The 112,516-nt window shown below is 46.8% G+C and overlaps 1 protein-coding gene across 3 annotated transcripts; it reads right to left on the bottom strand.

Annotated features, from left to right (window-relative positions):
- Positions 1–433: 433 nt before the first annotated feature.
- On the bottom strand, positions 434–95,461 carry Il16 (interleukin 16). 3 transcript variants are annotated; one of them, XM_052714873.1, is made up of 19 exons: positions 95,163–95,461; positions 72,396–72,808; positions 45,050–45,158; positions 39,349–39,482; positions 37,432–37,542; positions 34,958–35,072; positions 30,964–31,037; positions 30,034–30,250; positions 27,289–27,406; positions 24,633–24,765; positions 20,843–20,930; positions 18,284–18,765; positions 12,753–12,897; positions 9,398–10,496; positions 8,547–8,715; positions 6,470–6,571; positions 4,071–4,329; positions 3,635–3,757; positions 434–915 (listed from the first exon to the last, which is right to left on the bottom strand). In XM_052714873.1, the coding sequence occupies exons 1-19, from the start codon at positions 95,200–95,202 to the stop codon at positions 728–730; spliced, it is 4,119 nt and encodes a 1,372-aa protein (XP_052570833.1). In that variant the 5' UTR covers positions 95,203–95,461; the 3' UTR covers positions 434–727. The 3 variants fall into 3 exon arrangements, with proteins under 3 accessions (XP_052570833.1, XP_052570832.1, XP_052570835.1); XM_052714872.1 differs by lacking the exon at positions 95,163–95,461 and adding an exon at positions 81,913–82,542; XM_052714875.1 differs by lacking the exons at positions 24,633–24,765; positions 27,289–27,406; positions 30,034–30,250; ... (5 more) ...; positions 72,396–72,808; positions 95,163–95,461 and having other exon boundaries at positions 18,601–18,765; positions 20,843–20,924.
- Between the last annotated feature and the right edge of the window lie 17,055 nt (positions 95,462–112,516).

Here is a 112,516-nt window from a genome sequence, read left to right as displayed (position 1 = left end):
TTCTAGATGACAGGCTACATCTTACAAAAATGTTCCTGACAACATATCCCCTTTCCTTGAACCCAGGCAGGTTTTTGCCTGCTCTCGGTGGGAGTATAGTGCAAGCAATGCTATGCGTCTTCAAAGACAGAACATTAAAAAGATGCAGCTCCTGCCTGGCTGTGGTGTGTGTACCAGGCAGCCTGGCTTCGTGGTACAGAAGCCCAGGCCATGAAGAGACTTCTCAGTCATCACTCAGCACCAGCAACCAGAGGCACAAGCAGTGACCCTTCAGAGGACCCCAGCCCAGCCTTGAGTTGCTCTCGATGATGCTTCATGGGGCCCAGAGGAGCTGTCCTGCAAGACCTGCCTATCCTGCAGATTCCTAAGAGAAAACTTGCTGCCGTGGGGCGGCTTTCATTGTACCTGGGTGATGTTCAAATCAGGCCATGGGTTTCATAGCAAACTGCAACACATCCACTTTATTATGGCACCAGAATATTATCACTAAGCTGTTTATGTACATACACTCCACACTTTGTATCGGCCACCTCTGTGTGACTCTGTCCTGACATTTAGAACAACCCTCCTGATGGGCAGTGTCCCAGAAGGTCCAAACCTGAGCAGCAGCTACCAGAAGCACACCCGGGCTTTCCCCAGCCTGGGTGAGGTGGGTAGCAGAGACCCTGAGAATTGGCAGTGACGGGAGCTTCATGCTCCTGCCTTGTCTTAGCGTCGGCATCCTGTCTTAGGAGTCTCCAGAAGCTGTCATCTGCTGGCATTGGAGGCCTTTCCTTCTGATGACTACAGTGACAGGTCCGTCAGGCAATGCCTTGATGACATTCCAAGCTTCAAACCGAGAAAGACCTTGCACGGCAGTGCCAGCAAGCTGCAAGATTTCATCTCCTGGCTGGACTGTCTCACTCTGTTCAGTCCCTGTGAAGAAGAAGACGACCGGTGATCCTGGGCTTCGCAGGCAACAGAAAAAATAAAAGGTGCTTTCTGAGGAACCAGGACAGCTCCGATGTGGATTGCCACCCACCTCTGGGAGCTTGTCAGTGGTTCTAAAGTGAGCTGCGTCACAGCGTGGTAGCTCAGAGCTTGGACACCAGACTCAGCTCTGTTTTCAAGTGAAGAGATGGCAGTCAGCCCCAAGCCAGAGCCCAGGTAGAGACTTCCACAATTTCTAGAGAGCCCCTGGGGCTCTGGGTCCTTCCTAACAACCCCTATCTATCCTACTTTGTATTGACTCCCTTCTTCTGGTAGTACTACCAGCCGTGGGTCGGAAAGGGTGTGAGCTGGTGAAACATTCCTGAAGTGATCTTCGAAGGGCTGCTGGCTTGGTTGGCTTGGGAAGAGCTCTGTGTCTACTCAGAAAAACATACCCCTGCATGGCACCCACTCAGTCAAAGATGCATACAGAAACCATGACATCTTTTACTGCTCACACCGAAGGGAACCTTCCCATTCATCTGACACCACGGCCTTTACCAACAGTGAGTAAGAATACAGAATAGTAATGAAAATACAGGGAGGGATATTGAGCAAGCCCAACAGGCTTGTGCTGGTGCTCTGCACTCCTGGCAGCATCCCCTGGGGGTACACACCAGTAGATTCCCTTTTCACAGGGCTGGAAACCAAAGATGGAGAACCTCACTCAGAGCTTGAAAGTGGCTCAGTTGTAGGGTCTAGACTTGAACTCTGACCTTCAGGCTCTAGTATCCACATCCCATGGTACCACACCTGCCCATGGCTGGAGGCTTATTCCCATGTGTACACATGAGCCCAGAATAGTGAAGTGACTTGCCCAAGGTCATGCCACTGTACATGGCGAAATTAACATTAGAACCCAGGTCTCTCAGGTTTGGTTTCCTTGAAAGCTAAAGGCATCTTTCCCAGAACTGCAGTTAACATGGAAACTTGGGTTTAATTACCATGCATGACTCAGTCTACCCACTCAGTTTCCACGATGCTGCAGAACTTAAAATCTGCTAGCTATAAAGGCTCAAAAGGACAGATAATAGGGATTGGATGCCTTTGAGATCCCAGTTCTAAAAGCTCCCAGACACACACCAATACTTTTTACATCTTCTTGTGGATAAGGAACCTCTAGGGTGGACTACACCCAGAGCCTGGCATCTGACCAATGTTTTTTCCCTCCACATCCCTTGTTCCCTTGCCCAAGGCTTCCACCTAAGAAGTGACAAGGAGTTGAGGACAGATTTACATGGTGGCAACAAGGTGTTCACAATTTTCTCAGGAAAATCCATATCCAGCTGATCCACATGTCAGATTGCCTGGCAGCCCGATTCATAATGAAGAAAACATCCAATGAAAAATGAACACAAGAATCAATGAATCCAGGACTAGAGTAAAGCTAGCTAGGCTGTGAGACAACTGCCAGCCTCTGGCTTTACTCAAAATGCTCCCATCTGGGGCTGGAGAGATGACTCAGTGGTAGGAGCACTTGACTGCTCTTTCAGAGGCCCTGAGTTCAATCCCAGCAACCACATGGTGGCTTACAACCATCTGTAATGGGATCAGGTTCCTTCTTCTGGTACACATGGAGATGGAACACTCATGTACATAAAATACACGAATGAATGTGTCTTTTAAAAAATGTTGCCATCTTATGCATCATGGATTGTTTGGCTGGTTGGGTGGAGATAGACTCACATAACCCAGGCTGACCTTTTAGTCGCTATGTAGCAAGGATGACCTTGAATTCCTGAGTGTCTTGCCTTCACCTCAATGCTATCACAGCTGTTTACTTTTAAGGTTAACGTTTGTTTCTAAGTACATTGCACAGAAATAGTATTGGTCTTTCTCAATGCATCTTTTGGTGCCCCTCAACTCTGTGCCTCAAGCCAGAGGCTTACTTGCCTCTTTCTATCCCTGGTCCTGCCAAGCTGAGTAAAGCCTGTTGTGGGATATTTGTACACTGTGTGAACAGCCAATAGCTAGGCAGGAGGTATAGGCGGGACTTCCAGGCAGAGTGAGGAAATAGGAGGAGATAATCGAGGCAAGGGGAGATACCAGGAGACATGGAGAGGAAACAGAGATGCAAGATGGAAGAGCAGAAGCCGGGCAGTGGTGGCGCATGCCTTTAATCTCAGCACTTGGGAGGAAGAGGCAGGCAGATCTCTGTGAGTTCGAGGCCAGCCTGGTCTACAGAGCGAGATCCAGGACAGGCACCAAAACAACACAGAAAAACCCTGTATCAAAAAACCAAAAAAAAAAAAAAATAATAATAATGGAAGAGTGGTAATGCCATGTGATAGAACATAGATTATATAAATTGGTTAATTTAAGTTTTAAGAGCTAGTTAGGAACAAGCCTAAGCAATAGGCCGAGCTTTCATAATTAATAGTAAGTCTCTGTGTCATTATTTGGGAGTTGGCTGGTGGGACAGAAAAAGACTCATTACACAAGCCCAGGGCTCAGTCACGTGAGAGGACCCAGCAAAAAGAGAAGTAAGGGCATGGCTGAGCAAGGGCACTAGGCCAGAAAAGCAGAACTGAGCACACAGGGGTCAACACGTGACTCAAAGGGCGTGGGAATCCACAGTGGCCCAGAGGGGTCTCCGGAGTTTGGGGTTTGAGGTGCCTCCTGCATGCCCACAACTGGAGAGGATGTAGAGGGAAAAGGGACCCACCTTTGAAAATCCTGTTGATGGTGAGAGGCTTGTCTCCATGAAGGGAGCCCTTTCCTCCCTCCAGGCTGAAGCCCAGCCCTGCAGAGGTCTTCTCCAGAGTCACTGTGCAGACAGTGGCCTCCACTGCAGGGGAAAGCACATGGGCGTGGTCAGCGATCTGGTCTTCTCCCAGGCCCAGCTGCCCAGGCTGATGCCAGCCGTTTAAACACACACACACACACACACACACACACACACACACACACACACACACACACGGAAACACAGACTCACATCTCTGCAGCACACCAGGCAAGCTGGGAAGGTGTGTGGGGGTCACACATTCCCACACAGTGCCACCAAGGGTGGATCTAATTGGCCAAAGGCAGTCAGTATGTGGCTCACGAGGGGCCTTTCCCCACACCAGTCCCCATCCCACTGCACTGGGAACACTTACTAGATTCCGTAGAAATGTTGCTGGCTGCTGAAGCTGATGCTGCAGAGTCAGTAGAGGAGTTCAAGTCGTGAGTGGCCTCCACAGTCGCTCTCCTGGTGACAATGACAGCTTGCCTTGGGTCCCGAGCTTGCCGGAGGATAGCCAGGGCATCATTGTGGGTAGCCCCCTTGAGAGATTTGCCATTGATGGAAAGGACCTCATTGCCCTTTTGAATTGTGCCTTCCTGGGAAGCCAGGCCATTTGGAAACACTCTGTGGACCTAAAGAAGCCAAAAGGAATCACAACCCACATACCACCCAAATCAGATCCCCGTTTGTGCTGACAGAGGACAAGCCAGGTATCCAACCAACCCCGGAGGAGGTTAGGGCAAAGACAACATTGATTGACTGTATCTCAGGGCAGAGCAACAGGCCCGGGCCAGCTTCTAGTTGAGGCAGAAACCACCAAAGGGGATGGCCAGAGAGTCCCCAGCACTCTTCCCACACGATACCCTTGACTAATCACTCCAGCCCCGTCCACTCCCAGAGAACGTCTTCTGCCTTATCTACCCCAGATCACATTTCTAAGAATGCTTTCCTGGCAAAAAACTGGGTCTCTGGCTTATGGAGGGGTATTTATAAGAACAGGTTTCTAAGATCAAAGAAATTTGGAGACACCAGGTTAAACAAAATCTCCCAAAATGTTCATTGTTTAAAGATCCCAGCAACCCTCCAATGTCAGTTTACATCTCGGTTCTCTGAGTAAGCAATGTAATAACATGGTAACTCTCTAAACACATTTTAGGGGAGCTTATCCCTTCTGGAGATACACTCAGGTCCCATTTCTACAGGAAGTACTTGAGGTGCACTATCCTAGGCTGCCTAGACATCGTCATTCTTTATCTGGCCCCTTTCCTCTTTCTGCATGATATGCAGGAAAAAATAAAAACCTATCTTACGGCCAGAAAGAAAGACGGCTCAGTGGGTAAAGGTCCTTTCCACCACACCCAGAGGCCTGAGTTTGAGTCCCAGATCCATGCCACACAGCCTGGATCATGAAGTTAGGGGGTCTGAGAATGGCAACTGGTGACTTGAACTTGTGGGTGAGGACATGCTGGTCAGATCAACAAGACCAGGATTGACTGCGGGTCCACAGGGAAAGATGCCTAGAATGCAGACCTGCTGCTCTCCCCATGCTGTTCCAGACTTTAGGTCCCACAAAACAGGAGGCTGGCCACAGGCTCTGCAGCCTGGGTGAACACTGTGGTGTGTGTGGCCTGTGCACAGCACAGGAATCACTCCACCCTTCGGCTGGATCCCACTGAGCTCAGCCACCCAACAGGTCATCTTCACAACTGTCAACTTGAACATTCGCCTTCCATAAGTGGATGAAAGCAGGGTGGCCCCTTCCTTTGCAAGGATTTGCCTTCCATGGGCTCCTTTTTACATGGTATGGAAAAGTCTACAGTCCTAGTCCAGAAAATTTTTAAAATGCTCTGTGGCTATAAGTGGTACCTATTTAAATCCTAGTGACCATCACAATCTACATTTCCAAAGGAAATTATGTGATAAAGTTGGCCCCAATTCATGTGTGCATATGCACACACACACGTGTATGCACATTTGTATGTGTTTGCAGCAGCGTATGTGTGCACATACATGTAGAGACCACAGGACAACCTCAGCTGTCACACCTTAGGCATCATTCCCTTTGTTTTTTTAAGACAGGGTCTATCAGTAGCCTGGAATTCACTGAGTAGCCTAGGCTGCCTGAGCAGCTGGGAATCTGCTTGTCTTAGCTTCCCCAGCTCTGGAATTAGAAATGCACCTCTGTTCCCACCTTTCCTTTAACATGAGTTCTGGGAATCAAGCCAAGCTTCCCATGCTTGCAAGGCAAGTGATTTGTTAACTGAGATATCTCCCTGATTCTGGTCTCCATTTTTAATGTATCCTCCACATATTTTCAAAAATATAAGTATTAGGGCTTTAAACCATGCAAACTTTCCATTCAGATGTTCTGGTGTAGAACATATGCATGCATACACATGTGTGCATGTATGCACATATACTTACACATACACACAGTATATTTTTATGCTCCACATGTCTTTAGTGTTTGGTTTTGTGTGTGTGTGTGTGTGTGTGTGTGTGTGTGTGTGTGTGTGTGTACTGGGGCTGTTTAGGGTGCACAGAGACCTTCTTCATTGAAAGGGATATAATGTCAAAGAGTTAAATCTGCATCAGACAGGAGCCCACACTGTGCCTCTTGAGAAGAACGGTCCCAATGACTTTCCTTTAAAAGCCCTGTTCTTACCCTGCCCAGTGGTCTGGTGTTTCCCAGCACAAGACCCTTTCCAGGCAAGTCTTCTCACCCCCAGCAACCCACTCTGGCTCTGGCATGCCGATTCCTGGGCCACTCACCGTGATCACCTTGTTTTCCAGATCCGCCCCTCCTGCCAAGCTGAACCCAAGGCCAGCGCCTTCTTCCTTGTGTAAGATGGTGACGTGAATGCTGTCTAATTGCTGTGGATGAAAATACATACATTCACAACACTGTACTGCCGCAGCGTGAACAATTTAACACACGCTTCAACACCATGCCGGTTTGTTTTATTAAACACCAGCTGGGCCAGGACTGCCACCTCCTCAGACTTCAGTTTCATCCCACAGGAATTACAGGAAGCTGAGGAGGGGAAGCGAATGTATGTAAAGCAGCAAGCCCAGCCTTTTCACTCTCGTACCCATCCACACCCAACTCCCACAGACTGGCTGCATATCGCTAAGTCAGCTAGAGATCCATCCAGGCTGGAAGATGCTGCTTTACCGTGACATTTGGGACAAGGGCAGATGGTAGGCAGATTCTCAGAGGCCAGTGCTGGTTCACAATTGCTAGCTGCTTCTTCTCCCACAGGCACAGCAGCAGGAAGGGGCCCAGCTGACATCACGCTCCATCATACATGCATGTACACATATGTACACACACACACAGGCACAAACAGAAACTTCCAGTTAGGAGCCAGGACAGCCTTATGGCACTCTCCAAAAGCAGGGAATCCCATTCTAGTCTAGAGCTGGAACCTGGCGCTCCAGTGCCCACAAGAACCATAAAGGTGACAGACATGGGCATGAGTGACAGGCACAGAGGGAGAGCCAATCACATCTAATTCGAAGGGAGGCAGATCCAGTGCTACTGGCTTATTCCCTTTAAACAAAACAGTCAGCAATCTCAGGACTTACGACCTCTGGAATATGATAACTTTAAAATATCAAGTAAAAGTTAGTCTCAAGGCCATGGTTCCTGGGCCACTAGTTTGTACATGGTATTAGGAAAGAAAAACCTGGCAAACCTACCGGAGCCCCTGACTTGCAGGTTTTCTGCCGTCTTTTAATGGGGAGTCCCCAGGACAGAGGAGTAACCTAAGTGTAAAAGCCTCGTTGACCCACACTGTCGCACACCTTTGGGATTATTTGCAGGCTTTATTTCTTGGTCCTGTGGGTGCCTGCCATGCTAGAAATAAATAAATAAAGTCTTCTGCTAACACTTAGTCAGCTCTGAAGGTGAAGTTTTACTTCCAGCATATTATTTGCATTACACCAGGCTCCGGGGACGGGTGGCTCATGCAGGCTACAAGTGATTGGTGAGAACCACAGAGGAGAAAGCACCGCCCAGAGGCATCTCGGAACCACCGGTCTTAACTGCACCCTTGATCTCAGAAGGGCAGCCATGACTCTTCCAATAGCAAAGGAGAGTCCTCCCTTCCCAATCTGCAGGATCTCAGTGCAGGGATGGGTATGGGCCCTCACAAGCTTGCAGAGAGTGAGAGCCATGAGCCCCGCTCCTGACTGCTGGCTCCAGCTCTGGCTGGGCCACTTCCTCTCTACACACCATCAACTGTGTTCAGCACCTACGGGGGCGGGGGGGGGGGGGGGGGGGTTCAGAATGACGTGGCTAGGTGCGGAGGCCCTCCTGAGCTCGCCTTGAAGTGTGCAGTGGAAACAATGAAAGCCTCGAGGCGAGAGCTTACCTTACCTATGCTATTTCCCGCTGGCAGTGCTATGCCATGACGCTTCTCTCTGGACTCTGATGCCAGGTCAGCAGCCCATGGCATGTTGGCACAGCCCTGGACTTGAGCTCAGAGACAGAGCACCCTGGCTCTGTGATCACGAACCTCTCTTCTCATTCATAAAATGGTAAAAAAGATGCCAGGACAAGGGACCTGGTCACATTTCCCCTCTACCTCCAAACACACACACACACACACACACACACACACACACACACACACTTCCCATGCCAGCTAAGGTCAGGTCTTGACACTTGCTTGTGTCTTGTGTCACAGGTTGTCCCTCTAACACAGACAGGACAAAACCTGGATCTGATGCCAGCACCATGACAAGCCTTGAGCTTCTTTAGCTACTTCTCCCTGGCCCAGCTGAGGTGACCACAACAGCCCACAGGGAGTTCTTGTCACTGCAGATGTGCACACAGGAAACCCACCTTCAATGTCGCCTCGTCTAGAACTCTCACTTCCTCGATGAGCTTTTTCAGTTCTTCTGAGCTCAGCAGGGAGATGACTGACTGGCCTGGCTGAGAAGAACAGTGGTCCCTGTCCTCAGTTTCCCCGGGGTTGGCGAGGCCTTCTGAATATTCTCTGAGCTCTGAAAGGCTTTCACAAACAGAGATAACACAGTGTGATTCTTGAATTACTCCATCCTGCAAGGGGCGCAGTGCTTTGGGAACTCTATTGTTTGATGTAATATATCCTTTCTCTGCAGCATGAACAATAAATACATCACAGCTGATTCAAGAGGGATAGACCCAGACCCAGGCCTGCAGGAGAAGGCCTCAGATCCCCCTAGTAAGCCACACATCTGTGAAGCAGGTCTCATCCACCCCCGAGTTCCAGCTAAAGAGAGTGCACAGGACAGGACTCTGCTCATGGCCAGAGTAAGGCCTGGAGGGAAACAGGACTAAACGTCCATACTCCCTGTCTAGGTCCTGGGCCCAAGTGAAAAGCAAAATGGATCCTTGTTGGAGAGCATCTCCTAGCCTCACCCACAGCTCCTTAAGTTGAGAGTGGACCTTTCAGTGTGCATCAGCCTTGTGTGTGTTTGTGGGCAGTTTCCTAGGGGCCTGGTCGGTCCCCCCACTTCCTATCCCAGCTGAGGTCAGGTGTGTGTAAACTACTCCTTAACATGGAAGACAGAGCTACAGTGCACATCGGTACACACACTGACATGAGGTGAGATGATTTTTTTTGACTGGTGTAACTGAGAAACGTTTAACTGCTATATAACATAAAAAGAAGGATGGGGACAGTGGAGAGGAAGCAGGGTGCACACACTCACTTGAGGGAGAACCCTGTGTCCGAGGCAACGGCTTCACCAAGACCTTCTGTAGCTGTGTTGTTGTTGTTGTTGGGAGGCAGCTTTGGAGAAACCCTTTCCCTGGGGACACAGGTGATCTGGCCACAGGAGACTGAAGACGGAAGGCACAGCAGGGATTTCATGACAGCTGATGATAACTGGCTACTGATGGAGTAAAGCTTACTGGCCTTTTCATCCAGCAGCTTGGTCTCGCAGGACTGGGTCCGGGTCAGGGGGAAGCTCCGGGCCCGCTGACTTGGCATCTTGAGGCCTGGGCCTTGAGTGTCCTCAGTCTGTGTCGTCAGAAGTCTCAGGAGAGGGTCCGGGGAGAGAGCTTTTGGGCTGGGTCGCTGACCCGGGGGTGGGGACTCAGACATATCTGGGTCCCTGACCTCCGAGGTGTTAGGAAGGCCTGTGGCTCTGGGCTCTGTTTCCACCTGCCTGTGCTTAACAGAGACTGTAGCCCCTCGCCCCAGGAGACCAGAAAACCGTCCTCCGTCCTGTTTTCCTGGAAGTTTGGTGGTCTCCCCGGAGCTGGGCTGCAGGCTCAGTCTCTGGACTCCTCTCTCTGGCAGTTGTGAGGAGCCAAAGTTTTCAAAGGAGCTGATTCTCTGCCTGATGGAGGAGGAGGAGGAGGAGGAGGAGGAGGCGTGTGAGTGTGGCCCTGATGGCTCCCTGGAAACAGGGGCTGACTGAGAGGCTGAGGCTACTTCCGAGGGTCTTCTGGAGTCTGGGACACGATTTCTCAGACCTTTCAGGCTCTGACGAAACCAAGCTGGCTTGGGGGCCACTGGGGGCCCTTTCTTCACAGTGCAGCCATCTGCTGGCTTGTGAACTCTGGGAGCACCATTGGCCGTGTCCACTTTTGACAGGACCCCCTCTGGGTGGCTCTGCGTCCCATCCTCTTCACCCAGGCTGGCATTGGGCTGTAGTGGCATGTGGCTGTGGTTCTCGCTCATGATAGGGCTAAATAAGTTTTTGATGCAGTCGGAAATTCTAACCCAAGGGTCTTCAGTGGTGGTATCAAAGCTATAGTCCATCCGCGCCTGCCTCTTCAGCAGTGGGTGTTTTCCTGGTGACGCTGGCGGGCAGAAACAGAGCCAGACCTGAGCATGACACCTCATTGGGGATTTTCTTTCTAAATTCAAGTTACACTGTTGAAGGGCTCTGGAGCAGAAACAATGAACACGCTGGGGACAAGCTCCAAGGGCTGCCACCCAACTGGGGTGCCAGCAGGCAGAACTGAGGAACCGGAGGAGAGTACCTTCTACCTCGTAGATGTGTGCTCGGGAAATAACCTGCTCTGTCGTTTGACAAGAGAGGACTCTAGATGGATGAGGGGCCAGGGCTGTCAGAGTCAGACCAGACCCCATGTCGCCTCACCGACCACTCAAATGTCCTCTCCACGGTCTAAAGCAGTCACACAGGAAACTTACGAGAAGTGTGAAGTGAGAGCAATTCTTGTGTTTCACTCCCCACATCTCATGTTGGTCCACATATTTGATTGGGACTCTCCATGTCATTCAAAAGCAAGAAGAATGAGTGTGCCTACCAGTGGGGTGTGTACAGCTTGCTGAGGCTCTCTCATTTCAAAGGCATATTGCATACCCATGTGCCCACCCGAAGCCATGAAGTCACGTGAGTGTGATACTCTGCCCACATGCAGGTCGTTGACCAGCTTGCTTGGGAAATGGGTTTTTCTCAGTCAAAAAAATTGATGAAACTGTTGCAGGTAGAGACAAGCTATGTGTCATTGATTTTGAATTGTGACTATACACTGGAATCTGAAGGGTCCCTTTCTCACTTCTGAGGTGGTATATCTGGGCTATAGTCTGGGCATTCGGAATGTAGAAAGCCCCACAAGATATTTCACTGTATCATCCACTTTATGCCCATGATGTCCTCAGGCTGCCGTGTCCAAGGGGCAGCATGGCAAAAGCTTTCTCAGAATAAGATAACATTAAAGTGACATCTACCTGCATGGGCGGGGGAGACTCTGCACTCGACTCCCTTCCCTAGGGACAGGGGAGGTTGGCATCAAGAGGGATGCCACTGTCAGTCTTCTGTGTTTCCCATGCCTCATCCTTCTCCGCGGAAGACTAGGCCGCTTGGGGTGCATGTTCCAGGGAGAGTCTTCATATGAGGGTGCGCCCTCATTTGAGGAACACTGTTTCCTCCCATCTCTTACCACAGTGCCCAGCCTCAAGGGAAGCAGAGCCCTGAACTCTGATGACACCAAAGAAGAGCCATGCGTGATTGTGAAGGCCTGCGTGGGTACTAGAGACTCCAGGACTTTAGCAAGTAAGTCTGGCCGTTAGGCTGTTTCTGCGTTTATAAATTGTCCAGCTATAAGGGCTGGGATGGTAAGAATTAGGAGTCCAAAGTTCTACAGGGAAGTCCTCTGCAAGCTAGGGTGTGTCCTCAATTAGGATGACCAAGGGAAGGGAGGGGAGGGAGGTGGAGTCTCCCTGGTGGGCCACCTCTCTGGGTGAGATCATTTCACTCATATTGTCCTTGACTCTCCAGAGGCCTTCATGTGCTTAGAGAATATGGTTTGTAGCCTCCCTATTTACTTACTCCCCTGCCACACTGGGAGCTCCTCGGGGCAGGAAACCATCTGGAGCATCCCTTCCTCCCTCACCCCTGGCACCAAACACAGCCTCACACACCTACCAGTCACTGTATGCTACGATACACCTACTGTATGCTAGCTGCAGTGAGTCACATATCGGGATTCCGTGTGGTCTTTAATACTTGCTGACCGGTGAAGGAGCCCACAAAGGCAAAGGAAATTGCCCAGAATCACAGTTAATGAAGGGTGAACCCAGGGTCCTCTGTTCTTTCTAGTAAGCCAATAAACACTCAGGCTATGGCCTTGTATTGGCAGGTGTACCACTTGGACTTCCCGTGGCTATCCACCTCCCGGATGTGGTTCAGACCATCAGCAAGCACTGATCATGCTTTTCCCACACTGCGCTCTCAGATTTAAGCATAAATGAATCAAGTATGCTGTCTTGCTGACACCCATATAATGCAGCTGCTCGGGGTAGCTGGGTTGGACATCTTTCCATGTAGACCCTCAAGAATGGCCTGCATCCACACCATCATCTCCCTGGAATTGCTGCTTCAACCAGGAAGCTTATCTCTCCGAAGAGCACTTCCCCTGTCCTCCTGCCCCAACATCCCGGAAGCCTCCCTGTCCATCAACCCCGGCCACTGCCTGTGTCTGCTGTACCCATGCAAGGCACTGATCTCAGACCAGACTCCAGCTCCTACTTGATCCGTGGCACTTTCTCCAGAAAGACCTTCCTTCTGGAAGATCCCCATGGTGGCTCACCTGGACTGGCACTCCTCCTTGGCTCTCCCTCTGTGGAGGACGAAGTCGGTGTGCTGACTGCAGGTCCTGGGCAGCAGGCAGCGGTGCAAGGGCTTTTCCCTGCAGTGTCTTCCTGTGGCAGCAGAGGCAGCAGCTCTCTGGTTTCCTGTGGTGTAAACAGGAAGCCAGAGCTGTCAAAACGGTAGTCTCCAGCTGTGAGAAGGCAAGGCACTCTTTGGTTAGGACTTGAACATGAATATTGAGACACCTCTAGAGCTGTCCCCCACATGACTCCCACAGCAGCCATGGGGAAAGGTTCCTTCCCCCGTAACACTGGGCTGTTGCTGCCGCACAGTTAACCCCTCTTAGATGCTCCGGGTATCCCTAGCCTTCCAACAACCTGCTGTGCCCGATGTGGGCATGCATCATAGACATGGGAAGTTACTGGCTGTCTGTGATGGACACAAGAGGTGGGGATAAGAAAAAGCCTGGCACTACTTTGCTTACAACAGAATATTGGTCAACTACCTAGGCAGGGGCCAAAGAGACCTCTCTTAGGAGCCCTCAAGAGAAAAGCATGTCAGTTGCTTCCCTCATTGGTTTTAAGTGTTTAAAATGACATTGTTTATTTGTTTATTTATTGTGTTCACGGCACACACATGAAGATCAGAAGACAATGTGTGGGAATCACTTCTCTCCTTCTATCACGTGGGTCCCGAGGACTGAACTCAGGTCATCAGGCTTGGTGACAAGCACCTTTACCCACTGGGCCTTCTTGCCAGTTCCAACTTTGTTTTCTTTTGTTTGAGGCAAGGTCTTACATATCCTAAACTAACCTCGAGCTCCCTGTGTAGTCAAGGATGACCCAATGCTCCTGCACCCATGCCCCAAGTGCATGGACTCAAGGCCTGCACCATCACACTGGCTCTATATGGTGTTGGAGGTCAAACCCAGGCTTACGAGGAAAGCACTCTATCAACTGAGCTCCACGCTGAGATTCCCAGGGTAATTAGTACTCAATCAGCACCGTGTTCTGGCTCCCCTCTGCAGCACTTGGGATGAATGACACCACCAAGCTATTGCAGAATGTTTTCTCCATGGAGAAGGCTGCTTCCGCAGGATCCTCCTTAAAACAACCTTGGGAGGAGCTGGACCAGGTACCAAGTAGCCATCTACTAGTTAGGTAGAGCTATCATAAAGCCTGCATGAGATTCAGGGTCCAGAGGCAGCCACAGCCGAGGGTACGTTGGATCTGGGTAGCACAGAAGGCTTGCTAGGGAAACATTTTGCATCTGCTTCTGGAACAAAACTGAGACTTTCCCAGGCAACCAAGCATGGTAGCAAGCACAGTGCCCTCTAGAAGAAAAGGCAATGCCAGGACCCATCTAAATGATGCTTCTGACACAGGTTTGTACGGAAGAGAAACAGTTTTCTGTGCTGGGGTGGCTCCCAAGCCCTGTTCATTCAGGACTCAGGTCACCATGGGCCAGGTGAGAAGGCTATAGGCCTTCTTCCAGAGGAAGGACAGTGGCAGGGGCACTTGTCTCATTTAGGATTGAAAAAAGACATGTCAAATGCCCAGGGTCTCAGACTTAGCGTCTATGCTGTCCACAAACATTCTTTGGGAAAGAAAGAACTGGAACAATTGGAAAGTGGTCACAGTCATTGGCCAGCCCAAGGTCCCTGCTCTAGGGTGGAGACTTAAGAGAGTGTTCTGAATTGCTGAGGGTCAGAGCATCCAAGGAGGCCCTCCTGAACTAGTTCCATTAGCATTTAACAGTAAACCAGTCATAACATCCGGTCTTCTCCAAGATGTTCACCACACAGGAAAACACACTGTACACTGTTAGGGGCTCTGTGAGGTGACAGCCATCTATATCCACAGACTGTTGGGTGCTTTTACAGACAGACATAGCCAATGCCAGCAAGTCATCTTGGAAAAGACTCTGATGTATGTCTGTGGTGGTTTGAATGAGAATGGCCCTCACAGGCTCTATATTTAAATGCTTGGTCCCCAGTTGGTGGAACTGCTGGGCAGGATTAGGAGGTGTGGCCTTGTTGGTGAGGTGTGTGTGGGCTTTGAGGTCTCAAAAGTTTATACCATTCCAGTTCTCTCTCTCTCTCTCTCTCTCTCTCTCTCTCTCTCTCTCTCTCTCCCCTCCATTGTAGTCTCAACATGTAAGCACTCAGCTACTGCTCAGGCACCATGCCTGCATGGTCATGAACTCTAACCTCTGGCACCATAAGCCTAATAAATTCTTCTATAAGCTACCTTGGTCATGGTATCTCTTCACAACAATAGAAAAGTAACTAAGACAAAGGCTGTATGTCTTACTTTCCTTTTTAAAAATTTCTTATTTTAAAAAAAACCTTACAAATAAATAAAAATTTCTCACACCAAAATTAACCAGACCCACAGTCTATACAATTTAATGAACTTATATACAGTTAGAATTGGACTTTGAAATGGAAGTTGTGAAGCTTCACGTTAAATTTCACACTTTCAGTATCATATATATTTTCTGTACTTATCTGCCACCAAAGGCAAAAAAAATTCTATGATCAAATGATCACTGGAAAAATAATTGTCTTTCCATCCTCCTTCACAACTCCTTTCCATCACCTGCACTCAGCCCTTCCTCAGGCCCTTGGGTCCACGTTTTCTTGTTCTTTCTTCATGTTAGACTGCACCCATGTGTACATTTGTTTACATGTACACACATACTATTGGCTAGATACCATTTATTCTCAGATGAACACCTGGTTTATTTCTGAGACTGTACGACCTCACTTAATACTATACATTCTAAGCCCATCCATTTTTCTGAAAAATAATTTCCTGAAATTTTTAATTTAATTTTTCTTTAGAGTTGAGAAGTGTGCCATTTTATGTAAATCCATTTCTCCTCTCTCTGTCTCTTTGTCTCTCTGTCCCTCCCTCCCTCCCTCCCTCCTTCCCTCTCTCCCTCCTTCCCTCCCTTCCTTTCCTATGTGTGTACATACATACACGTAAGTATACATACAAGTAGGTACTTACATGTATGTGTGCTTGTGCCTGTGTGTATATGGGTGTGGAGGCCAGAGGGACAACTTCAGGTGTCCTCAGGAGCTGTCTGTCTGTTTTTGAGAAAGTCTCTCCCTGGTCTGGAGTGCCCTGAATAGGCTAGACTGACTGGCAGTGAGCACCAGAGATCTGCCTGCCTCTGCCTCCCCACGCTGGCTTGCTGCTGCTGTTTCTGACGTGGGTTCTGGGACTTTGCTCAGGCCCTTATGCTTCACTGCAGGCCTTTTATCAATGAGCTATTTCCTAGACCTCCATGTTTTATCTTTTAATCAACACTTCTGGTGTTGCATTCTCTCTGGAAGAAGTCTTTAAAATTAATCCTAAAATTATTTTGACTTCTAAACAAAATTTTCTCAGGCAAGTGTTTTCTGGCTCAGTGCTTTGTGAATGAGAGGGAGGGGAGGAAAGAAGACAAGAGGGTGAGGGTCAGGGATTCAGCAAAGAAGACAAAGTAGTTTTCTTCAGTGTGAGTGGTATTTTGAGACAGTGTGGGTGCGGTGCCCACAGATGCCAGAAGGAGGCATCAGATCCCCCGAGAACCAGAGGGAATTATTAGCTACCATGTAGGTGCTGGGAATGGAGCGTGGATCCTTTAGAAAAGCAGCTCTTGCGTCATCTCTCCAGCCCCGTGGGAAATACCTTGAAGGTCCTTTTGGTAGAGGAAACTGGATTGCCTTAAGTTACATTAAATGGGAAACATGCACAGACTGTCATATATACCGGCTTGAGAAGGGTATTAGGACCCTAGAGAGAAAAAGACGACAGAGAGGAATAAGAGATGAATGTAGGAGGAAAAGAAGAAGAGAGAGAGGGAGGAAATGGAGAGAGGGTAAGAGGAATTGAACATGGAATCGCAGGCAGTAAGATCCATTCGGAAAGGCGCAGGAGTGGCCAAGGATGTATTTGTTAAGAATGGTGCATAAAGTCAGTTGCTTCCTGTTTTCTGTCAGCCTAGGATCCTGTCTTTGTGATGTCTCTTCACAACAATGCTCTGTTGATTGTGTGAATAAGTCACAGAAGGGTCTGCTGGCCGTGGGAGATGTTCAGAGAGGACAGAAAGAGCAGCCACAGAATGGCCTTTGTGTTACTGAGGACCGGGTTGCTGGTAAGGACAGGGAAGGAAGCCAAAGGCAGGGTAGGGCGAATTGCTCAAGATGTGGGATGCTGAATCTGAGGAAGCGGTGTGTGTGTGTGTGTGTGTGTGTGTGTGTGTGTGTGTGTGTGTGTGCACGAGAGCTCACGCATGTGTGTTTATATGTGTCTATGTGCTATCTTTAACACCTTGGCTCCTTGCCTGCCCTTCTCTGCAGAAAACCTGTTTCCTCCCACGGCTGCCTAACTTGGCAATGCTCCCAGCCCTACACAGGGCCCCACCCAATCAGGCAGCCCAAGGCCGTCATCAGGGCAGGTGTTCTCCTTTCCTGCATCTGCAGGAGGAAAGTGAAACATCTACCTTCTCACCTGCCTGTTTCTGATTTGCCTTCTAGATTCATTCTTGGAGTCAGAAGCAATGGCATATCTGCTGGAAGGGGGAGTCAGGGAAGCAGACCCCCTGGGATAGCCCAGCCCTGGTTGCTAGTCCTCCCTGAAAGTCTGCCCTTCCTGTTTGGTAACAGGGCTCCTCCTTCCTTCACTGTGCCTTGGCCAGGGAACTCAAGACCTTCTGGCCCCAACCACTTCACCAAAGTTTGTCAACTTTCAATTCAGCTTATTCCAGGGGATTCCCTGAGGCCTTACTTTACATGCTACCCCTAGCAATGTGAACTTAGTAAGTTCCTTTTCTGGTAACGGGGACCCTCGACCTCAGACCCTTGCAAGGACAAACTGAGACAGTATGCATAAACATGTCTAGCCTCGTGCCCTATGTTAAACGTTTCAGCAGCCGCCTTCCTGTCTACCTGCCTTCACTGAGGAGTGGGGCTGGAGGAAGAAGGTCTTGACAGGGTGGTGGGGAAGGCGTGGTGCTGTATACTGAAGGGGGATGTAATGCTTACAACAGCCGGTAGAGGGAGGCACTCAAGGAAGCCCCAAGTAGCAGCTAAGGACACCTAGACTTAGAGAGTCTGGTTCCCCCATTCTCCCCACCTACAAGAGGCAAAGTTAAGAATGAGCAATGGGGCCAGTTTCTCACGGTATTCCCACAGGTAATTAGTTCTCCCTCTCTTTTAGTTATTTAGGTGACAACTTGTGGGTAAGCAGAGCACCTGAGATTCCCGGGCTCAGCCTCCCCATCATGGAGCGACCCTGCTCCTGATCCACTACTGTGTGAGACCAATGACCCCTGCAGAGAGAACTCTGAATGTTAGTGCCAACAGCTGGCAGGCCTGCAACTTCCATGTGGGTCCTGCGAAGCTTCGCGTGCCTCTCCACAGTGGGCCTAAAGAGCGCGTTTCTCTAGGCAACACTGCAACCTGCAGATACTTCTAATGCTCAAGGACAGCTGTGCACGATGCAGGGGACACGCGTCCCACTATGCACACCCTCCTACCTGGCTGCATGTGGGCAAGCTGTGCCCGGAAGGGTCTGTGACCTTCTCTTCCAGTTTCTTCTGAGGCTCGCTGTCATTTTTAAAGTATTTTCTGGGTGGAGGCTTGGGTTTGGAGGATGTCGGCTTTCTCACCAAAATCTCAAAAGATTTCTTCAGTCTCAGTGGTGGGTGGCTGTCTCTTTCCAGGCTCTCAGGAAGGGGCGGGCTCTCCTGATGAGGCCTGGATGGGACCCCGGGACACGGCTCTTGCTCCTGCCCTGGGGGCAGGCTGGGGCTGTGTGTGCAGCCTTCCCTCTCAGAAGGTTGTGGCTCCGCACCTGCACTGCAGGGACTTCCCCCTGGTGACCCAGACATGTAGCTGCTGTCGCTGCTGGAGCGGACCATGATCTTCTGGGCCCTTCGCTGCGGGGGTGCCGAGTGCTTCTCACGTTCCTTCTCCAAGGTGGGCCGCCCATGCCAGCTGCTCTCCAGCCTTTTGACACCTGCATGGGAAGCACAAGGAAACATCCTAGCTAAGCCCCAGAAGACCAGACATCCCTAGGGCTGCAGGCGGCACTCTGAACATCCCACTGCTCCGGTGGCGGGCACCTCGGACTTGGAGCCTGGCAGCCTTGGGTTTGGACTCCAATAAGTTTTCTAACTTGGAGTTGAGAAAATCATTCAACTTTTCTAAGCCTGCCAGGGACGGACAGGGACAGATGCACTATTCAGTCCACTCAACATTACAAGAGAGCCCGGTGTCCCAGCTGCATGGAAACTGGTGGCCAGGTTTAGCTGTGAGCCTTTCCAGGGCTTTGAACCTGCAGAGAGATGCCATACCAACATGGGAGCAGCCCAGTCTCGGCGGGTGTCTGGTGGAAGGGAGGGTGGCCTATACAGAGCTAGCCATTGCTGCCAACTGGGGGTAACCTGAATGAACCATGCTCAGTGCAGGGCCCCCCGGGCTGGCTGACTTCAGTTCCACCCAGCTCCACTCCTCTATTCCACTCCCTTGCAGAGGAGCCGTCCCCCAGCTAACCTAAAAGACATCTTACACACTACACTCTGCCTCAGCATCCTCTTCCTGAGAGGAGACTAACACTCCACTTCTGCGTGTGTGAAAGGGCTGCAATTCTAATGTTGCTGGGCTTGCCTTGAAGTTCGCTAGCAAAGACGGAAAACATGTGGCGGTGCTTTGAACCTCACATTTGAAGGGGCACCCTCTTTTTCCAACAAAAGAAGTGAAGTGAAACCACAGCCCCATCCCTACCCCACCCCCACTTCCCACCCCGTACCCCTACCCTCCCCACCCCTCATCCCCGCTCCTTTTTCCTTTTTTTTTTTTGTTTTTTGTTTTTTGTTTTTCGAGACAGGGTTTCTCTGTGTAGCTTTGCACCTTTCCTGGGACTCACTTGGTAGCCCAGGCTGGCCTCAAACTTGACCTGGCTCTGCCTCCCAAGTGCTGGGATTAAAGGCATGCGCCTCCACCACCCGGCCTCCTTTTCCTTCCCATCACATACACCATGGTTTTCTGAACTGTGGCATCTACATATCTCCAAGACACTGTTCTTTCTAGTGGCAAATGGTCACAGATACCTCTTTCCTGAAACTGCAACTCAAGGGACTGGGAGCCATGGAGACCTCGTCATTTGTGGGTTCATTTGGTGCAGTTAGGAGAGCCAAAAGGACCCTCATGAGAAAGCAGCAAAGCCAGCAGGACATGATCCAAAACACACGTTAAAGGAGGAGCTTTTTGCTCTACCTTGGTCAGAGAATAGCACGTCTCTATTTGAGGAACCTAAAATACTAAAGGAAGGTATGAAAGCTAACTTTCCCCTGCATCTAACCACCCCACCCCCTACCACTGTAAACAGTGTGCTCGTGAAGGTGGGGGGCAGGGGCTCCCTGTCAACTCCCCTGTGCTTTGGTACATCTGGGGTGGGTGGTGCCCTAAGTAGGACCCAGTGGAAATAAAATGTGGTCCTGCCATTTCCTCTGAACATTTTCCCACACACTTCGGCCTCCTTGCCAACATCAGTGTTAACTCTTCAGGTTGGCCTAGCACATGAGTGTCTTCAAGTGTCCTGGCTAATGTCCACAGGTAAACACAGGAACTACTAGAGAGCCAGGTCTGTGACCCCCTGGCCAGTTTCTTCATGTACTGGTCATATGTCTTTGGCAAGGAGCCTCTCTTCCAGGGCCTTGCTTATTCCAGGGATGTAGTGGAATAATACATTAAGATTAATGAGGAATTTTCAGTGTCTATATACAGATTAGGAATTGCAAGCTCAGGGCCTGCAGGGCCATTATGTGGGCAAGGCATTCTGGCAGATGAGGAGAGAAAGTGAAATGACTGCAGAGCACCTGCCACATTTAAAACAGTACCAACCTTGTGCTTTGCACACAAAGCAAAAATGAGAGCCAAATTTAACCGGCGAGCTCCTGTCTTTCAACCGTCATCTGATGCCACGCATGTGTGCCATGGCGGTTCTCATGCTGCTGAGGGTGAGCTAATGGCTGAACCCCAAGGTTTCTAAGGAGACAAAGATATTTCGAGTGAAGCCTCCCCACTCCCCTTACCTTCCAAGCTCCACTGGTGCCTGTCCTTTCCAAACTTGACGCCTTCCACAGCCTGAGCCACGGCTTCCTTGAGCTGTTGCTCAGAAACCTGGAAAAGATCCATCATTGACTCAAGCGAGAAGTGGAGGCAGGTGCCGCAGACTCCAAAGACTGTACCTACCATGCCCATGGCTTCTACTTTCCATTCTCCAAAGAGCTGACGAATTCAGCTTCCAGAAACACCGTGGGCACTAACCCTCCCCCAGAGTCTTCCGGGTGTCGTGTCGTGTCCATCAATAAAGGCATTTCCATTGATCCCCCCTGGTTCTCCTTCTCCTCACTACTGCGAAACTCTAGGCAAAGTCACCATTTCATAGTCTACTTCTGAAAGCTATTCCCTTAGCAATGATGTCACCGTCATTGTCACGGTCATCACCATGACCATTATAGGGCCTGTGCTATGCCTCACAAGCCATTAGTCCCTTCACAGTAATAGTTAAATGTGAGGGGCTGGCTCAGCTCTTGAGAGCACTGGTTGCTCTTCCAGAAGACCAAGGCTGGACTCTCAACCCTCACATGGTGGCTAACAATTATTTGTAATTCCAGCCTCAGGATATGACACCCTCTTCTGGCTTCCTTGTGTATTGCATGGATGTAGTACACAGAAGCAGGCAAGCACCCATATGCATAAAAATACATAGATAGATGATAGATAGATAGATAGATAGATAGATAGATAGATAGATAGATAGATAGATAGAAGGTAGATAGATAGATAGATAGATAGATAGATAGATAGATAGAGTGTAAGTCTAGGAATCAAGCAGACTTACACCCCATAGCAGTTTCTCCATCATCTACACTTAGACACAGCTTAACCTTCTAAGCCTCAACTTCTTGATCTATAAACTATAACAGTAAAAATCTTCACAGTGTGGAAAGAGGGTATTTTACAAAATAAGTTATTGCTAACCTTTTGAGAAACAAAAGAGGAAAACAATAAAAAAAATTCCTGGGCTGGAGAGATGGCTCAGAAGTTAAGAGCCATCATTTAAAGTAAAGGACCAGAATTCAATTTCCAGCAGCCATGCTGGGAAGTTCACAACTGCCTACAGGGAATCCATTGCTTCTGGCCTCTGAGGGCACCTGCACTCACATGCACATACCCACACACAGACACATATACATACACATAATTTTAAACAGTAAAAATAAATTATAAAAAAACTAACACCAAAATTTTCTAGCATGCGTTCTCAGACACAGTCAATAGACTGAAACAACAATTCTCAAGATGGGAAAGAATACTTGCAAATCTATCTAGTGACAAGTCAAAATCCAGAAGATAAAGAACAATAAAAAAGTCAACATTTTAAAAAGAAGTAAAAGACTTGGGTGTACATTTCTCTCAAGAAGATATATAAATGGCCAACAAACATGTGAAAAGATATTCAAGGCCACTAACTACTGGATGAAAATCTCAATCACAGAGAAATATCACTTGACACTCATTAAGACAACTACTCAAACAAACAAACAAACAAACAAACAAACAAGAATAAGTCTTGGGGCTGGAGAAAGGTCTCTGTGGTGAAGAGAGATGCTTGCTGCTCTTTCAGAGGACCAGAGTTTGGTTCCCAAACCACATTGAACAGATCCAGGGCATCCAATGTCCTCTTCTGGCCTCTCCAGGTACTGCACTGACACACACACACACACACACACACACACACACGCACACACACACACACACACACACCACATAAAAATATAACAAGTCTTGGCAAGGGCATGGAGAAAGTGGAACTCTTGTGCACTGTTGATGGGACTGTAAAGCGATTTAGTGTCTATAGAAGACAGTATGAGAGTCCTTAAATAATTAAAAATAGAATTAGTAGATGACCACATCTGGGAATAGACACAAAAGAATAAGAGATAGATAGATAGATAGATAGATAGATAGATAGATAGATAGATAGATAGATAGATAGATAGATAGACAGACAAATAAGACCAGTGTGGTGGCTCATGCCTGCAATCTCAGCATTCAGGAGCATGAAGCAGGAGGATTGCTTCAAGTTTGAGGTCAGCTTGAGCCACATGGTGAGTGTCAGGCCAGCTTGAACTGCAGTATGAGACTCCATCTCAAACAAACAAGAAATTAAAAAGTGTCTCAAAGCCATGTGTACGACTCATGATCTTTTTTCCATTACTGCAATAGTCAAAGGCAGAAACAAGTGACTACCCATTGAAAGCTGGGTGCCTAAACAAAATGCAGCATATGCACACAACGGGGGATTAGTTAGCCTTAGAAAGGAAGGCGAATGGCACGGGTTATGACATGGATAAACTTTAAGAGTGTAATGTAAATGACAAAAGGACAAAACAAAATGTGTCATGGTTCTGCTTATGTGGGATGTAGGGGGGATGTAGGCGAAACAGAAAACAGAAGCGTGCTTACTAAGACCTATGGGGAGGGAACTGTTTAATGGGTAGAGTTCAGGTTCTCAAGACAAAACTTGGCGGTGGTTGCACAACAGTGTGGGTGGCCTTCATGCCACTGAACTATACCCCCGACTGCCTGTCCCTCTGTGACTCATAGGGTGTGTTCATTTTCCTTTCAAGCTTTGGTTTCCTCATTTGCAAATTGGAGCTTGACAAATATGACTGACACACATGGAGGAAAGATTAAATAATGGTGGGAGTGGCTATCCCTACATTCTCCAAGGTGATCTCACCTATCTGTCGCCATGGCATCAAGTCTCGAGTCTAGGTCCAGCCTGGATCTTACAGCAACATCAGCCCTTGGTATAGCTGCCTACAGAGTGTCTCTATCTGGACATCCCACAGACGTCTAAGCCCCATCATGTGACCCCCAACTCCTAGGCCATTGTCTCCTGTGCCAATCCCATAGGCATGTTCTGTCTCTTAGCCCAAAGCTAAGTATCTAGGAGCTACTGCTGATTCTTCCCAATGAAGAATGGCTTCGAATTCCTTCTTCTCCAGTCTTTCCAGGCCTTCTGTGTAGACCAGGGCCTCACCATCCATTCCTTTCTACACTCCTCCCACTCTACTCTGTTCAAAGGTTGGAACAATAAAATATGAACCTGTTACATCTACAGCTACTGGCCTGTAGCTCCTCATCAGTCGGATCCAGAAAGGACATGGATACATCAGCAGTGTGCAGATACTTCACAGTTCAATCCCAGCCAACATCGGTTCTCACTCTTGCCTGGCCCACAAAACCTGCCATCCACTCTCCAGCTATGGCTGGTCCCTTCATACTCTGGCTTTGAACTTAGTGCTCCCACATGCTGGAATGATTTTCTACAGCCCCTGTCTAGAGAAATCTAAGCTCTAGCAAGCTCTGCTTTATTAAGCCCTCCTCTTCCATGTGTCAGTCTCTTTATTGAGGCCACCTGCTTATTCAGAACTCTGCACTATAAGTTTACTTTGTCTCTGAATCCTCATTGCTGAGCTCCGGATAGTCCCATTGTGAGTGTCCATCAGATACACACACAAATAAATCTCTTCCGTTGGCTATATGGGACTCTAGGATTCTGTCTTCCTACCCCAAAACTTGTAACTTAGCTATGAGATTTTCCTATGTGGATAACAATTGCTTCTGTGGTCTAGGAGTTTGTCAGTGGGCCTCTGCTACAGAAATTTGTTCCCACAGATAGTCTGAACAGGTTTGGGGGAGTAGGGTTCAAATCCTAGCCAGGAACATCTCTGTTTCTGTCCAGTTCTCGCCTTGATTTTCATACTGAAAGGGAGAGCCTGGGCAGAGAAAAGCCCAGCAGCACATTACCTGTGGGTCTGGATGTCGGCTAACGATGATGGGAACTGGGCCAGGGTCACAGTGGCTCAGGACTGTGTAGACTTCATTGAGGGTCATGCAGTGCACTGGAGAATCATTGATTTCCACAATCTCATCACCACACCTGCAAAAACACCCACAGGAGCCTCAAAAAAAAAAAAAACACCTAATACTGTAACAGGAAGAGGGCCACCTCTCAGTAACCCACTCCTTGCCAGGCTGTTCATAACATCTCAGTGAGTAGACTTTCTTTATCATTTAACCAAAGCTCAGAATATGGTGGAACAAAGCAGCCATCTACTCTTGTCACTGGACCATAGCGTGGCCAGTGTTTCCCACCTGGAGCCGTCCAACATAGACAGAAGTTCACCTGTCACTTCCCTCTCCTTCTCCCACTGACCTGGTCAAGATTGAGGTTGTGGTTTACCCTCTCTAGCTGATTAGCCAGGATGTAACTCATCACATTCTGGGCCTCAGTGTCCTCAGAAGTAGAGTGGCTAGCAGGAAGGACTGGGCAGGGTGTGCTAAAGGTAAAGAAATGACGGAGGAGAGGTGCAGCAGAGGTCCTTGCAAAGGAAATCAAGGACAGCAGCCAAGGGAGCTTATGTTAGTTCCAAGATAGGGTACCAGCTACTGTCAGCTGCTGTGGTTTAGATGGGTATCCTTCAAAGGCCCTGAGAAGCGGTGAAAACTTTAGGAGCTAAGGCCCAGGGAAAGCCCTTCTGGTTACTGGGGATGTGCCTTTGCAGGGGACAGTGTGACTCTGCCCTCTCTTTTCAGAGTTCCAGCCTGGAGGTGAACACTAGAAAAGATAGTATTGGATTAGATTGTTGATAAAAATGATCCCAGCTAATTTTATGTCAACTTGGCACAGGCTAAAATCATCTGAAAGGAGGGAGCCTCAATTGAGAAAATACCTCCAGAATATCAAGCTGTAGGCAAGCCTGAAGAGCATTTTCTTAATGATTGAGAATGAGATTGTTGGTAGGGCCATCCCTGGGCTAGAGATCTTGGGTTCTATAAGAAAGCAGGCTGAGCAAGCCATGAGAAACAAGCTAGTAAGCAGCACCCCTCCATGACCTCTGCATCAGCTCCTGCCTCCAGGTTCCTGCCCTGTTTGAGTTCCTGTCCTGACTTCCTTCAGTGATGTGGAAGCATAAGCAGAATAAACCCTTTCCTCCCCAAGTTACTTCTGGTCATGGTGTTTCAACACAACAATAGAAACCCTAACTGAGACATGCACAACTCCTTCCCTGCTTCCCCCCTTCACAGATGGAGAAACTGAGGCATGAAAGATGAAACGACTTTCCTACTGCAACCCATATTGGAGACGGACACTTTTCTGTAATGGGCCAATGGTAAATGCTTTATGCTTTGCAGGACATGCTATCTGTGTCACAAAGGCTCAACTCTGCCCTTGTGGGTGACAGCTGCAGTCATGGACAGCAAACAAGAACAGGTGCGTGGCTTTGTTCAAATCAAACTTCAGTGGAAACAAGGGTGAAGGGCAGTCGTTTTCAGGGTATCAGCAGGGTCAGAATGAGTCTCCTAATTCTGCATCCCCTGCTGTGGTCCCTTACTTCCTTCTGTGTTTCTGCTAAGCTGACCCCCTTATCTTGCCAAGATGATTCACGTTCTCTGGATGTAATTGAAGACCCCTGCCACGCAGCACGGAACAGTCCCCACCCCACTGCGGGCCTCTGGGAGAGGGCAGAAGAGATCAAGCAATCACCCCAACTCTGCAGCTGAGTCCTCCAATCCTGCAGCTGGGTGCCCTGACCCTGAAGCCAGATCTCCCAGGCCTGCCCTGACTCTGAAGCCAGATCTCCCAGCCCTGCAACTGGGCCCCTATCCTGCTGCTGTGTCGCAGGCACAGTAGCAGTGGTTCTCCTGCAGAGGGCAGCACAGATCTGTTTCCAGCTCAGAACTTATCTTCAGACACCACCTGAAGTGGGCTTGTCTTCCTACACTGCATCACAAGGGAAAAAATTTAAAATGGGGCAAAACCTTCCTGCTTAGCAAAAGGGTCCTTGTGAAAGATTCATTTGTACCACTGGCAGATGTTAGAATGATTGTGAAAGTATTCTAACAGGTTAACTGAGGTAACGATCTCTACCCAATCAGACCACATAGTGAAGGCAGACATTCTTTGTAGAGAGGTGTGGCTGCAGTAGCTATCTGAAACTATTTTGCTTCTCTTGGCAAGGACATGCATGCACACAGCTGACTTACTTAAAACACTTGGGTTTGCACAAAGAGCTCACAGGTAAACCTCATGGAGATGGTCATCCGTGACACCATGAATTCTGTGTTAGTCGAGTCTGAATTAAAGTTAGCTTCCTTCCTGTTTTCTGTTGCACTCTGACGTTCTCAGAGGCCATGCTTCTTAAACTGCAACCTGCACACACATTTCTGGGGACTCAGTAACAGTGGACTTAGTCGGCAGCTCCAGTGTGGGGCTGCTGAGATTTTTGTATCCCGCCCTCTTTCCCTATGCCCGGGTGATTGGCATGGCTGCTGCTGTGGTACAACTGAGTCAAGCCTGAATCATTCACCATTTCTCCCGAGGTCAACCTCAGCTACTCCTAAAGGATGTCTTCTCTGCTCTATGCCGGGGTTCTACTCAGAAAGAGAAAGGAAAACCCACCGCAACCGTCCATCCAGATGCGCCACAGATCCCGGTGACAGCGTGTGGACGAAGATGCCCGAGATGCACTGGAAGTAAGGGATGCTGCACAGGCCAATCCCCAGGCCAACACCAGCCTCTGCAATGCAGAATGGGGGAAAGGGGGGAGATGTGAGCTTTCCTGGGGGTGGGGGTAGGAGTCTATTAGATGCCTCTGACACCTGGCGTCCTGGGCTAGGCAAGTGTCCCCGGTCACGACACTCCTCCTGCCCCTGTGTGTGGAGTGTCACTGTGCACAGGGGCCATTTAGGGACCAAGTGATGGCCAACACAGGCAGTGATGAGAGAGTGTAGTACGGTCAAGTGGAGAAACACTAGGAAATGAGAGAGGGGAGGCTGCCAGAAGGAGGAAAGAGGAAGTGGGTAGAAGGGAGGAGACAGTGATGAGTATTATGCAGGAAGCGAATGGGAAATGTGCTGGAAAGTGGCAGGATGCCCCTTCAGACCTCATTTGACAATTAGTACAAATTAGGACAATTAGTACAAATGACTACATTTGGTGTAAACCACAGATGACAAAGAAGAGCCAGGGTGAGGAGATGGGGCAGGGCACTGGGCAGCAGAACCAGCCCAGGCAGAGGCTGGAGGCTGGGAGGAGTGTGCCTTGCTGTTGTAGGTCCAGAAAGGCCAGTGTGGGCAGAACACCGGCAGGCATGGGGGGAGTGGGATGAAGAGGCACAGGGCAGGGATCAAGGGCCAGACATAATAGGTGTTGTATGCACAGGCGTACAGAAGCAAACACGGTTTAACTCAGAGGAAATGCCGTGGGACCGTCGGGATGAGGAAGCGGCACAATTTAACAGCTGTCTCTATATGGAGAAATAATTATGGATGGTTAAGAATAAAAGCTCAAAGGTCATTGGAAAGGTCCAGTGGGTAAAGAGGGTGGTGGAGGGAGAAACGGAAGTGCATGGAATATATTCCAAAGGGATGAAATAAAAGGATTGGATCAATAAAATATCTCAGAGGTCGTCTTGAATTGAGTGACTGGTGGGTAACAACCCTGCTATCAAACAGGAAAGTCTGGGCAGGACCAGACCTGTGAAGTTCTGCCCTGCAGGCACCCATGATGCCCTTGAACGTGACTGGGAAGGTGTGAGAAGAAGAGGGTTGCGTGGGGAGCCTGGGTCCAGATAAATGGGAATGATGTCAGGGCTGTGGGGACCTCCAGCATGGGAGGGGAGACAGAGGGTTTACTAGATTGGAAAGGCCCTGGAAACAAGAATTGGCAGCTAAGAAGGACCAACTAGGGGTCCAGGGAGTAGGAAGGAGAAAGCCTCCTTCGGGTTTTCTTCAGGCACAGACAGCTTACAAAAGACTCTGTGTCTTCACCTTTCAATGTTGGGAGACCAACAGCTCCATAGAGATGGATGTTGTGGGTCATCATTATCAAGGTAAAAAAGGAGAGCTCTGACATGCACTGTGCAGAGGTCAGAGTCAATCCTGGCATCCAGGTCTCCTAACCAGAGCAAGGCTCTTTGGACTCATGGGCATCTGCCATGCATAGATCCTTGAGATTTACCCCAAACAATGCTGAAATGATCTGGGGGCAGAGGCTAAGACTCCGCTATTTAAAGTGGGTCAGCGCTGTTTCTCGTGTAAGCTGTCAGCAGGGGCAGCACGGTGAGGCCATGCCTCCCTCACCCGCACACCATGCCAGGCCTGCTCCATGGACTTCAGTGCAGGAGCCCTACTGGCAAATGGCCACTGAGTATTTGCACCAGCGATGCCTGAAGGCTCAACAAGCTCATGGTCCAGTAGAGGGGCTAAGATGTACATCAGGCAAGGGATGCATTGCATCCCCTGCCCCCCATCTCCACACACGTTGCTCCGCACACATCCCTTCCTCTGGTTTCCCAGCCTCTGCCTGAAACCCCTTTCTTCCTCCCCCTCTTCCATTTGCCTGCCTTGCACCAGCCATGCTGGCCTTCCCTTCATTCCCAGAACACTTGCTTGTCACTGTGCTGGGAGCCCAGCTCTGCCCATGACAGTGTCCCTTGTTCTTCCGGTCTCAGCTTAGCTGCACTTTGGCAGAGCTGGCCTCCAGAGCCTTCTAGAATTAGCCATCCACCTGGGGTCACAGAGGGAATGGCTGTGGATCCCTGAATGTCAGCTTGATTAAAAACCAAACAAACGAAAAAAACCAAAATGTCTATTTTCTTGCAGAAACAAGAAAATGGGCCCAGAGAGGGTCAGTGAGCTGCTCCAAGGTCTCAGGATATTAGCTGCAAAGTTCAGGGTCTGCGCCCCCCCCCCCCCCCCCGTGTGTGTGTGTGTGTGTGTGTGCATGCACATGTGTATGTATGTGTAGTTCCCTGTTATGTGCTTGCTAACTGTCTCATCAAAAGACATTATCTGCGCTTGGATGGCACAGATAAGCTAGAAACAGGATGTGTGGCGGTGAGATGCGGCTCAGCTAGAGACGGTAACTATCCCTAAGCCTCAAGGACTGAGTTCAATTGTCAGAACCCACGTGGTGGAAGGAGAGAATCTCAACTCCCACTGGCTGTTCTCTGTGTGGTCTGCGCATATACACAAACACACACTAAGCAAGAGGAAAGGAAGAGGGGGTGGGGGGAGGGAGGGAAGAAAGGAGGGGGAGCCCTGATGTCAGGCCCGGCTGGACAGACAGAACATGTGTTAGTCAGCCTCTTCCCTGCTGCCTGCCCAGGATGGCAGTGGGCAAAGGTTGGCACAGCGCTCACACCTTTCTTCAGAGACACCTCCACCATGATTCTGTAGTTGGGCTTGGCGGTGCTGGCAGGGGAGGCTGGGCTCTCCAGGGAGAAGGGGCTGCTGTCCTGGGCACCGCACGTGCTGGAGCTCAGGGAGCGGCACAGAGGCGGTGACACGTGGCTGCAGAGTGGCGGGGGCGCCGTCAGGCGGGTCCTCACGGTCAGGGTCAGCAGCCCCTTCTTGGCTTGCTGGAAAAGAGCGACAGCATTTGGAGCAATTCTCGAACAGGTGACAAAACAGATGGCCAGTAATAATGACCAATGTCCCCCAAGGAAACTCAGGTGTGTGTGCATGTGTAGTGTACAAACATGTGACTAGTTACACAGGACACATACGTACACATACACCCAGAGCATATGTGTGATATGACAGGTGACATGGGTGCTTAGCCCAGGCAGACTCTTGAATTGAACTAACTGGATGGAGATGCAAAATGGCTTTAGTGATGTCTTTAAAAACTCAAAACATGCTGGGCATGGTGGCACCTTTAATCCCAGCACTGGGGAGGCAGAGGCAGGAGGATCTCTGAATTCAAGGCTAGCCTGGTCTACAGAACAAGTTCCAAGACAGCCTGAGCTACTCAGAGAAACCCTGTCTCTCTCCCCCCTCTAAAAAAAAAAAAAGAACCCTCAAACCTCAAAACATATGATAAACTACTATTACAAATACATGGAGTGTTTTGAGACAGCTTTGTAAGTCTTTAGTAGTTCGAATGTTCTGATTCTACTAACATTTGTAGAAGAATTTCCTTAATGTGCCCAAGGGCAGCATCAGCTAGGCAAAGGTTAGGTCCCTGCAAAGGACCAATTTTTCATTGTGTGGGCTCGGAGGAAGCAGTTGCTGCTGGGTTGGGTTTCATTGCCCGAAGGCCCCAGACCGTGGACAGAGGCTGAAAAGTCACCTTGAACTTCTGCAAAGCCTCCTGGTGTGTTAGGCCAGCCATTGATTCACCATTGAGCTCCAGAATTTCATCGCCTATTGAGAGACAGAAAAACAGTAGCTGACAAGCTCTATTCAGGCTTTCGGAATATCCTCGGGGCCTCGTGCCCTGTCCCTATTTGTGCCTTCCAAGGCTAGCCCTTGGCCTTTAGGGATTCACCACACTTGAGCAGATTCACCACAACTTCGCCACTCAGATTTAAGTGTTTCCTGGCAGCTTGGCATAACTGTTCCTTTTTAGCTCAGATACTGTTTTATCCAATGTGTGTATGTGTTAGAAACTGAGGCTGCGGAGCAGCTCAGAAGGGTGGGCCTCTGCAAGCAAAGGGACCGACGACAGAGCTCAACCCCTGTCACCAGAAGACTCCATGGGACTGAGAACACACACACAGTAAAAGTATTTAAAACTACTCCAGGCATGGAATCTCAATACTCAGGGAGCACAGGCCACAGGATCACCAGAAGCTGGAGGCCAGCCTGGGCTACTTATCGAGTCCAAGGCTAGCCAGGGCTACAAAACAAACAGAATCAAAATGTAATTAAATGTGTGCTGGGAAAGGGATAGGCAAAAATCAAAACTGCAGAATGCCCACTCTTAATTCCACTGGGGCTGGCTCTAAGTGATTACGATATCTGTCCCCAAAGGCCAAATAAGCCAGTTCTGGGCCTGTCTGTCGTGTCCTCATTTGGCCGTATCTGGTGAACACTGATGAGCCTAGGTTGTGCCAAATCTATTTTGCACAATCGTTTTTGGGAAGGAGAAGAAAAACAAATCATTAGTAGCTTTGATCTGTACAGCAAGCCTGCCATAACCAGCATATTCCCCCAGAGTCGGTTTGAGAAAGCCACTTTTGAAAACAATTAGGCCAATTATTTGAGGCTCGAGCCAGGAATTGACTGGTTGGAATTCTCTGTTTTTATTATTGTTATTAACTAAGCGAGACAAATACCCTGCCCCCCTCAAAAAAATCGAAGGTTTCCAAAAAAGTACAAAAGTAACAAAACACCAAAGCACACACCCTGGGTTCTGGCCCACTTCCCTTCTCTGGCTCCTGTTCTTCGTCTTGACTCGGCTGTTCCTCTAGACCTGCTCTCGGTCCCTTTCCATCCTGTTCCTCTTCTTCCTCTACACCTTTCTTGTTCTTTAATTCACCCAGTCACCTCTTTGCCCAAATCTCCCTTGAAGGGCAAGCACGGTTCAGTGGCCTGCCAGACAGCGCCATCTAGTGCTCATCCAGGCACATCGCCCTCCTGCAGTTAACTTCCTCAGCCATTTCCTCTTCTCTTCCTCCTCGGCCTCCTCTTCCTTTCCTCCAGTGGACGGGAAACTGGAAACCTTCACGTGTCCCCATTATTCACGTACTGCCTCTTCCCAGGCTTTGTCCATTCTCATTGACTCTAGTCCTCTGGAAGGGTTCCTGTTCCAGACGGTCTTAAGAACAGGCCTCCCATGCCAGGCTCCCGTGCCAGCCTCTGAACATCTCTGCTTCCTGCCAGCCCACTGCTTCCTATACACAGCTTCCTGACTCACCCAAGACCTCTCTATCCAGTGCCTCGCCAAGGATAAATGCGAAACCTCCCACTGCCCAAAGCTGCATAGTGCTTGGGTTGGCAATGTTTTCTGTAAAGGGCCGGATAGTAAATATTTAAGTCTTTGCAAGTCATACCGTTTCTGTTATGATGACTCAACACAGGGCTGAAACATCAAGGCAGCCATGGCCTCATATGAAAGAACACGGCTGAAATTTGAACCCTATCATAATTTGCACATATCACAAAAAATCAAAATAGAATGCTTTTCAAATTACATTTTATTAATTTGGGGGGGATTGTGTGAGGGTTTTGTTTTGTTTTGTTTTGTTTTATTTGTTTTTCTTTTCTGAGAAAGGGTGTCTGTGTGTAGCTCTGGCTGTCCTGGAACTTGCTCTATAGACAGACTGGCCTCAAACTCACAGAAATCCACCTGCCTCTGCCTCCCGAGTTTAAAGGCATTTGCCACAACCACACAAAAGTACATGTTTTTTTATGTACTTTTAAAAAATTAATCGATTGAAGACTAATGGTTGATTGATTGATGTGTATAGGTGTTCTGCTTGCATGTATATCGATCGGTGTGCCACATGTGTGCCTGGTGCCCTCAGAGGCCAGAAGAGGGCATCAGATCCCCTGGAACTGGAGTTACAGATGGATGTGAGCCACTGTGTGGGTGCTGGGAGTCAAACTCCAGTGTTCTGGAAGAGCAGCCAGTGCTCTGAATCACAGAGCCATCTCTCCAGCCCCGATAGAACTGTTTCAATCATCCCTTCCTTTGTTGTGATATAGGCCTGACCTCGGGGATTATAGTGTCCTCACTGTCCCCTAGATAATTCAGGATGCCACAGTGGGTAGACTTCCAGCCTGGCTTACAGGCATTGCTCTGAAAAGGAAGAAATCCCTCCCCTCCCCTCCCCTCCCCTCCCCTCTCCTCTCCTCTTCTCTTCACTTCTTGTCCTTGGAATTTGTCCCCTGACTGAAATCCAGAGATCTCTTTGGACCAGGCTGGTTGCCCAATAATCCCAACACAGACTTGAGGTGAGGTGGAGTAGGGCTCTGGCAGCTCTGTCCCCAGACCTCTCCTCACTCAGAGGGAGCTTCTGTCCACTAAAGATATGAAGAGAACTGAGAGGAAGGGGCTGGAAGAGGAAGGAAGGCACAGGGGAAGGCCAGTGGGGAAGCCATTCACAGTTCGAAAGAGGGGTTCTGTCTAGTTTTCTGTGTATAAAGTCCCCCCAAAAAAGATGCCTCTTTGTTGAAGATGCTACAGAATGGCTGGCTGGTTAGAACTGTCTCTCTGTGGAGAGTAGGGATGTTGCAGGTCATTACTTTAGGCTATCTTTGGTTGCCTTAACAGTCATGTATCACTCACCACCTTCGTATCTGACCTATCATCTTTCAGACTACCGGATAAAATCTTTTCTAATGTATTAACTCAGCAGATCACTACCACCCACCAACCTAAAAGCTAGGAATGCTGTTGTATGTCCTCTATAACCTAGAGCAGAATTTACCCATTTCACCATAACCCACCTGCCTGGTGTTCCCACTGCTCCATGTGAAGAGGCCTTGACTTCTGACTTCCTTTCATTCTGTGACCAGAAAAGACTTCACAGGACCCCTTTTACAAACTGCTGTGGCGATCTAGATGTATGTTCCTAGGCCGTGGTCACTCATATAAGGCTCAGAATAAACTTCGTCCTATTCCCACGGGTGTAAGAACTGTGGTTTGTGCCATTGTACCTGTATTTCCAGAGCCCAGAACAGCAGTTCTCGACTGTGGGCTGCAACCTCTTGGGGGAGGCAAACGACTCTTTTACCAAGGTCACTTAAAACCGTCGGAAAACACAGACATTTACATTACAATTCAGAACAGTAGCAAGATTACAGTTATGAAGTAGCCACAAAATAATTTTATGGTTGGGGTCACCACAACATGGGGAACTGTATTAGAGGGTCTCAGCATTAGGAAGGTTGGGAACCACTGGCCTAGAGCTTCCTGGAACTCTAAGAATTGTACCCACTCATCTGTCAGAAGTGCTGGACCTGGTGTCCCATGGTTTCATGTGGAGTAGGGCAGGGGGTATCAGTGAGTCCTAGAAACTGAACAGGGACACTGGAAATGAAGGAATGGAGTCCGCCAAGAACAAAGGCTTCATCCCAGGCTAACAAAAGAACCAGGGGGAGCTGTTCCCCTGGGAACGATGATCTGGCCATCACTATGATGGCTCTCTTGAGGGGAGAAGTTTCCCTCCAGAGAAGTGCACCTCCCCCCCCCCCCCCCCCCCCCCGCACCACCACCACCACAGAAGCGTCCTCTGAAAGCCCAAGACATACTTTAAACTTTCAACGTCTTCTGTGCCCTGGCAGCTCTGGACTGTGCTTTTGCCCTCTCAGCCACACCCCAAGGGATGGAAACCTACCTTCCTGTAGCCGTCCATCAGCAGCAGCTGCGCCCCCTGCAAAGATGCTCTTCACGTAAATCCCAATGGGGCCGTAAATGCTGTCCTTTCCCCCAACAATGCTGAAGCCCAGGCCCTGGGGAGAAAAGAGAGGGCTAGATGTAGAATATTCCAGCTGTTTCTTGGACTGATATTTTTCTGTGGACCTGCCCAAGTCCTGAAGAAAGGAATCAGGGAGGAGACAAAATCCCTAGAGTCCCAGGGGTCTCAGAGATTAACCAAGCAAAGCCGGGAAAGCAGTTTGTGACCAGTTTGGGCTATGGAGTATCAGAGGCTGGCCCACAAAGCTGACAGATGGAAGTTGGGTAGAGACTAGTACCTCACTTTCTCCACTTGACTATTTTCATCCAATCACCTCCTCCTTCTGAACCTCAAACATTGTTGTAAATAAAAATATTGTAAAATAAGGTTATATAATTCACAGGCTGTACTTGAAAATAAAATACAATACCCAGAAACATCAAGGAGACATTAATGGCATTAATAGTAACAGCTTATGCCATGGAAAGCGTCCTTTCTGTTACCAGAGGCCCTTGTCGCCCTCCATTCTGTGTCTATCCTATCCCTTGCCTAAAGACACAAGTTGCCTGCCCTTCCAACAGGTGCTGTCCTCCCTGTAATCATTTCTAGATCGTTCTCAGGAGCCGACCAGTGCATCCTAGGACTATGTTGGTGGCACCAGGAGAAGCTGGGGCTCAGCAGACAGCCTCAGCTGTGGGAACAGCCACAAGGCAGTCAAGGTAGGTCCGAGGCAGAACTGCCCCGTGGAAGGAAGGTAAGAATGACATCTACAGCAAGAAGAGAGAGAGGGAAGAGGGGGGTCTGGCTTCCCCTGCAGACTTGCCAGGGGATTAAAGGGACAATCTGGACTGGCTTAGGTAGCGGCAAAGGGAACATCTACAGCTCCATTCACTATGTTGAAGACAGAGGATCTCTGTAATTCCCAGATAAACTGAGTTCGGCCTCAGGGAGCTCCCTTTTCGACTGTGAGCTGCTAGAAGTTAGTGAATCTCGTTTTTCAGTGACCGGCCTTAGACAAGTGCTCAAGACACAAATGGTGTAGACTCACGCAGGTCTTTTGGTTCAGCTCAGAAGCATCTAAGTGGGCCTGGGAGCTCGGCTCCTCCACAAACCCTTAAAGTGACATTGCCACTGGTGATGGCATCACTATTTATCGATTGTTCGTCTCAGACCCACGGCCCAGGAGCCCACACGGAAACAAAAGTATCAGTGGTGAGAGAGCACCCCAGTGTCTCTTGTGTTCACCTCAAAACATGCTACCTTATTCCTGGAACTTTGTATTAGGTACCTTTTTGGTCGCTGTGACCAAATGCCCGGCTTGTTAGAAAGTGGGACTGTCCAGAGAGAGCCTCACTGCACATGATTCTCCCTTTGGCTTGAGGGGCCTTCTTTGTATTCCCTGCTTGTCCTCCAGGAGTGAGAAGGAACAGATGACAGACGGAAAGACAACTCCAGGTATGTGGTGAGTACCCTCCCTAGAACACAGTGGCCTTTAAACACTTACCTCACCTCAACTGAGATGTATTTGGGTAGGTTAAATAAGCCCACTGTTCATCTGAACAGCTGGGTGGCTTAAACGGGTTTGAAAATGTGGCAGCAGCTGCCTGTGTCTGTCCTAGTTATTTTAGGCATGGGCAAGTCTGTTCCAGTTTGGATGTGAAATGTCTGAGTGCTTTGTCCTCAACTGGTGGGGTTGTTTGGGGAGATGGTGGTACATTTAGGAAGCAAGGCCTACCTGGAGGAAGTAGGTCATTGGAAAGTAGGCAATAGAATGTATAGCCTGATCCCACTTCCTACTCAGCCTCTGTTTCCGGAACCACTGAGATATGAGCAAGGAGCCTTGTGCTCCTGACAACATGGGGAGAGCAGCTTTTCCTCTATTGATGCTTCACAGCCCCCTGGGGTAGACATAGTATGCTGTGCCATCATCTAGACAAAGCAGAGTCCATTCGGACTTTTCAGGATGCTCCCACAGAGGCTAGAACGTCTGTGGCCGTCGAATGACCTGTACGGAACAGGGTGCATAGAGTTTGGAAAATTTGTGTTTGAGTCCAACTTTCTTCTGCCTGAATATGGAGGTGAAATTCAGCCCCATAAATCTACATAAGGGATTTTAATTTATGTATCAGGTGAGATGATGTTGTAGGGAATATCATGTCAAGACGGAATAGGAAACAAGCTTGGAGAGTACTCAAGCACTTGGGGAACACTGTGGTGTCCTCAGAGAGGAAATGATCACTTGGTGGAATTGGAAGAATCGGTGTTGCTTGAACTCAGTGAGTGCCCGTGAGTTTGTGTTTGGCCCTCTGCTGCACTCTGTGTTCCACATCCCTGTTCCCACTCCACCTCGGAGCAACAGCTCCTGGAGGAGAACGCTGCGCCAGGGCTTCCTGTTGGTAATGATCTGTGCTCACCTTTGCTTGGCCCTTCATCAGCACGATGTTGGAGATGACTGAAGCCTGCAGGCCCCCAGACAGCTGCCCGAGTTGAGCTGTGCTCAGTGACCGAGTTGGTCTGGCCGTGCCCTGTAATGAAGAACCCGAGAGGGCAGGAGTGAGCCATCTGTGACATTAGCCAAGGAGAAGAGCCCCACCCTCTATCTCCAAGGGTCAGCAGGATAAGCGCTGGAAGGTGATTCCTGGGACGTCATTCAGATTCTGGTGGCTTGGGAAGGAAGCTTTGTTCAAGGTGACCTGGTGGCAGAGCAGCAAGCCAAGGCTCACACAGGCTTGTGAAGGCTGTAAGCCAGGGGTAATAATACACAGACCACACTGCCCCCGGAAAAAACCCTGGAGGCCAGGCAAGGCCTTCAGCTGAGTTTGAGACATCACTGTAAACTGTTCCGCTCAAAGCACGTTTACCAAAAGCTCTGCTTGTCCCAGGCCTGGTGCGTAGGCAAGAAGTCTGGACCCCAAAGACTCAAAAGGAGACCATGAATTCCAGGGGAGACAGACGGAGGCTAGCCAGCTGCATCAAAGAACAGACGGTGTCAACCAAGAGCAGTTCTGTGTCCCAGAGCCCCAGTGGAGAGCAGCGTGGCTTAGCGGTGATGCTGACACTTTGGGAGCCACATCCGTGTCCCAGATTGTTCTCCTGGCTCTGCCGCTTATCAACTGATGATCTTGGAGAAGTGACTTGGTCCCTCTGTGCCTCCGTTTCCTCCAGTAGAAGATGTGTGGTTTCAAGGAATAGTTAACTGTGCTAACCATGCAGGTGCTTAGGGCAGGGCTTCACCTCCAGGAAGGGCCTATATATCCTTCCTTTGCTATGCGCGTCTGTAACTGTGTGCTGCTTTGCTATGTGTCTGCTGCCCGGGAACACCCTAGCGCTTCCTATCTGGCCACCAAGCCAACATGTGAGCTGAGAGTGTGTAAGGGGGCTGCAGGATCCCTGCCCACGAAGATCTGGTATTGCAAGGTGAGGCACATACATAACTAGCCTGTAGGGAACCTAGAGTAGATTTGGGCTTCAGGACCATCACTCTCTAAAGAAACAGCTCCCCCTCCCTCTCCCCCCTCCCTACTTCCTTTTCCCTCCTCCCTTCCCCCGCTGCTGTTCCCTTCTCTCTTCATACTTGGTTAGGTGATCTACCCGAAGTTACCACAAGAAGTTACCACAATATCCCAGGCTTTGCATCCATAAGCTCCACCCAAGGCTATCCCTCCTCCTACCCCAGAAACAACCCTTCTGGAATCCTGCCTTGGAAGCCTCTATGCAGTTAACTTATCAATGTCACTGGCCATGAGATGGTGTCCAGCAAACATTATTCTCTCTCTCTCTCTCTCTCTCTCTCTCTCTCTCTCTCTCTCTCTCTCTCTCTCTCTCAGAACTTGTCCTCTGACCGCCACACATATGCTGCTGCACTCCTCACGACCCCCACACAAAAATACACAGACACTCACAAATTGTAAATAAATGTACTGAATGTTAAAAAAAAATGATGCAACTTGGAGTGCCGAATCTGTTACATACCAGTATTATGAATAATAATAAATTCTTTAGTTTGTCAAAGCCATTTCCCTAGTCTTCTCACCTCAGAGTTATTGTGCAAGTGAAATAGAGGGATGCTTGGGAAGCTTTAGTTGAGAGCCTGGGAACAGGGTGTGTGTGTGGGGGGGGGGGTTCTCTGTTGGCTCCTAACAGCGCAGAAGTGACATGTACCTGGCACAAGGGGGCGCTTGACAGGTAGACCTTCCTAAGTGATTCTTGCCTAGCAGAGTGCTTTAGCCATCTAAGCAAGCTCTCTGAGGTCTGTGGGCAGAAAAGCACCACTGTGGCCATTCACAGCCTCCTGTCCTCCCACAGCTCCGGGCCCCTCCCCTCCATTTTACCGAAGCTGGGTAGTCCAGTTGTTGAGAGAGAGACTTCCTGTTGCTACAGAGAGAGTATGGCTGCCTGTCGGTGGGAGCTGCAGATTTCTTCGTCACTGGAAAATCCATTTCTCCGGTGCAATAGGGATTCACACCTAAACAGAGAGGGAAGTGGGAAAGAAGCAGGAAGAAATCATTTGTGTGCACTCACACATCAAGCGTGACAAAGAACAAAATCAGCCTTGATCATCAACCACCAGCCCTTCCTTAGGCAAGGGTCTGAGGGGCCAGAAACCATCCAGCACCCAGGATGGTTGGTGCGGCCCTCGAGGCTGTGGAAGACACAGCATCATTCTCTCTTCATCCATGAATTTGGTGCTGCAGGGTACAACAGAATTCTTCACCAGAGTGGGCTCCCATTGCACCCTGTCCAACTCATCAAGAGGTGACAGGAGTCTTCTGCATGCCACATGGTATGCCACATCATGCTTGTAGTCCAGACTGCCAGAGAGTTTTCAATCCCAACCACAGGGGGAGGAGGCAGCACAAAGGTTCCTGGGATAGGAACTGAGCCAGAGGCCAAGCAGGGAGCCAACAAGTGACCACATGGGGAGACTTGGCAGGGAGAGGGTGGGCCTGTGGGGTCCTCTTGTCTTCCATGCAGACCCCTTACTGCCTCTTTCACAGCCCTCATACAGGCAGAGGGCCCAGGAGTACTTCCGTCTCCCATGTAGACCCCTCACACAGGTGAACAACTAGAATCTTTGGGGATTTGTGAAAATACGAACTATTAGCTCCCTGGTTTGTGTGGCATCCCAGCCTTCCTGTCTTTCACCCAGCTCCACCACCTCTCACTACCCACTACTCACTACCCACTACTCACCACCCGCCACTCACCACCCACCACTCACTACCCATCACCCACCACTCACCACTCACTACCCACCACTCACCACCCACCACTCACTACCCACCACTCACCACCCACCGCTGGACTCTCACAGTCTACTCCTTACTTACAAGTGAGCAAACAGAGGATCAAGGGCTTCATAACAATAAGTCTAGAGCGTAAGAGCGTAACCCAGACCTCGCTGGGTCCTGCGGCTTCTGCCCACTACTGGATGCCCTCTACTGGATGAAAGAGAGGAAGAGAGATAAGGACAAATAAATAGGCTGCCATTTGGAATGAGTGACAGCAGATAGACGACAGAGTCCTGGGCAAGTCCAGTGCAAGGTGCTGAGGCCATGTTGAGCTGGGCTCTGCCCTGCCTGACCTGGCAGCCACTGTGCTTTGGGAGTGCTCTGTCTCGTCTATGGATTCAGATCTGTATAAACAGAGGCCAGCGCAGGACTTGGTTCATTCTCCAAAGCTCTGGCTGGTCTGGGTCCTCCTTCTCTCTGCCTGAAAATCACCTGTGGATGTACACCAGCCAACAGAGAAGTCTATCAAAATTATCGTCTCCAGTGAAGGGGAGTTAAAACCTGCCACACCTGCAGCACTGGCTGGGTTTGTAGTGGGTAGCCATTCCAGCTTTGATCTGGAAGTTCCAACCCCCATTGAGACTTCGGCAACTGTCACGCCTACAAGGTGGGGCCAAGGGAGGCGCCTGGAGACCCGAGATCTGGATGGGCCAGCGCTTTCTCTGTTCCAGGACCCTGGACGGTGGAGGTGGGCCAAGCAGAGCTCCAGAGTACACCGCTGGACTGCGATACACCTTCCCCAGACCCCGCGACCTACCTATCCCTTAATTTGTAAGTTACACCATTAAATAAATCTCCTTTTAACTACGTGGAGTGGCCTTAATAATTTCACCAATATGGGTTGATAGTAAATGTGGTTAGAAACCCAGCTCAGAGGCCCACACAGTTTTAGAAAGAGATGCTATATGTTGAGGTGAATATGTAACAATAGTAATGAGTTCATACTTTGAAGCTAAGTTGAATAATGAACTGGAAATGGAAAAGGTAGTTGGCAAAGGAACTAAAAATGAATAAGTCCTTAGTCTCTCATAAAAGGAATGACTTAGAAGTTTTATTCTGAATTATTTATTAAGTTCAATAAATTAACTAGTTAATTTAAATTGAAAGACAAGCTGAAGTAGAAATGGAATTGAACAGATCTTAGAAGCTGAAACAAGGTACGGCAAGAGGCAGAACACCAACCAATAGCAAGTTACTATGGAAACGATTCACAATGAACCAAGAAAGGTATTTACAAAAGGACGGGGTCTGGCAGGATGGCTCAGTGGGTGAAGGCCCTTGCTGCTGACCCTGACCACCTATGTTCCAGCTCTAGGTCCCACATTGTGGAAGGAGAGAGCGGACCCCCTCAAGTTATCTTCTGACCTCCACATGAACACATACTCTGTGGCACATGCTCCCCATTCCCCCACCCCCACTAATGTTTTTTAAGAGCATGGGCAAGAACTGATCATCAATAGTGATGCTAGTCCTCAGTTCATCATGGGGGGCAGGGGAACAATGCTTCTTACTTCATATAAAGTGCCAAAAAATATAAATATAACACGTCTGATATGGAGAGAAATCATTTATAAAATAGAAGAAATATATAAACACACAATGTTGGTTGGTTTTTGTCAGCTTGACACAAGCCAGAGTCTCCTGGGAAGAGGGAACATCAGTTGGGAAACTGCCTCCATCAGATTGGACTGTGGGTAAGTCTGTAGGGCGTTTTAATGGTTACTGACTAGTATGGGAGGGTCCAACCTACTGTTGGGCAGTGCTACCCCTGGGCAGGTGGGCCCAGGTTATGGAAGAAAGCAGGCCTGTCGACAGCATTCCTCCACGTTTCCTGCCTCTGGTCCTGCCTGAGTTCCTGCCCTGACTTCCCGGTGATGGATTGTGGCTGTCAAGTAAGCCAGATGAACCCTTCCTCCCCACGTTGTTGTTTTTGGTCACAGTGTTCATCACAGCAACAGAATGCAAACTAAGATGCACACATATTTAATATTCTTCCAACGTGGGAGAAATTTCATGGTAAAAGGAAAAAAGATCAAGTTTGATAGCATAAAAATCAAAACATCTTCAAGGTAAAAACTAAATAACTAGAGGAAGTGTGTGTGTGTGCGCGTGCGTGTGTATGTGTGTGTGTGTGTGTGTGTGTGTGTGAGAAATCCAATGTTCAGCTATTAATTTAACCAAGAGTTTTGTAAATTAATAAGACAATGATGACCCCAATAAAAAACTAGTAAGAGTCACCAAAAAAAATGTACTAAATAATAAATGAAGAAATCTTCCAGCCTGCCTAAAGAGGTCTGTTTTCCATTTTGGAAGCTAGTGTGCAAGTCAGGGTTTGCATAAAACAAGCAAAGGCATACTTAAAAAAACAGCCAGATGTTCTGGGGCCCTGGAGGCCATTACCTCCCAGGACCTAAAGGGCACAGGAAAGAAATAGTGGGACCCAGTGAGGCACGGTCAGGGAAGACAGGCTACTTGGGTGACAGACAGTCACGAGACCAGGGAGGACAGCACCCCATCGCTCCATCCTACAGTCCGTCACTGATTCTCACAATAACTGAACTCAGTTTGGATCCAGAAGGTTGAGGGGTGGGTGGCATTGTCTGAGGGATCAGCTCCCAGGACACCAGCATGGCTGACTTTGCGGACATGTGGCCTGAGCAGTCAGCAGGGCCTGTCGTCAGAAGACTCCCAGCTTGGTTTAATGCTGGGCAATTGGCACTTTGAAATTCTTACTAATTTTGGACAGGCTCCCTTTGTTTCAGTTCAGACAGAGCCCCACGAAGTGTGTAACTGGTCCCAGGTGTGAAGCAAGGCAGAGAAGCAGAAACAGGCAAGAGGTAGAAAGCCTGTGCCACAAATATTCAAAAACAAAAACAACAAACAAACATACAAAAGAACCAGTGTGAAGTAGGTGATCATGTCTGCGCTGAAAGAAGGGCAGACTAACTTGGCAGTGCGCCAAAGTCCTTAAGCTGCACCTACCTACCATTTAAACCAAAATTCAACCCCTAGGCAATTACATTAACAAGAAACCAAGTTATACAAGCCTCCAAACAGGCCATTCATTTAAAGATGGCTCATAATGCCACAGAGTAATGAGGCTCAGAGAGTCAAAAAACGTCCCTAAATCACACAAATAATCACTTCCAAGGAAGCTCGATCCCAGTCCAAACACAGTGGCCCTCAAATGTGGTGTCTTTCATTTTGCTTTGGTTTGAGGGGTGGGGTTGGTTTTGAGACAGGATCTGCTGTAGCCCAGCCTGGCCATATACTCAATGCATATGGTCCAGGCAGGCTTTGAACTCCTGATCATCCAACCTGTATGGCCCACATGATGGGACTACAGAAACCAGCACACTCAGTTTTCAAGCATTCTTAGTCATTCACCAGCCACTCTCTCCTATGTGGTTGTCACTCGGTATTCACAGGAACTAGTTGCTTCCAGGAACCCCCATCTATACCATAATATGTGGGTGCTTTTCCACGTTTTGTATAAACCCACTGCATTATTAGCACATAATAGATGCATGTGAGTGTGCTGTTTATGCTGGATTGTTTAGAAGACAATGAAAAGAGAGAAGGATCCACACATTTTCTGTAAAAATGTTATTTCTTTCAAGTATTTCCCATTCACAGACATGGAGGCTAACTGGGTTCCCTTCAGGAATCAACATAGATGCAGAAAACAATTTCATGTGTAAAGTAAGCAATGTGGATGATGCCATTGAGAGACTGAAAATAATGCAAATTCTAATGAGAGGGAGTTGGTTAACTAGACTGTAAATGTTCATACAATGAAATTTTGTATTTCCACTTTTTAAAAAATGGTGTTTAGAATGGAATTTCCAATGACTCATGCATGCAAGTTTTCTGTAGTCACGTGGGAAGGGCATGGAATTAACTGAAAATGGTAGCGCAGCTTTGTGTTAGCATCTCTAGCTCGGTCTTAATTTCTTCATGCCTTTCTTCATCCTTCTATTTATAGTAATCAAGAGCCCTGAGCTCTTCCCACCTCAGCTCCTGTCATGTCACAGGCGAGGCAAAAGAGGTTGGGGTTGGGGGGAGGCTTGCTCAGCACAGGAAGCATGCCAGCACTCAGGGTAGAGCCAAAGTTTTTCTCTTCTCCCCAGACCGGATCTCCCCAGCCTGACACCCCCGCCAGAGATGCTGTCCACAGAGACATGACCAGGCCAGTGCAGAACCTCTCTAGTTGTCTGGGACGCACACCCATGAAGCATGCTCTCTAAAAGACAGACAGCTGTCACCTTGGTTTACCCTTGATAACCCAGAAAGGACCCAGCCTCCTAGACTCCCCCACAGCAGTGACAGTCCTGATATTCAGGAACAGTTAAGCCCTTGTGGTGGTTTCAATGATAACATCCCCTGGAGGTTCATGTATTTGAACATTTGGTCCCTGGTTGGTAGTGCTGCTTGAGGAGGCTTAGGAGATGTGGTCTTGTTGGAGGAAGTATGAGAGGCAGGCTTGAGAGTTTAAAGACTCCCATTTCCACTTCTCTCCCTGCTCTGTGCTTGTGGTTCAAGAGGTGTGAGCTCTCAGCAGGCTGTTCCTGCCACCATGACTATTAGCTGTCTCCTCCTGCCATCGTGGACTCTAGCCCCTGGAACTATAAACCAGAATAAATGCATTCTTTAAGTAGCCTTGGTCATGGTGTTTTGTCACAGCAACAGAAAAGGAACTAATACAACCCTGTTCCAGAAGATATTTTGGTAAGGTACTCACTGGTGGAGTTGCTGCGTGTCCTTTGGTGGCAGGCTTTAGGGAACAGGAAGCTGCTACTTTGTGCTTCTGGTTTTCCAGTCTTTTCTTTAGAGGAGGTTGCAGAAGGTTCCTGTGAAAACAGTTTCCATCTTTTTTATTCAGTAGATTAAGAGTTGAAATGTAGGCTTAGCATAATGGGGCCTTGGCATGGACCAGAGGAATATCTGTTGATTTGCCTATATCTCTACTGAAGTAGACGCTTTGAGGACTGCGATTTAGGACCATTGGTAACCACTTATTCACAGATAAACATTTATTTAATTAAAAGGTACTTAACAACTAGAAATGCCATGGCTATTAAATGCATCAAATGTTGAGTGCATATGTCAGGGTCGCGATTACACACAGGGAATCCAGCCCTAATCAGGACAGACAAGGACCTGACGTCAGATAACTGGCATTCTAGTAAAGAAAGGCTAACAGGAAACACAGGTGAAAGGTCATCACTACAGAGAATGGCAAGTGTTCCGTCTAAAGGATTAGAGAGTGGCCTGAACAGAGAGCCTTGGAGACCTGTACTGGTGATGATGGCGGTGCTCCGCTGTCCTGAGACAGGACTCACAAAATTACTGTTGAACTAGTATAGAGTTTTCAAGTATTGAATCATTCGTGTACTCTTCTGGGCATTGTGATTTTATTATATTGCTGATTTCTATTTGCCAGCATTTAATTTAGAACCTTAAAAGTCAATACCAAGTCAAATTGTTTACGATTCTCTTTTATTTCTGCCTTACCATATCGAATGATTTCACTTCTCTTTATAGCAATGATTTTATATGAGTAGTTTCTAGGGCTGGGAAGAGGGCTCAGTCTATAAAGTGCTTGCCGCACAAGGATGAGGACTTCAGTCTGGATTCCCAGTCCCATATAAAAAGCCAGGTGTAGCAGCTTATGCCTGTAATCTCAGTGCCGGGGAAGTAGAGGCAGGTGGACCCCTGGCGCTCACGGGCCAGGTCTTGCTGGATCAGTGAGCTCTAGATTCAGCTTGAGAGCCTGTCTTCAAAATATAAGGTGTAGAGTCAATGAGGAAGATAGGCAATGTTGACTTCTGATCTCTGCACGTATACACAGGTACACACACAGGTACACATGCACACACACACACACACCACACACACCACACATACCACACACACAAACCACACACATACACAGGTACACACACACACAGGTACACACACACACACACACACACACACACACACACACACACACACACACCACATACCACACACACAAACCACACACATACACCACACACACATACACATACCACACACACACACACACACACACACACACACACACACACACACACACACACACACACAGAGTTTCCATTGTACTGAGTGTGTTAAACAACATAGTTGGTCTCATTTCTCTATCAGGGTGAAAGAAACTATACAACTCTTGCCCATGTGAGCGAAGCATCTGGAAGAACTACTCTTTCCTCGCCTTTCTCTGAGATATTAGAAGTGGATGGTGAGGGGCACAGAAGTCGGCAGCGAGGGTGAAGGGATCCCTTTACTTCACTCCTGGGTCTGTTTTATCTTGTAACTTTATAAAGACTGTGATAATTTTTGAGTAACATTGGTTTCATCACTGACTACTGCAACTGTGTGTGTAGGAGTGTGCATGTGCGTGTGGGGGTGTGTTTCAGGGAAGCGGTAGACGGGAAACTCTGAACAGAAGCACGTCTATGACTGTCAGAATTGAGTAACTAGGAAATTGACCTTTGGATATTTGACATTGGACCGGGAAGCACAGATATAGGTAGCTTAGATGTTTAGGGGCAGACGCTTAGTGTTGCAGTGTCCTAGAGACCTTTAGTCTATCTCACATGACTACCTTTTTGAGAAGGCAGGTATGCCAAGGGCCATATTAATTCTATATGTTGAGTAGGTACGTATCCAGCACCTGGTGTGTGGCCAGAGCACAGAGAGAATCCCCCTCTGCTCTGCCTCTCACCAGGTACCACCAGCCTCACCACCACCAGCAGGCTGGCATGGACAACACTGCTGGCATCTGCCCCATTTGTTCCAGGGCTTTTCTCTTCTGTCATAAATGGCAGGCTAGTGAGCCAAGCCTTCCTGACTCCAATCCCACCTGCGCTGTGACATACAGAAACTTCTCACGGGTTCCAGAGCACAGTTAGCCCCCTTCTGTGGCTACTACTCGGACAATTGTTTCTCCCGAGGTGTCTATGCCTTTTGGAGTTTTGAAAGAATTTTCTGCCCAGTGGCAGAGTTAACCAGGTGAGCTTTGTAAGCAATTGAATGCAAAAGTCAACTCAAAAATAAAGCTATATCCAGTTTGACACAAGAACTCATGCAAGAAACCACAAATCAATTCCCTTTTATTTCCTGTGTAAGCCAATGTGAAAATTGGATATTTAGTCTGGGCAGACTCCTAGGAGGTCATTTTTCTTTTTAGCAACAGATGGCACTGTGTTAGCCCGAACAACATAACTTTTAACTGCACATTATTTAACTGCACTAACCCAGGAAATTCTTTAAAAGCTTACAAAAGGTGTGATTATATACAGGAGGCAATTGATTTAGTTGAATTCTTGAGACTCTGGTTTTCAAAATTAAGTATATGGACGACTTCTTTGAGCATACGGAAAGATCCAATCTAATATCCAAAAGATATTTCTTAATTACAGTAGTGGGGAGAGGTCATATCCCGACTCTAATGTGAAAACTTCCGTCCAGTACCAGCTTCGTTTCATGCGCTCCAGGGAGACAACGGAAGGAGCAATGTACTGTGGCCTTGGGACATTTGCAGGCCTGCTAAGCACAGCAACTAACTGGTTTACTTGTCCAAGGGTGACCCTTATTCCTGAAGTACCATTGAGACATGTATTCAGACTGTATATTCCCACTTCTCGATGTCTAGTAGCATGAAAGGAAATAAGTCAATGGGATACACACAAGACATGACATGCTAAACTTCTTTTAAATTAATGTTTAAAAGAGTTCTTTTAGTGAAACTATACTTGTGTTATCTATAAATTTGAAAGTATTTTATAATAATCTGACTATAATCATGTAGAAATACACTGAAAGGGGCTAGAAATAGATGCAGTAAAATAGTAACATTCGTTCCACAAACGTTTGCTAGGAACTTGCCACACACTGGGCTCTCTTCCTGGTTGTGAGAATATACAATAGGCAAGACATGCAAGACGCAGTTCTCATGAATTAGCAAGAATGATTTGAATGATGACACCATGTCTGCTTTTTCCTTTCTTCTTGTTTTAGATGTGTGTGTACCTGTGTGGGCATGTGTGTGTGGAGACAACTCGGGTGTCGTTCCTCAGGAGCTGTTCCTCTTGTTTTGGGAGACACCGTTTCTCATTGATCTGAAACTCATTAGAAAGACTGGCTGGTGAGCAAGCCCCGGCGATCCACTGTCCTCAGTCCTCAGTGCTGGATCACAGGTTCATAGGTTAATGTTGGTTTTAGGGGTTTGAACTGAGGTCTCCCTGCACATGCAGCAAGCACTACACTGGTAGCTAGTGTCCCAGGCCTTTTTCCCCTTTTGAGTTGGGGTCTCATGAAGCCCAGGCTGACCTTTAACTCAATATATAGCTAAGGATACCTTGAACTTCTGATCCCCCTGAGTACTGGGATTATAGGCCCAAGCCACCACACCCAGTTTAACATTTTATATATATATATATATATATATAAATGCAAAGCACCCACATACATAATAAAAATAAATAAATCTCAAAACAAGTGGGTTTTTTTGGGTTTTTCGAGACAGGGTTTCTCTGTGTAGCTTTGCGCCTCCCTGGAACTCACTTGGTAGCCCAGGCTGGCCTCGAACTCACAGAGATCCACCTGGCTCTGCCTCCCGAGTGCTGGGATTAAAGGTGTAAAACAAGTGTTTTTTAAGATGTCACACTTGGTGGCTTCCTAAATGTGTGACAAGATGGATGAGGGGATCATGAGACCAGCATGACTCTAGGCTTGTCGTGTCATTGCTCAGACTCAGTTTCCTTTCCTGGAAGCTGAGGGGTCTATTAACCACCCCTCACCATCACTTTCGGCTCTGTACTTTTGAATGCAGCTGATGATTAGGTTTCAACCTTCCCGGGCTGCTTCCCTTTCTGAAATGATCACATATCAGAAAATGATTCACAAGACTCAAACTGCTGCCCTCAGCTCCCAGGGGAGCCTGGCCACTCTTGGACCAGCATGTCCTGGGTGGGGCAGCTTCTCATCAAAGGAGTCTCTGTAGGAGCTCCGAGAGCAATTCCGCAGAGGCCTCCCTCTGCAGTCCACAGAACACAACACTTCTGTTCCTGCTCCCAAGGTGGGGCTTCTTTCCATGCTGGGGCTTTGTCACTGTGGTCAAAGGGCTAACTCAGTCATTGGAACACACTTCCCCTTGTTCTCATCAGAGACTGTGGCCTTGGCAGCCATTCTGTGGGCAATGCACCTCACCATTACCTAGCCACCCATCTCTGCACCAAACCAAGCCCACTGGGACCAAATGGCCTCAGGGGCCACTGTCCAGGAGGCTCTTCATAGTACTTTAGCCAACATTAAGATCAGTCATGCATTGCTTCTAGGAACAAACAGCCAACTCTAAAAACAGAAAGCTACGCAGTCCTCATGGAATGAGAGGATGACCCCAGAATGGTAGCGAGGGATTTGGGGGCATTGTGTCCCACAAGCAAAATGATTCCGGAGCCTAAACTCCTCCCAAGACTTACGAGTCCCATTGCTCCCCTGGGAGAAGCTCATTTTGCATGTGGACTGCTAGCTGGCATCAGGGACAAGCTTGACACTTCTGGAGCTTGCTGGCTTCATTCCTCCTCCTCGATGGAAACTTTTCTGTTTTCTTTTGAACAGAGTTGCTGTGACTCCTGCCTCTTTGGGACCCGCACAACGTAACCCAACCATCCCAGCAAGGTCCATTGCCTGTGGTTGGGTTAATATTGCGGCAACAGGCTTGGATCTTTAAGTCACAAGGACACATGAGCAATCTCCAGCAGATCGGTCTGGGGCAGCCACCTGGTCACACAGATGACATTGCCTATCTGCTAGTCTCAAGGGGAAGGGACAAACACAGCCAGGACTTCCCTCTGATGTCCATTCCCCTTATCCACAGCATGACCACTGTCACCAAGTCCTTCTACCTCCGCCTTCTCAAGCCTCCCCAGCACACAACTCTCAGTCTGTCACAGTTCAAGGTCCCGGCCCACATCAGCCTTCTACAATGGTCTCTGATACCTCGCAAAGAATATTTCTAACAAATGATGCCAGGACAGACACATTTCCACATGAAGAGTGCAAGTTGGACTCCCTTCTCACACCATACACACAAAGTAACTCAACAAGATCCTTATGTCTATAAGAGACACAAAACTCTAAGAAGAAAATCAGGCAAAGGGAAATGTAAGCCAGATCAATGCTTTTCCCCTCATGAGCTGCCATTGGCAGTGGAGTTTGTCACAGCACCAGAAAGGAAAGAGAGCAGTACTCATCCAAGGAATGTCAGTCAAAGCCATGGTGAGACACTACTTCACACCAGCTACAAGGGTTATGGCCACACCCCCACTATTCCCACCAGTACAGAGAAGACACACAAAATCAGTCCAGAGGCTTGGGAGGTGCCCCCAGTGAGAAAAATGCTTTCCTTGAAAATACCAGTACCTAAACTCAGTCTCCAGCCTGACACAGTGGCACACAGCTCTAATGCCACTGCTGGGAAGGTGGCCATCCTTGGGGTTTGAGGGACAGCCTAGACTACTCAGAGAGTTCCCTACCAATGACAGACCCTGTCTCAGAAAACAAGGGGTTTTCTCTGGTACTCAGGTCCTATCCTGAATGTGGACATGCACATAAGTAAACAGCTGTAAGTGTGGGTACAATGAGCTGTTCAGAAAGGGGGTCAAGCCGGGCAGTGGTGGCGCACGCCTTTAATCCCAGCACTCGGTAGGCAGAGCCAGGCGGATCTCTGTGAGTTCGAGGCCAGCCTGGGCTACCAAGTGAGTTCCAGGAAAGGCGCAAAGCTACACAGAGAAACCCTGTCTCGAAAAACAAAAAAAAAAAAAAAAAAAAAAAAAAAGAAAGGGGGTCAAGAAAGGGTGCTATTAGGTGAAGGAGAAGAACAGAATACATGCGAAAGGATACAGAGTTGTGGAAGAGGATGCACAGCTGATGTTTTTTATAGTTTCCACTCTATTGTTGGTCTTTGGGGGGGCAGGAGGGTCGGGTGATGATTAAGTGTATAAAAATGCAGTTGGTAAGTGAGAGTATAAAACTCTAATCCAAGCACCACAATTTCAGATGTATAAAGTTGGGGGCTGGACAAGTCTTTGAGTGGCTACCTTAATCTAGCTGTGTGATATTTTCATTTTAGGGTTCATGGCAATAAAGTAATTTTATAATAAAAGAAAAGAAAGTCCTCAAAAGATGAGTTCAACTACACTGATGGATTTCATTGTCTCACCACCATTGGGCCTGTCAGTAAAAAGCGCTGATAAAAGTTACCTGTTTGTGTTATGGGAGTGATGTAAGAATCAGGCAGATAGCATGGGCTTTCAGCCTTCATCCATCTGCATCAGCATCACGTGGATGTCATGGTACTGGGGATGAAAATGGGATGACTACGTTCTTCAAATCTATCCCGGTTTATAAAGGACCGGGAACAACTCCATTAACTTCTTCGTATCTACCAGCTAGTTGTCTCACTTGTGTATTAAAATATTCTTTTTTTTTTTTTTTTTTTTGGTTTTTCGAGACAGGGTTTCTCTGTGTAGCTTTGCGCCTTTTCCTGGAACTCACTTGGTAGCCCAGGCTGGCCTCGAACTCACAGAGATCCGCCTGGCTCTGCCTCCCGAGTGCTGGGATTAAAGGCGTGCGCCACCACCGCCCGGCCTAAAATATTCTTGAATGCATAAAAAATAAGGTAGATAGCACCTCAGAAATGACACCCTAGGCTGACCTGTAGTTTACACATGAATTTGCAACCAGGTGGGCCTGCACACACCCACACACATGAATCTGCATATGTGAGAACACATATACAGATAACCATACATATATACAATGTTTTTTAGTCTCCTGCTAATGGTAGAAATGTAAGGCAGTGAAACTGCTATGGAGAACATGTTGAAGATTTGACAAAAAAATTGTTTTGTTGTGATTTTTCAAGATATGGTCTCTTTATGTAGCTCTGGATATTCTGGAACTCGCTATGTAGACAAGGCTGGCCTCTAACTCATAGAGATCCACCTGCCTCTGCCTCCCAGGTGCTGGGATTAAAAGCAAGTGCCACCACCTCTGGCACCATTTGTCAAAAATTTTAATCATCAGTATCATCCAACAATTACACTCTTAGGTATATACTCAAGAGAACTGAAAATACATACCCATGTTTTAAAAAACTTACACAAACTCTCAAAGAGAAAGCATTCATAATATCCCCAAATAGGAAGATATTCAGCGTTGATTAAATGATAGATGAGGGCTGGAATATGGCATGTTCATATATTATAATATTGTATGTCAATTAGAAGTAATAAAGGGCTAACACAGTCTGCAACACAGATGACTGGAAGTCACAGTAATCAAAATAAAGCAGTGTAAAATATCACACTATGTGTGATTCCGTTTATGAGATGTCCAGAGCTATGCTGATAGGAATAGAGTAGGTATGATCATAGTCTTTGAAGCTCATGGTCTTATGGCGAACAGGGATGGGACAGAAGTGTGGGTTCTGGGGAATTGCTAAAGCCTATGAAGTTTCTTTTGAGGTGGTAACTGGTTTTAAAGTTAGCAGTGATGGTTGTACAATTCTACAGACATGCTGAAACCACAGAATACTATACATTTAATTGTATGATATATGAACTGTGTAATAAAACCACCCAAAGAGAACCAGAATGGTGGTCTACACCTACAATCCTAGAACTCAGGGGTCTGAGACAGATATTTCTTAAACCACCCATGAGTTCAAGGTTAGCCTGTATTACATAGCAAGATCCTATACTATCTAATACACACACACACACACACACACACACACACACACACACACACACACAGAGAGAGAGAGAGAGAGAGAGAGAGAGAGAGAGAGAGAGAGAGAGAGAGAGTTTCAGAGAGTTGAGCAAATTAAATAGCACCTGTGATAGCCATCAAGAACCCTAATATCCATTCTCCAAGGAATACCAACCCTCATCCAATACCAGCTCACATCCAATTGATTCTCAACTCTGTCTCTTCACATTCTCAAATTTTATTACAGAAAATAATTGTATAAAACACACATGGGTGTTTCTTCATCACCACACCTGTAAAACAGAAGACCCTGGTAGGTGGGGAGTTCAAGGACAGGGGAGGATCATGGACAGGGGAGGTCCCTAGTGTGGTGACCACTGACTGTGATCCTTCAGCAAGAAACAAGTAGCTGTCTTAAGTGGGCTGGAAACCTAGCAATGAAAAAACATCCTTCTCAAGCCTAGCCAGAGGCCGCTGGCTACATGAAAGGCTGCATGATAGCTTTTTGAGGAATAAGCAGAGCCCAGAATCTGCTGTGGTTCTGAGATCATTTGCGGAGTGACTGGATTTGAATTTTGCTGTTTGTAGCCTCATGGGATGCACAGAGCAAGAGAAATCTCAGTTTCTTCCTAAGACCAGAGCTTAACAGGACATTCTTTCTGCATCAAGAGGGCGATTCAAAGGATTATCTCCTTATTTTAAGTGTGAACTAGAGTGAATTCATGCCACCCCTGAGGAAATGAAAGGAAATTATAGTCCGGATATAGCCCTCAAGGGAAGGGGGAATCTCCTGAGAACTGACGACTACCAGTGAGCACGTGTAGGAGCCACAGTCCTAACAGATGCCATATGGATGCCTTAAAACCCTCCAGACAAGAGGAGGGTTGTAAGGGTTGATTCTGCTCCAGCCCAGTGATGCCCCAACTACCCCCACAGGAGCAAATTTGAATCTTCTGTGAAAGAGCCAACACTGCCTGGGGCCCCCAAAACATCCATGGAGAAAGTGGTGGGGCATAGGAGTCATCAGAGAAAACAGTTAAGTAAAAATAAAACTCACTGGAACATGAGTATGATCAGAGAAAGCCTTGAGAACCACACACACGAAAGCCAGACCCGCACAGACTGCAAACTGCACAGTGGCCACAGACTGCAAAATCAACACACTTCACGTTTTAAAGCCATTCAGGAAGTGATTGAAAATTCAGAGCAGCAACTGAAAGTTTCTCAGCAGACTCAAAAATGAATTAATATTCAGAAGTAAACAGACCGAATACGGTCTTTAGACAGCACTGAAGGGAAGACAGGGGAGCTGAGACACAGGTTTGAAAAAGACCCAGACGGCAACACAAAGATTTGAAAAATACGAATGGGAGCTTAAAACAGCATGTCCGACAGTGACCAGGCAGCCCACTTGGCAGATTCCCAGAATGAAGGGACCTATGTTATCTTTCTGTCTGTCTGTCTATCTTCTATCATCTCTCTACCTATCATCTATCTATCTATCTATCTATCTATCTATCTATCTATCTATCTATCTATCTGTCTGTCTGTCTGTCTGTCTATCTATCTATCTATCTATCTATCTATCTATCTATCTATCTATCTTCTATCATCTCTCTACCTATCATCTATCTATCTATCGATCGATCTATCTATCTATCCATCTATCTAATACTTCACATGACAATATCTAAAAGACATTAAACCATAAACTCATCAAACACAACAAACTCTAATTAAAATAAATAGAAATGAAGGCATAGCAAAAATCTCTGAGGAAAAATTTTTTAAAAAACCCTCAAATATTTAGTTCTTAAAAGCAATAGGCAGGAGCTAGGGAGGTGGCTCGGCAGGTAAGGATACTTGCTGGGCAAGCATGAGGACCTGGGTTTGCATCCTAGAGCTAAAGTCAAGTGCCAGGCATGGTCATGTGCACACCTGTAATCTCAGCATTTGGGGGAGGGCTGGGGACAGAAGGATTGCTGGGGGCTTCATGGCCACCAGTCTAGCCCCTTGCTCTGTGAGAGACCCTGTCTAAAAAGAATAAGATGGTTGGGCCACTAGAGAGGTGGCTCAGCTAATTAAGAGAATTGGATGCTTTTGCAAGGAACCAAGGTTCAATTTCCAGTGCTCACATGGCAGCTCATGACTGTCTGTAACTCCAGTTCCAAGAAATCCAATAGTCTCCTCTTCTGGCCTCTGCCAGCACCAAGCACACAAGCGATATACAGATAACACATGCTGGCAAAACATCCTAGCCATGAAATTAAATGTGTGTGTGTGTGTGTGTGTGTGTGTGTGTATGTAAGAGAGAAAGAGAGGAGAGTCATAATATATGTATATATAATATACCTACATATATAGGGAATATATATAATTCATACATCATATGAGAGAGAGAGAGAGAGAGAGGCTAAGCAATAAATCTGGGCACAAAGACCAGGTTAAAAATTTTAGTGGAAAAGGCAGGTGAAAGTGTTGGGCAAAAAGTTCTCTACACAATACAATTCATCAATTTCTAGGTGTTCCAGTTATTCACAGATGATGCATTCTAAGATCTCCAAATGGTCACTGAAAAGTATGGATGGCATATATATATATATATATATATATATATATATATATATACATATACATATACATATACACACACACACGTGTGTGTGTGTATGTGTGTGTGTGTGTGTGTGTGTGTGTTTATATATATGGCAGCAAATGAAAAAGCAGCGAATGAAACCTGACATCTCCCTCTAGCCTCCATCTGCACACGCAGCTGCAAACACCACACAAACATAAACCACATACACACAAATAAATTAATTGTTAGGAGCAGCAGGCGGAGAGAAATGAGAAACTATCTTCCAACAGGAAACAATTAACTCACTTCTCAGCAGGAACTGTGTAAGACAAACAACAGGAAACAAGTCATTAAAAACCATATGTGTGGGTACTTCTGTCTGTGGGGTGGGGTGGGGTTAAAAACAAAAAGAAGAAAAATGAGATTAAAATATGGGTGCCTAAAAACATGTACATACAAGCAACACCAAACAGATGCAGGAGGCTGGGTCCATATGGTAATTCATTTATATACATATGTGTAATGAATAATTAAATACAAATAATTAAAGAAAAAGAGGCCAAATTTAAGAGGGGGTGGGAGATATGGAAGGATTTGTAGGGGAGTTGGTGTTAATACAATAAACATATGTGAAATTAAAAATAAAATAAAACTAAAACTTTAACAAAAAAGGAGAAATAAATGCTAAGCAAAGTAAAACTGGTACACTTCATATAAAAAAACTGATTTATTTTATACTATGTATATAAGAGTTTTTCCTGTATGTATATACACCTAGTGTATGCCAGTTTCCCACAGAGGTCAGAAGAAGTACTGGATCCCCTGGAACTAGAGTTACAGATGGCTGTGGGTTTCTACAGGGGTGCTGGGAATTGAACTTGGGTCCCATGACAGCTTGAATGTAATTGACCCCCATAATCTCATAGGGAGTGGCACCATTAAGAGGCCTTGTTGGAATGGATATGGCCTTGATATAGGAAGTATGTCACTGTGGGGGCAGGCTTTGAGGTTTTCTATGCTTAGAATACCACCTAGTGAGTCAGTTGACTTCCTGTTGCCTGTAAGATATAGGACTCTTGGCTATTCCTCCAGCACCATGTCTGCCTGCATGCCACCATGCTCCCCACCATAATGATAATGGACTGAACCTCTGAAACTGGAAGTAAGCCACCCCAATTAAATGTTTCCTTTATAAGAGTTGCCATGGTCATGGTATCTCTTCACAGCAATAGAAACACTATTTAAGACAGGTCCTCTGTAAGAGCAGAAAGTGCTCTTAACCTCTGAATCATCTCTCCAGCCCCAATTAAGCTGATTTTTTATTTTAAAAAAATTAATAGTTATTGATCCTCTAAATAATGACATATTCAAATCATAAAATAAATAAGTCTGAATGTGCTCACCCACATAGTACAGCCTCACAAATGGCTAACACAACTAAAAGGAAAATAGAATGCAATACCTTTAGCCCTCTGTATTTGTCACTTTTTTGTTGCTGTGTTAAAGCAACATGACCCAGGCACCTTACCAGAGGAAAGGTGTTCTTGGGCTCATGGTTCCAGAAAGATAAGTGTCCTTCATGATGGGGAAACATGGCAGCAGGCAGCAGGCTGTCACAGGATGCTGGGGGCTGACATCTTGAGCTACAAGCAGGAAGCAGAGAGACTGAACTGGGAATGGTTCTAGAGCATTCCAAGTCCAACCCCAGGGACTTACTTCCTCTTAAGCCTGCCCAAACAGCCCCACCCACCTGGGGACCAAGTATTCAAGTGCCAGAGTCTACGAGGACATTCTCATTCAAACCATCTCACTCAAACCTTAAGAAACTGATAGATCAACATGGGCAAAAATGATGAGGGTAACTGCAGAACACGGTGTCTTCTTGAACATACACAAAATGCTTCCACAAATAATCATATGCAGGACCATCAGTTTCTAGGTAATAAACAAAGAACTAGGATGTCACACCGGCAACACCACAAATAAATGGAGAGAAGGGAAGAGATTATTACTTGGGTAGTTAAGTTTGGAAAGGAGGCCTAGAATGTGACTGGGTGGTGTGGCAGTGGGGAGACTTTTCTTGGTAATGCATCACTTCTGTTGGCAGATGCATTGATTATGGATATATGAAAAACTGCACAGAACTACACATGTATTGTAGTAATGTCAAATTTGCCATTTTAAAAAGTTCATTATTATTATTATTATTATTATTATTATTATTATTTTAAATAATGTATAGGTGTGTGAATGTGTGCACATAAATACAGGTGCTCATGGAGGTCAGAGGCATTAGATTCCCCTGGAGCTGAAGTTACAGAAGATTGTGTGTCCTCTGAAAGAGCACTGTATACTCTTAACCGCCAAGCCATCTCTCCAGTCCCCGGTTTGCCATTTCCATGTTGTACTATGGTTATGTGAGATGTGCTGTTGAAGAAAACTTGTGGAGAGTTGGGAATTCTCTGTGTTATCTTTGCAATTTCCTGTGAATATATAGTCATTTCAAAAGCAGTAAAATGGCCGGGTGGTGGTGGCGCACGCCTTTAATCCCAGCACTCGGGAGGCAGAGGCAGGTGGATCTTTGTGAGTTCGAGGCCAGCCTGGTCTACAGAGCGAGATCCAGGAAAGGCACAAAGCTACACAGAGAAACCCTGTCTCGAAAAACCAAAAAAAAAAAAAAAAAAAAAAAAAGCAGTAAAATGCATTTTTGAAGGTAACTGGAAAATACTTGTGCATCTGGAAATTAAGAAGCATCCTTTAAGGAGCTCATGACCCTTAGAGGAAAGCACATTGCAAATCTGAAGCAGTTAGTACAAAACAGACATGAAAGTGTACTTAGCAAAGCTTCTGGAATGCAGCTAAAGATACGGCAATATATGTAGGAACAATTACTATCTTAAGTGTTCATATTCAAAAGGAAAGATGAAAGTAATGAGATAATCATCACAGGAAACTGAATAGAGCAGATAATAAGGAACTTCTAAAATAAAGACGAGTGTACAACAAGGACACTGAACAAATTAAAAGTTGGTTCTGTGCAAAGCTTTTAAAATGCTGGTGCTGCTCCCGAAGAGGACCCAGGGGAGAAAGACAGAGAACACAAGTGATAGAAAGGAACATAGCTGTAGACTCAGTCTCAAGAGTCAGAAGATGGCAAGGAGACACAAGATACATCTGAGCAATCAGATGAAATTGGGAAATTATGAGAAAGAATGCTTGATCAAAATCAACTCCAGAAAAATTAGGAAATCTTCATGGCCTTGTAAAAAAAACGAAATAAGCTGAATAGTAAGCCTTCCCACAAGGAAAACACTAATTCCAGATGGCATAAACTGTAAGTGTTACAGATCATTACAGAAATAAGTAATTTGAGACTTTGGTAACTAAGGACCACATCACGTATTTTATGAGGTTTGGTGTAGCTTGGATATGAGCTATCCCGAAATAAAATAAAATAAAATGAACAACAACAATGAACACATGTGGAAAATTTGATCCCCAATCGGTGGATCCAGCCACTGAGAGACGATTGGATGCTGAGGTCTCTACCTCATCAGTGGACAATTCACTGGTGGGTTTATAATGGGCAACTGAGAGGAGGGCGTAGTAGGTGGGACTCGCTGAAGGAAATAGGTCACTCAGTGTGTGACCCAGAACGATGTACCTTGTTTCCAGCACCTCTCTCTCTCTCTCTCTCTCTCTGCTTCCTGGATGCCATGAGGTAAGCAGCTTTGACCCACCACGTGCTCCCCCTAGGATGCTCAAGTTTATGACCGGCGCGATAACAAATGGAACCCACTGACATTGGATGGGAACCCCTGGAACCATGAGGTAGAACAAACATCTACTCTTGAACTGTTTCTCGCAAGTATTTGTCACAGTGACAAAAACACAAAGCTAGAAAATGTCAATACATGGAAAGGAAGAAAGCCAATGAATGAAAAGAACAAAGGAGGTCTGGTATCATTGGGAGGCACACATGATCCTGGAACTAAAACAACAAAGACTATGTGGAAAACAATCTCACACAGGGATATAAGATCACAAACAAAAACAGAAGTCAACTCTACCCAGTAATCCAAAGAATTGTTTAATGTTGGGAAATAAATGAAACAACCTACAGCTTAAAAGGCTAAAGAAGAATACCAAATAAAAACAACTGAAGTACAAGTTTTAGATAACATCCAGGAGTCGTAACATATGCAACAGTACCCAACATTTGATTAAAAAATCATCCATCATACCCAAACCAGAAAAGATTTCAAAAGGGGTAGGAAAAAAGATTCACAGATTTCAACATTGAGATAACAGAAATATTTGAGTTAACTGTTAAAAATCTTTAAGCAGAAATCAAGAAGTGTTCTGATTAAAAAAAAAAGTTATGAGTGTGCCTAAAAATGATGAAAAATAAGAAGTTTCAGAAAAGCATATGAGAAAGGAATAATCAAATCAAAATCTTAGAACTGCAATGTATACTTAACTGAACAAACCACAGAGGACTGGCTCAAAGGACAGAGGAAAGAATAAATTAGAAGCTGGAACAAGAAAATTACTAAATATAATGCCCACAACAACAATTTTAAGAGTATAAAAAGAGATCTACTTAAAAGAACTAGATAAATCAAAATACAACTCAAATAAATTTTCATGGAACCTGCAGAATGCTAGCAAAAGATCTCATGTTGGTGTCACCAGGGTTGTGGAACCTGGAAGGCAGAGGGTAAGTAGCTTCTGAAAAGTAGCTACAGAGTCTTGGAACTGTGTAGAGCGACTCCTACCTTTCAGCCATTTAAGCTAGCTCAGTCCCTTTGCATTTCCATATAAACTTTAGAACACATTTGTTTTTCTGTAGCTACAAAGAGTCTTGCAAGACTTGCTAAGAGCTGATGAAGATTCAGAATAAGCAATAAATTTACAGCTGCTAACAGAAGAGCAGGTTGGTGCAATCACTTCAGAAACTTACTTGACATTATCTAGTTCAAAGGAAGAAACTCCAGTTCTAATACCCATCACCTAGACTGCATAGATGTCCCAGGAGTCTGGTTCAAGGATTTGAAGGAGTACTATCTCTGATATGAAGGAAGAGTGATGTTTAAAACATTGTCCACAGCAGAATGGATCAATTAGTTGTGTGACATTCAGGTAAGAGGATGCTGTAAAGCAGTGAAAATCAGCATGTGCACCAGCATGCAGTTGCATGAGTAACCTGATCAGAGTGTGGGGTGACAGAAGCAAGTCTACCACGGGAGCCTCCTGCCGATTCATTCGCACCGTGTTCAAAGCCAGGCAGCCCTGAGACCTCCAGTTGTAGAAAAAGAGAGCATAGGCTCTTTCCTCTCCCTGCTACAGACTCCAGAAATGACTCATCAGCCATAAGAGCACTCTGAAAGTCAGAAGAAACTGGCTATGGACTTCAGGATTTGAGGGACACTTTGGTAAATTCTCCAAGTTGTAGTTCCTTATATTCTGTACCCGATTTCAGCGGATTGTGAGCCCTGCAACCCACAGTCACCAACAGGTAAAGCAAGAAAGCAATCAAGAAAACAAGTTCTCTCTGGCTGTTAAACACCAGGAAAAGGGAAGCCTGTGGCTACCTGGAATGGAACACTGACCTAGGCTTCACAGGCTTGTCTACCATGCTGCTTGGAGGACAATAGAGCCATCTCCACCACCACCCTTATCACTGGGACACAGCAGGTAGGCAGGCCACCTCGCTACTGAGGATTCATTTTCCTACCCTCTAAAAGCATGGCAGAAAAGACCTATACAGCAAAAAGTTCCTACAGCCTCTCCAGTCCCCAGTCCTGTGCAGCAAAGGCCACCCACCAGAGCCAGGGAAGGTCATTCTGCCCCAGCAGACATTCCCATTCCCTCAGAGACTGAGTGAGCAGTCTGGCAGTGGAAGAGGATAAAACAGACCAGAACAGAAAGCACAACAAAACTACAGTGTCATTACAACGGATGTCTGTCCAGAAGAGCCGACCAGAATTAGGTGCTGAACCTACCCAGAGTGCTACACAGAAGAGCAACATCTCTAATAGAATAACCTCAGTGTCCAAGGCACAACTGCAGGTCAGAATTTATAGCATCTAGAACCAAGAACACACTATTTAGGAAGAAGACAGTGAGCGAATCCCTTGATGAGTTGGGCATTGGGTTTATCGGACAAGGACTATAAAGCAGCTGCCATCAAAATGCTTCATCAATAGTTACAAATTCCCCCAGAAACAAACAAAACTTAGACATAGTCAAGGTGTTAAAGTGGTAAGTAGTAGGATACAGGCTTCTTCTTTGAACTACAATGGAAAAGAAATAGATGTTTTCAAAAAGCGGCCACAAGCGTTGCTAGAACCGGACAGATCCAGCCCAAAGGATCAACATTAGGGTACCTCATAATCAAACTTCTAAAATCAGAGGCAGAGACAGAGGCAAATGCTTTAAAATAAGTAGTGACACTGGGCAACTGTGGTGCACGCCTTTAATCCCAGCACTCGGGAGGCAGAGTCAGGAGGATCTTGGTGAGTTCAAGGCCAGCCTGGTCTACAGAGCGAGATCCGGGACAGGCACCAAAACTACACAGAGAAACCCTGTCTCAAACAACCAAAAAAGAAAAAAAAGTAGAGGTAAATGATCCCACATCTATAAAGAAACACTTTCACTCCTGAACACATAGAAGGCAGAAGGACAGATACTCCAGGCAGAAGCACAGAAAACAAGTGTCAGTCAGAGAACTGATATCTGTCAAAGCTGACCTTCCAGATAATCCCAGCACTTAGGAGGTTGAGGCAGAAGGATTGCCCTGAGTTAGAGGCCTATATATCAAGAACACGTCTCAAACAAACAAGCAAACCCCATCACACTTTAGGCACAAATGAGAAATAAAAGATATTCTCAGATGGATAAAAGTAAAAAGAATTTATTTTAAGTCAGTCTACAATTAAAAATTTTCTGAAGGAAGCTCCCCAAATAGAAAGAAAATGACAAATGGGCTGGAACCTTCAAAAAGAAGTAAGAATGGTGGGATGGTAAAAACAACAGCAAACAGAAGAGATTCTCTCTATAACGCCTGAAGCAAACAGAATATCTTCTGATATGATGTTCAAACTATAAAAGAAATTCTTGGGAGGATGTTATAAAAGTTAGAAGAATCAAGGGACCTGTGCCAACTGGTTTTTGTCAACTTAACACAAGCTGGAGATGTCTGAGAAGAAACCTCAGCTAAGGAATTACCTCCATCAACTGTCTGTAGGCAAATCTGTGAGGCTTTTCCCTGATCAATGATTGATATGGATGGCTCAGCCCACTGTGGGTGGTGCTATCCCTGGGCAGATGGGACTGGGGTGTATGAAAAACCTAACCGAGCAAGCCAGGAGGAGTAAGTCAGTAACCAGCATTCCTCCATGGTCTCTGCTTCAGTTCCTGCCTCCAGGTTCCTGCCTTGAGTTCCTGCCCTGACTTCCCTTCATGACTGCAAGCTGTAAGGTGAAATAAATGCTATCATCCTTAAGTTGCTTTGTGGTCATGGTGTTTTTCTTAGCAATAGAGACCTAACTAAGGCAGGTTGGAATCAGAGTGATAAAATGTCAGTTCCAAGAGGTAGTTTGACAAGTCATGTGTGGTGTAAAGGACCACACACATAACAACCACTGTGACAACTATAAAATAAAATCTCAAAGCACTAAGTAAACCAAAGGGAGCTCCAGAAAGTGTGCAACAATACACAGAAAAGCAAGAGAAAACAAGTGGAGAAACAGAAAAGAAAATCTGACTTAAGTTCTCACATATAAATTATCACTTCAAACGTGAATGGTCTAAATACAGAGATTACCAGACTGGATGCAGTTTTTAAAATTAAGCTGAGACTGGCAGGTAGGTCTATTATCCCAACTGCTCTAGAGGCTGAGGCAGGAGGATTGCAAGATCAAAGACTGAGTGAAATACAAAGTGAGTTCAAGGGCAACCTGAGAAACTTAGGGAAACCCTGTCCCCAAATAAAAAATGGAAAGAGGGCTGAGGGTGTAGCTTTGAAGTAGAGTACTTTTGCAGAATATGCTAATCCTGAGTTCAGTCTTCAGTACTGAAAATAAAGGACGTAACTGTTCATAGGAAACTCACATAAAACATTATGACATAGGTCAGAAGTAAAAATATCAAACAAACATTCATCAATAGGAAGAAGAGCTAACCAAACATCATTCCAGTAAATCAATAGATAGGGCATAGAATATACACACGCAGGGAAATAATACACTCAAAACGAAGGCTATTGTCACCCATGAGAGGAGGGGGAGTGGAGAGCACTGGGGAGGGGAGGACACTCCCAGGACCTCAGTTACTGGCCAGGTTTATTTCTTAAACCTGATGTTTTGTATAAAGGTAAGTAGAAAACCTTTTTAGAGTACGAATACATTTCATATATTTATTTGTCTATGCTCAGGATTTAATAAAAATTTTTAAATCCTAAAATTCAAAAAAAAGGGTACATTCAGATAAGGGATGGAGCCTCTTGAGGCCTTAAATGCTCTTTGAACTTTCTCCTAAGGTCATAGCAGCAGCACAAATTGATGAGTGAGTTCCTCCTGCCTGCAGCCAGCACCCAGAACATATTCTTTGATGGAAACATTTTTGTATTGATTGTTGTTTCAACTGGGATGGTGGAAACTAGGGTGAAGGGTAAGGGGAGGGGGCGGGGAAGGCTTCATGGCAGGTGCTCCACTGCAACACTAGTGCTCCTCCAACCCTCACCCTGGTCTCCAGTGCAGCATGGGTTCGGATCCCATCCACGGATGAACTCATGTGCCGATTTGCAGCTCACTGGCCCTGGAATGAGGGACTTGGTTGCCAAAGCAAGCTGCCAACCTCCTGACTCTGGTTCTCACCCTTGCTCCCTGTTCCATCTGCTACTTGGTGAACATGATCCTCCATCACAGGCTTCCACCACCAGGATGCTCTAACCCCAAGAGCCCAAGAGCAACTGGAACAGTTGTGAGCTGAGACCTCTGGATTCACGAACCCAAATCAGCCTTTCTCCCTTTGAGTTGATTCTCTTGGGTATTTTGATACAGTCCTGGAAAGCTGGCTAACACACGGGGCCTTACAGGGTGACTCAGGCTCGGGTTCACGAGTATTCCAGACAGAGGTGGCAGTGCAGTCAAACTCTTGAAGGAGGTAAGGGGCAGACTGTGTGCAGGGGTGGGGAGAAGCCTAGAGGGACTGTAACCTACATGCAAAGGACGATGGCAAAGAACAGAGCTGGAAAGGTAGCTGCTTCACCGATTCCTCCCAGTTTCTGTTATTCTCCTACCCAGGCAAACTCTTTACTAGCCAAATGGTGTCTTGCCAAAACCAACGAGATTCAAAATGCCAACCAATGAAGTCAACTTCTAAGGGAATATTTCCAAATGTCTTCTAGCATTGGAAACAACTAGAAATCACATGGAATTTGGGTGAGCATCAGCAAGTGGGCATGAATCATACCTGTGGGCTCTCCCTCCCCACTTCCTGCACATGGACCACCCTTGCCTCCCTCTGTGTCCTCCCATATACTCTGGGGACCCAGCAGCTCCGTGGGAGTCCTGGAAGGCCAAGCTTCCCTCACAGTGACTGCTCTCAGTACCCACAAGTGGCTCTTCTGTGGCAGGAAGAGACAAGCAGCCAGGGTATCGGGTTTCCTGCTTGTCAAGAAAGCCTAGGCCTCAAGCCACAGACTGGGCTGCTCCTAGGCAGAGCAGTGAAGGAACTGGTCTGCCCAGCCTTGGACCTCCCCCACTCTCTGCACCCACAGCACATGCCAGAGATGCAGACAGTTGAGCTGACTACACCAGCACTGAGTCACAGTATATGAGTGGTGACTTTGTCTAACCAGTGTTTTAAATCTGTAAAGAAAAGCAGGATGTGCCACACTGTGGATCAAAGCATTTCACATCCTTCCAGGGAGACAGCTCTAGGGGTAGGATGGCCTCCCCACCCCCACCCCCCACAACATGTGTCTGGCTTCCAGACTGGTGTCCTCCTCCCGGACTGAGCACCACTGACTCTAGAGCCCAGCCAGAGGATGCTGACAGAGTGTCTAATGGAACCCCACATGTTGGCCCAAGAAAGGGGCTCTGCCTATAGACTCTGTCTTAAGGGTGGCCTCATGGTGCCGATTCATACATAGTTCTCTCCATAAGTATTTATAGAGCAATTACTCTGTACCAGTTCCCAGTCCCAACAAGGTCTGTGTCCCAGAGTACTTTAAAAAGAGGACCAACTCCAAAGAGTACCAAGTAAACAAACAGGACAATGTGGTGACCTGCTAAGATCCAGCCAGAAGGAGGTGAGGAGAACAAGTGGGTGATGGCATCGAATTCCATCAGGAGCACTTGTGTGCCAATCCCCTCTCTCTCTGAGGTGTGTGCCATCCAGAGTGGGTCACAGCATGAGTATGTACATCTCAGGGCTGAAGGAGAGCAGCAAATAGGGAACTGCAGGGGACCACTTGCTTCCACCTAAGGTCCTTGTGATGATGGAGAGCGGGGGATGGCCAGACAGAGGATGATGGCCAAGAGTCAAGATGGGCCTCCCAGCACCCAGGGCAGAACTCTGAGGAGTCCAAGCCCTTAACTGAAATTGGTCTGCAAGTTCTTATGGAGGTCTGCTTGTCAAAGTGGAATAGCAGAAGAATACATTTTAAATCTTTACCTTCATCTAACTTTTTTAGACATTTAGCTTCAGGATGTCATTTGTGCTCTTAGCTCAGGTCCTGCCCCTGTTGAAGATAAGCCTGTTTCAGGCAGAAAAGATCTCATGAGACACAGAAAGACAGGAAGAAATGAAGAATGGTGGAGGGATAAACATCAGCATCCAGGCAGACGAACAGTGACTCACAGAGTAATAATAACAATATGCTTGGAAATGCATGGTAAGAATACCAAAGAGAATGCAGTGTCGACAGAACTGGGTGTTCTACGATCTTGATTGGGTGCTGTCATAAAGTACCAGTTTAAATAAGATTATAATGTTTAGAGTGTATTTTTATTTATTTCAGTGATAAAAATAGTTAAAGAAAATCCATAGCCGGGCGGTGGTGGCGCACGCCTTTAATCCCAGCACTCGGGAGGCAGAGCCAGGCGGATCTCTGTGAGTTCGAGGCCAGCCTGGGCTACCAAGTGAGTTCCAGGAAAGGCGCAAAGCTACACAGAGAAACCCTGTCTCGAAAAACCAAAAAAAAAAAAAAAGAAAAAAAAAGAAAAGAAAATCCATAACTAGCAAATTAATCCAAAAGAAAATGTAACAAATATATTAATCTAAAAGATGATAAGAGAGAAAACAACATAAAACACTCAAGACAATTAGAAACCAAATGACAAGATGGTAGGCATAGTGTAAACACACCCGGAATGATACTAAATACAGGCAAATGTAAATAATTGTGTGCTGCTTATAAACCTATACCTTAAATGTACGAGCACAAGTTATAGATAAAGAGAGGGATGAAGATAAGCCATGCCAACAACTCACAATTCTCCTGCCGCCACTTCCTCAGTTCTGACATTAGGTGAATTTGACCATCCCCCAGACCTTCTTTTCTTTGCAGTCTTTCTAGTCTGTGGTAGAAAGCTGAGAAGTCATTAGCCTGGAAGTGTCTGTCTGGGACATAACAGCCCTTCATGGAGCCATTCAGTAAGAACACAGTATGGGCAGTTTGGAAGAAGGGACAGGATTCATTACACCTACAATTGTTGTCTCTATACAAGTCCCCTGAAGGTATAGCACCAAATTTTTTTCTTTAAAATTTTTTTTAATCCTATGGGTGTTTTGCCTGCATGTATATCTGTGCACCACATTCTTGCCTGGTGCCCATGAAGGCCAGAAGGGGGTGTTGGATCCCCTCAAACTGAAGTTGCAAATGGTTATGAGCCATGATGTATGTGCTGGGAATCGAACCTGGGTCCTCTGGAAGAAGAGTAAGTGCTCTTAATTGTTGAGCCTTCTTTCACCCCAAAATTTGCTTCCTTACTCCATATAATAGCTTAGAACATGTGAAAAATCCAGTTTTTGTAGAGACTGGAAACAAATATTGAAGGGGAAGGACGAGAGAGAGAAAGGGGGGAGGAGGAAGGGAGGGCGGAAGGGAGTGTCCTTCTCTGGCTTAGCTTTCTCCCCTGGGTCTTGATATTCTGCTCAAAAGACATTTTTAAAAATACTCTTTGGGGCTAGAAATATAGCTCAGCTGGTAGAACGCTTGCTTAGCATGAAGTTCGATCCTCACCCCTGCTTAAACTGGGTGTGGTAGGGTATGTCCCAGAGGTCAAAGGCAGGAAGATCAGAAATTCAAGATCATCTTTGTCCGCATAACTCAAAGAAAGAAAGAAAGAAAGAAAGAAAGAAAGAAAGAAAGAAAGAAAGAAAGAAAGAAAGAAAGAAAGAAAGAAAGAAAGAAAGGGAAAGAAAGGAGGAGGGAGGGAGGACCAAAACCCAGTTTTTATGTGAAAAAAGAGCCGGTCTGAAGTGTTAAAGAAATCCACTCACTTCCTCCTGTAAACATTCTAGGTCTGATGGACCAATGTTCTTTTGGAAAGCTGGCCCTGGAACAAGTGGCCACTGGGACCTCAGTGCACTACCAGGCTCTTTCACACTCTGATTGTAACTCCAGTCAGTCCCTGCTGGCTTTGCACATCCGTGGGCAGGAATCAGCTCAGTTCTGGGTGTGCCACACACAACCTTCTTCCAATGACGCTTCCTTTAAAAAAAATTTTTTTTCAAGTTGGCTGTTTATACAACTTCCTCTTCTTTGAGTTTCACATTAGGCGTTTCTAGAGCAGGGGCTGACGTCACAGGGTCTCTTCCAGATGTTGTTTTGAGCTCAGTGTAACCATGGCACTGTTGGAAGCTGAGAAGTCCATCTGGGCCAACTGAGTCATGCCTGAGTACAGGGAGCTTCTGTTGAGGAGAAGCAGGGAGCCCAGGGGAGGGACCAGAATGTCCCTGCTGGAAGGAAGAAGTTGGTGACCTGAGTTGTTCTCAAGGGTCCCCACAAAAGGTACTGGGACCAGCCACGGCCTTTGACCTTCCTGACGTGGCATCTTGGATAAGAAGAAGGGGCTCAAGCAATCAAAACCTCACTTGCTTGCAACACATTAATGGGTCTTTAAGTCTTCCATGTGCTCACTTAACAGGGACCATATCTCCAACCCCCAGCCAGACAGTACCTCTCTCTCCACTCTTGACTCAGACCTGACTGACCTGTCAGGTCTCCCTAGCTTACACCCTGTCTCACTCTTCCCAGCCTCTGCTTAGCCCATGGTTCCTGTCACTCCTAATGGTCCAAACTTTGGCCCTACTCACCCAGATTCCCATAATCATCCCCACTAGGATAGCCCTCTCCAAACTCAAGTGTCTTCTGTATCCACACTCTGCCCTGACCGTAACAGAAACTGCAATGGTCTGGTCTGCCCCTGTCTCCATCATTAGCCTATAGCACCACTAAAGCCACACTCTTTCGTGTTGCCTGGCACATTGGAATGGACTTAATAAACGTTACCGAGTCCATTAATCACTTAATTACTCAGAAACAAAGTTTTCCTCCTTGAAAACAGAGATGACGGTATCTATCAAGCAATTGCTATGCCCACCGAATCAGCACAGATGAACATTCTCACGCAAACACTTGGTTTTGTCTTCTCAAAACTCATACAAGGCATGTTCTATCACTAGCATTCTCGTTTTCTTAGATGAGAAAACTGAGGCGCAAGGGAGAAACATGAATTGTCCAAGATCAGACACATAGTATGTGGGCAAATTTGATTCCAACCCAGACAGTTGGAGCAGTGAGCCCACACCCCCACCTCATGCTGTTGAGGATGAGGCTATGACTGCCTCCCACCGAGGGTCTTGGAAGATCAAGGAGATAAGAGTGGTGAATACGGCACATGAGAATTTAAAAAGGATAAGGAAGGAAGTTTTTGTTTTGTTTGTTTTTGGTTTTGTTTTGTTTTATTTTGTTTTACTAGTATCTATGGTCTCTTTCTATTTTCCTCCCTTCCCTGGATACCTCGCCTGGACAGGTCCATCAATGGAGCCCTGGATATGCCCATGCATGCCTAGTGGACAAGGAAGGTCCAAGCTCTCTCGAGCATCCTCTCCTCCATCTCTTTGCTTAAGCAGTTTTCTCCACCTGGAATCCTTTCCAGCATCTTCTGCCTAGAAAAATGGTACCTCGTTCAGGAAACCACTCTGCTTTTCCTGGTCTTATTCCAGGCCCCACCTCTCACTCTCACACACATCCCTTCTCTGAGCTGCTGCTCTGGCCAAATACGCAGCTGGAAGTGACTCTTCTCACGTCTTCACACTCTGCATCCCCCATCAGCAAGCCCTTCTAGCTTTGCCTGGCCCATATGACTATTTCCTGGGACCTACTCAGTTTAACCCACATCATTCTTGCCCTGGCTTATCACTGTAGCCTCCCGAGAAGGCCCCCATCCCTGTTTACCAGGCCCCTGAGTGCTCCTGTTAAAGCAACCTGATCACGTCCCTTTCCTGCCTCACACCCTTACAATAAGGCTGCAACGCTTTGCCAAAGCCCTGCTTAGGAACCCTGGCACTACTTTGTTTTCCCATTCTGTTGTTCTTCCCTTTACCCTCTGCCCATGATGTTCTAGACTTTCTGATGCTCACGACACACTTTACTTCTTACTTGTTTTGTTCTCCTTGAGCTAAATGTTGCCTATCCCAGGCTGAACTGAACTTACTATGTAGCTCAGGCTTGTCCTGAACTTGCAGCCATCCTCTTGAATCAGCCTCCAAATTGCTCCTACGAGTATTCTTTTCTTCCCCTTGTTACATATGCTGCCCCTCTGTCTGTGATGCTCTTGCTGAAATGGTCACATGACTCACTCCTCAATTCAAAGATTCTTGATCGAGGGTCTGGTTGGTAGAGAAGGCTTTGTGATCACGTCTCACAAACAGCACCCTGGTCCTGCTCAATGTTTCTTCATGGCCCTTCTCTATCAAATGCTGCATCATGCATTAAGCTGTTGACATCTACATCCCTTGGTCAGATGCAAGCCATACAAGGGCAATTCATCATATAATGCCTGCTCCAGTTAGGTACTAGGTAAATACTGCCTGAAGGAAGGACAGCCAGCACCCCTCAAGACATGCTCCTTATTTTTCCTCTCCTTCTGCAGCCCCACACTCCTCTTGGAGTATAGCTTACACTCTAAGCAGGTTCGTATTGGGCAGGATCCGGATCACCACAGAGCCCAGCACATAGTAGGTACTTGAAAAATGCCTTGTGATTAAATAGAAGTGCATTAATAAAGTCCACTCTAGGAGTTGGTGAGACCCCCACGTGATTTTGGAATCTCACTTACCTGAGCTCTCATCTGCACAAGTTCCTACTGTGATTAATACACTTGACTCTCAGGCTGGAGATGTAACTTGGTTGTAAAGTGCTTCTACGGGAAACTCTAGATTTGATCCCCAGCATGGCAGAAACAGATATGGTGGCACACACCTGCAATCTCATTGCTGGGGAGGTAGCCAAGGGAGAACGAGATATTCATGTTCTTCCTCGGTTGCACAGGAAACTCAAGGCCAGCCTGTGATACATGAAACCCTGTCTCTAAACAAACAAACTCTTGGGTGAGTAAATCTCTCCTCATTCATGGCCAGCTGAGAGCCTGCTCAGCTTACCTGAAGCCCATCAAGACACTGGCTTTGTCTTCTACTCCATAAGATGAATTCAAGGCTCATCAGTGGGAGTCACCCTCAAGGTGATGGCGCAGCCTTCTCTAAGCAGGACCTTAAGGATGATGCTTGTGTCTAGATGTTACTAGGACAACCACCTCTATCTGCTCCATAGTGTGGCCTGATGCTACATATTAGATAAGTACTCAAGAGTAAGTTCCCTCCTGATGGTCAGTGTGTACAAAAGTACCAGACTTCAACAAGGCAGCAGAATGCCTTCTCTGTCTGCTGCTTGATCACATGACTGCCTTAGGGTCTTGGCAATGAGCTACGGGAGAAACCCCTTGGGTCTTGCCCGTCTTGTGTGGGCAGCAACGACTCCAGGTCCAGGACTCTTTGGACACTTGAGAAGTCTCTCCTTCCACAGATGGCACAAAAGCAAAATCATGGCACTCCTTAGGGAATAATTGCAACACATCTTTAGCCTGGATGCCCATACCTCCACAATTTCCATCGTAGAAGGACAGTAATCTAACAGGGGATAACATTCTCAAACCCCAAACACTTGACATTGCAATTGACTGAAGGGACCTGGAAAACACTCACAGTTGCATTCTGGAAGCTAGTTTTCCATCCATGCTTCTTAGTCTGCTTTCCCAAGGCCTCTCCTGTGCCCAGTTACCTACCGCTCTGGGTATGAAGGGTAGGTGTGTTATGACCTGTCTACACTTTACCTAGGGATGCTTGGGTGATGATGAGAGCTATTGCAGCTAGTATTTTTTACCAGAGATCTAGGCTCAGTCTATCTCCAAATGATACCACCTCTCGCCAAATATCTCAGAGAAGAGTGTTGGCTGTACCTGATTCACTACCAAGCCCATTGCCATGAGCTCTAGGTGGTCCTGCTTCAACTTTTCCCTTGTTGCTGTTCAAAATGAGAACTTCTTGCTTTCCTGCTTTTGCTTAAATGGATCCAAAGACTAACTCATGGCATCAGAGCTATGGGCCCTGCCACAGATGCAGATCTTGGCCATACCTTCATGAAGAACATCTTCCTGCAGTGTTGGCCGCGATCAGTCCCAGCTGCTTGGAGTTGAGCAGCTCCCGAGGCCAGTGCCAGATCTGGAATGTTGCTGAGCCCAGCCTCCGATGTGTCTGCCAGCTGCATGGAGGAGTGAATGAAACCCTCCTTGCCCTGGTACAGCGAAGTCTCAAAAGGGTTGGGGTACTTCTCATCAGGGCTAGAGCCATCATCGCTGGTCTTGGCATTACAGAGAATCAGGGAACGGGAAATGGAGCGAAATTTTGTGGATTTCCGGCTCTTTCCGGAGTGGCTGTGGGGCTCCATCCTTAGAGAGGAAGCGAGGCCACGCTTCTTCCTTTCCTGTTCTCCGGGCCTTGGCCGCTGAGTGGCAGCTGAACTGGCCTTAGCTGCCACTGCATGAGTCCCTGGAGGAGAGAAGAAATGGGAAGAAGTGGTGTGACATGCTGCCAGCTCAAGTTCCGGGATTGGGCTGCGGGTGCCCATGAAGCAGAGCAGATGAATCCCTGGACCCAGCCAGTCTGCAGGCCAAATGGAGCTTAGATAACTCAAGGAGTTAACATCCTCTCCATGTCTCAGGCTCACAAAGACCAAGCCATAACTCTTTATCCAAACCTTCATCCTACAGACAGGGAAACTGAGGAACAGAGAAGAGAAATTTGAATCTAAGACGCTGGCAAAAAAACTGAGTCAGAGTCATGGGGAAAGGTTTAGGAATTAAACTGCTCCCGGGGACTGTGGCTTTGCAGGGCTCTTAACCTTGGAAGCTAATCTTTAAATCAAACTACAGTCTGTAAAGCTGAGCAAGGAGGAGGTCAAGGAGTATGGCACCTACTGCCCTGGTCCCCTTGTAGTCTTTAGTATCTATTACAGTGTCTCCAAAGGAACGCTAGAGCCCAGGACTCAGCCCAGTGACCACTGATACATTCTGATCCCAGGTGAAGATCTGAAGACTGGAGTCTTCTAAAGGCCAGTTTGCTGTGGCTGGGGTGAGCACGGAAGGTTCAGCACACAGCTGGCTCTTGACAAACACATGTGCCCTTCCTCAGGCCCAAGGTCACACACCCTGACCCCTGCCTGTGACAGGTAGGGCTGTGAGTGCATACTCTGTCAGCCATCCCACCAGTTCATTCTCCCAGTCTCCTAGCTCCGGGCTGGCTCCCCTATCAGGCCCACAGCCCAGCACAGTTTTGCCCAGAGGCACCTCCCACGGATTCGGTGTCCCCGAGATAGGTGGCAGAGCAGCCTGATGCCGTTGCCAGCTAAGTTCTGACTTGGGTACATGCCACCCAATAAAGCCTGCTTCCAAAACAACAAACTGTGGAAATGCTCTTGGCAACCCATCCTGCAGTTTGTGCACATGCCGGATGGAATCAGAGATGCAAAGAGCTTCCGATGTTTCATGGCATAGAAACCTTCACATGTCCCCCAAAAGAGAATACCTTCTTAGGATACTGTCTGAAACACCTGGCTTACACACACACACACACACACACACACACACACACACACACACACACACGCTCATGCACATGCCAGAGATCAACATCTGGTGTCTTTCTCTACCATTCTCCACCTAATTTTGTGATGGGGGTTTCTCACTGAACCCAGAGCTCTCCTATTTGGCTAGGCTCCCTGGCCAGTGAACCCCAGTTATCATCTTCTGTCTGTCTTCACAACACTGGGATTACAGGTGGGCACTACCACACCCATATTTATACCTGGGTGTTAGAGGTCTGAACTCGGGGCCTTGTGTTTACACAGCGAGCACTTTCCCGACTGAATCACCTCCCAGCCCATTTATTGCTCTCTGTATTAATAATTAGATGGATGACTATTTGGCAGCTGTCTGTGCATCCGGCACTGTGCTGAGTGCTTTAGCCGAAGTTAACTCAGAAGACGGCAAGAGTGGGGAAGGGCACTGGCCACCAGGCATGACAACCTGAGTTTGGTACTCAGGGCCACATGACAGAAGGAGAGAAACATCCTCTTCAAGTTGTTCTCTGACCAACTTCACACGTGTGCCATGGCACTAGAATACACACACACACACACACACACACACACACACACACACACACACATGTTAAAAAAACCAAACCAAACCAAAAGCACCATTGCATCTTGGGCTGACAAGATGAAGTGTCTCAGCCAATGAAGGTGTTTGCCACTAAGCCTGAGGACCTCAGTCTGATCCTGGAACCCACACAGTAGAAGGCTGACTCTTCCAAGTTGTCCTCTGACCTTTAAACTCCACACATGGACAGGGGTGTATATGTTTGTAATCGTACAATGCACACGCTAAATAAAGAAATAAATATTACAAAAAAGAACATAACTCAGCACCGGCCATTTCATGAGGCACCCCTGGCCAATATCCCAAAGCCCTGCATTCTCTGACCTTCTAGCCCCACAATGGAGGGGCCCTGTAGTGACAGCTGTGCTTGGTGGCAGGCTTCTGCGTCCTGCAGGCCACACTCATGCTTGAGCAGACTAGTACAAGGAAACCTTCACGGCCACCAGCTGGGCTCCAGTACTGGCCAGTGAATGGGCTGTCTCCAAATTAGCTCTATCATACACTCAGGAATGACTACTTCAGAATGTCACTGTGGTGTGCCAGTCAGCATTCTGATTGCTCTGCCACTTAGTCCTCAGAAAACGGCTTGTGGACTCTGATTACTGCCCTCGTGTCACAGAAAGATGACCAAAGCATGGGGCAGTGAGCATCATAAAAACTATGCAGTGTGGCCGGGGCCTGAGCCTTCACGCTGGCTCCTCACAGCCCCCGACCGCTACCTGGCTCACCTTCGCCCAGTGTCTCCAGCTGCCTGGGGTCTGGATGATCAGCGTGTGAATACACTCAACCCTCTTCTGTCCCTAAATTATGTGGTAAGCCAGGCACAGTGGTGCCTGTAATCCCAGCATCCGGGAGGTAGAGAGGCAGGAGTATGGAGACTTCAAGGCCAGCCTCAGCTATGTAGTGAGTTCAAGGCCACCCTGGGACAGATAAGACCCTATCTTGAAAAACAAACAAATCTGGCTCCTGTCCCCCCATCTCGGTACTCTTGAATAAATGCTCTGTTCTCTGTTCTTTCTCTCCTTAACTCACCACTGCTTCCAGATCTGGCACCAGGGTTTGCTTCCTTCCCCTAAAGCCATGGAAACTCCTGTATCAGTTCCGCATTTAATGTGTCCAGAGCCCCAATCGCCAAGTCCGGAGGCTACAAACCGCTCCATTGAAACTTGCTTTGTCTCGAGAGGATTGCTGTCTGTCTGTTCGCGGTCTTTGCGTTCTCAGTGCCATTTTCTTCCTGTTACTTGTTTCTCTTTCAGATATCCCCTTTCAAATCCAAACCATCCCAGCTGCCCTGGGGCTGACGTCTCCAGCATGTCTCAACTCTCTGTCCTTTCAAGTTCCCAGAACTGGTAGCTCAATGCCAGAGTCACTGTAGATAACAACTTAGACTGAACCTCCTTCCTTTCAGACCAACCTCAGTGGGGCATGCACAGTGTGTGTGTGTGTATGTGTGTGTGTGTGTGTGTGTGTGTGTGTGTGTGTGTCTGTGTGTGTCTGTGTGTGTGTCTGTGTGTGTTTGTGTGTGTCACAGCCAGCACTAGCACATCAGCCATTTGAAAGTTTGAAAACTACTTGGTTTTGGGTTAAAAATCCTTCTAGGACTTTCTGACACTAGGCAGGGAAGACCTGAGAATGAGTTGCCAGTGAGCACCACTGTTTGGACAGTAACATTGATATGGAAGGTTCAGAAGTCATGCAGATGGGGAGGGGAGTGGAAGAAAGAACAAAGTACAGAAGAACAGAGGGAATGTGAGCAGAACCAGGTCTAGATGCTATCATACAGCAGCTGGATCCAGCCATGCCCGAAGCTATGGTATTTATTCTGCTATGTGAATTAACATATTCCAGTTAGGGCTTAAGGGTGTATCTTCATACAATAGTAGTCGTTTAGTTTGCTGCTAGAGGTCAAAGTCCTGGAAAATGATGACTTCCTAGGCCCTTAGAACTTCCTAAGCTACTTCAGCTCCTGTCAAAGCTAGTCTTCGCCTCGGTCCATTCCCATGCATAGCAGCTGGTTCTTGATCCAACAGAGCAGTCTTGATCCCCCAATTCCCGTAGACCCTGGAATTATGCACCCCATTCCCTTTCTCCTCCATGTCCTTTCCGAACCTTCAAGTTCCCCAGCTACGACCAATCACTGGCTAGGCATCCTCCGGTGCAAAGAAGCTAAGGGTCCTTGGAGGTTGAGGTATAAAGCTGCAGGCTTCCTTGGCTGGTTACATGGGCTGCACGCAGGACTTAGGCCAGATGAGGGTCAGATTCCTTGGTGGAAACTGCTCGTCCCGTGAGGACATTTTCAGAATGTGTCCATTGAGTACTGTCAGCTGTAACAAGCAAGCTCTTCTACAGGGAGCGGCCGTTTCTAAGGCTGGGCTCTCCTGAGAGATGACAGGGACCATGGGATGGGCGTGAAGAAGCAGCGGGGCAAAGCATTCATCCTCCATCTAAGAGCAAAGACTGCTCCACATGAGCCTTGGCATCCCAGAAAATGTGAAAGGGAGAGGAATGCAAGGGCTGAAATGGAGGGTTGCGCTTCTGTGGAAGGGACTTCCCTCTAGGCCTGGCACCAGGAGAGGCAAAGCAGGGAGAGGAAATAATTGAAAACACAGCATGGCAGTCACATGGCTCAGCTTAGCCTTGGTAATTGTGCTCAGGACATTAGAACCAGCTATGGCTCTCTCATGGAACCAAATGTCAGCGGTGAGGGGGGGCCAGCTATGCCACCCTCCTCCTTGGCGCTCTCTGAAAGTTCAAACCAATAGCCTTTCTCTGATTTGGCTCCCCGGCCCCAGAATTCCTTGCCAGTGTCTTACCTGGTTTCCTCTGTCCCTAGCGAGTTCTGCACAAGGCTGCCCTGAGGTTCCCTACACACAGAAGAACTTCAACATGGCATTCCTCAGGGGACAGCCTCCCTTCCAAGCCAAGAGGTCAAAGGACTAGAACACTGCTCTCCCAAGTCCTGGCCAGTGTCCCTCCAAACACCTGAAGAGAATTGGCTCTCTATGCCAGGCCTCCCAGAGCATGAAGATGCTCCATGGGATCACTTCATCCCGTCATGCAGGAGATTACCTGGAAAAGAGGAGTGGGGACTGCTGTCCTCACAGTTGCTTAGGACAGCCGATCACAGCTGAACTGTCCTCTCCATGGAGTGCAGTGCCAAGGGACAGGAAAGGACCACAAGCCAGTGGACACTTGTTTCCTTTAGAGGCCTTGAAGAAAATTCTAGACCACGGGCTGTGGAGCAAGGTCTGTAAGTCTTCCTTTCCTCTCTTCTCCAGTCCCTCACCTCCTCTCTCTCTCCTCCCTTTCTTCTCCATTCCCCATTTGCCTGCTCTCTGCTTCCTTCCTTCCTCCATTCCTTCCCTCTCCCTCCTTCCGCTCCTCCTTTGCCTGCAGCCAGTGTGCTGGGCAAAGCCATCACTAGAGGAACAGCCTTCCATTTGGGAACATCGTTTGCTGACTGGAAAATTGGAGAGAGTTTTAAATCACCATGTGGCGAAAGGGGAACTGTTTGATAAATGTGTTTGGAGTTCCTGCGTTCTCCCACAGTGTCGTATTTCAAAGGCAGGTTTGAGGTCTGGCCATTCCAGCCCAGGGGGTGTATTTTTTGGTCTTGGACTGAGAAGTGATTCAGAGATAAGAAATGAAGGGAAGAGGTGAATGTCCCTTCTCCTACGCAAAGATCTTTAATAGAATTCATGGGCCCCCCCGCCGAGTCTGACCCTCTGTGTCTATATATATATTGTACACAGGATTAGGAAGACAGATAGCGTCTCTGGGCCTTAGTGTCCCCACTAGTCAAGCAGGCTGTGCTGGAGTATTCTACTGTGATTTTTCTTCCTCTACCCTACTGCATCCCTGAGGAGACTGTACTCTGAGGTTTGGCACAATGCAGGGACTTCAAATATGGTGGACCAATAGCTAAAGAGCATCTCAGAGGCCCCTCCCACTGACTCCTGAACTAACACAGGAAAACCATTCCACTTAGGACCACAGACTGGAGGAATCCAGTGACCTAAGACACCAGGCTGACTAGAAGCTACATGAACTGACCTTTGAACTTAAGAGCCATCCAAAAAGACATTTTGGACTCTGGAAAGTACCTGAGAGGCCAGTGTGACTATCTCACACAGGAGCTAAACCTGCAGCATCCTGAGAGGTGGTCCTAAATCACCAAGGCACAGGCAGGGCTGGGGCAACTTTAGGTGTCTCAACGCCACCCAAGACCGAGAGCACACGGCCAGGGATTTCCCCTTGAGCAAGCAATATGAACGAAGCACAAGTAAAACATGTAATTCATCTTAAGAAGAATCTAGAAAAACTCCAGCAAGCATATTTCTCCACTGTTACTCTGAAGAGGCTAGCTAAGACTTGGTGCTTATGACGTTCCCACTTTCAGGCTCCAAGCAGAAATGTCACTGCAGAATGATTTGAGTGACCATCTGCATAAAGCTACACAGCATCTCCACACAGCACACTTGTAGTCAGAGAAATGACAAGAGAGGTTCTGAATAGAACACCAAAGGCTTGGCTCTGAGCTAACCTTATCTGAATGGTGGGTCGGCCACTTACCTCTACAGAATTAACCAAGGCATGTCATGTGTGACTTAGATGCCCATGAACTGGAGATGGCTGTGCTAACCACTGGGAGGTCTGAGGGAAATCATTCAGACAAGGACTTAAACTTGCTCAGTAAATTTTATGCGTGCGCACACACAGAGAAATAGACGCATGTTCAAAATAGGATAAATGAAAGCCTGGATAAGAATGCTTGGCTGTCTGAATCAATAAGAAAGAGAGGGCGAGGCATGGTGGCACACACCTTTAATCTAAGCACTCAGGAGGCAGAGGCAGGCTTACCTCTGTGAATCTGAGGTCAGCTTGGCCTATATAGTGTGTTCGAGGCCAGCCAGAGCTACACAGAGAGACTGGGTCTCAAAAGAAAGAGAGAAAGAAACTAAGATAGACTAAAGACAGAAAGAAAGGGATAAATGAAAAAAATATATAAGTAACTGTAAACAGCCTAAAGGTACATCAGTGGGAGACTTCATTAAACAGGTAATGGTACGTTTCATGGGATATTACACAGCCCACAAGAGGGATGAAATTGATCTACATGTGGAAACACAGTGGAAGTCTTGAAAAGCTAGGAAATATCATAAAAGAGTTGTATAGACTTAGTCTTAATTTACAAAACAATTTACCTTTATGGATAAACAGCGAACTACTGATCACTTTAGGAAGGTGAGTAATTCTGGGAGATGTGTTTAGAAGAATCCCTTCTTTTCTATATCATCGTTTTCTGGGTTTGGTTCCTTGTTTTTAATCAGTCACAACTCAAGATAATGGTGAGAAAAATAAAAGTTTTGCTTTAAGAGACACAAACATAATGCTACATCTAATTTTTAACCATCTGGTACAGACCTGGAGGTCTTATCCCCACTGGTTAGCTCTCCTAGTACTAGAAGTTGCTACGCATTCTACTGGAGGAGGAATGAAACAGTATCACCCATCTGTGACCCCCCACCCCCGCCCCACAAGGTCTAACAAGCCCAGAAAGACACCCCAACCGATACAATAGTGGTGATAGAGTAGCAAGCACGTGTTAGTTGATTATCGTCACTCTGTCGGCCATTTTTGTCACTATTACTTAAAGCTAAAAGTCTCCTCTGAACCTTTAATCCACACTCTAGGAATCTTGACAGTCCAGTGTCTTACTGTTGTTACGTAACTGGCTAGTTACTTTGGTTTTTTGTTTTGTAGAGGGGCTCATACAACCTAGGCAGGCGCTGACTCACAGCCTCAGCCCTTCTCCCGTTATTTCTTAGGTCAGTAACTGAAGCTCTGACCTCCAGTTTAAACTACATTCTTCACAAGAATGGCATGGTTATTGTCAACTAATTTTCAATTTTGTGTCCTTTAGTTTCTGATTTTTTTTATTAGAAAATTCCAGCCTAGTTGTTTTGCAGCCATGGGGATGTGTCTTGGCTTGTGATTTTTATTTGTTGGCATGTGTTAAGGTTGACTTTGTAAGATGGCATATGAGATGTGTAAGTGCTCTAAATATTCTTTGAACTATCATTTGCAAAGAAAGTCTCTCTCTCTCTCTCTCTCTCTCTCTCTCTCTCTCTCTCTCTCTCTCTCTCTCTCTCTCTCATGCACACATGCAGACATGCTTCCTTATCTGCTTTTGACAATTATTTCAGTGATGGGAAAGCATGTCCCCCAGATATCACCTGTGCAGTAAATATGACAGTCCGCCACCTTCTTTAGAAACTGCCGTGACCATTCCTGGACTCCTATGTTTTGGCTGGAGGTAGCAGCCTCCAGCCACCCTTAGGGGATGAGGAGGAAAGAGGAAAGGCAGACATGTGAGACTGGACCAGTCACCTACCTCTGATCCTTGCTGTAGCTCAAGGATCTAATAACTCAGTCAGGTGAACACAAGGACAGACAAGGAAAGAAGAGTGCACGGCTAACTGGGCCAGAAGTCCCTGCCTTGGACAGCAGGGAGATGGCCACTGTGTCCAAAGAGAAGTCAGGCATACTCAGTGGTCCAGGGTCACACCCCCACCCTTCTCTGTCCCATTGATGTAAGATACACAGGTAAGCAAATATTTATGAATTCATAAATAAACTTACATCACTACAACAAAACTTTATTACATAATACCCTTGCTGTGCTATAAATAAAAACACTAGAAAGTTCATGAAATATATGACCATGAAGGAGAGATGCCGCAGTGGTAAAGTACTTTGCCCTTCAAGGATGAGGACCAGAGTTTCGAACCCGAGCACCTAGAGGACTGCACAGTGGTGTGCTAGCCTGCCTATAAGCTTGGCACTTGGGAAGCTGAGCCAAAGGTTTCCCCAGAGCAAGCCAGCTAACTACACTAGCCAAATTGGTGATCAGTGAAAGGCCCTGCCTCAGTGAGCTATGAGGAAGATACCCACACCAACTTCTGAGCTTCATGTGCACAAGCACACACATACACAAGCACCCACCCACGTGTGTGCCTAGACACAGGAACATACACACATATACACATACACTACACACATACACATGCAGAAAGATTGATTTTGTGAAGACTTTTATACATTTGTTTTCCCTATTCATTTTCTATGTAAAAGGGGATTTCCCAACGTCTGTATTGATTTCCAGTCTACTTGAGAGTTATGTTGGAAACCACAAGCCTGAAGCTTCCTTTGACGTTTCCAGGCAGTTCCTGTGGGATGTGTGCATGGAGTTCTCAGTTTACTGGATCTCCTGGGTCTCTCTATGTGCCCTTGGGTCTCACAGCACTGGCTGATGTGGAAGGATCCTGATTTGAATGGACAGACCCTTTTCTGCCACCTTTTGGGGGCTGAGTTCCCTGTGGGGCTTTTTCCTATACTGAGACAAGATTGAGAAAAGGGCTCAGAGTTACTCACAGTTAGCCTGGCCAGGTAAGAGACGCCATGAGCAGAGGAGGAGGGGTGCCGGTCCCTGGCATCCCAGCAGCGGGGAGCGCCTGTGGATATGCCAAAGTGCATATTGGTGGTGACCACCTCTGGTTGGCAGAGCAGGGCAGCCACATCCTAGCTGCTGCACCTGTCCATTACAGATGCACTTCTGGCCCCACGGTGCAAGACCCATGAAGATCCTTCTTCTGCATGGGCCCTGACATCTGGGTCACAGGGCAGGGAACTAGCAGCCTAGGAGCTGCTTCTGTGGCATCTAATTCTCTCCTCCAGCGACGCATGTAGCAGGCACCGCAGCTCCGGATTCTCTGCCTTCCTCTCCCCAGGCGGCGTGCTCACGCACAAGCTGCGCTCAGCAACCCCATCTGCTCCGTGCTCTTTCGGGCAGGGACCTCTTCATGTTTCTGGCAGACACCAGGCAACCTTGTCTAATTACAAGACTGACGCGGGTGAGTCCTAATTTCCACAGAGATCCGAGAGAAGAACTTGGAGTTCATTGCTGATTCAAAGCTGCCTCCCAAACAGAAACATGGGGCTCTTGCTTATTTTCACTGTCTTGGATTTTTGTTCCCCAGGTATGGGAGTGTGTAGCCGCCAACAGCGAGCTGTGTGTTAAGGTGAATACCACCTCACATAAGGAAATGTGTTGCCAGCCTAATAGGCAGTGCAGATGCAAAAAAATTCCCTCTCGTGATAAAGTGTGTGTGTGTGTGTGTGTGTGTGTGTGTGTGTGTGTGTGTGTGTGTGTGTGTGTGTGCTGCAATACGCACATCCTCAAGAGCTGTGTACATGGATGTACTCACCTGTACATGCATCCTTGGAGGCAATAGGTCAACCCAGATGTCTTTCTTGCTTGCTGCTATTTTGGATAGGCTGGTTGAAGAGCAAGCTCTAGGGTCTGCCTATCTCTGCCTGCCCAGTGCTAAGCTTATAGACACAAGATGCTGAGTCCACTTTCATGTGAGCACTGGGGGTTTGAACTCGGGTCCTTGTTCTTGGGTAGCAAGCGCTTTACCTGCTGCGGCATCTTTCCAGTCTCTAAAATTACTGTTGGTGTTCCTCCACACAACAGTCAGTTTCCAAGGGTCACTGTGATTCAGGCACTTGGGTCACCCAGGATAAAGATATGGTCCCTTGCAGCCTACTGGGGACCGCAGATACAGACGGACATTATTCCTAGCGTGGGGGATTTCTACATCAGAGGCCTGAGTTAAGTGCTATGGCTGACGTGACTCTTTGAAGCATCTCACCAAAGAACTACCCATGAGCAGAGGTTCAGAAGCTGAATGGGGTCAGAGACAGCACGACCCCTGGCATTTGGGTCAGACAAACCTCTCGGTGGTGGTGGAGCTTGGGGCTGTAGAAGAGAGGACAGTGATGCAATGGCCCATTAAGGTTTAAGGTGCTCCTCAGGAATATGACCTCTCTGTGCTGTGACCAAATTCAATTCAAAGTACCTGCCACCTCCCCAAGTTCTTGGCTTGCTCATGAGGAGATCCAGAAGACAGGGATGGAGAGAGCTGACAGGAAGGCAGGGCCTCAGCTTTTGGCCTGCTTTCTCCTAAAATAATTCTGCCTCAGCTCTTTGTAGATGAGTATTCAGAAACTAATTCTAAATGCTTTCTAAGTAGTACTAAAGACTTCCAAGGAATTGCGATCCAGTAGAGTTTCGTGTGTGTGTGTGTGTGTGTGTGTGTGTGTGTGTGTGTGTGTGTGTGTGTGTGTGTGTAAGCATGCACTTGGGGAGACTAGAAGACAACTTTGTGGAATTGGTTCTCTCCTTCCACATTCACTGGGGTTCTGGGTATTGAACTCAGGTCACTAGGCTTGTGTGAGAAGTACTTTTACCCCAAAGTCATCTTGCCAGGGAATGTTGTTCTGTTGTGTTTCTACTTTGTGGATACATAACCAGTTTGTTTGTTGAGGTGCATCTTGGGGCTGTAATGAGCATGAAGCCTGGAGTCAGAGGCTGCAGTTAAGGCCCAGAATGCACCCCTGAGTGAATCCTGCCATTCAGGCGGAGGCACACCATGTGATCTCACGGACAATGTGTGAAAAGATGTCAGCACAGTGTCTAGGTGTGGAAGAATGCCTGAGAAGAGGTGAAGCAGTAAGCACCATTAAGGAATAAATGACTAGCTGGGGCTTCCAGCAAGGTACAAGGGCACCCTGGCAGCTCCTGGGCAAGGGAAGGGCCTCTGCAGGGCTCAGAAGGATTGGCCCCTTCGTAACTGCAGTGCAGATAGGAGGACAGAGAAAACAGAGGTGACCTTCTTCCAGGGATCTAATTACATAAGGAGAGACACTATAGAGGGCAGTGACCCCAGGCTGCTCCTGGGAGCCCCAACATGGCTTCAATTGGCTCCTGGGATGTAGCTGTCATCTTCGGGTCACTCAACCAGAAAGGGACAATTTTTCCAAATAAGAACAGAAGGAGAGATGCTGCCCTGTGACTTCAGGGCACCTGCTTCTCTTCACTGTCCTGTTTGTCACCCGAGTCCCCAACAACAGGAAACAATCACACTGCTAGCTAGAGGACAGGATTAGCACCTCTGGGAAGGAACCAGAGCAGGGGTTGGTCAGAAGCAGAGTGCCAGAGCCAACAAGCACAGTGAATTCTCTTCTTGCCACCGTCAAAGCCATCAGATACACACACTCATGGCGCTCACCTGGCCAGGTCAACAGGAAAGCATCCTTCAGGTACCCAATGCCTTGTTGCCTCCCTTCCACTTTCCAGCTGCTTCCACACCCCAGCAATGAGGACAGGACCAACCTGGGAGCCAGAAACCCCAAACCCACAACCAGGGCATCCAACCACCCACTGTGACTGGAAAAGCCCCATCATGCAACATGGTGACACCAGGACTTCCTTACAAACAGCTCTCCTCGCTGAGCCTTCCCCGACAGCCTCCAAACAGAACATTACATCCTAGCAAACAAATCTCTCTCCATTCAGAAGAGTCAGTTTCCTCCAAGAGGAAATGGTCACTGACTCCGCACACTGACGGAGGGGTCCTTCACTCACCCTCTTGGTGCAGCCCTTCAGGATGTCCTCGCCTTTGCTTCTCTCTCCAACTGCAGGGACCAGAGCACCAGTAATCTTCACTGCCAGGGTACCAGACCCAGTTGGAGTAAGTGGGGGAATACTCCACTCTCACACGGAGAGCAGCCCCGAGTCACATGGGGCTGAGAAGGATGACACACCCTGTCAGATGCTGCCTTCACCACCTGCTCTGGACAGGTGACGAAGGGTAAGTGAGTCCAACCTGGCAGATTTGTGCGAACACTCCCAGCCAGAGCCATCTGACTTCTCCACATGAAAGGCCTGGTCCAAACAGAGGGAAGTCAGGGCTGAGAGCTGAACCTCAGAACAAAGTCCACCATCTGGGCTGGCAGGAGCACCCAGGCGGCAGGCCCTATCCAGAGCACAGTGAGACTCCTGCTCTGTCCCTGAGCGTCCCTGATGCAGTGGTGTGATTAGAAGGACGAGAGGGTTACAGAAAATGGTTTGGCACCTGCCAGGAGTCTTCCATAAATGTCATTGCACAGCAATGCATGACCTGGTGGTCGTGCACCTGAGACCCCGACTGCTCAGGAGGCTGAGACAGGAGGGTCACAAGTTCAAGGCCAGCCTAGGCAACCAAGCAAGGCTATCTCAACACAAAACTGAGAAAAGGAATGGTAGCTCAGTGGGCATGTGCTTGCCCAGCATGTGCATGCCTTTGAGTTAGGTTCCCCAGCACTGAAGGAAACATCACCACACGATCCTGCCGGCAACCCAAGTGCTATCATAACCACGTCCCATAGTCACCACTCAAAAATTCAGTGCATAACTACTCACTCCGTGCTGTGCTTGGTGACCTTGAGTCATAGCTAAACACTGGATTCTCCAAGGTCATGGCTAGCAGATTACCACATGGGGGGCTCCAAACAAGGTGTTCCTGACTCCACAGCCCAGCCCCCTCTTCCATCTTTGTGCCACACTTTTCCTAACAGATGAACTGACTGCAGGAATTCTCAGGCCCCAGCCGCGTCCTCCAGAAGGAGGGGCCAGCTCTGTATGAGCCATGGATGTGCCATATGAGACTGCGCATGCTCCATTTGAGACCAACAACGTAACTTCCATGAAGCATGTTGACAACCAGTCTGAAGGGACATGGCCCTTCCTTCTGAGTGTTTATTATCATGTGACCAGCCTACCTTTCCTCCTCATGTCCCTTTAGAGAGCCTGATCTCAGTGTGACATCGGCCCCGAGAGAACTTCCTATAGACCTCTCCTAAGCATACCCTCTGTGAGCAACAGGCTGACCCTTATGTGGCCTCTCTGGCATGTTTTCTGACACTCTACCAAATGTTCCAGGTCCCTGGCATTAACAAGGGTGTGGGGGCAAACTGCAGGATGCCCTTGACATTCCATGCAAGACTGTGGAGGTGCATTCATGGCTAGGCAACCAGGGTGGTCACAAGAGGCGTCCTGGGAGGGCATTCTGAACAGAGAGCTGCCTTTGTCGGCAGGCATGGGGACAGTCCCCTATTGTGGGACCAAGTCTGGAGGAAGGTGCAGGAATTTCTGAAGTGCTGGGGATGGGGGCGTTGGTCAGCACTGCCTGTTCTGGGAACCAGAGCCTCTCTTGAAGTATCAGAACAGTGTAACTGGGACTCCAATAGGCCTTACTGTGGCCACTTTCCTCTGACAGAAGGTTGAGGAATCTGTAACCTGGACCTGAGGAGGATCTTGGCTGCCCCTTGCATTAGAGCCAAACCCTCCCCATCATCTGGCCTGAGATCAGATTTTTCCTTTCCCTCCATTTTCAGGTAATCCATTCTCTCTTGCTCTCATAAGGTAAACTCATTCCCAAGTATGATCGGGACCCCGACTGACCCTAACTCATATGCAATCTGTACCCCAAATTGGAAGCTCCATCACACCTAGGACATCAGGCCTTCTGAAGAGGAGGACCCTCCCTCTCTGGTCAGCAGTCCACAGGCCTTATGGCTGCCCAAAGGAAGCAAAGTAGAGGCTGCTGGTACATCAGCCTCTCTTAGAACTCAGGAACTGAGTCCTGTGAGCGCAACCTCCCGTGCTTGGTCTAAGAAGTGAAACCAGAAACTCCAAGTGCAGGGTGTGATTGAGAGAATGCCAAGGGGGGCATATGCTAACAGGCCCAGGAATGCATCATGACGGGAAGAAGCCTGCGTTCATTGTCCTTGCCACTATTCCTTACCCTGGGGACCTCCTGCTCACTGAATTCCACCATCACCTTGGCCTTTTGATTCTCAAACAAGTCAGGCTCATGTTGCCACAGCTGCTTCCTCTCCCGAGAAAGTTCCCCTTCCAGCTCTTTCTGAGGCTGGCTCCATCCTAAACGCAGCCTGTGCCGTCCACTCAATCTCCCCAAGCTCTCTATGATGCTACCCTTGTTTATTTCCACTAGGGAACCTGCCACCATTGGAGGGAGACCTATTAGCCTATTTGAGTCCCTGTGAGTCATCAATCTATCCCATATAGAATACAATCCCCCAGACAGGGACCTCATCTGCTTTGCTCACCACAGGGTCCCCCAAACACGCCAGGCCCACATAAGGGCTCCCTAAACATTTACAGAATGAGTCAACACATAACTGAGCGAATAAATAAACGACCGATGCCTGGTAATGGGCTTTCCACATTTGTTTGTACTTTACGGTTTACAAAGAGCCCTTACAGACATTTCCTTCATCTAACTCATGTGATTAGACTCAGGTTAAATAGCACTTTAAAAACATACACTTCACTCCCTAGCCCCTCAAGGCCTCGGGCCAGGAAAACAAGGGAGCATATTCTCCTCAAAGGAGCAGAATTTAGTTATGAGACTTTATTTCTGAGCTATAGGACAAAGGAAATCACCCGGAGGTGCAGAACCCGACTGACAGACGGTGACAGTTTCCACTGCACAGAACTTACTGACACTCAGCTGTAATGCTAAGCATGGCCAACCTAGTGTCTGCAGCTCAGTTGCCTTTGGAAGGTGCCGCAGTTCCCACCCTTTCCCTTAGGAGGACCCAGCAGGGTGCAGAGGCCAGATGTGAACCCAACATCATCTGGATGGCCCTGTCCTTCTAACATGAGCTGAAGAAGTGCACTTTGCCCAGCTGAGCTGCTGAAGATTTCTGCCTGTCCCACTGTCCCCATCTGTTAGGACAGGTTTGGAAAGGGTTAACACAAAGCTGGAGGGAGTGGTCCCAGCCTGGGTGGTACTATTTTAAGGACAAGACTGGAGTGGTTTACTAAGCACCAGCACCCTGCCAGCCTCTCCACCTGGAAAAAAATGGAAAGCCAGTTCTCACTGGCTGACATACGGGGTGAGAAAACAAACAGTCCCACCCAGCAGAGTCCTGGCAATAGCTGGGACACTAGTGGGTCCTGCTGTCTCCAAAGAGGGGGAAGTAACTGAACCCCTCATCTTTTCTGACTTTTTAAGGGTGTCAGAGGTGTTCCAGGGGGTGGGGTTTGGGTTCTGGGGTGTCATTTCAGACTGGGAAAGATAGAATCCGAGGATGACTGTGCCTAGTCGTGCCAGGCAGTAACTGGCCTCACACTCTCTGCCCACACAACTATCTGAAGAACGCTGCCTCCTGCCTCCTATCAGAAAGCAATGTTTTAAAGATGAAGAAATCCTTTCTTTTCCTCATTTGTTACTGTCTTGGTATGACTGACTTGGTACATAAAAATGTTAAATCTCTGCCAAGGTCATAGACTTCTTTCCTACAGATGTGCCTTTCTTCCTCCACCTCCTCGGCTCAGTACGGCACACCCCCTTTGACGGAGAGACTAGCCAGCTACTGCTTCCCAGCACACTTGTGTGGTTTTCGAGTTTTGCCTCCGTCCCCTCCACCAGGAAGCCCTCCCTGACATGGCCTGCCAGTTGCATCACTGAATGTTGGGTTGTCCTCTCATCCTCTCAAAGCACTCCATGCCCGTCTCTCTCATTCGTGAATCTGCCTCACACTGTGACTTCCCCACTCCGGCGACTGTGGCTCGTATCTCCCTCTGCAGCCTTGGAACCCAGCACAGGACTGGCACAAAGTGCGTGCTCTCAGTAGCTGTTAGCTGAAGGAGCAAGAGGAAGAAGAAGAAAAAAAGGAAAGACAGAGAGAAGGGAGGAAGACAAGGAAGCAGGAGAGAGGGATGCTGAGGTCAGATCTATTGACACAGACACAAGATAGACAAATAGGAGGCTAAGCTTGCATCCGGCTGGGCTCATGTGCTCGCCCCTGGCAACAGGAGGCAGAACAGGCAGGAAACGGGGCACTGGCTCTGGAGTCCAGCAGTCAGTGTCCTCAACTCTGCTGTTCACTGGCTGCGTGACCTACCACAAGCATTCTCCCGCCTGAGTGCCAGATTCCCTTTTGCAAATGGGTTATTATAAGGCCTGAAGAATGTCTTGCTGCCTGACATACTGGCAGCTCAAATACCAGCTTTTCTTCCCTAGACCCCATGGTACTACAGTGCCCCATTTGCTCTCCAAAGAGGGGAGGAAGGACCGGCAGGGCACAGCAGCCACAACGCCCTGTAACTGGACCCTCTCTCTCTCTGTCGCAACATCACTCAGACAGTTGAAAGCTTGTCCACCAACACTGCCTGCAGCCTGCTCTCGGCTGTTCTGAGTGTACTTTCCAGTAAAAGCAGATCTTTGCTGCCAGGGCTGGGGCCAGGGCCAGGCTGGGCTGGATCAAGAAGCACAGGGAAGCCTCAGGGAGGCAGATGAACACATACCACCTGCCCAGGGTCCGTTGAGACCCTCGGGAGGCCCTGGGAAAGACATGGGTATGCATAGAGCCTCTATGTAGTTCTTTCATCGTCTCTGATCTGTTCCCATGGTACACTTGCTCCAGTTGGCTCCTCCTCTACTATCTGATCAAGAGTTGCAACCCTCACCTGCTCCTAGTGACAGCCTGGGTTAGTCTTTGTGTAACTTCCCTTTAGCCCCTTGAGTGGAGAGTTACCGCCCTCTTGGAGCTGCCCCATGTTGCAGAATCTGATTCGCACTGGTACCCACTGGGAGCTAAGAGATGCTGAAGCAGATACTACACTTTATAAAAAAAAAAAAAAAGCCTTTAAATTTAATGGCATGTTATATGGCCACCAAGCAGTTTGAAAGTATATACAAGAATACAAGAGCTTCCTGGTGTGATGGCTTTTTTTTTTCTTAGAGAGAGAGAGAGGTGAGAGGGGGCAAGGGTCTCATGCAGCCTGAGCTGTCTTCAAATTCACAATGCAGCCAAGGATGACAATGACCTTATCTTTCTGCATCCCACCTCCTAAGTACTAGGACTGCAGGACTGCACCACCATGCCTGCCTTAGGGAGTGCTAGGGATCAAACCTAGAGCCTTGTGCACGCTAGGGAGGCACTCTACCAGCTGAGTTGTGTCTCCAGTCCAGTATTCCCTAACAGTGTGTCTCACACCAGTATATGTGCTTCTCAAAGTACCCTACACATTGGCTTAAGATTTGTGTGTTTCAGGGTTGGATAGATGGCTCAACAGTTAAGAGCACTGGCTACTCTTCCAGAGGACTGGGGTTCAATTCCCAGCACCCACATGGCATCTCCCAACTGTCTGTAACTCCAGTTCTGGGGGCTCTGGCACCCTTGCAAAGACATACATGTAGGCAAAACACCAATGCACACAAAAAATAAATAAATCTTTTTTTTTAAGATTTGTGTATTTCACTGTCTGTAAATTGGCAAATATTGAGGTAGTTCTACACATCCTAGGGTTTAGTGATACCTGATACATATGCAAATACATAAAAAAGATGGAGAACGGAAGGAGAGGAAGACTAACAGATGGCAGATACAATGAGGGAAAGATGAGAAAATTGAGTGTAGCTGATGGATACAGGCATGGTTAGTGTGGCAGATCCATAGGCTAATAGATTTGGTCACCAGGGAGTATCACTATTTGAGAGGATTAGGTGTGAACTTGTTGGAGGTGTGACACATGGGCTTTGAGGGTTCAAAAGCCCATGCCATGCCCAGCATCTCTCTCTCAGCTACAGCTACAGCACCTGCATGCATGCCTCCATGCTCCCCACCATGATGATAATGGACTAACCCCCAAATCTATAAGCAAGCCCGCGATTAAATGCTTTCTCTTATAAGAGTCGCCATGATCATGGTGTCTCCTCACAGCAATAGGACACTGTCTAAACAGTTAGTACGGTGGTTTCTTCCTCTTTGTATGCTTGAAACCCTTCTTAATGCTGTTTTGGAAAACACAAAATTGAAAGCAAGTTTTAAGAATCAATACAGAAAATGGTGAAATAGTCACTGGCACAGACTGTTTTAGTCCATCAAGGTTAGGGTTCTAGTACCTTTAGGCATAAGGAGTTATGGAGACCTAATGTCAATTGGAAGCACCTGTGGAAAAATCTCTGCGTGTGTGTGTGTGTGTGTGTGTGTGTGTGTGTGTGTGTGTGTGTGTGTGTGTGTATGCACATCTGTGGGTGCATGTGTGTGCTTGGGCACACATGTGTGTCCCCTGTGTGTATCCCGTGTGTGCATGTATATGTGTGTGCACATGCTGGCACACATGTGTGAATGTTATTTTCCAGCAATAGTGTAGCATACTAAGACATGATTCTCGACACATGGAACACACTGGCCAGGATTCAAACCTTAGTCCTGCCCCATGCCATTTGCTGAAACTCCCAGAGCCTGCATTTAGCTCACTTGTCAAACAGAAACATGTACACTGCCCTGGCGTGGTGGGGAAAGTCAGGTATGCTCTGCTCAAGGAGGCCCTGATGAGCTGTTTCTGCTGAACACACTCCAGAGGAGGAAGAGGGAGTTGATCTCACAAAGGGCTGTTCCAGAAGGAATGGGGAGGCCTCATAATAATTTGCATACTTGGGATCAGGGACAAAGACAGTTGGCTGATGACAGGTAGAATCTTGCCCCACTAGAAAAACCATCCTCCTACACAGTGGCTAGTTTGAGAGGGGAGGTCTGAGGCCACTGTCTTCCTTTGGTCCAACACCATCCAGTCCCCTTTGCCTAGGACCTGCATTTCCACCCCTGTCCTGACCTGTGTGGTGATGGTGGTGCTGTTTGCTCAGACAGGCTCTCCCTATCTAGCCCCAGCTGGCCTTGAACTCAAACTCACAGCAATTCTCCTGTCTCAGTCTCCCAAGTATTACAGGTGTACACCACAATACCTATTTAGAAAAGTATAGCACAAGTTGGTCTCAAACTCTTGACCCTCCCACCTCATCATCTTAAGCAAATTGCCTACTGACCACGCACCATCACACCTCAACAGACCTATCCCCGACTTATACCCATGCACCCCAGCAAAAAAAAAAAAAAGAAAAAAAAGAAAAAAAAGCTCAAATAAGACTTCCTCCCAGAAGCCCATTCTGACCCACCAGATTAGGTTAGTTTCCCCAACGGGTGCCTCTTGAAGGCCTGCAGCTTCATATTTTTGAAGTCTGTTGTTTATTTAATATGTACCATCAGCTCTCTAGCACCCAGCACAGTGCCTGGAGCATCAATGCTCTGGACAAGTAATGTGCTGTAAATGAATCCCAAGTGTTTAAGAAAGTGATTTCACTCTTGGTGTATTGAAAAGTGAATTGGAAGAGGGGCATGAATTAGAACAAAGCATAATGACACACATATGAAAATGCATAATAAAACCCACTGTGTTTTATACTAACTTTCAAAGTTAATAGAAATTAAAATTTGCATATGTAAGAAAGCCTGAAGTCCAATGCATTTCTCTCATGAAAACTGCAATAGAAACTTTTTCCTAATCATTTATGTTCAACTTGTTCCTGCTTATATTCAATAATGTGACTCTAAATTTATACTTTATTATTTAATATATCAATTAATTCAATTCAACATACCTACTATTTTCTGGTTTTGCTAATACAACTTTTCAATGCATAAGTATTTTTAAATAATGTAAGCTAAAATGCAACAAAATGAACTTTACAAATGGTGTCCACAAAAAAAAAAAGGAAAAGAAAAATACACAGAAAATAAAGAGGTCAGGGAAGGAGAAACAAACCCCACTACATCTACACTTGTCCAGGGAGCATTAGAAAGCTCTGAACTGTGTCTTACACAGCTGGCCTTCTTCCCTGGGGCAGGGAAAGTGAATAGCGGGAGTCTCCAGTCCCAGCCCATCCTGCTGCTAGCCTTATGCAGAGCCAGCATTTGCCTTGCAAGCCAACGCCCTGCTGGCAGCTGCTCCTTGCACAGGGATTCCTAAAGAATCTGGGTTCCTATTTTCTAGTGGAAGAAATTAAGGCACCTGTAGTCACATGACTCTACAGACACTAGCAACCAGCATGGTCACATTAACAGTAATCTACACTTGGAAAACGGTACTGCTGGAACGGCTCCTGGGGCCATCTCTAGTCCATCTCCTATCTCACCATTCTGTTGTCAGGGATTCTGAGTCCTATGATGGACAAGAACTTATTCAAGATCACAACGCTTTGTAAGAGTTCAACTGGACAAGTGGCCATATTGCTAATGCCCAATCTTGTAGATAACTAAACTCAGAAAAGAACAAACACTCAGTAGCTGTCACTCAGAGAAGCTCCCTACCCCACAACTAAGACATCCTTTTCCACAGTCAGTGCAAAGGTTGCTCAGGGCAGACCACAGCTGAACTCTTCTAGCATTTCCCAGAACCCTAAAGCTGCCTTGCTCATGATGATGGTCAAGTCTCAGGAGTAGCCCACATGCAATGGCTGATAATTGCAAGGGTACCAAGCTCTCTAGGAGCAGCTAGATCAGCCATAGCCAATGCTGAAACTCCATCCCTGTCCTTCTGCCTGCCCTGCTGTGTCCTTTACCCTCATGGGTGCTGTACTCACAGCATTCTGCAGGGAGCTTCCCACTCTCACAGCTCTGCCTCAGTCTGTTGCCAGGGAAACCTCACCAAAGGAGATACAGCCAGAGACAGAAAGTGGGTAAAAGCCGAGAAGATGGTTCTACCCAGCACCCAGCACTAGTTAAGTACCAGGTCAGTGCTTGCTGGGATAGGGGAAAAAGACACATCCACATGGCCATTTTCTACAAAGAGGTATTTAAATGGAAGGCTATTGCCTGCTCCAGAGGAGACCACTACTGCTTTTTACCCAAGAGGCAGGTGTCTGTGATAGTTTCTGGGCCACCTAGGAGAGCTATTCCTGAGACTTGACATGGTCACCATATTATACCCATGCTGTTCAAGACACTCACAGACTTGAGCTCTGTTGTTTTTCCTTTTACTCTGTGAGGCAGGAATGGATTATCCCTGATCTGCAAAAGAGGAAACTGAGCCACAGCAATGGTGAACACCTTTTCCAAGATTAGGAAGCCAACTAGCTCCTCTTGGAGCCACAGACATCACACCCCATGTCGGGTGGTGGCCTGCCCCCCTTCTGTCTTCCCTCTGAATGCAGAGGTTTTTGTCGGAGCTAATCAAAAGCTCTCAAGAGTCTTGTCCCTATCTTCCTGGAGCTAGAAAAGTCAGGCTGCGCTCTTGACTTGCCTCACTCTCCTTTTTTAAAGAAAACCATGTGTGCATTCCCTTTGCCAAAGTTAAAGTGGAACCCAAGTTTCACCGGCTTTCACAGTTGGGCAGAGGGATTAACCTCGGCTGTCCAGTGCCTGTTTGTGTCTGTTTCCCGAGCACATGCAGGGGGCTGCCATAAGAAATGACATCATCTCATGGGCTGGCTGTACCTGCAGGAAGGCAAGGCCTCAAGCTAGGGTGCCCTAGACCCTCAGAGCCTAGACTGGGGAGGTCCCCATCTGTTCCACTGTCCTACCTCACTGCATAGTTCTCTCTTATATTCTGCCTCTGCTGTGGGGACCCTGACAGCTCCATCATTGGACATGGATAGCCCTGCTCCTTACTAGCAACAGTCACAGAGGAAGCCAGGTGTGTTCACCCACTTAGGGAGAGACCTGGTGACAGGCACTTCACCCCTCTGCCAAGTGCATGGAGGATGAGAGCGCAGCCAGCCCCTACAAGGACAGACAGAATCACAGCACACGTGTGCACACAGTCACACACACACACACACACACACACACACACACACACACACACACACACACACACACACACACACTGCACCAAGTAAGGAAAACTGCTCTCCCACCCCTCCGGGAAGATGTCCAAAAAGATCAGGCCCCTTCAAGTCCCCAGAGACAGACGAAGAGGCTGCACTTACCGGCCTCCCTCCTGGGGAAGATGGTCCTTGGCAAACTCATGAGCAGGGCGGTGAGGACCAGTGACAGGCTCCCACAGACCACACACAGGAGGCACGGGGATCCGCAGCTCCTCGGGGCTGCTAGTCTTTGAATGGGAGTTAAAACTACAAAGTGACTCTCTCCTTAGAACTGTTTTTCCTCGGCAGGGAGGGAGGAAGGGAAAAAAATTTCTTTCCCACTGCCAGAAAATCTTTAACGTTTCACAACGGTCGCTTCCAACTCCGGCCTCCGTATGAAGGGAGTGTGTATTTCACTGGACTGGAGGGAGCCCTCGGATTCTATGCCTCTTCCCGGACCACAGACAGAAATGCAAAAACCTCCGCCTTTCCCGTGGACTTGGAGAATGCTGTGAGAGGGCAGAACCCAGAGAGGTCCTACATATGGAAAATGTGCCCCACTGTTGGGGCCACCGAATCACTCCAGTCTCTGTGCCCGCCCCTGATATTTCCAGAGAGTTCTGCTGTGTTTATGTACTTGCATAGGACAAACAAAACACCCCGAATCCTAGCCCCCACGTTGAAGTGATTCATTTTCTCCCTCACACACAAACACAGCGCCTGTTCAATCCAAGTGGGAAACGCCTTTCATAAAGTGTACACAGGGTCTGGGCAGAGTGGCTGGTGGTGAATGCAGCCTGTGTCCCCAGAAGGGCAGAGGGGCTCTGGGGAAGGTGGATGCTGACTTTGATCAACACAAACAGAAGGCTCTGGGCTCCTGCCCCACGTCTGGAAACGGAGGGATCAAAGAGCAGGGGTTCCAGTGCACTGTTAAATGTCGTCAGCCTTTTCTGCCCAATTTCCCCCGCTTGCCTCCTTATACTGGGTAGTATTTTTGGACTTGGACAAGATGTACTGTTATTTTAAGTGACCAATTTGACTGCTGGCTTAAACAAATTCTTGGATTTCTTTACAGCAAAGACAAAAAGGATACATAGTAAGTGGGCAAACGGAACTGAAAGTGGGGAACGTAAACCAGACTCTTGGGATCAAAACGGACCAAGTGAGACAGACCCTGGGGCAGTTCTTGAGGTACCTGTCAAGTGACCCGAGTCTTCCTAGAATAGGGCCCTATCGTGGCTGCCCTGGGCCCTTTGAACCCCCATTGCTCTACGCAAGGGATGCACCTGCACACTCACAGATATACCTTAGATTAAGGCTTCTTAAACGTTTTTTTTTTCTCATGACTTCTTTTCACCCAAGAAATTTTTGCATGTCCTTGGGGAGACAGAAATTTCAAACATTCAACCAGGCAGTGGTGGCGCACGCCTTTAATCCCAGCACTTGGGAGGCAGAGCCAGGTGGATCTCTGAATTTGAGGCCAGCCTGGTCTACAGAGAGAGATTCAGGACAGGCACCAAAACCACACAGAGAAACCCTGTCTTGGAAAAAAAAAAAACATTCAAGTCAAACATTAATCGACAAATCATAAAGACATTTATTTTAAGACAATTTTTGGCATAGCTACAATTTTACCATTTATTAAAGTAAAAAAGCAATTTTACATTACCAATGAGAAGAATTCTTTATTTTTATATAAAAGGCTAAATCTTAGGTGAGTATTTGAGGCTGCAAAATGCAGAGTTGGCCAATATTTTGATTTTATGATCATCAATGCTGAGAATACTGCTTTGCATAAATATGTAGCAAAGTAGGTTCCCGGTTATTCAGAAACGTCTTGAAATTCTGTCCTAATCCCAAGATGATATACAATTTATAAATTTTTAATCAAACTCAAATCAGCAACTTACAGCAATTTTTAATTAATTCATTGAGAATTTAATAGAATGTATTTTGATCATATTCACCTCTCATCCCTACCTCCTCTCGAATTCACTCTCCCCTCCCCCTCCCTCTCCCCTCCCCCTTCCTCTCCCCTCCCCCCTCCTCTTGCTCTTCTCCTCCAATTTTGTGACCTCTTTTCTTTCTCTTTTTACACCCATTGGGTCCAGTTTGTTCTGCCCATATTCTCTTGGGTGTTCGAGCATCCACTGGACCATAGTTCATATACCAGGAGCCACGTCTTTAAAAAACACTGACCGTCTCTCTCCCAGCAGCTCTCAGTTGCCGGTAGCTCCTTAGCTAGGCATGGACATGGTGCCACCTCCCCTATCCATGTTGTCATTTGGTCTGGTTGAGCTTGTGCAAGTCTTGTGCATGCTGTCACCGTTTCTGTGGGTTCATTCGTGCAACTGGCCTGCTGTGTCTGAAAAGTACTCTTCCCTTGGAGTCATCCACTGCCTCTGCCTCTGACAGTCTTCCCACCCTCTTTTCACACTGTCTCCTGAGCCTTCGGAGGAAAGTGATACAGATGTCCCGTTTAAGGCTGCATATTCCACAGTCTCACTCTCTTCACCTTGACCAGCGTGTGTCTCACAAACATTTTTTTTAAATCAAGCATTCTATCACAATGCAATCCATAGGCTTACAAATTCAATACTTATGTGATGGGGCATGGTGGTAGAAAAATATTAAGTCTTTGTTATCTGTAACTAACCCATTACATTTCAAAAAAGAACAGAAAACTTTGGATGTACTGTACAGACCACTGCAATTCATGGCATAGTCTTGCATCTGAACTGAGGCTTTGCAGACAGTGTTTATCGGCATTGTAGGCTGATTTTGTGATGCATGATAATAGTTGGTGGTTATAAAGTTGTGAGACTCCATGAGCACAAGCCAGAACTTCCAGAAAAATCTTAAATTTGGTAAGTGTTTGATTTAAATTAGATTTTGATCATTGTACATCCAGAAACCTTTTACTCTTGGCAAATTTTCCACAACCCTCACATTCAGTTGTGTGGTCCCATATGGGGTAGAAACCCACAATTGAAGAAGACAAGTCTAGGTCATCATTGTTTCTCAGAGTAACAATGTGGGTTTCGAGTAAGGCCCCTGCTATCAGCACCCGAGGTCAGAACAACTCCCGAGAGTCACCCTCGGTGAGGATGGGGACCTATAACATCTGGGATGCTGGGCCTGTAGGATGCACCAGGAGAGCTTCATCTGGTCTACCATTTCCATGGTCCCCAATTGCAGTGGCCCTGGAAACAGGCTAAATAAACAAGGGAGATAGGGTGACACTTACAGTCACAGGAAGAGGTCTGTGAGATTGTGCTAAGTGAGCAAGGCAGTTTACAAAACAAGGTTGTTACTCATCCACCTGCACAACACAAAATTAAGTTTGGAGAAGTAAAATGGAGTTGCTTTTTATTTTCATGAATATTCCTTTGTGCATCTCATGGCCCATTTCATTAACCCCACAATCCAGGAAGGAGCCATTGTTTTAATCCATGCCAAATAAACTAATTAAACACACTATTCAGGACTGGGAGGATGATGTTGCTCAATGGTGGAGATCCCATTTCCTTTCCGCTCCCATTGCCCATTTCCTGGACTTCTGTGTTCCCCTTTGGCATTTTCAAATCATACATGACACAGACCTCCAAGGCGTTGTTCATTGTCCACAAAGGTCTGTGCCCCAAGTGACCTGCTATCCTCCAGGCTCTGTCCTCAGAAGACATCAGCATTGACTTTCCATCCCTTGGTCACTCTCCACACATTCTTACAGACAGACCTGCCTGCCACATGTCATGATAAAGGACAGCCTACACGACAGAGACCCAAGAGAATTGCAGATAACTCAGAAAAGCCAGGAAAGGAGTTAGGGCCTAATGATAAGCATTAAATCATGTGTTTTCAACTCAAGGATGTTAAGTGCACCTGAAGGTCAATGTTACTGTTCACATTAGTTATGTTTTTCATTTTCATGACAAAATATTTACCAAGAAGTAACTCAAGGAAGGAAGGGTTTCTTTTGGCTCAGGATCAGAAGGTATAGCATGGAGAAGGAGCACGAGGTGGCTGGTCACACTGTGTCAGCAGTCAGGAAGCAGAGAGGCAGGTGTCCGTGCTCGGTTTACTTTCTCCCTCTTCTTCAGTGCAGGACCCTACCCCAAAGGATGGCACTGTCCACATTCAAGGTAGGTCTTCCCACTCAACTAACTGATTGGGAATCTCCTCCCTCACAGACATGCCTAGAGATTTGTCTCATAGGTGATCCTATACCTTGTCAAGTTAACAGCCTAGATTAACCAGCACCACTAAACATTGTTCCACAAACCTGCTACTTTTTAAATTTTGATAGGCTTTGCCATTTTTTTTAACTCAGGGAATGAGAAACAATCTATTATATGAATTGATGTTATTTCAAATACTTTTCCATTTTTAAACATTGATGGTAAGGAGAAGCAGGGCTTCAGTCTTCAAAGAAGAGCAAATGCACAGATTGCCTCTCTAACCTGGGAGATTTGGTGAGTACAAGTCACAGAGAAACAACCCCCAAATTCTCATAGGTCATCAGTGGTCGTGTTAGAGACCCCAAACTCTGCTAAGCTGTCAGCTAATGCTCGAGTTTCATACAGCACAGAGAATGGCACGGCACAGATGTTGTTATCAAGCCTCACAGTTTCCCCCATTGAAACTACAGAAACAGATGCCCAGAGAGCTTAGGGAATTTCTCTGGGGCCACAGAACTAAGAAATGACAGAGGTGGACCACACCAAGTATTCGTGCCAAACAAGCCGAAAATGCCAACCAGTTTCTCAACCAAGAACTAAACAGCTGCATCAATGAGAAGTCCCATCACATCAGTCCCCAGGTGAGACAGCAAGGATCTTTGGTCCCCAGACTGATCCCTGGTGACCATCGTTTCTGGAGGATCTAAGTCATGTGTCTTGAGGGAACCAGCCTCTTTTCTCAAAGCATGAGACAGCAGGCTCTGAAATGGACCCCTGTGAAGTTGTTCTGGCGGGATGAGTAACAGGAACACGACCACTGTCTTCACCCCTGCCTGAGCAGGCCCCAGGACTATGTTGAGCACCTGCAAAGACTTTCGTTCTATGGTGACCTTTCAACACAAGCATGGGGATGCTGAGGCATAAAGGGGAAATGACTTTCTTAAAGACAAAGGACCACAGAAGCAATGAGAGTCCTAAAGAGCACTGCCCACTTCCTCTACCCCCGAATCCAACTCAGAAGGAGTAAATAGCTATCCTTCTCTGTCCATAAACACCAGCAAGATGAGCCAAAGACACTTGGGCCAGGACTGCCTTGTCTGCAGGGATCCCTGGCAGGAGGCTTTTCAACAAACTGCAGAAATGGATCCAACCGACTTAATTGACCTTCCATGTGCTTTATAGCTGTCTCATCTTATATGTTTAACTTATAGACTGTTTTCTGAAAACACAGACATAGTGTCTCATTTAATTCTAGAAGCCTTTCTTGCTTTCTTGCAAGTGTTTTCTATTATGTATGTTTTGCATTGTGTATACATACGTGCACAGACATAAATTCATATTCATCATTACTCATCCATGGCCAATATACAAAATTCCAAAAAACTCTGTGAACTATGTATGAATTCCCAAGAGCAAGCATGGGTCACAGTGAGAAATATGCCAAATCACCAGGATGTCAGTTCAATGTGGCAAGGACGTCTTGGCACATGCCCTGGGCCAGACATGATGCTGCAGTGTCCCAGCTGGGCATCCATATGCCCACCCAGCTTCAGCGCCCTCTTCCACACTCACGGATCTGAGTCAAGTCAGCTCTTGATAGAACTAGAACTCCACTGAGGGTGTTGAGCAGTGCAAGGTTACTTGCACACCAGTCTTTTGTCTTCCCTGTCTCTGTTCCCTCCCCCATGAGCTCTCTCTACTCCTATTCCAGCCTGGCTCTTTCTCTCCAGCTTCTTCTCAATATGAGACTGACCACTGTTTGGACCATTCCTGGATACTCCCACACTGCAGGATCTCTGGCTTTTCCTTCCCACACAACAGCTTGTCTTCTTTCTTCAGGGATGAAGTGTACTGACTCTTACTCTGACCCTTTCAATTTAAGGCAGCAGCTGCTGGCCACCCTAATCCCATATGATGACAAAATGATGGACAGAGATAGTCTATATTGGACGTGGCAGTGATAGATTGAAAATGCACACACACACACACACACACACACACACACACACACACACACACACACGTATATCTCATGCCCACATGCACCCATATACACAAGCCTGCATTCAAACAAATAGATAGATAGATAGATAGATAGATAGATAGATAGATAGATAGATAGATAATTAAATAAATTGGGGAGGTGACTAAGTAGGAGCTTAGAAAGGGACCCAGAGAGCAACTGGGGACCCAGAGAGCATCTGGGGAAACCCAGAGACAGCTTAGGTAACAGAACCAAAGCAGAGGGCTTACTCTGGAACATCCTGACTTTATTCTCTCCTTGGAGGATTAAAGGATAACACATCCACTGTGTGGAGGTTGGTATTGCTCTTCCTACCTGAGATCAGCCTGGACTCAGAGAGTTGACTCTGTGGCTGCAGCTGGGGAAAGCTGGGGGAGGCAGAAGCATGGCTGGAATGTTGGGATGGAAACTGCCATAGCATGCAGAGCCCAGGGACAAAAGTCTATTGTCTGCATCCCACCTCTCCAGGAAAACTGGATGAACATGGATGATTGCCAACCAGAAAGAGACCCATGGTCCACTCTGAGGCAATCAAAAATATAGGTAAGAGTCACAGAGGGCTAGCGATCAGTTCACAAGGGAAGCTCCAGAGTCAAACCACAAAAAAATAAAAACAAATAAACAAACAAGAACCAAAAAAAGAGAGAGAGAAGAAAAGAAACATACTGTAGCCTTAGATGTAAAGGGCAAACTAGGAACACAGGGAGTGGGTGGCTTGCGTGACTTTAAGGTCATGCATGAGACAGGAGAAAAAGGAGCTCAATGATGAAAAAACAGAATGGACCTCATGGAAACAATGGCATTGAGGCATTCCCACTCTGAGCAGGAAAGCTACCCAACTGCGTTCAACAGATTTCCTTTCTTTTATACAAGCCAGGAGAAGTCACCAGTGAGGCTGTGAGGACCCAAAGTATCCCTACCACCAGCCCTACCATAGGTTTGGCCCTCACCTGGGTTTCTGTCCCTTTGTCTCCATGGTCAGCAGTGGACATAACGCCTATGTTGAGGTTCCTGTCCCTTTTTCTTTGTGATACTCGGTAGATACGGCTCCTGTGTGCAGGCTTGGCCCTCGCCTGGATTCCTGTCTCTATGCTTGTACTGTCTACAAAGCACACAGCCCTGGCTCTCTAACCTTTTCTTTTCCTTCAATTGCTTTATCTTCCTCTACCTCTGCCCTTGGGTCCTAGTCTGTTCTTGCCCTTGCACTTTGTAAGGATCCCAGTCTAGCTGGTCCCCATGCTGGCCTGTGAGGAGCCAAGGGGAAGGCACCCCTGGAGCCCCAGGACACAGCTTTTCTCTCTGTGGTCTTCTGCTGCCACCTTGCTTTTCCCCTTCGACCACTATCCCACCACCACCACCATTTTTTCCCACGCTGGTACCCACGAGACTTGAGCCCCCATCCGTTGTTCTTATGCTGTGCCTCCAAAGCACTAGCCATTCACCCACAGAGATGAACCTTCCCACCCACCTAGCAGCAGTGAAATTGGCATACCATTGCATGGCCACAGACCATTCCACATACTTCCCTGACCCCTCATCTCCTTGAGCCCACACTAATAGCAACTCACACTACAGAATCTCTGGTGCTTTTTGGGTTGACCATGGTAAGCAGGTATATTGGATTTAAATTCCATCACCAAAAAGAACTGCCTTCCTTTGTTCCAAAGTGGCACTTGGTGTTGCCGAATAGCAATTGAGTGGCGTGGGTGCTGTCCTTGGAAGCTCACACACTCACAAAGCAGTGGAGGACACAGGGGCTTGGAGAAAAAGCTCAGCAAGAGCCCGTTTAGGAGGTCAGAGAAGCTCCACATGAATGAGTTCATTTTGGCAGTCGTTGAGTGAGCTGACAGGGAAAAGGCGATGAGGATAATTGAGTCTGCATAGGAACCGGTATGGATGAAACACAGAGCGAGCTCAAGAGACGGCAATCTGATAGACGGAGACTGCTTCTGAGACCGTCCGTGCTTTCTCTCCTAGCACCATATACAGTCCTGACACACAAGCCCATGCTTCCAAAGTGCCCCAACTCCCTTTAATTATCTCCCTGTGCAACTTGAGCCCTCAGTCAGATGTCTAGGATAGATAATGACTTCTCTCTGTTCCCCTGCCACTTTCCGCTCAAGGTTCTTGTACTGTGCGTTCAGGGTAACCCTCAAAATCTCTTACCTTCTGCCAACCTAACCTTCTTTTTTTTTTTTTTTTTTTGGTTTTTCGAGACAGGGTTTCTCTGTGTAGCTTTGCGCCTTTCCTGGAACTCGCTTTGGAGACCAGGCTGGCCTCGAACTCACAGAGATCCGCCTGGCTCTGCCTCCCAAGTGCTGGGATTAAAGGCGTGCGCCACCACCGCCCGGCCAACCTAACCTTCTTCAAGTTCTCCCTCTACCAAAGTCACAGAAATTGGGCCTATATACATTTAGCTTGCCGCTCTGAAGGCCACATAAACTATCCAATAAAACCCAAATCTACACAGTTCCATCTCTAGTCCCATGTCCAATAGCTGCCACAGAATCCTTCTCTCCCTAGTGTGGTAAACGACCCTGCCGCTTGCCCAGACTCTGGTCCTGGCCCATGCCACTTCTAGTTCCATACAGTCCCTCCAGCCCTAGAACCTGCCTAGACACTTGTCCCATAATTCCCTAGGTCTTATACACCATAGTTACCCCACCCAGTCCCTCTGACTCTGGCCCCAGTAAGAGACCTTCGTCTCACTAGGACCCCTGCCTCTTAGCCTTGGCTTCACACTATTGAGGCTGCCCTCAAGCCACCCAATCTATCATCCCCACCTCAGGATCCCAGCCTGGTAGGCTAGAATTTATACTGAAAGATAACAAGCGTGCTAAATCCGCACTGTAAAAACACAAACAACATGATAAACCAAAGCAACATGTCCCCTCTCTCCATGACCAGCCCCACAGCAATGTTCCTTAAGGAAACAACTTCGATGAAATTCAAGACACAGAATTCCAAAGACGAATTACAAACGTGTTCAATGAGTTTAAAGCATTCAGACAAGACACAACTAAATGCCTGAATGAACATAAAGAGAACAAGGGATAAAACCATTGAAATCCAAGAAAAGAGAAATGGATGAAAGAAATTATAAGGGCAATGCAGGATATGAAAGTCGAATTCAGTAAAGAAATAGAACCACTAAAGAAAACCCAAAGTGAAATGAAACAGGAAATGAAAAACTCAATAATCCTAATAAAAAGTTCAGTGGAAAGCCTCACCAACAGAGTGAATCATGTCAAAAACAGAGGGATGGAAGACAAAGTAGAAAAATTGAATCATTCAATAAAAGCACAGACTGGAACATACCAAAACTTTATAACACCTTAAAAACCAAACCTATGTATGGGCATAGAAAAGGGGAGAATTCCTGGATAAAGTCATAGTTAAGATTGTCAATAAAACCACAGAAAATTTCCAAACCTGGAGAAAGAAATGCCCATTCAGGTAGAAGAGGCCCACAGAATACAAAATAGACAAGACCAGAGGGCGAAAAAACTCCCCATTACGTACGATAGTTAAAATGGTAAAAATATAGAGTAAATGAAAGGTACGAAAAGTTTCATGAGAGGAAGGCTGGCCACATATAAAGGCAGACCCATTATAATAACAGCTGATTGTTCAACGGAAACTTTTAATGCCCCAAGGGCTTGGAAAGATGTATTCCAAGTTCTGAAAGATCACAAGTGCCAAACCAGACTATTACACCCAACAAAGCTATCTATTAGAAATGAAAGAGAAACCCAAACTTCCTGTGATAAAAACAGACTAATGAAATACAGGACAACTAAGGCAGGACTACAGAGGATCTTGGAAGGATTGCTTGAGACTGAAGAGTAGGATAAACACATCCAAGAGGACATAAGGGAAAATTAAACAACACTAAGACAGTTAATCCAAAGAAATCTAAGGAAACACCACAAAACCAACCAAGTGATGGGAATGAATAAACATCTTTCAATAATAACTCTGGATATTAATGATGCCAATTCATCAATAGAAAGACACAGACTAGCAGATTGGATTAGAAAATAGGATGTCCAAGAAGCACAATATCATCAATGGTAGAAACACTTTAGGGTAAAGGGATGGAAAAAGGTCCTCTAAACAAATAGAACTACAAAAGCACATCTATTCAAATACCAGACAGAATAGACTCTAAGTTAAACTAGTCAGAAGGGATAAGGAAGGTCACTTTATACTCATTAAGTGAACAACATACCAAGAAGATATTACAGTTCTAATCATATATATGCACCAAATTCAGGTGCACCCAATTTCATAGAACAAATATTACAAGATGGAAAGCCACAGATCAACCCCAACACTTTAATAGTTAGATATTTCAATATCACACAATCAGCAATAGACAGGTCATCTAGACAGAAAAAAAAACATTGGAGTTAAATGAAACCATTAATAAAAACAGACCTCATGAATCTACAGAACATTCCACCCAAACACAGCAGAATACACATTCTTCTCAACAATTTGTGAAACTTTCCACAAAATAAACATAAATCGTATCTCAGGACACAAAGCAAGCCTCAACAAATATAGGAAAATCAAGTAATATCCAGTATACTATCCGACCACACTGAAATAAAGTTAGATATCAACAGTAAGAGATACTGCAAAACACACACAAACTCACAGATATTACGTGGGTCCCTACTGAAATCAAGGAGAAAATACAATATTCTAGAATTTAACAAAGTGAAAATGGAGCATATCAAAATCTATATATGGGATACAATGAAGGTCATCCTAAGAGAAAAGGTTATAGCTCTAAATGCTTCCATCAAAAATTTTGAGAGATCCCAAATAAACAGTTTAATGACACACCTTAAGGCCTTGGAAAAGAAAGAACAAATGAAACCCAAAGACATAGACAAACGAGAGATCATGGTAGGAACTAATGAAATAAAAAAAAAAAAAAATGCCAATAGCCGGGCGGTGGTGGCGCACGCCTTTAATCCCAGCACTCGGGAGGCAGAGCCAGGCGGATCTCTGTGAGTTCGAGGCCAGCCTGGACTACCAAGTGAGTTCCAGGAAAAGGCGCAAAAGCTACACAAAGAAACCCTGTCTCGAAAAACCAAAAAAAAAAAAAAAAAAAAAAAAAAAAAATGCCAATAAATAAAAGGAAGAGTTAGTTCTTTGAAAAGATCAACAAAGGGCTAGAGAGACAGTTCAGCAGTTAAGAGCACTGGCTACTCTTCTAGAAGATCTGGGTTCAAGTTCCAGTACCCACATGGTGAATCACAATCATCTACAACTTCAGTTTCAGGAACTCTGATGCCCTCTTAAGGCCTCTGAGAACACTGGATGCATGTGGTACACAGACATACATGCAGGTAAAACACCCATACACGTAAAAAAATTGAAAGCTAAAATAAAAAACAACATTTAAAAGATAAACAATATTGATAAACTGTTAGCCAAATTAACCAAAATATTTTTTAAAAAAGAGAGAGAACCTAAATTAATAAAATTAGAACTAAAAGAGAGACATCACAATAGATACCAATAAAATCCAGAAAACAAAACAAAACTATAAAGACATTCTTTTTAAACATCTGTATTCTGCTGCTGGCATTCTACATGCATTGTGCGGTCATGTTTCTCGGGTAAGGCATGGCTAAAAGCTTACAGAGGAAGTGGAAAAGGAAGATACGTGCTGAAAAGAGCGGGGGAGGATGCCCCAAGGAAGCTCAACAGACTTTAAAGTATTCACAGAGTTGACAGTAACGCTTTAACGAAAGACGCTGAGAAACAGCAATGGTAGTGGTACCCGAGCAGTGCCAGGAGAAAATGCGGCGTATGGTGGAGGATGAAAACCTGGAAAATAGACACAGGACCGAAGTTCGGTTGTTAGGAATGTCTTCACCGATTTCAGCTCTCTCTAAATGGAAGCTATTTGTTTTCATATTTTAGTTTGGACTTATTTCTGTAACTTAAAACCAATAACTCATAAAAATAACATTGTTTTGTAAACTTGAGTTTTTCATATCCTATATTTTTTATATTCATATCATATCCTATATTTTTCTCAATCCTCACTCCTCCCTTCAAAGACTGTTCAACAGGTCAGGCTGGTCCCTGACAAACAAGTAAGACCAAAAATTAACAAGTGGATCTCATGAAATGGGAATGCTTCTGTACAGCAAAGGAGACTATCCTTTGTGGAGATACAGCTCACAGAATGGGAGATTATCTTTACCAGCTACATATCTGACAGAGGGATTAGTGTCCAAAATATATAAAGAACTCAAAAGCCTAGAAATGAAGAAATCAAATAACTCAACTAAAAAGTAGGCTATGGAGCAAAACAAAGCTCTCAAAATAAATGTAAATTGCTAGGGAATACTTTTAAAAAGTGTTCAACAATCTTACCTATCAGAGAAAATGTAGATTAAAACTACTTTAATATTCCATCTTACCCCAGTAAGAATGGCCTGGTATTTAATACCTGGTATAATAAATACCCCATCATCATGAATACCAGTGACAATAAATGCTAGCATGGATGTGGAGAAAGGGAAACCCTTATACACTGTTGGTGGGGGTGCAAACCAGTGCAACCACCTTGGAAATCTGTCTGTAGGGTTTTTCAAAAACCCTAAAAATAGAACCAACATATGACCCAGACACATTGCTCCTGGGCATATCCCCAGAGGACTGTGGTTTATATTACAAAAATACCTGCATATCAATGTTCATCACTGCTCTATTCACAATACCTAGGAAATAAAGCAGACTAGATGTCCACCAGCTAATGAATGGAAAATGAAAACATATACATATGTATATGTAGTACATGCACACACACATGAACTTTATTCAACTATAAAGAAAATGAAATTGTGAAATTTGCAACCAAACAGATGAAACTGGAAAATCTTGTGCCGAGTGAGGTAATCCTGGCCCAGAAGGACAAACGCTTCATGTTCTCTCTCACATGCAGAGCCTAGCTTTGACTCTTCTGTTACATTTGTTTAACATGGAGTACCTGTGGGTGGGACCTGGGAAACTAGGAAGGGGACCTCAGGGGTGAGGATTGCCTTACAGGAGGAAGGACAGCAGAAGAGGTGAGAAGGGAAAATGGGGAGTGGAAAGATTTAAACGAGGGGGAAGAGGGATTGGAGAGATGAGGGTGTTGGGGGACAACTAACCAAAACAAGAGGTGTATGAAAAAGTCGTAGGGATTTACTCTTTCATAACTCAAATTAAAAAAATACAAAAATGAAGGGAATCACCCTATGTGGTTAGATATTGCTGCTCCTAGAAGCAGTGGGTTACTAAAGAAAATTTCCAGTCCCAGGTGTGGGACGCCTCCACAGGAGTTAGTCGGGAAGGCTCCATGGTCTGAAAGACTACTGTTTTGTCAGTTTTCTTGGTTACCCACTAGAACTAGAGGATAAGATCCTCTATGACCGAAGACACCACATACCTTGAGAAAGCAAGCAAGAACTGAGCTGGGAAAATGTCCTGCTAGCTAGTTTTCAAATGCTAGGAGGTGTTCCATGGGCTACTAATGGACAAAGGGTATCAGTGGTTTTACCCACCTGTGAACCCTCCAAACCAAAAAAACCAACCTGCCAAGTTAAATCGGCTCACCTGCACAACAGTGGTACAGATATTATGGAGGTAAGCATCTCCCCTATGACTGAATCTAAGCCCTGCTCCTCAGGAGGGAACCCATGTCTGTCTGGTACTGTAATCCTTCTTAATAACCAATACCCAGGGATGCCATAGGCCCAAGTGGGGAACTTACCATTGCTGTTTAAATAAACTGACACAGCATCAAACTGCCTTCTAAATCTCAATGTATGTACTCATATTCAAAAGCTATTCTCAGCCTTTGAGAAGTCTGTCTTTGCAGTGAATAGCAGTGTATCCAGAGACTCATGGCTGCCCAAAATAGTGAGAGTAAGTGATGGTTAAGGAGTTAGCTCCAAGTGAGATATTACATAATCCCCTCTAAGACTCAGAGGACATTGCACAAGAGTGGGCAGAAAGCATGTGTCCAGAAGGTAGGTGAAAGTCAGCAAAATGGCATCCTCTCAACTCAAGTTGAGCCCTTACAATCATTAAGTTACAACAATTTCAGTTACTTACACCATGGCTTGCCCTCTCAACAATCAGTCATGGAAGGAGAGAGACTTCCAGGCCGCTTACTGATGAACAGTTAAGTATTGATAGATTCTAGGAGAAGGGGAGCCCTTGTCATCCATGAATATCTGTTGCTTAGCACACTGGCTCCAAAAAATAGCACCAAACCTATGCTCATGTCAACAATCCTGGTTAAACTCAGTGGGTCAAAAACTAAATGAATGAATAAGATCATGAGAAAAAAGATTTGTAGGGAAGGTGGACTAGACGGGGTCAGCAGAGAGGTAGGAGAAGATAGGGCTGAGGGTGTTCAGTATGTGAGAAGTATGTGTGTAAAATTGTCAAAGAACAAATTTAGCTTTTAGAAAATCCAAACCTGAACAACAGATCTAAGGCCTTCTTCTTTAACTGGTCCCTGCCACAGCCAGTGTCCACTCTGTATCCAGGCTCTAGCCATGCTGACTCTGGATTCATTGTTCCTAGCTTGCTGTCCTCCATCCTTCATGCTTCTGTGAGCTGCCTTTTCCTCCACTGTGTCTCGCTCATGCTCTGAGTTTCAGCTCAGGGATCACTACCCTGAAACCTCCTTCTACTGTCCCCACTACCAGGGTGATCATACCCCTTTCCCATGCTGTGTTAGGCTCTGCATATTCCTGATGCTGTGATTTTCCTGTGTGATTGACACACTCATCCGTATGTCCATCTTCTGCTCTGGATTATGGAGGCATTGAGAACAAGACTGAGGTCCTTGTCTTCATGTCTCCTTACATAACACAATGTCTGACATACAGTGGGAAGTCAATCGTTTCTGTGTTGATAGTGTCATGGCTGAGTGGCTGAATTCTAGTTACTAAGATGCTAATAATGACAGGGAGAATATCTGAAAGGGGAAGGATCATGGTGACTTCAATTTGGACAAGCAGAGTTCAGAACATCTGTGGGCCATAGAGAGTAGAGATAGCCAATATATACACAGATACAGGAACTGGACATCAGGAGAGAGACCTGGGATAGGGCTAGTAATTTAGCATCATCTGTCATATTAGCCAGGCATGGTGACATATGCCATTAATTGGGAGGCAGAGGCAGGTGGATCTCTGTGAGTTCAAGGAGTTTGAGGCCAACTTGGTCTATATAGTGAGTTCCAGGACAGTCAGAGCTACATAACAGAGAAAACCTGTCTCAAAAAAGCAATATGCATCATATTAACATTATATATATAATAACATAGGAGTAGTAATGGGTCTTAGAAACCCCAGCACTCAACGGACCACAATAAAAGAGGCAATACAGTATCTAGTAGAGGGGAAAGTATGGTGAGGTGATCGCCATCTATAATCCCAGTACTTGGGAGGTGGGACAGGAGGATAGTTCTGGAGGACCAGCCTCAGTTTCATAGCAAGCTTGAGATAAGCCTGATCTACATGAGATTCTACCTCAAAACGAAGAAAAAAGAAGAAAATTAAAAGCTCCAATACAGAAGCCAAGAAAAGGGGAGAGCCCATTGTGCATGTTAAGTCTTCATGGGCTTTGAAACAAAAAAAAAAAGAAAGGGAGGGAGGGAGGGAGAGAGGGAGGGAGGGAGAGATAGAAGAGGAGAGAGAAAGAAAGAGAGAGAAAGGAAAATAAGCTTCAAGAACCTCTGGCAAAAATGCCTTTGGCCTCCCAACTACTTTGGCAGGAAAATTAGTTTTCAACAGCCTGTTGAATTAAATAAATTCCATCCTAAGGTTCTAAGGAGAAATGTTTTGGGGTGTGCAGAGGACATAACAAATTGGTAGATCTGTTCAGTGACTTCACCCATGTCCCCAGCCTAGCGCTAATTTGTACAGCCCAGAGTCCATTTCCCATCATTCAAAATCCCTGTGTATTTGTACGGAAATATAATCCATTTGTTCATGATTCATTCGCTCTTTATGTAACCAAATGTTGGGCTGTAGCTGTTTGATGTCCAGGGGGCCATCTGAACACTCTCTGCAGCCAGAGTCATAGACTGCCAAGGAAATTAGGAGGAGAGAAATCTTGGCCGGCCTCATCCAAAATCAGAGGCAGTCAGTCAGCAGGGAGACAAGAAATCCACTCTCCCAGCCACGTTCTCACCCTCAGATTCCAGACACTGGATGCTAAATGAGCCACATCAACAAACAGGCAATGCCTGGGAACCCAATGTCATTATCTAACTCATCCATCATGTACATTACGTCCAATTTTGATACTATAAAGAAAGCTTTCTTGGGAAATTATGCTTATCACAGCCTAAGGATAAACCTGCTAACACAGAACAGGATCAAAGGAGAGAAACAAGATGTTATGATACATTTCAGAAAAGCAATATGCTGTTTTCCTCCCCGGAGGGCTGAATGGGCTTGTCTTTCCCACAAAGCATTCCAAAGCATGGCACACTAGCAATAAGCCAATCCAACAGAATATTATAAGGCCATTAAAATTATCTTCTCATGCCGTGTGGTGCTGGCGCACGCCTTTAGTTCTAGCACTTGGGAGGCAGAGCCAGTTGGATTGCTGTGGGTTTGAGGCCAGCCTGGTCTATAGAGTGAGTTCCAGGACAGCCAAGGCTACACAGAGAAACCCTGTCTCGAAAAAAACCAAAATACCAAAAATAAATAAATAAACGAAATTAGCTTCTCAGATTATTTTACAGAATGCTGCAAAATATTCATAAGTATGAAACTGTATTGCTTAATATAAATAATTATATATAATAATTAGAAGCTGATTTTTTAAATCATAACATAGATGTGATGTTTATTATATTAGTCAGTCCTGCCAAAGAGGTGACTCAGGAAACCAGGCTGTCTCCACCTTGTGTTTCCACCTTCTCAATGTAGTTCCTCAGCAGAAAGAAAGTGGAGAGTTATACCAGGGCATAGCCATTGGTGAGTGGCCCATGCTCTGGTAAATATCCTACCGCTCAGGCTCATGCAAGCAGCACTAGTTAAACTCAGTGGGTCAGTGAGTGGGAAGGGGATGTGGGAGAAATGGGGAACGGTATATATAAACAAATTATAGACACGTGAGATTGTCAACGAATAAGGAAAACATAAATGAAAGATTTCTATAAAATATTTATCAGTTCTGTGAGAGTGGCCTTACAGACCCAAACACTACTTAAACATCCCATCACCCCTCAGCACTGG

This window comes from Peromyscus californicus, unplaced genomic scaffold (assembly GCF_007827085.1).
Source record: "Peromyscus californicus insignis strain IS unplaced genomic scaffold, ASM782708v3 Scaffold_4__1_contigs__length_199733344, whole genome shotgun sequence".
NCBI lineage: Eukaryota > Metazoa > Chordata > Mammalia > Rodentia > Cricetidae > Peromyscus > Peromyscus californicus.
The sequence above is the reverse complement of the archived record's forward strand: the minus strand, read 5'-3'. Positions and strand labels throughout refer to the sequence as shown.

Coding starts and splice junctions, on each gene's coding strand:
- Il16 (XM_052714872.1), bottom strand. CDS start 82,117: ATGGGTCTTGCACCGTGGGGCCAGAAGTGCATCTGTAATGGACAGGTG. Junction 37,543..39,348: donor AACTGGACTACCCAGCTTCG/GTAAAATGGAGG, acceptor TCTTCATTACAG/GGCACGGCCAGACCAACTCG. Junction 916..3,634: donor CATCAACAGGATTTTCAAAG/GTGGGTCCCTTT, acceptor TCTTCTTCACAG/GGACTGAACAGAGTGAGACA.